General features: G+C 42.3%; 4 long non-coding RNA genes across 5 annotated transcripts in view; 3 read left to right on the top strand and 1 right to left on the bottom strand.

The window, feature by feature from the left end:
- Window positions 1–35,624: 35,624 nt before the first annotated feature.
- LOC111270057 (uncharacterized) lies at window positions 35,625–39,533 on the bottom strand. Its single transcript, XR_002686113.2, has 3 exons — window positions 39,243–39,533; window positions 38,393–38,572; window positions 35,625–37,938 (listed from the first exon to the last, which is right to left on the bottom strand). It is a non-coding gene; the product is annotated as an uncharacterized LOC111270057 (long non-coding RNA).
- A 626-nt stretch (window positions 39,534–40,159) lies between these two features.
- Window positions 40,160–43,983, top strand: LOC111270056 (uncharacterized). Its single transcript, XR_002686112.2, has 2 exons — window positions 40,160–40,828; window positions 41,414–43,983. It is a non-coding gene; the product is annotated as an uncharacterized LOC111270056 (long non-coding RNA).
- A 22,183-nt stretch (window positions 43,984–66,166) lies between these two features.
- On the top strand, window positions 66,167–79,563 carry LOC147752170 (uncharacterized). 2 transcript variants are annotated; one of them, XR_015314827.1, is made up of 5 exons: window positions 66,167–66,313; window positions 76,086–76,485; window positions 76,792–77,100; window positions 78,364–78,460; window positions 79,459–79,563. It is a non-coding gene; the product is annotated as an uncharacterized LOC147752170 (long non-coding RNA). The 2 variants fall into 2 exon arrangements; XR_015314826.1 differs by lacking the exon at window positions 79,459–79,563 and having other exon boundaries at window positions 78,364–78,746.
- Window positions 79,564–127,004: 47,441 nt separating this feature from the next.
- Window positions 127,005–144,179, top strand: part of LOC147752169 (uncharacterized) — a 49,706-nt gene continuing 32,531 nt past the window's right edge. Inside the window, exon 1 of the long non-coding RNA XR_015314825.1 lies at window positions 127,005–128,566. This is a non-coding gene — a long non-coding RNA (uncharacterized LOC147752169). The remainder of the gene's footprint in view (window positions 128,567–144,179) is intronic.

The following is a 144,179-nucleotide window of genomic DNA, read 5'->3' as shown; positions in this document are numbered from 1 at the left end:
TAGATTGGTGTTGGCTTCATTGTCTTCTTCGCCGTGTATCTAGACTTCTGTTGCTCCATCGTTGCTCGGTTTTCCTTCTACGCAATACAGCGTTTTTTGCATAGGGTTCTACACCACTATTTATGATATGTTTGCGAGGCCACCACGGTGGCAAGCAACGCCGGCAATGAATGATCGTTTCTGGCCCTTCTTTCCCCTCTCCGCGCTCTATTTCACACACAATTGGGTTTAAGCGGTACGAAAAGTGGCGGTAGTAAAGCAGATTTACGGGATTTCTTTTTCGGGAAACTCTTGATGCGCCAAAGGGAGGCGTTTCTCCCCATCTATGTAGTCTGACCCTGAAATCAACTGGCAGTAGCCGTTTAACTTCCCATTCCGTTGCTTACCTCCCGCCACCTCTGCCTTTCACTCGTGCTCCCTAGTCCATATACTCGTCGCGGACAAAGGGAAACAAAGCAAGACTGGATGGCGACCCGATACAGGGGTTCGATGCTGTACGTGCTCGCCCTAGCCGATCAGTATATTAGTGTAGTCGGCTGAACATACAGCTCCGTTTAGTCCGCCTTCTCTTCCCATCTCAACCACTCTGGTCCTGGCAGTTAGATGTGTGTTGAGTATGTTGGACATGTTATATATCCAGTGGGTGAGATTGTGTGACGCAGGCGCTTCTGAGTGTGTTGTGTGTGTGACAAGCATTGATTACGACGCGCGTTGCCTATTGCCCACGTTCGCTCAGCGCCACCGGCAAACAACTGCCTCCATAATGACAACGATCTAGCGGCCGGAATGTTAGAGCGGCTTTCCTAACACCCTCGTGAGCTACCCGTATAACAAGCGACAGTGCAAATGCCTGTCACGACGCGGCTAATAGCAGTCAGTTAGCTAGCAGCTAGCCTCCAGTTCTCGTGGCTGTAATTGTTCTCAATATCCCCTTCTATCTGGGTTATTTTGCCTCTCATTTTATCTTCCATACTCCCCGAAACCTCTCTTGGCCTTGTGTAAGTACTAGTGTAGTCACAAATAACCCTTCCCTTTTTTTTTCGGTCTCTCTCTCTTCTGCTTAAAAGAACTGCTGTGGTAAGTAATTTTGATTTATTTACTGCATTCTTCGCCGATGCACTACCCTCGTCCTTTTTAAGTAATGGTGGTGCCGATGTAATCGAAGCTTGTACTCCCAAAATTCTTGACGCCCAAGTCTCGGAGTTCCCTTATCATTTTGCTGTCGTTATTACATGATGAGTCTATGGACAGCAAATTCCGTGCATGTGGATAATGTGTGGGGTGTGGACGTACGGTCACGCGCCAAGAGGCTATACACTCGTATTTCTACATAACGGTATAGCAGCCTGCTATACGCCTGCGCGGGAGATATATATAACTAATTATATGTGTTTTGTGTTACAATATTTGTTGTCACACACCATTGCGTTCACCACAATTCTTCGACGGGTCGACAAAGGCAAAACAAGCAAATGTATTTGTTGATACTGTTTGGGTATTACAGATTTGCGGCCCTATCGTGTCGGGCTGTACGTCTGACTTTTCTCAAATAGTGATGTGCAACAATGAATAATAAGGTTAATAGAACAGAAAGGCAATATCGGATTGCTCTTGGCTCAGCTTACGAACGCAGTTGTACGTTATAACTACTTCATTGTTTGGCTTCCTCGAGCCAAGCAGTTGCTGACTTGACTGTGGAGGAATAGAAATGTAGACTTTAGTAACGCGCCATAGCTGGACCAGTAATCCATGTCTCGAGCCCAATACCAATGCCCAGTATTTTCGTCGACGAAGGAATAAAAGTCGCAGCCAAGAAGAACGCACCGGGTGAGGAGACTAAACGTTGCAGTCGAAATCTCTTATGCCACTGTGTTGGCTATCCTACGCCGAAACGTCGGACAGAAATTCGGACCAAGAAAGAAGCTTTGTTGTCAATTCAGCATTGGTAGAAGAAAGCAACGGTCCGTTCGTAGAGACTTGTATTAGTTGTTCTGTCTGTGTAGAGCAGAGCTAGGTGTTTCTGTCGTTGGCAGGCTGCCGTGTAACAGACGCACTCGTTTGTGCCTGCTAGGGTTCGGATTAGCCATGTCAGCATGGCAAGCTATTAGCTCAACATAAATTGATTTTACTACAAAATAAAATGGCCGAAAACATTCGTACCAAGAATTTGAGAAGTGTACAGTTCTAGTTTAATAAGTTAGCTCCTAAATAACTGCGGTGGCAAGATACGAAGTTCGACATTTTTCTTGTTCTTCATTGTTCTTTACTATAAGTCGCCGATCACTTCCAAGACGTTGCTACAGCCACATCTTGCCTTTCTTAATAATTATAATATCGAAAGCATGTGATGATAGGCCAAACATAAAATTATTCCTTATAAGATGTGCAATCCTGTCGATGCAGGGTGAAGTAGAACTTGTAGTATTTAACGATAACAAGAAGACTTCAGCGAAGCATATTCACTTGAGAGAGCGTTTTTTTTTCTAAACAACAAAAGTAGTCCGAATTATTGTAGATTCAACCTCATAGCACTACTCTTTTATCTCGTATGTTATCAAACCTCGAAAGTCTTTTTCTTTGTTGTTTTTAACCAGCTACGCTGCCTAGCCCCATAAAACCGAAGACAACATCGCGTAGGATAGCCTTATTATTGTTACTATTATCAATTAGAAATAAAAGAAAGTATAGCATTTTTATATATTATACTTTAAGTGTACATATGTTTGTTTTTCAATTCTAAATGGGATCGGTGTTTAGTCGCGTCGGTGCCGATATTGAAAGGGACCGTCATACTAACACGTTCATTAGTAGCACACCTGTCGCTTCGTATCAGCCTAATGCATATTATAATTGTATGTCGATGATAGCCGTTGCCGCATCAGCGGTGCATCGAAATATTCGAACGTCTTCCATGGCCTTCCATCGCATCGCATCGCATTAAATAATAGATCCGGTTCCTGACAGGGTGCTACTTACTTAGATATATGATTATAACGCAAATGCAAGAAGAAGACAGAATTGCAGCTCGCCGCAATGACCACACAAAATCTAAATGTCAATACTTCTTAACCTGCATTGCCATTCCATTTATAGTTAGGCGTACGCATTTTATTTAGCACTTTCAAAACCAACGTCCAGGAACAATATAGAAATAGCTAAAACTGATACATCTGCCCATCAGGTGATTATGAAACAGCGACCTATTGCTTGAATGGTAACTATCCAATCATCGATGATGAGTACTCAACTAGCATACAGTTGATAGAGGACATACGGTTGCGTTTGCCCTATCACTAAGGAGTTTGTCTTTCATTGACCTGAGTTAGTGATGATTATAGAAAGAGCCTTTGCACTATTCGATGTCAGGCTGAAATAAAATGACTGAAATAAAAAGGACCAGCAGGAAAGTGTATTCAGTTTAGTACAAGGAGACATAACAAGCGATGCGACGGTGTCGAGAATCCTATAAAATATACCGTTTGCAAATTTAATGCACGCTACAGAGTTTAAATTCGTATACTAATCGGCATTCGCTAGAATTTTCAATTCATGTCATAAAGGACAAATAGAAATATATAGAACCTCACATAGAGATTATTAGATTTTGGATCTATATACACGTCGTTCAAACACGAAGGAAGTCCTTGACCAAGGCATGGCTATTTTCGCGGCTTTGTTAACCGTCCGTATTAAGGCCCGATAGAAATATGTTGCAAGAAAACACCAATGGGAAACGCTCAAGCGCCGATTGTATATGCAGTGAGCTGAGAGTTACCTGTTTCTACCATTCGGCTACGAAGAATCAAAAGTTTAGCTCAAAGACGCGTTCAATTCTTTGAAAAAATTAGGGAATCGTTTTTAAGTCCTGTCAGAAAATAGGTTCAGTGATTGTTCTAAGAAAACCGAAGCCCTTTAGTTATAATACAGCAGAGTAAAAAAGATTTTAACTGGGCACCACGCTGATATCGTGATAACAAGAATAACCACGGCAATCAGAAATAGAATTTAATGCGTTAATAATTATGGATATTATCATTATTAGATATGTCTGCATACCTATATATTTATAAAGATCTCTATATATTTGTATGTGTTGGTTTGTCTAGCTAAGACGGCCTACGTAGGGCGATCGCTCCTACCTTATATTTGTAGACAAGTAGGGTCTGATAATAGGATTGGTTGACCATTCGACATATGATGCCTTACCTGGTGAGTATCTCGTATGCGAAAGATGGTTTCGTTGTATAAGTTTGATCTGCTTTGGGGCAATTCGTTCGGCAAGCATTAATAGTAAATTTAAACAGGGTTCTTGCTCTCAAGATGTGAATTTTTTAATCAAGTTAGATTCTTCTTTAATAAAACGTTTTTCAATTTTATATTAAACGACAGAACAGTAATTCCTGTGAAAACAGCTAAAAGCGCTACGTACGTCTATGTAGGTATTGGAAAACCGATTAGCCACGATGGGATAGCAAGATCAGTGTAGGAGGGTATCATGGTCACCAGGACGTTTCGACGGAAATCTGGGTTAGCTGACAACCTAATAGGTTTACTCTTGAACGGTTATGTAAGGCCTCAATATCAGCAGTATAGCATCCATTTTATAACAATGAAAGAGCAGAATAATTGCGAAGAAGGAACGACATTACGGGGTTACCAAGACGAGCTGATGCTCTAACTGAATCAGAGACATCGATTCACTCTAATTAAAAAGCTAACGGGGTTCGTGTAACAAAGTCTGTACGAACTGAGGTAGCTCTAACCATGCAAAATCGCGCCCGATCTGTTTTTTCGGCTGCCTGCAGCACAAACTAAATTCGAAATATTAGAGCAAATCCAAATACGGAAATGTAGCAACTGGGCAGGGATCTGCAGAAAGACAGGGGTTGGTATGCATCGAAGTTATGATCTATCTGGGTCGGGTGTGATATCAACGAATCAAATTAGTTAAAGCAACGATAAAAGAGTTGATGGTTACAATTTTACGTGCGATACTGTTATTAACAATTGCTTTACCTTATTTTTCCTCCCGTAGGAACTCAAGTTCGAACCTGGCATAGGTCAGCATTGTATATATTACATTAGACTTTGTGGAATATGTGAGTGTTTGACGGAAGGCTGGAGTACAGAGTAATATACATATTTAGGCACATGAACGCTTAAATTTCCCTTAACCTATTCAAGAATATCCACATACGGAAACACGCTCGCAGGTCTATCCTGCTCTGAGAGCCACTTCAGCATATATAAGTTGCTTCAGCAGTTACCGCTGATACAAGTTCACATCCGAGTGGAAAAATTATGAAAATTCATTAATTAAATATTCAAATGGCAGCGGTGGTCGGTTGACTACGGAATACTGTAAACTTCCTTAGCTAAATTGTGCTGCACATTGGTACAATAATAGTTCTATATATATACATAACTATTATTATTATTACCGCTTATTACGTCAAAAAATACTTAATTTTGAAATGTAGGTTTGTTGAAACGTCACTGTTCGGCCTCACTCAACCGCTTGTTAATCTGCCCGTCCCCGTAGCAACGACTTCATCGCTCTCTCGTATTATAATCGGGTTTCATTGCTCATATGATATAATTCATGGCTTTTCCTTTAAAGTCTAATGAAAAACCCAGTGGCAACACATTTATTTTAGCCACTGCACAATTTCTTTCTTTTTCTCTCTCACTCGCTCTTTCGTGCTAGTTTTATTTTCTGCTATTATTAGCTTTATCGACCACTTGGCTTTGCTCGTTTTTCCTGTCTTTTATCCGCAGGCGCCCGAAACTTATCTCAATCGTTTACGCTTCTATTGTCGTTAACTAAACTGTTTCAAACAGCCGGTCTGTGGCTCGTAAACACAAAAGTATCAACTTCATTGAGCAATAGAAAACATCGGGGTTCGAACGCGCATTGGATGTGTCAGGTCAGCAATAGCATTAATAGTTAGCTTAATAGTAATGGCAACGTGGTCGGCCCGTTCAGTAACGTGACATCCGTAAATCACTTCAAGCAGCAGAAAGAATCACTTTGTAAATGATAGGAAGCATCGTTCGAGTTCGTCAATTCATATATCGAAGTCCTACATCAGCCAGGTGAGGTTAGGCAGAAAGAACGCTTAGCTTCATCGCTTCGTCTTCGCCGGCTTAATTTTGCACAGAGGCCGGGCTGAACGATGCAGAACGCGCACAGCTGGCCTTCCCCCAAACTATCTGCCGCTGGCCTGTCTCCAATGTCTGGATCGTACCGACTCGATCGGTTTCGCTGTAGACTGACTGTTGGAGCTGCGTGGCCCACCAGCGTACGTGAGTACGGTTACTCCGCGTTAAAGCTAAACTGCTGGCACCTGCTGGCAGTGGTGACGCCAGCAACAGCAGTACCGGCAGCTCCAATATAATGTCCCCGCAATTTATTTCATTTTTATTAGATTGCTACTTGAGCCATTTCGGCCGTCTCCATCAGGGGTACGCGGGTGCAATGCTCGTGCACAACACCTCACCAATGCCAATTTCCCAGCCAGCTCGGAGTCAATCCTGGCTTTCCCCATGTGGCCTGAGGAGTCGAACGGGGCAGGCGCTGAGGGGTTAGAGTAAAGTCGGCCCTTCGGCTAAGCCGTCGCTCAGCCCCGTTTCGTTAGGCGATGCGTAGCCATTGCATGTAGATTATAACTATTTCGACTACCGTCTAATCTGCCCACTGGAGACCGATATTCATTTCCGTAAATATTCAGCGCTTTAGCAGGCATCTGAATTACCAAGTAATATTTATGGCGACTATTTGAGAAGGCAATTTTGGTACCGCTTTAACTTATACGACATGTGTGATAACAAGTAGCACACTGATCGTTCTATAAAACAAAATGATTTTTCATCGCATTTCATCGTTAAGAAAAAGGGCTTTGTGTTCAACTAGAGCATCATTTTGTTAGAGTCCACAATGGTGGTCTCTGTGAAACGAATATGATTATTGTCTTATATACAAATCTGTATGCATTTATGTAAGTTTATTAACATCGGCATATGTATTTGGCATCGCCTCGCCTACGGAACCATAGGCGTTCGTATATATATATGTATATACGAACGAATATAGGCTATATATGAAGCTCTTTCGAAAATATGAAAGTACAAGGAACGCTTGTCGATCTGTATGATAATTTGGATACGAATCAATAAGCCACAGACGCTGAATATATATATGTATATATAAGGTGCGAGAATTCCAGTGCAATCTAAAATCGGGTAAAAAGGACAATTTTTAAGCTACTAGCCATAATGGCACATGATACTCGATGACTGCTTCTACTGGATGTTTTTAGCAAAATAATAAGAAGTTTAACTTATTGACTTGAAAATAAGTTGAATACTTGAAGTTGTTAAAACTGCACCTAAAAGACTTATGCTTCGTAAAAACATTCCAACTTCTTTTCTGTTTATATATAACTTTGTTAATACGTTACCTGAATAGCGAGTTACGAATGGCAAAATCTTTTGAAAGACATAATTTAGCGTATTGGTCTTCGCAAAGTGCGCTAGCGCCAATCATGATAACGGCACGCTACGCGTGACTAGATTTGCTCCTCTGTGCCTATTTAGCTACGCGGCTAAGTGATTTCGCTATAATTGCTTCTCTATCATAAGATCTTTCTGCACAGTTCGCTTCACACCACCGTGACATGTTTGCAATTGAAACGGGTTTTCACTCCAGCATCGACCTAGCGTTGACTCGACTCTGGCACAGACTTCTAGCGCTTTCAGGACCAAAAACAAGATAATTCTGTGACTTAAATATATAGCTTTCTAGGCACCCAATTCAAGTTAGTGTCTGTGTCATCTGTTTCGAGGATATTTTCCGCGAGCCCCGAGCGTAGCTTGACGCACACGGTCGTTTTAGCGGGATGGACCCTCTAGTCGTCCGTCAATTTCGTTATTCATCATTTGAATTCCTTATGGATATGTATGCATCTATAGAATCAAGAGGGCAGCACGCTGGTATAATAATACCTAAGCCGGCACTCGATTCATTGTTTGATTGGCAAATAAGCTAAGCGCTTTATAGTCGGGCTTCGCCCCGACCCCGTGGCATTCATTTACATTTTCATAGTAAATATATTACAGAAGTTACTTCTATTACCCACAATATCATTAACCATCGTGTTCATATCTCGTAGTAAACTACTTAAGTACTAACCTGCAGTAATAATTTAAGCGCATGTGCACAGTATAATTTGCGACGCCATGTTAATAGCCAGCTATAATTAGGAGCCGTATTTCAAAGGTAAGCGTTGTTTACATATTTGGCAAACGGGCAATTGGCATTGACTGGTAAGTCTAACACGGCTCCTTCATGAAGAGACTTCGGCAAGTGAGACTGGGACATGCATCAATCTCTTTGCCATTGACGCTTCGTAGTGATGCAATTAGCCTGTACACCCTTGTGTGCAGCGGTAAGAAGAACTGTTTGCTACAATCTAGATAGAATTAGCTATCATTCTGCTCTAGAAACGTGTTTAGCCGGGTGTTATTTTCGCTGCTTGTGTATAAAGGATAACTTCAGGACTCAAATACTGTAGTGTATCGGTTGTTAATGGTGGTTTAAATTAACGAAAGCCATGTCAAGACGGTCAGATTAAAGGATGAACTTTTTGGTAAGGTGATATATTTCAATATGGCGTAAAACTGACTGATTTTATCAATTTAAAGGGTAAGTACAAATAGGAGAGATATCTCCGTTCATCAAGACGTTCTGCCTTAACGATATGACTCTATCATTTTGCTGTTTGCTTGACAAATTAGAAATTTTCACAGAGTGCTGAAGGATAATCCATATAACGTAATCAGATATTTTACTTTAACACACGTCATTTTTTGATAAACCTGGTTTTTTCCTCCCACTCCTTGTCACAGTATAGGTCACTGACAGGTCTCGCACCGGCGACCACTGGCCAACCTTGAGCCTTGGAATCTCCTAAAATAGGCGCACAAATGAATTCCGATCACCTGTTACCGAGCCTGCTGCACAAGGTGGACCTCATACGCGAATCACATTCGTCTTTTGAAAATAATTCGACCCATGAGCTCGCCGCCGTAAGTGTAAATGCAAAGGCTGCGGGGACCGGATTGCCTGAGAAGGAAATAGTCAAAATATCAAATGTTTTCGAAGTAAGCTTGCATGGCCACTTGTAATATGCACATACCTAAATAATATTTACGTAAAATCATTGACAATTTCCTTTATAAAATTTAACGTCATAATCTACGACGCCTGCTGGGTCGTTTCAAAAAATGCTCGAATTCCCTGAATTAGCTTCGTAAATGAGATCGACGAAGATGTAATTTTACTTAACGTTACCGTTACACAGTTGTATTTACATCAGTTACTACGCTGGGTAGTCGATGAGTTGCGATATCGTAAGATGGAGGCTTTTGTTAGTCAAACAAAATTCGTCCGGGAAGTACTACCGCAACAGTCATATTGTTCTTAAATTTATGTCGCTGGTGTTGTTAAGAAGGGCATTAGATATCTAACACTGCTTTTATTGGATCGATAGCTTGAGTCGCCATTTATCTCTTTACCGGAAAAATCGTGCTGGAAAGAAAAGGCCAACCCGACAGGCGGATAATCAGCACCGACTGAAGATTTCCATTTCAAAGGCGTTTCTTGTTCTATACTCTAACCGTGTTTTAGCGGCTCACATTTTAGATTTTGTTTTATCGGTTTACGACGGCCGACCCAGATCCAGTAGCGCGGAGCCAAGTCTCAAGCAACGGCTTTCCGGGCTGTCAGTCAGCGCTCTGCACTTCGAACACGTATCAGAAAAAGCTATGAACGCTAAGTACGCACTGAGATCAAAAGTCTCTTTGAAGCCTCGAAGGTCGCGGCGTTGACGGACCGGGAGGGATCAGCGGGAAGAAAACGGCCTTGAAGATGCCGCAGGTCTCATGTTTCAATGAGGTTACCCTGCATTCAGTTCTGCTGGTCCCGTCCATTTCGACTGTCCCGCTTATCTCTATCTACCTCCGCTAACCCTTGGACTAGGCGCTGTTCGAAAGTCTATGATAACTTCTGATTCTGAACCGTTTCTCGTGAATTCTTTACAGAGAAGTCAGAGGATCGGGAAACAAGCACAAGAGGAAAAAGGAATACTAAAGTATACATAGGGAATTCAGCTCTAGCAATATCGAGAACACAAAGAATAGTTCAAGTGAACGTCCGGTGGAAAGCTCGTTTTGCAGGAAATTACTGTATACGTCTCAATCGCAGATAAACCCGACCGCGTTTTTAGGATTTCGCCCAAAGTTTCAAACGCCGTACAATGATATTCCATCAATATTGTTTTTGTTTCTGACATGCCCCACTCCGGTGACCTTTCATTCAGTTCTGTAATATTTTACACAAGTAGAGAAACACAAAACGAACGCGCCATGGCGAAGACTTGTATGAAGAGTCAATGATGAAGTCACGAGTTTATTTTGGAATTCTTTTGAAATAACCTTTTTTCTGACCGGTGAAATATTATTCTTATGAAATATTAGTGTTAGTTATTCATACGTCGCACTTAGCCGAGGTATAGGACTTACCAGAGTTTATACGCTTTACATAAATTACAACAAAATTTTGCATGACTCGGAACCGTTTTTACAAAACAATTGACATAGTGTTTCCGAACGGCTTTATTAAAACATTGCATAAGTAAATATGCCACAAATCATCTATTTGATAGACTGATTCTGTCAATCCATCCGTAATTTGGCCGGACGTGATAATCAATGGAAATACGCACTATGCACTAATACGAGAAGTCAGCGTCTCAAGGGTCCATTGCGGAAATTCAGCTTCAATTATACCAAATTAAACTGTATTTAGGGAACGTCCTGTTGGTGACCACAAGTACTTGCTGCACAAAAAACAGTCTTCATCAAGATTAGCAGTCAAGACTATCAGTTATACAACCTCGTCTGCACAAATCGCCAACCGCTAGCCCCATGGCTGCGAAAATTATTATTAAAAAAAAAACATATGTAGTAAAAATTAGTTTCAGTCTGAATGTAACCTGGTTGTTGTTCTTGTCTAGCTAGTTATATTGAGTTCGTATTGGCGTCCTTGTCTTCCAGTTTTACAGCAACTAGAAATATTCATTGTGCAGTTTGTCTTGAGTGAAGCTCGATTAAATTAGAAAGTTACGAAACGCCACTAAGATCGGCGCAGAGCCTTCTGCATGTGGTACTACATACATTATAGGTCCTTGATAGGCTGATACGCTGCTTAATATCTGCTGGTCTGGCAAGCGTTCGTAGGTTTTCGTCCCATTGGATACTCGACTTGAAAGACACCGGCCGACCTCTTCGATCCGTATTACCCATTTGATGGAGGCCAATCAGCAGTAAGTGCAATCGCAGTCGAGAGCGCAATTATACCCCAGCACACTTTACCCGGTATTCCCATTTTCCCTTCGCGGCACAAAGCATGCACCACTTCTTGGGCCCCGCCCGCCCTGTTTACCAGATTCACCCCTTTGCTCGCTCCTTTTTTCCCCGTTCCCGATCTCCGCGCCGACCTCGGAAAAAGGATATGTGAACACACAACAGTACACATCAATACACATAGACACAGATCCACACGCAATGACAGCCTCTGCAGCAGGAGTGGTTCTGAGAAGACTCAAGCATCGAATGGATGAAGGCATTTGCCTCACTAGTCCCCTCTTAACCGTCTCGCTGGTTTCTTGGCCGTAATGCTGTGCCAACTGCGCGCGGAACTTAAGATATGTGGGTATCAAAGCTATGGCACACCACTACCATCATCCATTTCCTGCACACAGTCTAACGCTAGCGGCAGTTGGGATGGCCGTAGCGCTAGTACACATCTGCGGAAGACACACGAATCTTCGAAACAATGGAAACCCGACTGTAACAGAAGAAGGATTCTTGCAATTGTCATTCGAAATCGATAGGGATGGCGGTCCTGGGTCCAGATAGCACAGCAGGGACGAACAGCTTATGCAGAACATTCTGAGATGAGCACGACGAAAGACAAATGGCTGTTAATCTGTCGATCAGGCTAGGAACAAAAACGAAATACGGGTAGTGAGTAGTGGTAGCTAGGTGCGGTTGTCGTTATTGTGCATGGTGTTGGGCACTGAACGATGTTAGTCCTCTCAAATGCTCCTCTCTCTAAAGGTTTATAGATTCGAAAATGGTGGCATCTAAAGTCAACGCTGTTCATTGTTCTAAAGTACGTATACGAAAAGCGGAAGCACAGACAGTGGAAGCTACAAAGCATTTTTCTTACTACCTCGAAGAAATGAAGCTTGTTGGTCGACCGTCGTTGGTGGCTGTAGCTATTCACTGTCGTCCAAGCAAAACTGTCCGCTATTTTCCTTCAAATATTCATTCCGGACGTTCATACTATATGTTGTTATTTTGTGCGGTGCAGTTGGTGATGCCTGTAACCAGGGCCTCGGGCAGCATCATTTAGGGCAAGCACTAAAGGTCTTGCCAACTCACCCATATATGGTAACATGACTTCAATCTGTGAAGACTGCATGTAGAAATTGAATAAAAGGCGCTAGACCTGGCGAGCAAGTGGGCCAACGAGGCAGCCGGTGATGAAAAACTGCCTGGTCTCTGAAATGACTACGGGACCTAAGCGAGTATGCGACTGACTACAAAACCCACATACGGTTTTACCACTCACCTTTCTCCATGGGATAACTTGCAAGTTATTGTACAGCGTGCAGGGCCATTGGATGGCAAATATATTCACTTCTATGGCAGCTTCGGTGTTAGAGCTTCTTGGCTCGAACTAAGGTGTTCATGATTTTGGGGCTGGCAACGTTCCAGGATCTAGCCAACGCTTAAGAATGATGCGACGTCAGCACGTCCAGTTAGTTAGACGTACAGCTACGAGTACAAGAAACTCGCTGCTTGCTCAGAACAAATTAATATGGAGTGATAGACACAATTATCCGGTAACTGGAGAATGATAGCATGAGCTCTAGTGTACTTCAACTATGCCAAAATGCAAAACGTGCACGAAAAGATCTTTGTAAACTGTGAGCATGAACAAATATGGCTCTATAAGACTTATACGGGGTTTCGTTTAGAATACGCTATACTGAACCAGGCTAAAGTCAGGTTGACTTGCCAGGAACCTATGATTGGATTGCTTGCCTTTACATGATAGCAGTGGTGTCATGCGTACCCTTAAATGATAACGAGTTTGTCACATGCGGCCGACGAGGCTACGAAGTGTACCAGTTTAGCGTTACCTGAAAATCGCTAAGAAGGATCGTTAACCTTACAGGACAAAAGTAGAACTAAATGATCGGTCCAGAATTTTGCATTAGAATCTCCGGTGACAGGCATATGCAAAGGATGACGACGTTTATGGTTAATAACCTGCAATTCAAATATATTTCCATTAAAGAACCAGAGCGGGACGACCTACACGGCAACGACATTTAGAAAATCCTCGATGAAATTCGTCAACGTCAACGTCAGCTTCAATCGTGTTCTAAATATTCGTCTTATTTAGGAAAGTTGTTTGATCTTTTTAAAGACGTAATTAATCGCCATTACATAACAACGGATCAAGGTACTTTTGCAGCACATTTTTTTAGCTAAAAGTAAACTTAGAGATCTTTTCATTTAGGATTTATGAAGTTTTGGGAATTATCTAAATACCGGAAACGCTATACACAATAGGTCTATCAATCCTATACGTCTCTCCATACTATTGATCATTAAGAGGCAACTGAATCATTCAAATGCTCGATGATATTAAAAGCAAGGAACAAAGTTTTACAATTTAAACAGTAGATTTGTTGATCATGTAAACGCCGTTTTCTGGCTCCGTAAAGCGCATTCGCTTGATACGACCTTTGGCGTCAAGTGCCTTATTATCACCGATTTGCTAATACAACATTAATCTATCTAAGGTACGAGACGGTCCTACTTCTAAGCCGAGCTTATCCTGACGAAGTCTGAAATCTCAGACACGTCTTAACTAGATATTTATATGTAGTCTGCTCATAGGCATATCGTCCGTACAGGAAGGTGGTAAATAGGCTATCTTTGTGAGAAATCTTAACGAGGTTCAGGCGGGTAAGAACGCGGTGTATGCAAGCCGTCTACATATACACCACAAATTTGCCATCTAATGCAAACAGCCACAAAAAGAACCTGCCGTGGTCACTGCTTGGTAACCAGAAACGTCTTAACTAATTATTTTCAAGGGCAGATATGCTATTTATACGAATCACTACAATATGTTAAGCTAGCGTTTCCAAATTTTACCTTTAGCCGCAAAGGGCAGAAGTTCTAATCACCTCCAAAAAGGACTAACCGTAAAGCCGGCCATTGATCTTTTTTCACTTTCGGCGCTTTGGCTTCTTGAGTATTATTTTTGATATTGTAGCCGCAAAGCCCAGGGATAGTCAGCCCCACGGCTACAATTTAGAGATGAACGGGGGTATTTAGTAGGACCTTGTACTCCAGTGAGTCCCGTCAGATCACAGAAGGACGGCATTTTGGAGTACGTAACGCTGGGTGCTAATACTTTTGGAACCTGATTTCCAAAAGCTCCCACCTCAGTTGTCGCCGTCTATATACTTATTGTCTCTTCTATTATTAAGGACTTTTGTTGTTGAGACTATTGTTAGCAGTCTCGTTGTTCTGTACGCGAGTAATGGAGCAGTAACATAATCGCGCAAAGGTGGGAAAAATTAAACACTTTTCTCAACGAGCCTTCCCCTCCCTGTGTGTATAATCAGAAGTGGGGTTTTTCGTGGCGGCCCCAATTGTAGACAGTTGAGTGCTTTGATGAGTCCCGTGAATGAGAGATCGAGGAAAAATGGCCGCCTAAAAAGGGCCGCTTTTGCTCCTGTTTTCCGGCGTTACCACAAACACCTCCACTAGCGTTTATCATTTCTCTAAGAGGACAAAAGACGGGGTTGCAGAGCTGTTTTTCCATACACCGCGCGGCTTGGCGTAGTTTCGTGGTTCAAGGCTGCCCGAGCTTCGTGCAACTCGTTCTTCTAAATATCCTGTGTTTGGATACCTGGGATCATTGCGGGTACGGGTTCGGTACTTACAACGACGGCGGCAGCTGTAATAAGTTGGGTGAGGATGTGCATTGTGTATTACCGTCAACCAAATTAACTACTAGACTATGTTCACTCTCAATGAGATTATTCAACCCTTCGCCCTTGTAGTGTTAAGTACACAGCTTTCGCATGACTGTTCCGCTACTATAGCTAGTAAATGAAAATCTGTAACGTCAGGGAAATACGGAACTCGCTGATAGGGGCAATCAAAGTACGTGGATCCGTTGACGTGCGCTTTATGTACTCATTTTGTATATCGACTTACTTTTAAGAACGATCGTTCCATGGCTACCGCATAGAAATGTGCCGATTGACTCAGGCAGTATTTGGATGTTTGCAGCAGAAGGCCTTCTGATAAGCAAAAAACGCTTGCACCTAGCTAGGTAATGGCTCCCGTTTCCGACCTGAGAATAATTAGGTTCGTCTAAAACGCGTATCCAATGCAACACTAAAAGATTGCGACCTAACGAGACGTTTCAGAATTTACTTTATATAACATTGCACAGAACTAACGCAGTTTGCCTATACGATTAAAACGCAAGGAAAATAATGCGAAAATATGATCTACAAGAGAAGTTTGCCACTAATGGAAACAAGTTCAGATTCAACTTATTAAGGGACTTATTTACATTATAAAAAAAAAAAATTACACTAGCAACTAAACGCAATCGACATTTTGGCGTATTTTTACACATAACAACCACGGAATGAGAGGCAAGACGGCCAATTTACATATAACACATATATTCTCGGCAATCATTGACACGGAAGTAAATAAACCCATAGTAGTGAATAAATTGTGTTCACAACAACAAGGGGACAAGCCAAAAGGATATCTAGTTCTTCTAAAGATCTCGAATTAAGCTGAGATAGAAATCCTAGCAAATTTCATTAACATTATAACAAAACCCAAAAATCCAGACCTTCTCACAGGATGATAATTTCTGTGAAGCGTCCATTTCGCTGTACCTCCATTTACATTACTTCGCAATTACTTATACGTTAAACATTCGCCTTCCCTCCTGCAGCTTTCTAAAGCCAATAAATATTTCAACAGTCAACGCTAAATTACATATTTGACTACACATGTTAAGCACACTCACGCACAAATTGTAGCAAAAAAGACAGCTACAGCTGTCTTCCCGAGATGTCTCCATGGTGCGTTCTCCGCGTGTATCATACGGCTAGCACCTGCCTCAGCCAACTGATCCGAAAGTAGCTGGAGCACTGGGACGAGGCGTACAGAATAGAATTTGTTCGAATGCTCTATTTACTGTTACAAACAGTAATTGTAAATAATATATGCGGTGCCTTTCCGTTTTTGCCGTCCGCATCGGCCCGGGTCTCATTCGTTGAGAAAGACAAGTGCACATATGTAATAGCGGCGAGTTCTAAGAGTGAATCGCAACGGGTCCCCTGGGACGAGCAGATAGCCGGCGCCAGGACCGCTAGCAATTTGTTGGTGCTATTGACTCGCTTTTGTCGTGGGCACCGTCACCTTTTTCCGATGGATGTAGTCAGACTGGTGGGTATCTGGCAGTCCTTGCCGTCCGTCCATACATTGTCTTGTCCGTTTCAGGCCGTTACCGCTACGGTTGTGTACGAATGTGCTGTTGTGTTGTATTGCCGTACACTATTAACAAGAGCAAAGCACTAATCCAGTGGGACAACTGACTTGGCTAACAACTGTAAATGAACCAACATGACCATAGGACCGGGGAATTGGTGCCCGATTGCCGCTCGGATTGTAAAGCTTTCTAGCTTACAGCATAGTTAGTAGTACAGAGCTAAAGGACGGGAAGAAATGAACGTAGATAGCATGGCGTCATGTGAGCCGACGTAACATTTGGATATTATGGCGGAAGCAGTCGAAATCTATCTGACGCACACGTAAAATTCAGCGATAAACATGCCGGAGCAGAGAAGTCGGCCAACCGGTAGCCACCGTTGTATAGCCGAAACGGGGCCCAGCGACGCTTTATACCAACTGAAAGCTTAGAAGGTACCTGATAAGCTGGCTTTCAACGTGTTCACAGTTAAACACGTACAAAGTGATGTAGATATTTTGTAACATTTCAGCAAGTTCTATGATTTTCAGGTGTTTTTTTTTAGCAGCAGTCTTAGTTTCTACGTAGTTACCACGCTATCTTATAGACCGTTTTGTCCATAGGTTAACAATACCCGTCGCTGTCGTTGCTGTTGTTGCATTGGTGCATGCATATTAGTACAACAGAAAGTTGTTATATAATTGGCTTTTCGCTTTGCATTATCTCGACGAGTCGTCTTTTTTCTTCAGAGATCTTCTTGTCATTCACGAACCACTCGCTAATCAAGCGTTCGCGTGAAATAAAACTGTGACGACGTTTGGATGAATGTGTCTCCGATACAAATCGGATCGGGGTGTCCAAGCTGGCGTATGTAAATTCGTTCTATTTCGTGTCCGCTGCCTAAGGCGTCGGCAGTGCACCTTCGAGATACTCTTTATTTACCCTTTACTTATCTCTTTATTTACCATGTTATAAAATATTCGCACAGTTATTATTACGTATAACGGACACCTACGTACGTTCATGCTAGAGGTTGGCAAATTAACTAGCTTCATTACTTCGAGTTTCTAGGATGTTTTTATGCGTGACGAATATTCGACGCTTTCGATCTGTAGTATTATTCAATGTATTTGTTATTGAGAGCAAATCATTTTGCGGCTGGGTTTGGCATTAGTTTAAATTGAAGCGAGCAATAATTAGTTAATGGCGACTGGTAAAAATTCGAACCAACTAGCCCTTGTAGAAGTAAATCCAACAGGTTCAATAACAAGCATATAGACATGTCTGAAATATTTTCGAAAGCTCATACATTCTTCGGTAGACGTTCAATCAAAAACTTCTGAATCCTAGGCATCTTTCCTTGGTCGGATCTAATGGACGTACATCTGCGATAAGAAGCTATCGATAATAGATAGTATATGAATTAATCACTAAGATATTAGGGTTGCCCATCCGGTTCTCTTAATGAGATCGGACCTTCGTGGCCACTCGTCTCTCCATGCAAGCTTGCTAGCTACTTCTGGTAAGGCCCCCTCGTCTGCGCGTCCTGCCGCACCGAAGGTGTCACAAGTTCGAGAGCGGCGCATTTCGGCACCACCCATCTGCTTCGCTATAATACGTTGAGATTCGCACCAAGGGAGGAGCACGTTGTGTGGTTCACGAAAACCATGAGTAAAAATGGACTACAGCAGGCCCATTTGGCTCAGCGCTTTCTCTTCCCCATTTAGACAAGAACAAGAAGCTATCGTGATACACACAAGCTACAACAGCCCCCGGCCCACGAGGCCACATTGCTAGCACCGATCAGATCCGCACACGCAGAGAATTCGCCGGGGAAAAGCCTCGTTGCTTTCTACGACTCCTTACTTTCTTGCCCCTGTTGTGCCCGTGAATTGAGTTGGGCCGTTGACTTAGTCTAGTTGCGATGGTGGTCGTGCTCGCTAAGCGCAGTGGCTTGCTATAAAAAGTTGCAACCAGCTGCTCCAAGGCATCCCACCTCATTAGAACAAAGGCAGACTTCTTTCTTCTGCATGCTCCCTTTCCTTCAATGCCAATCCTTGCTCCCCCACACTGGCTCTGGCTTTGTGAACGACATAAATCCCACCTACCAGCTTCTTGAGGCGAGACCGCTGTAACAAACCCACCGCCACCATTACTATGAGAGTGGGAGACAGCCCCGCTGACGACAACGCAGTGAGCCAGCACCCACCCGCTTGATTCCACACAGAGGTCTCGCGTCTACCCCTACTGCACACACAATGAATGCATCAGCCCTGGCCGAGTATCTCGGGCTCCTGCTACTGAAGTATTATGGTTACAGTAGCGGTGCAATGGCGAACGTGCGTACGCAGTGAAATGTGTGCTGTGGGACTTGACTTCTACTCCGCGTATCTAGTCGAGGCCGGACGAAGCGGTGGGGCGTTGGGCCAGGCTTTGAATAGTGCGAAGCCGTGAGATGAAAAGTAGGGATCAGATCTCCCCGGTTGCGAGCGGGTGACGTTCAGTCAGATGTGCGCTCTCAAATTTCGGAACAACAGACGAATGAAGCACAACTAACAAGGACTAGACGGACATTAACGGTGTAGTCAGTCCGCAAGCACCTCTTAGTAGCTCCTTTAGCGTTGCAGCCCCTCCAGCGAATTCCACGTTAACGCCTGATATCTGGCTAAACCAAACCAGCCATGCTAATACTATACCCCATGATTTCTATCAAAAAGCATTAACTCTGTCGGCACAAGGCAATTAGGTGACTTTCAAATGCCGAAGTAAGGAAGGACCCACGCTGGATAAGTGGATAAAGTGAGCATGTGTTCGAATCCAATAACGAAGAAAATCCATTTGCTTTCCTCCTTCTTCTTTTCAGCTGCTGTAGCATTGTCTTGTTTTTATATTGTTGTTTGCAGTGTACTGCTATCTTTTTCATCGCTGCCGCCTGCACAGCAGGAGCATCATCCACGCGGTATCATTCATACATGTCTATGCTCACAAGGCCAGCTGAGCGAGTAGCAGCGGCCAGACGACGACTTGGGTGACAACGCGCGTGTTCCCTTCGTTCGACTTCGTTTTCCGCTCAAAGGCTTTGCCTAGATCGAAGACGTGATCCACGAGAATAGACGCCGGGGAACGTTCTGCACAGGCAATGTTCGTTACGACGGCAGTTGAACAGCTGCCGCTACCAGTTCTACCGAAGACCAACCCAGGGACAACAGAGGGGAGGAGGAGGAGGAGGGAGAACGACTGATATTGGAGCATCGACGCCGTTACATTACGTTACCCGAAGGGGTGCATACGAGCAGGCTATGCCGGATGCACCCAATTTTCGCCCATTGAAAACAACAACATGTCGCACACCCCATACCGGGTAAACTCACTCCCCTTGCGGTCTCTGGACCCTCGCGGAGCGCACTTGTACATGCACTATGTCATTACTTCACGTAACAACTACATCGAATACTGTCAGCGCGTTTGTATGCAATGTATCATGAAATAGCCAAATGATAGCAGCAAAACACAAGTGATGCGTTGCTGCAATGCGCTGTCATTATCGTCAGTGCCTAACACTATTGCTCCCATTTACCACTATAGCATTAAGGCGAATTGAAATCCCCAATCATTAGTTGCTGCCACAGCCATGAAGAAACTAGGAACGACTTCAATAGTGCTCAAGTCAGCGTGAACTGAAGGGTGTTATGGGTGGATGGAGGCCATAAGCAACGGTGACTAGCGATGGGCAAAAGTGGCTGTACCACCAAACTAACCCAAAGAGATACTGTTGGAAAACGAGCCAAACTGGACAGAGCCGAAATACTCGATCCTGAATTCTTCTCTGCTGGTCGGAAAAAAGTGCGTTGAGCGATTCTTGAATCGGCCACTCCGCAGCTCGTACTGCTGCTGCTGCTGACGACGGGCCAGGCAGTTAGAGTACGACGTTAAGGGTGAGCGCACCCTGAGTGAGTTCTGATGGTCGCTGCCGCTATGTGCGTCCAGCAGCGACGAGGCGGTGAAGGAAGGGACAAAACAGCAGGATGCCTCTTAAGCGCCTCTTGTCGAGAGGCGGACAACGCGTGAGGTGACATCATCCCACCATCTCGATCTTCTCGCTAGCCAGCCGCTGAAGCTCGTGAAGCGTCTCAGATACAAAAGCGATACACAACAGAAACAGAGAAGGAGAGGGAACGCCCGAAAGGCGCAAAGAGAGAAACGGTACAGCGTCCTCGTAACGGCTACGGCCCATAGCCGCAAGTTGCTACCCGTATAAATAACGATACAGCTCATTTAGTAGCATTACTGCAGGTCGACCATCTTTGTCGTCCTGCTTTAGATAGATCCTCTACAGCGTTACTAACGTCAGCAATGGACCAGATAGGCAACGGCCGTTGGGTGTCGCTATAGGGTGTGGTTATACGTAGAAATCTCATGTTCTTTTACTCCTGAGCTGAGGAGAAGTAGCAATAAAAGGGGACTGAGAGAGAAGGCGTTGGCGAGTGGAATGGACCGCCAGTAGCATTGGATCGTCGTATTATACTGCCGAAAGCATAGTAGTAGCTAGCCCGTTGCCGGTGTCCACTATAAAAACGATGATAGTTATTTGATGTGTAGAGCAGTGCGTATTCACTGCAAAAACCACAGCCAGAGTGTGATCCGACCCAGCAGACATTGCCCGTCTGTCTGAGAGTGTGCAAAAATGAGGACACGGCAAAATTAATGTCTTCTCTATCGCCCTTGCTTTTAGCTAGCTGTTTACTGACCAACTTATCTGATCTATAGATCGAATGGGTAGTTATATTCGCGCCACACCCCAACGGTCAAGTAGCTAAACGCTCCACAAGGCGATGAGTCATATTAAGTGAGCTGATCGCCGACATGAACATCATGGTGTAATGTCCACTAAACCCAAACAATGACAAGGAAGTCCTCTTGTCCAAGAACTCATTGAGTAATTCCATAAGACTGAGACGTACAGATATTGGCCATTGTACGCTAGAAGACCGTGGCATATTTCTAAATCGAAAACAGTTCTATGCCACTCTTAATCTAACTTCCTAAACAGTTCACGTATGCGTTCGTTAACTGAAATTCAATTGAGTCGAACAGCGACAAATTCTGGCTTTCTATTTGAATATAGCAGAAGACCCTTTCCAGTGACGATTGCTGAATGAGCAGACTTCATGCTTGCCAGTCTATACGTACATCTGTAGGCATTGCGTACCCTTCCCGATAAATATCCTGCTTCGGGATTTCTCTTATCGGAAACGGTCATAGAATCGGGCTATGCCCTTTTAACTTCTGACGCAATACACGGAATAAAACCCACTCACGATTTAGCATTGCCCACTGGCAACAATTCAGCGAACTACGTAGTTCGTCGATAGCAAAGCCAACAACAACGAGGATTTCCAAATAATTAAGACGTGTATTTATTCCAGTCGAGGGAATGTAGATACAAAGTGGCGCGAATGATAAGCCAAAAAAAAGAACGAGAGTCACCTAGGATAGTCTAGAACATCCTGTGCAATTGTTGCAGAAGAGGTGGAAAGACTTTTTTGAAAAATGACAGCGACAGCGCCATCACCCTCTGCACCGCTGACGGCCATCTGTTTTTTGCCTGCCGCCTCCCTACGGTGCCATTCAGTAACTTCGTTGTCATTGCTGTCGCATGCTAGCCAACGTGTCTAGTATTTAACGCTGCTACCTCGGAATAGCCTTAAAATCTAGTTGTCAATCCAGCTGCCGGCTGCAAAAAGGCATTTAATTCGTCCCTCTATACTCAGCTACCGCATCTTCTCTGCTGTAATCGTTATCAAGTCTTCCCGGTTTGCTTTGCTTGCTGGTGAAAGAGGGAAGAGCTACTTTTTTGCGAGGTGCGAGTAGGCGTTTGTGTGCTTGGTGTCGTCTCCATTGTTTTACTAACTGGCCGCCATTTTCACTTCTTTGCATTAAAACCGAACAGGCATGGATGCGCTTCCTCTTTGTTCCAGGTTTTTCCTATGAGGACGTTCCGTCTTCTCCAATTGGGCACGTCAATTTGTCGACACCCGTAGACCCCGCAGTAGCTACAGCTCTGTTTTTTCTTCTCTCATCCTTGTTCATCATTTTTAGGTCATCATCGTGAAGATGGCCTGGTGTTTTCTTGGCGGGGAAGACGATGATGGCGTCAGCGGCGACACCAGCGGCCGCAGCTATAGCGCCAGTACATGCATTCTAGCGTTAACTTTCGCGCGTCAAGAGTGAACGAATGCGGAGTGAACAATTTCTTCTTTAGCAGCAAACGTGAAATAAAAGCTGCAGTAGCAGCGCTGTGGGATGACGAGGAGGTCTTCATTTCGAAAGGCGGAACAAAGCACGAGACAGCTAGAAAAGGAACGGCATGAGAATGAAAAACACTAGGCCTGACATGGCATCGCAGCGTAGCCCGATGTTTTGTCGGACTGGAACCGTTCGAAGCTCTGGGTAGTTTCAGGCTTTCATCATTTGGCAGACAACGTAGTAGGACAAGAGAGGGGTCACCATAAGGTTGGCATAAAGTTGATGTTAGAGTGAAGAAAACCTCACGGCGTACAAAAATATCTAAAAGTGAGTAAATCGAGTACCAGACGCCTTCTTTGTCTGCTACCCAACCGATACTTTTTCATTAACCCTGCCACTCCCAACTCCTTCCGTGCAAAGAGTCGATAATCTTTTTTCTTCCGCGTCATTCACTCAGCGTTGACATTGCTTGAAGGCCAGGCTTCGCTTTGTGTCTCATACATACTTACTCTATAACGGTCATGCAATTTCATGGCGCTGACACGCTATATCCCTCTATATATATATATATATATAAACGGGCGTTCAATAAAGTATATATATACTCTGTTGTACATGCACATACGTCCAGCCTTTGTTGGAAAATAGGTGATTTTCATACTAACAATTATTTTGCGAAAATTTTTCGTTTTATAACATTTAGCGACCATAGTTGTGAGCTTATTGATACGCGGAATAGATTAAAACAACTCACGATTGTGTGAGATAATGTATCAAAATGACTTCATATAGGTAGCATACTTCATTAACTGTAAGGTCGATGTACGGAGGTTGAAGTGTCTCCAAGTGGGCCTTAGCAAAGCCGTACGCCGACGAAATATACACGAAAATAAAATTGCATCACCGCTATTAGCCGTGAAGCTATTTAACCATCTAAAGCAACGAACTAAGGTAAAGTGTACGCTTCCTAACAGAAAGATTAGATAGAACCTTCGAAGGACAAAGAGAAAATGGGTATCTTTCTAATTCACTTTTCCACAATGCACCAGGATGACTCATTTTAGATATCTATTAATCTTTTGTCTTATCCAGTTCTAATTAAAAACCAGGATGAGAAAAGACCCAACAGTCGCTGCAAGAGGGTCAATACACACATGCTTATTAGGGGCAGGCTATACTAAAATGCATAGAGTATGCTCCTAATATTCAATTCACACTAACTACGGATATTTTCGATCAATATGATCGAAATGCTGTTATGAAAGCGTATAAAAATCCTGACCATTTTGCTCAAATATTTAGATGTTTTAAAGCTATCACTAAGTTTCAAAAGCTGAAAAAAAAATACGTTAATAAAACTGGAAAAATTTTTGTACTTGGAGAATTACTTCAAACCTTGATAGAGCTCTTGTTATACATCATTTTTGTGTAAGAAGCATTATGGGCAAACAATTGAGGTAAACTAAGAACACGCGGTATATATACATATAATATATATATATATATATATAGATGCATATGTGATTGCATTTCAATAACTGTCACCTGCATATATTTCTACTTATTAATAACTACCAATCGGTTTATCTCGCTCCTCTGACTCAATAGTATGCTCATCTACCAAAACTGCAAGCTTAGCGTTTTCTTATTGCAAATTTTATCAATATTTTACCGTAGGACTAAACATGTTCGCTCTGGACCTTCATCGATAGCCGTTGGTGCTGTAACTATGAAATGGATTTCATATGAAACTGTCAACGAGACAATACAGAGTGATGCTCTTGACAAGCACTTTTACAAACGCCAGCTTTCCATTTTTGTAAGGTTGCAATGGCACCGGCCAGTTGACAACGAAGCTTCTGGATTGATATCTCGCTGTCAGCAAGGATTCAGAAGTGATGTGAGTCTATATTTATAACCTACCAAGGGGTTACGTTTACTCAAGATCAGTATAGGTCGACTTATCTTCTTTTGATGCACTCAAATTGGTTTCTATCATTTCATAGGCAATAAGAAATTACAAGGCAGTGAAAAAACGAGCTTCCAAATGACAAATAATTCGGCAATATCCCTGTTACCTAGTGCTCTGAACACTGTCTAAATCCTATTTATTTTATGTCAGCTTATTCTCTTGGATCGATTTGCTTTTTACTGGCAGTGCTTGTAGTTCTTGCAGTCTTACCGTTCATCAAAGTGGCTGTCTGATCAGCTTTTATATAAATGATGGGTTGAATCTTAATATGCGCCATGCATCTCAGAATGCCATCTTTTCTACCATTCCAGCCTGTGGCTTTCAATCTCGTCCATGTCTTTGCTCAGCAGCGGGCAGCTGACGAAGAACGGTGTGGCTATCTCAGAGCGCTCTAAAACCACCGTCGTTGTTCAACCGTCTCGACTGCCACAGGAAGTACTGCGACGCACTTAGAGTTAAACTCTCTCTCTCTCTCTCTCTCTCTCCCTCCCTATCTCGAATGTAGCGCAGACAAACCGCGGCCGAAGGGACCGATGACAAAGCAATCCTCGGGAGAAACTAACTGCGACGGACTGTTTTTGAAGTCTGTCTCGTATCTTTCTCTCTTGTTTGAATTTCGCCCATCTTCTGCTCAATATAACCCCATTCTTCCGAAATCCCCTTCCAAAAGCCTGAACTTTCTCCTCGCCTTGTTCACCGAACATTACTTTCTGCACACTTTCTCTATCATACTGGGTAAAGAGACGCCCATGATGCACGCGGTAGGACCCGATACCAGTGTCAGCGTAAAGAGGACTTTTAGAGGGATATTCGTCCTAAAAACTCAGGGCGAAAGAGGGACATACAAAGGGATAGTTGAATTGGCGGATGAAAAGAACCGAAACGTACACAATGAGGGACAGAAGGCTAAGTCAGGATGGAATCTACTAGCAACGCCTCAACCGTCAAGGAATAGGCCGTCGCTGTCGTAGCCTGGGCCTATTACTCTGGCTCCTATGGGGCTCCCTCCAACAGTGCTGTATAGTGGACATTTCCCGCGCCTTTCTATTTGGTTCTCTGTCTGCAACGGTTGGGCCGAGGTTCGAGTAGGCAGATTTCAGGGGAATCGACAGAGGCGGTTCTGGAGCAAACGAATCTAAGCGCAATGCAGCTTCTGCTGCGTTCGACACAATCACCACTACTGGTACCCAGCACTTGCTGCTACTGCAGATATCCGATGTCAAAACCAGTTCAGGGGTTGCAGCCGCTCCCCAGCATGCTGGACTAATGAAACTGCTCATGCGGCTCACAAAAACCAGCCGTAGACAGCCATAGCGGAAGCTTGCATAGGAGGCGTCGGCGCTTTTCGATAGCGCGAAGTCCACGTCTCCTATTTGTCTAACCCTCTCCTACACTTCCAACAACGAAGCAGCATAGGGCGTTGAATACAGTAATTTTCATTTGGCGAAAGCTTTCGCCCTTAGAATAGTCTTCCATAAGAATTGTTGTCCTTAATCTCTCTCTCTCTCTCTCTCTCTCTCTCTCTCTCTCTTTCTCCCGAGATCTGAATAAACGTTGGCCTTGGCAACAATGGTTCTAATGATATCTGTTGTTGTTGTTGTTGTCAAGGGTGTTGCATTTTCTTAGTCCGTCTTTTTTCCGCAGAAACTTTGGATGCCAATAATGTTGCACAAAACTTCGCTGAGACGAAAAGATGCTATTCAAAGCGCAACGAGGCATGTCCCGCCCAACGTTACGACCGTCGCTGCGAAGAACAAACGTTGGTGTTTACCAAGGCAGGCAGCTAGCGGGTCTCAGCAGCCTAGGGCACATAGATACGCCAATGCTGCCGACACCTCGCGAAGCCGGCAGAGGTGCAGCTTGTTCCCTGTCCTGTTGTTTGGAAACGGGACTGAAGTCTGGTAGAATAGACGCTCTATATCCTGTTTTCTACGCTTTGCGCCTGGCAACAGGGCGGAACTCTGGTAGCGCAGACGCCCTATACCCTGCCCATACACTTTGTCCTCTGTGCTGTCTTCCGAAAAACAACAAAAAGATAACATTGAGCCGATCTTCGCTCCCGCACTTTTTTGCTACACTACCTTTGCTATGGTCGCGCAGACCGTCCTTTACACATTGTGCTGAGCGACGCGCGACTGAGTCTACGTATCTGGCTTATGCTGGCGGACGCGCTGTCGTTTGCCCGCCTGTAGTGTGCATGAATAGGTCAATATAAGACAGAAACTTTAAACCACGGTCTTTCTTCCACATATTCTTCCCGTATTCTCGACACCACCCCCTATCAGGCCACCGCCGTCTAGAAGAAAATGCTCTCCAGTAGCCGTCCGATTTTGCTACTACTGTTCATGCTTATTCCCGTTGAGTAGATGCGCTGGGACGACTTAAAGGATAAGCCGGAACAGAGGTCTTCAGAAAAAATATGCGGGGATTCTGCGTTTGCATTGTAGGAAGACTTGCAAACTTTTTGTCTAATAAGAGTATACATTCGAACCCATAGACCTATATTGGGTATCTAAAATGGAACGTTGTCATGTGAAAGCTTTAAAGTACTAACTTGTGTTTTTGTGAGCTTGCGCTATACGGTGGTACAGTCGTCTGTGTGTGCCATGCGCTATAGTAGCGTTCGTATTTGTTTGCACTAATAGCTTGTATACTTATATATGGATGCTACTAATGGACTATCCCCCGGACTACACCCAGACGATAGAAGATCGTACTTGAACCAATGAGGCCCTTGAATAACTTGATTTTAGCTCATTGTTCCTACGATTTTTCCATTTGTAGTAGCAATCGGTCAAACCGATAGATATGACGAACGTAAGTTTGATTGTGTCTCTAACCGAAGCTTCTGGATCTGTTTCCACTGCGCCACAGGCAGCTAGATTTTAGTGGGTGTACAGACGCTGAGAGGTTTCTGGTTGGATAAATAAATATAGAAATTAATGGGCAAAGCGCAATATAACCAAATGGATGAAAGTTATCAGTCGGGCATAATTAAAGTGCTTCTACCTTATTACGTCTGTTCACACTGTTTCTCAGGCAAATTTTCTTCAAAAGACCCAACTCTGTGGTAATGAAAACCGACGTATTAAAATAGAAAGCGGTCACGATGAAACTGGGTCCTGAAACTATAACCTAATTTGCTCGTTCTTCCGTGTTCTTTTCCACCTGAAAGTGCACGTGTCCAGCAATTTTTTGTTTATGTGTGCCGCGTCTAACGTGTTGTCTAGGAAGGAAATAAAGGGTTAGGGTAACTCCTTAGATTTTTTATTTAATTGGATACAATAATTTTCGCAGGACACACATGATCGGCTATTAAAAAAAAAATACGTATATATCGTTTAATTTAAACCATAATATTTACCTACTGAAGAGCCTACTAGGCGCAAAACCAGGATTGTAAATTTGGCCACTGTTAATTATGATTTTCCCGTGTGAGGAAATGTGAAATATTATACACACAGGACGGCGCCGTTGCTGCTAGTCGCGCTACCATCGATATCGATGCGATAGTAACTAGATTAATCTTTTGCTTCTCTCTATCTAATCGATCCTTCATCCTTTATCTCCACTACTACCGAGAGAGCCCGATCGGCCTCCTTTTCGTCAACCAGCATCGTCCACCAGCCGATCAACGATCAGCAGTCACGTTCATGCTTTCGTCAGCAAACAGCTGTTCCTTTTCGGTTTCAACGTTTGACGATGTCGCCAAGTTAGTACTATCAAGAAGAGAAGGAATGAGGAACCGTTTCTTCAGGTATCAGCAACGCCATTTACAAGCTCAGTGGGGTTCGTTCGTTCTGGGGGTACGAGATTGGCAGAGGAAATACACAGGCAGGTTGTGTCGCTCAGAACCCGTTTGCTGTGATATATGAGATGAAGTAATCAATTGACTAATTCGGTTAACGGCACCTATCGTCGACAGCACCAGAAAGGAAAGACTGAACTGCCAAAGGCTGTGACTGCTTACTTCGACTCATGCTACGATCAACATATTACCACACGCAGGAAACGGAAGGCGTTAAGCGAGGTGACCTGTGATAACAGCCCGATGATCTTAACAGACTGCTGGCTTCTTTAGCGTACTATCGTTTTTTACTTACGTAGGAATTTCTCTGTTTGGCCGAGCGTCAAGATGTTTAACACACATGAGGCGAAGATCGGGGCCTGGGTCCTTGCCAGACGTATATTCGCTAAATTGGTGTAGCCACATTTAGTTGCACATGAATGGACCTTTGCATGACGCGAATAGTTGGCGTATAATTTCATTAACCTGATACACACTTAATATTACTCAATCATATTTCATATCGCCGATACAGTCAAAAAGACTGAATCTGAATATTCGATAGCAACGTTCGTTCTAGTATATTAGCCAAAACCCGTTCTCCAGCTGTTCCGTAGCAGGACATTGGTCTGGGCGGGCTTTTAATTGCGCTAACAAAATGTTAATCTATGTTTCGCATAATTTACGGACGAGCTAAATTGCCACAACCAACCAGCGTCGCATAAGTGTTCATCAAAGCAGACGATCTGGGGTATTTTGCGTTCATAAGGTCAACTAATTTTCCTGTCTCAAGGACCAGAACAATTGAACTGAATAATATTGTAGAACAATGAAAGAAGAAATATAGGACCAACCGAGTTTGATGTTTGTGTTGCAACCAGAATTTATAACCATGTAAAATTGTATCTAGTTTATCTGTACTTCCAGTTACCTTATTGCTATGGAAATAAAGGAATGCTGGCTTGATTTAACATTTGTCTAATAAAATAGTTCATTTCAACCCATTTGTGCTTCATTGCCTAAGCTATGGGCCTAAAAAAGGAAATCTTTTCTGCCAAATAATTCCAAGCCATTTATGGCAGTACCGCCCTTCGTAGTAGCATGTTTTTATTTCCCGATGCGTCCTAGGTGTATAAACAAAGTTAATTGACCTTTTTCTGCAGGTCTTCATCGCACTAATACTGACAGAGTGACGCACTTGTTACAGGAAGATTTTCTCAGACAGTCATATGACCAGGATTATATATTAGAAGTGGAAAATATTAGCCGTAGATCCGCAAATAAAGGGTCTTGATTCGAAATATGTATCAACAATTATCGATGCTTCAGCTTTTTGATGTTCGTAAGTTTCTAATTGATGCATGTTATTGCAATACTGATACGAAAGTTTCATCTGTTTTCAGCACAGAAATAGAACGATAAAGTAATCTTAAAAAATATGTCATAGTTGAGATGTATTGGTATATTAGGTAGACCCGTTATTTTTATGGGTTATAGTGGACAATATGGACAATATTATAGTTTTCCCAGCCGTTACAGCTTCTAAGAGTAACCTGACTCAATGAAGTTTGTGTCAGGGTCATATTTGACTCCATTTAGTAATGGCATAATTATTCTACAATGGTCCAGCGCTAGCTAACGGATACTTCGCTTCAACGTTGCCTGATACACAGATGGCTCGTTTTGACTTCAGCTGTTTGTTTGTTTGTTTGTTTGTCTGCTGTTGTCAGTACCTGCCAGCATTGCTCTGAGCCGACGAACTTCTAACAGCGAAATACAAGAATGAAGATTGCTCGTCGATGAAGCTGCCAGGGATAGAGATGGAAAAACGTATTTTTAATATATCATTATTTCTGCGATGCCATTTTCCATCGTGTCGTCATCTAGAAGCGGATCGACTGGTTGGCTAATGCAGTGTTCTGGATTGAAGACCGGCATAAACTCTGTAAATTTTATGACAGCTTAAAATATTCAAGAACTTAAACTATAATTTAATAGAGATTCGAGGTCCCCTATATGTATACAAACTAAGCGACACCCGAGGTATTTCTGCCTTTCTTTGGAATTTTTGTTATGACTAAATTCTTCTTTGGTTACCAAAGAAGTCGACGTGCAAAAGTCATTTTCTTATATCGAGCCTTATGTGAAGGTATTTGCTGCGGTAGTAGGGGAAACTGGGCCTGCTGTGCCAGCGCGTCTCAGAAGCAACACCATCGGATTCTCATGATGCTGCATGCAGTTCACTGGTGTTTGTTTTCTAATAGTCGGGTTCGATAATAATTGTTTTCAGTGTTTGTCAAGCATAACTTGTGGGCATCCGATGCCCACGCACATGGAGGTTTAACGTTGTTATTTTGTGTCTTTGCCGTGAGGCGTTCAACAACCCCTTTTCCCTAACTACCGTCGTAGAATAAACTATACCTCCGATCTTCTATCCACTTGACATAACTGTTGAGAATCGGCGCCTGTCTGGATCCGACACTACTCATTGCAAGGGATCCCAGCCGCTCCACTGGCGGCGGCCTGCTGCTGGCAATGGTTGAATTACTGGTCAGTTACCAGGCTTCTGCCATGTTAGCGTCTTCCGGCAGCTTTTCCTCGTTCCACTTCTCCGGCAGTTGAACCGCCCAAATCAAGTGCAGTTGGTTGTGATCAGGAGTTCTTCGATTTTTCCATTGCCTACGGGGATTGGCTAATGCAAGACAACCGCCCCCTACTGTGCGCTTTTCTCCTACAATTCCCGTACTATGCGTTCGTTTTCGTCGTGTTAGTTCGCTGGTGCGCAGTTGGTTTGTTCCGACGTCCGAGACCCTACCAACAGCTTTGCCTGTAGCTTCAATAGTCTTGCTTAGCATTGTCTTGATTGGGGACGCGCTACGAGAACCGGATTATTATTTTGTCTTCGCTAAGGTACATTGTTGCTCATCACCGTAACTGCTTCACAGCATAGCCACGTACGACTATAGTAGCATTATTTTCTATAATATTTTTACCCATCTAAACACATATATGTGTACGCGTCATATAATAAAAACGCATAAAAATATGTGTACATACATTATGTACACATAGTGTATATATATATATATATATATATATATAGTGTCCTCCATATAAGTGTGCATAAAAAGAGTACAACTGGTTTACTGGGTAATAATATTTTTTACACATATTTCTAAAGAGAATATATTACACAACATAAACACGTTTCGGTTCGAATTGTAATTGGAAAAAATGTGCGCTGCGAAAAAAACAAGCACCTGTAGACTGTGAGATTTTTACACACAATCTCATATTGCTCAGTTGTTTTGATGTTTTCAGTTTTAAGCACGAGCGATTTGCCAGAGTTGTCATCAATCTGAAGCAGATGCTCAATCATTGGACCCCTACGGCGGATAGACAAAACAGGAAGACGATTCTCAGAACATAGGGGGCACTATAGTCTAACGTTCATGCAAACGTTCATCAGTTAGCCAAGAGAATCGTTGTTTGATGAAGCATTGTTCCTTGTTAACACCCTCTAGCCTGCACCTACCGCTACTACACAAAGCCCTTCCTTCACTCTCTCACAAAGCGCGATGTAGGGCAATTAGCTACACGCACGGACACATTCAATAGCCGGACGGCTTTCCCATCTGCCGGCTCGTTCGTTTCTGGCACCAATACCCACTGGCCACAAATATCTAACCCCCTGCATTTTGCTCCCTTTAGCGGTAGTGAACGGACCCTCTGGCACTAGGGGCTGTACTGTCATTGCTCCCTTTTGGTGATTTACGAATCATTTGGCTCCCGTCATAGAGCTTCCATTTCAACAATGACTTAGATATCGTCCACGACTACGACGCTCATAACGACGAAAGGACAGATCATTATCAACATAATCCTGTCGTGCCGAGTCACCGTGCAAACCCCCTTTTCTCCCCCTAGTGTTGTCAAGCATCGGCGGGCACAACTCACTTGCTCGGTTAGCTTATTGAGACTGGCTGGTTGTCTGGGCTATACGGAGCCGGGGCTTGAACGCAGCTAGTTCGGCTTTCAAAGTACGCAAGCCAGCTAGACAGCATTTCGTTCACCCAGGAAAGGATAAGTTCGGAAGAGTTCGAGTAGCCATGCAGTGCTAGTAGATATCTTTTGATCGACTCGTGACGGGTGGTGGTGAGTAAGGCACTAGAAAAGCAAGAAACAGGAAACGAAATGGATTTTGTTAACGATTCTCTTAAATTCCTCTAAGTTAAACTTGCCATCTCACATTAACTTCTCATAATCTTTGTCACCAACCTGACTCCCACCCTTCTTCGCTGTGCTTGTACAGCCTACGCTTGAAAACTGGATAATTCCTCTTAAACTTTGTGTCATTTAAGCTTTAACGGTCTTTCTTCCTTAGCATTAGCAATAGGTCCATTTTGTCGCTGTCTTATTCGCTACTCTCATCATAATCATCGTCATACATTAGAGACGCGCGGGGATATATCAGCAGTTTGTCGTCGTTGTCATTGATGAGCAACATATGTACGTATGTATAGACTATCATTCCTTTCATCCGAGCTACGTCATGCATTTACCTCGCCGCGCCGTAGAACTCAGTGTATGTTGAGTAGTGTCCAAGTTCAATGGGGGTGTGCGCGCTTGTCAATGAAACTGCTCCTTATTTTCCCCTTTTTCCCATCAACTCTTTCTCTGCGAACCACAAGCCGCTCGACAAAAAGCGACAAACCAACGAAAGCGGTTATCGAAAGCGATAAAGAGTACAAAGCCGGATCTATTCATCCAAATAGCGCTTGTAATCGGTTAGATTGTCGAATACAAGAAAGTCCAAAGGCTCCGCCTAAAACGAAAGCAAAGCTTGCACGCACAGGGATGGGATATGTGTGTCGTCGCACACTGTAGGGCTGGGGGTAAGGAAAGCATGGCTCTCGGGTTTGGCATTTGTCCCATCAGCTTGTTCGCTAACGCTTCTTCTCCCTCGTACTCTGACTTTGCTCAAAAATCAGCCGGAACGCCGTTGGCTGCGCTGATGTTCCTAGTGCTCACAGGACTACCCATTCTTCGTTCGTTTCGTGCGCTGCTTCTTGCAATAATCATGGATTGCGACTCACTCGCGCTGCCGCGACGGATGGCGCCGCCGTCAGTAGTAAAAAATAACTCAAATAAATGTCGAATATGTTGAGGGAGATCTGGAAAAGATTCGAGAAGTGCTCCGCCACCAGCGGTAACGGGAACAGCGAGCGGGCCAGCTGTGCGCTCGGGATAACAGCATACGCAGTTTGGCTTTTCACCGATCAGCGCGTGCCGCGGGCTTCGTCGCTGACTGAAAAGCAGCTGAAAGCTGTTGAAAGGATTGAGGCTGGAATTGGCAGAAGAGAAGGCGGCGTAAGCCAATGGAACAGGAGAGACGGCAAGACGGGTTGCAGAAAAAGAGCATTCTTCCTCTCAGCTGCTTTCTACATGTGAAAAGCAGTTAGAGGCCCAACGTTTCGAAAACCCGTCGGGTTGCTTGTGGTACGTTGATGGGTACTGCTTGATCCCTAGTAGACGCAGGACTGGCTGACGACGACGCGAAAATGGCGTTTATTTACGCCGTAGAAAACTCTTGGGGGCCTTGCTCAATTTATCCTTCACTATTATCTCCATCATTACGGCCAATAGCGACAGTAGTATTAGCTGCTAGAAAGAGAGCAGGAGAAAAGGATCCCGGTGGCCTTGCGTTAGTACTTGCCACCGCATTGCCATATTCAGTTGGGGTTGTGGCCCAGCACGGCGCCAACTCGTGTCCTTTCTTTTGCTCTTTCTCATCGTTTGCTTCTGCCCGCCTCTTCCTACTGGTCTGCGAAGCTCTCGTATATGTTCACTTAGAGAAAACCAGAACTGCTTGGCGTGCTGCCATCGCCAGCCGCCGTTACCCCAACATAATCCCGAGCAACCAGCCGGCCAGTCCGCCTGTCCGGACCTCAGCGTTGCTGACGTCTGAGGATCAGGATAGCCCGAAACGGGTTTGTGAGATATCAACAGGGGGGAATATAAGCTCTGTCTAGCGGCTAGATTTGCATAGGTTAGCCTGCTGCCAACCGACTGAGTTGAGAGGGGGATAAACAGAAGACACGGAGCGAGTTCTTGCCATGCCTCGCGGCTGGATGTATGTGCGCGTTAGAGTTGCCTTTGAGCTTCGTTTGCACGCGGGTTGCTCCCGAATCCGAACTAGTTACTGCGTCCTGTGGCAGGCTGCCTCGCTACTTTTGCTTGAAAAATGAGCCTGTTTCTGAAAGCGGCAGCAGGAGCAACAGAGAGCGGCAGGAGACTACGTCCTCCGATACTAAGCTGGACCGTCTGCGCTTGCCGATCTTTTATGGTAAATAATCTCTTTCCTCAATAACATAATCATCATGTTACCTAAAAATAGTATTAGGTCTTTGCATGGACAAGGGCAAGTTCTGAAACTTTCAGGAGAACCACATCCCACACCATGTGCGACCACAACTGACTTCCATTGTAACCTTAACATAGGTTAGTTGACAACTTCGGCTTTTTCTCGGCTGTTTCCGACATCAGTCAGCGTTAAACAATGCTCCAAGCTTAAAAATACAATTTAGGCATAAAACATTACTAATCACTGAATTGTAACGATCTTGTTTTTTACCTGTGGCTGGCGGATATTCACATTTGAACAGAAAGAAGTCTATTTTTCAATTGCCTTTTATATTAATATGATTTGACGAGTCGCGTGAAACAAATCTGTAGTTATCTACCAGGAGAAGCATAAAGAATGATAAAAGAAGAAGCTTTATAACTTAATTTATAATTTAAGATAGGGGAGGTTTGTACCTATATGTACTTAAGCTATCAATGAAGACAATCGATTCCATGGGAAACAAAAAAAAATGTACCCCTATATTTGTTAGACACGCTTTTCTTGTGCTTAATTTGACTTAATGCAATCGATGCCTTTTTGAAAAAATAGAAATTTAAAATACATGTGCCGCTGGCCCAAACTGGGCCAAAACTGACCAATTGATTTTATTCTTACTTATAAAAAAGACGATGCTTTTTAATTATTCATTTTCAAGTTAGACAGGTCAAAATATATAATTAAACACCATAAATGTACATGTTCTGCTGCACAGTGTGAAGGTGGCTTCTGAATCGTCCCGGTACTGGCACATCCACAAGTAGTATCTTCCATAGGGTGAGTTGTAACCTGGACATATTTGTTTCCTTCCATTTTTCTATAGAATTAGCATCGACAGTATCCAATTTTATTTGTGCTTGAAATTCAACGTTTTATATAGACCTATTTCGACACGGCTCAAGTAGCTTCCCGGGTAGTCAGGTAATATTGCTTAATAGAACGATCCTTATAAAATGCAGCTTGTTTTTGAAAATACAGATTTGGGACAACCGGCCGACTCAATTTTTTATCATTGAAAAAAATTTTATTAAATGCTCAATTTTTAATTGCAAATTAAAAGCTGTCCCATGTAGCTCCAGGATTTTGGAATATGATCGAAAAGAAAGTTCAGTAACGCGATCTGTCTCATGTAAATCTGAAGATCTAACAAACTTCATAGTAATGAAATATGAAATCAACGTTGTTGTGCTAGACAAAAAAACAACGGTTCCATGTCGAAAAATTATTTATTGCGTCAGAAAGCAGCTTTTTGCTACTCGGACGTGTGTCAAATCAACGCTAGAAACACTAGATACGTATTTTTAAATCCAGGCAGCGTTTTCCGTACGTCGAAAAACAGGAGTCGAATCGTCCCTAAGAGCAGGAGGTCTAAGTTACAACTTTGCTGTACATAATCTGTATTAGAATGAACCACTGGAGCACGTAGTGTGTTCCTACGCTCGCTATACATCGCCGCCGTCGCTTTCGGCAAGGTGCACGCCACCGCTATCTTATTCGTCTAGTTTATGACGAAAATTTCTGCATTGCAAGACATAAATGTAAATGACTTCAGCTTTATTATGTGGAATGCTAGTTACTTTGATTGACTTATAGCTTACTGTAAGAAATCATTTCTAAATATTTTGTTAAACTAATGCTACTATTTCTCTTTCAGCTGGCTTCGGTTATCGCGAACTATACATTAGGTTTCAGCGTCCAAGGTGGAAGTTCTTCGCTATTTTAAAATGATTCATTTAAAAGTTAGCGAAGCTGATGTAATTGTGTGTACTTTCAGGAGTCGTGTTCTGTATCTCTATTTACAAGCTAAGCTGGGGCTGTGACGAAACGAATTGCAATGAACAATACAGCGTGTGCTTGTTCTTCCTTTCTTATTTTCCCTTGGCGGTGCATAAGCTCTCAACACTAACTCTCGATCTCCCCAAGGAAAAAACAGTGTGTCTCTATAATCCACTTGTCTAGAGTTCTTATTTTCGGCTGAGCGTTGTCTGGGCCAGCATCCAGCTCTCCCGCTCACTTTTTCTGCTTGCAGCTTACCACTGTCCATTGCTAGAAGCCCTGAACAGCTGCCGTGTGGTGCACTCAGTCGTCCCTCGTTACCTTCCTTTAGTGAAGAGCATTTCCAGAGAAAGACGAAAAGAGCCTCAGGATCTAATCGCACCAGGCGGAACGAGGTTTCCGCTAGTGCTGTTTCTGTGACGGGAGCGGCTACAGTCACGGTGAAGGCGATAGCGGTGCTTCTCTTGGCCGATCAAGCCGCTACTAGCTTTAGTGCGGAGCGCTTCTAGAGCGCTACGAGCAGTGACAGGAACCTCCGTTCCCCAAGGACTATGTCATATTTAAGAGGATTTCAACTTCTATATCCATCCCCAGAGAAGGGGAAAGACCGCTGGTCAGTTTCGATTCAGAACTAGCTCTGCGGGATCCTTGCGTTTCGGAGGCAGCTGACGGCAAGTGGCAGCAGCACCTCTCCCCTCGCTAAGTTCGTGCGTCGATTAGGGACTGGCCGATCAGGCAAAGCAGATAGGCCGAAGCGATGGCCTTCAAAGAAGCGCTGCCGATAATTAACGAGGGGTCTATATTTTTCCTCGCTCTAATTTTTTTCCCTTGCTCTAGAATACCTGAAAACTAGAGCCTGGATGCCGCAGTTCGGATAGAGCAGTTCTCTAGGTAGGGCCGGATCGAATCGCTCTATAGCTGTCGGAACCGGCGGCTGTTTTTCAGTTCTCCTGGAGCTTCCCACCTTTATCTTCTCGTGTTTACTAGTTAATGCATTCTTTACGAGACGAAACACCAAATGATTTGCCCCATATGACAAACCAGATTGACAAAAAAGTACATCTTGACGACACAGAAACTAGAAGGATGGTTATTAATAGCTGAAAGCAGAAAAGAAGAAAAAGATAAAGTAAATCGAAATCGGATTGTTTACTCTGCAACCAATATATACTAGTCGTACGTTAGGATATACGTAACTAATCATTAATCAAGCATCTTCTTTAATATTGTAATTTCACTCAACGAGCAGAGTTACGAAAGACGAGCTTCGACGCCGGCTTGTTAAAGCTTCGAGCACGATAAGCCAGTACAAATATTCACGGTCAATTTTGGCATCTACACAGTGATATGGACGAGAAGAAAACTAATCAACAATTGTTGGTTTGTATATGGCGAGCCTGGTTAGATATTGTTAGCAACACCTCGTTTTTTTCTCGAACCCATGAGTTTTTGAAGTAAATAAAATAATCTACGAAATATGTATATTCTTAAACATGTAGCACTAACGTATCATCTAATAACACCCTAAAGTAAACGTTTTTGAAAACGTTATACCTTTCCAAAGGTCTTTCAGTCTGTCCTTGGTCTTTTAAGCTCGAATATCAACGCTACAAATCTCACGTTTCGTTAATAGCAGTGAAGCTGGTAGACCTCTCCAACGTTATATTGACTGATGAAGATAAATCTGGCTTGAATAAATGGTAATATAAGTTTTATATTAGTCACGAGCGCGCCCTAAAAAGAATAAAGATTTCATGATTAGTCACTGGATAGTTTGAGGGCAAGTCAGCATCATTAGAAAAGCAGACTCTTATAAAAAAAATATATCGGATTATACTATATGGTAAGGTGGTTATAAAGTGGATGCAATTATATAGCTTGAGTGAACAAATTGCTCTTCATATGAATGTTGGCTGTTCTTTCGTACGACGGACTAAGCAAGCGCCGAAGGATTCTGCTAACAATAGACAGCGATACAATCACTGGGTGTTTAAAGTACTCATTATGCAACACGTGGTTGCGGAAGAAAAAAGCAGCACGTAAAAAATAGAAGCATTTAAATATACCAGCTCGGACCTACTTGTGTACAAGGAAGGAACCCAGATAGACACTAATGCCAGCATTAATATACGTAATTCTATCTATCCGGCTATCTATCCGGCTAATCGACAGTGCTATGCAAATAAAACAAAAAGAAGGATGAGGCGTACATCTGGTAAAGGTAGCCTTTTTATTCAACTGCCTAGCATCACTCCTAACCTTAGCCTCTTCAGTCCCGACTACTTTCGATCCCTCTTCAATCTCCATTCAAAAGGTTGGAGTTAAATTAGGTTCTGTTTGCATTCAATGCGTTCATCTGCTTATTGTATGAGAGGCCACGGCCACCCCGTTTTGTCGGACTTACCAGCTAGAGTTCGGAGGGACCCTGGGACCAAAGGGAGTCACCAGAGAAATTGGAGCTGCGGTGGATGCCTCTAACACTGTCGACTCCGCCTGCACATCTGCAATGCCGCTGTACCAAGCTAACTCTGGAAAGCAGCTACTATATCCTTTTCGTTCCTGTTCCCCCAGCCAGCTAATAGTTGCTCGTGAGGACTGCACTGTTTAACGTTAATTTATTCGAACCTGCCTTCTGCCTCGGCAACTGCCTCCCTTACTGCACTGCCTGTCGTCCTTAAATTGATTAATCCACTTGCAATGACATGCCCCTTGCTGTTTTCATTTTGCCCTATCCCTCACCGTCTTTTACTCGCAGGTATTTCACCTTATCTTCCACCTTTAAATTCGCCTGCTAGCTCTCGCCTTCAGCCCTTTCCTTCATCTTTTGTTCAATATTCGTTAACCAGATACCGAGACAAACAAAAATAGTCCAGTAACAAGTTTGGTATCTTGCGATTAGTACTTGTAGATAGCGTAACGACAAAGACAATTGCGCCGTTCATGTTTCGCTTTGATAGCGTTAAATAGTTCAGCCAAATTTTGGCGAGCTGCGAGGGCCACACCGCTTGTTTAGGACGCGTCATTGTTAGGAATCAAATGAGCCTTTCTTCATTCCATACACGTTTTTTTTCTTAGCTTTTAGCGATAAACATGGAGGGAGCGTTGAAATCACACAGATGACAAAACGTACCGCCTCTATCGAAGCCTGGTTAGTACTGCACCTTCAAAACGTAACGTGCTCGTGACTAGAGTTAGCCGGCGTAGGCTTTAGAACCGATCAGCAAGGCGATAGCTGCCGTAGGTTTTGCTTAACCGCACATGCGCCACTGCGTCTGTGTCCGCTTCCACTGACAAGTTCGTTGTTATTGATTTCACGCGATCTTTGAAAAACTCTCTGTACACACACACTATAATATAGTCTGTCAGTGGACTCATATGCCGGATCCCAAGTGCATTGGCACGTTCCTGTCACCTAGCTTGCTTAAAAATCTTTCCAAGAGTTTTAAAAATGAACGAACGGTCGAACGCAGCTCTAGACTCATATCACTTCCGTTGCCACCGTTTGCTTCTGTTTGGGCTTCGCGAAGATATAGAAATTGCAAACATTTTCGAGTTAGCGGAGCCCTCTCGCTTCTAGCCTACTCTGAACCAATCAAACCGATTTCGCGTATTTTCATGGTACATCACTTAGAGTTGTCTTTGTTGTGCAGCCTATTCCTTGATGGACGAGTCCTTTTCGGCCTTCTTACGTGTAGCTAGTGCTAACGCTGGCACCGCTTCGTAGTCGCATTGAAGTGATCGAAACCTTCACCGATCTCGTTTTGCGTGATTATCATTCCCTGGCTAGGCGACCGACGGTCGTTATTTCTGAACCCTCACCGGATCGCAAGCTCCGGCCTCATACACACGAAAGTTTGCCACAAGACTACAAAAAGCCCGGATGCCCCATTTTTTTGCTTGCAACGGAAAAGAAATTGCGTTTGCTCGTGCTATCGCCGATCACCGGGATGTCATATTTAATACCACACTACGTGCGTCCTCTATTAGATGGTAAGTAGCTGGCAAGTAAATCCACTCTTGTATTCGTATTTAGAAATAAGTGAAAAAAGATCTGAATTTAGATGTGCTGCAACTGCGCAAAAGTGCATGTAGGCGGATTTATTTAATATTAGAGCTATGTTAAATGGGTATCGAGAACCCTATCTATTGTGAACTGTTTGTTTTCCCACTCTTATCTGTTGAACGTGCGGGACAAGTAATGTTTCCCATTTGTTGAATTTGACACAATTTTTCCTTCCCGAAGCTTAGTTACCATGCTCTGCGTTGTAACTATGTATTTATGTCGTAGTCGTAGCCTCAAGTTGGGCTTAAAAAATATCACCTTCCTAATCAGAAAAAAGAGCTTCGGATATTCACCCGATGGAAACTGGACGGAGACCCCGTCAAATTGTTATTGAGTGTAACAGTATCATCATGAGTGTCTCACTGCAGTTTTTCGGGTACATAAACGTGATTGAACTCTTGTCTAACTATTAGGTGGGGTAGTAGTCTGGAGTTTCGGTAAAATGGCAATAATATGGTTTGACCTCCTTTGCTCTCAACTTCGCCTAAGTTCGTTAGATTATTTCGTTGCAGGTCAATCGATTCTTTCGGGTTTAGAGGATCAGCCCTGAGCGGGTTGGTGCAGGCGGAGATGGATTCGAGGCACTAAATAGGCCGAATATTGGTCGTCTTTTTAAGCAGCGCATTTTCTTAGTTGCCAAGTCTCGCCCGGGGGCTGCGGGGTCTGTATATTACCCTATTCTTTTAACTCAATTGCCCAATCCACTACCTGCCAACGACAGACGTTCTGTTTGTGACCCCCTCCCCAAATTCTCCCGGCATGACCTATAGCCCCACCCTGCGGGGTATCGATACTTATTGGCTTTTGTTGCTGACATCTGATATTAGTCCCTAACTCCTGTTCGTTAGCATCGAAGCCTCAGCAGGGTACCCAAAGACATAACCGTAAAGGCAGGCCCACAGACGCACGCACTTTTGTGAGCTAGCTGGCTGGCTGGTCGACATGCGGGGAGCAAAAAATCGCCGTGCTAACGGGTTTGAGTAATATTGTGTCGTTCCTGTATGCTGTACAGCCGCTACTATTGCAGCTTACCGCCTGGTAGCGCCGCGTCACATCATATAGCACTCTTTTACATCTTGCCGACATAAGGCAAAGTGACAAGGCGGCCACTGTCTTCTTATTCTTCCATTGCGACTGCTGTGGAACTTCGTTGGATCAACGATGAAACAGGAAGAACTCTCGGATGGCCAGCTAGCTGGCGCCAGGCTCGTCAGCCCGCCACTCCAGTGAGTCTCGAAATCACCGCCGATGGACCAACACCGAAGCACAACAACAAAAACGACACAATGCTGAGTGAGACGTTCTCCCGTTCGATGCCCCTTTTTCTCTTCTTATCCCTCCCGTGCCTTCCTTCTTTGCCCTAACCTCAACGTCAGCTGCTCCGTCGTGGCCGCTGACGATGACGGCGATTCTGCTTGATGCTCATGAAGACTAGTTATTCGATGAAAGACTGCTAAAACTCCAATCAACGCAAGAGGCGCCATCCGAGTCAGCCGGCTAGTGCACGCTCAAACACAGCATGCAATCTCAAGATTCGATGCTCCTTTACCTCCTGTCGCCGCTGCACTGTGCTTAGTGTGCAACCTACGTCTTTGCTGCTGAGAACACTGACAGTGCTGATGCAGTTTCCTGTGTACGCGCACATATCGCTAATAATTACACTGGCGCCGATTCAGCCCCATAACCATCTTCTTTTTTCCGTGTGCCCTTCTTCGTTTGACGTAGAATGTTGATACTTAGCATGAGAAATTAGCGCATTTCGGCAGGTAGACCGGGTATCAGGCGGCATTCAGGCTTAGGGAGAAGCGAGAAAAAGCAAGGCAGGCCAGCGGACCAATGAGTGGTAGAAAACGAAAAAAAGCCCGAAAAGGAGTGGTAAAGAGATACAAAGGGGAAGCAGCACCACGAATCGACATCAGAGGTTAGCAACGAGTGATGCGCCGACAGTGGCAGGGTCAGCATTAGTATTTGACCCTCTTGGGACCCGTTGGATCATTCGCGTTAGAATGAGGAAATCTTAAAGGCGAGGATATCAAGAAGGATAGAGAGGGGCCCTAGGGAAGCCAACAAGAGAAAACATGGGAAAAGCACGAAGTAGGAGAAGCGCAGGTAGAGGCTGTGAAGGGAATCGGATGTACAATCTCTGGATTCTTGCAGTTCCTGCAACGGACTGACTGGCCAGCCAACAAGCACACCGACGGTCATCAAACAAGCTCTAAGAAGTATGAGAAAGTTAGGGAGTGCCTAGCTATTCAATGCCGTCTGACCAATAACCGCACTACCGCAACTGCTGCTAGCCAAAGAACCAAGCAGTTTTATCCAGGCCACAGGACCTGGCTTGTGAACCGCTGGGCCCAGCACTGTAGAACTTCGCCACAGCAGAGTACTCAAAAGCAAAGCTAAGCCGTCGCAATGCGAATCAGATGGGTCAAGTAGCACGAATACTGTGTGGGTGAGTAACAGGATAGCATCTTATCGCTCTATACTGCGTGTGGAGTGCGATGTCGAGGAGTTAGCTACACTGAGAAATAACAAGGTCTGCTCGTTATAGAAGAAGAATATGCTATATTTCTCCTATAGCTCCCTGTGGGTAAAGTATGGTATAAAGAAATCTAAGATGATTGCCCTATTTGGATTACTACTGCTTGGGGATGGGTGGGCGTGACCATAGCTCTTCGCTGCCGCGGCCGTACCCGTTGTGAACGTAGTAAAAAGTAAGGGAAGAGCTAGCATTGCAAAGCAAGTACAACAGCTTTTTATAGTTAGGAACGGGCATGTAGCGTACGACTCACATAATAGAGTCCGGAGTAGATAACTTAAACTGAAATATCGCAGGTTCGTAGTAACAGCGGTAGAATTATCACGTTAGGCAGCAGCAGTTTCATCTATAAAATATAGCTGATAACAGTTTTGTGGTTCACTGTCTACTTAGTGCTGGCTGGAAACCTGAAAACAGGTCTCTCGTATTGTATCGCATAACTCTATTGGGACTTTTATAAAGCCTACTTATTTTTTGTCGATAGGCTGTTAGTGTTTTAATAAAACAGACTAAGAAAAACCCAATTATTTAAACGAAAAACAATTACTCTTGACTGGGCATGTCTGATGGACGCATCTTGTCGTTAGCACCATGCGCACTTAGATTCTATTTGATACAAAACCTAATCTATAACCGGGTCGAGTATAACTCGTGATAGAATCATTTGTGATAGCTTCAGCTGAAGAAACATTTTTGCTGAAAAATACATGCATATGTAATGTGTATTATATATGTGATGCCCGTGTGAGTTGATAGATCTAGCTAGTAGATATATAAAAAAAAAATGGGGTGTTGACACAAAGGATGCTTCACCTGTCACATGCTTGTCTATCTAGACCCGCCTTTGAGATGACCCCAAGAAGCAAAATGTATTGCGTAATAATATCTAATTGGCACATTGTCGAAACATAAAAGTTAGCTGTACAAAAATCGTCTCTCACACCATCTTGAAAATGTCCGCGCACAACATCGGTCTACGATCGTTATTTATTTAAATAATATTTATCTTTAGACATATATATGCATGTTGTTTACGTGTTGATGACTTCTTTCCAGTAAACCTCAAATAGCCTGCTGATATTTCAAGAGGATTTGTTTGTCTGATACATTATAAAAGTTTTCGAATTATACAGTTTCATAGTCGATTAGACACTTCTTACGTCACAAAACGATACCCTTCAGCAAACTGAAGTATTCCAGTTGTTTAGTCAAGTAACACAACTGCTAAACCCGCTACTAGAACTTTCCATTAAAAGTTATACTTCAGAGACAAACTTCGTTGACAAGAAATTCCACAAATGATTGATAAATACGGGAAATTTGTTGACGAACCAGTGAATCTTCCCTTTTCCATAAAAAAAAATTCGAAATTTTATGCTAAATTCCGCTAAAGGGTGACGAATATGGTTTCTGTAGTATACTCGTAAATACCAATAGATAAGTCGATGATCAAATAGGAGCTCGAAAATTGACTTCACCGTGTAACAGTGCTTGAATTAGAGGTGTCGTCTCGCCCAAAGTTCTTTCTTGGTCATCGGCAAGTAAATGAACTGGAATCGCTATCTTTACGGGAACACGATCGTTGTCATCCAGACACATATCACACTGCCCCTGACGGAAATTTCTCGATGCTGCTGACCTCGTTCCGAATACTTCTTTCCATAAGTGAGCACCCTGCTGACTCAACCCGGTGGCAAGGCTATCAAGTCGTTTGTGCACTCGAAGTGCACAAACGACTTACAGGACCGAACGGTCTATTCCGCCGCTTGGTTAATTTCATTACATCTGTGGTATATATTGATGCACGTCATGTTGAGTGAGCTAATTTCATGTCATTTTATAGGACGTCCTACGGGCAGCCGTTCCAACTTGTAGCTAGCTCTATACATAAGGGGGGAATGAGTCAAGAGAAACTGAAAACTTTTGGACTCTTCTTTTCAGCCAATTTAACGCTGATCATCACATCAAAGTGTTGCAAGTTATTATAGGTACATCGTACGATGTCGCACTATTGAACTTATTGGTAGAAAGCGCCCGATTTCGACTGAGCAAAACGGTTAGCTAGCTAGGAGCTGAGTAGAAACTTCACGCGAGTTCGCCCTGGCTTCCACAATATTCTATAGAGGGCATGACTTAGTGCCGTTGGAAGCGCATGCTACATACAGCGCCGCCATTGGCTGATACGTGCTTTTACATAGGCGAACAGTATAAGATAGAAAACAAAGGAAGAAAAACGCAAAGGGCAGAAGAGATAGCAATTCGAGGAGCTTGCTACTTCCATGGGGACGACATTCCGCCCGTAGTTGGCCTTATCGCGTCGCAGGCTATCGGTAACTTGCACAAGAAGGGCAGACGCCACAATGGGTCAAAATCTAGCTGGTTATTCGTCGTTGGTGGTAATTTTTTTTTGGATGCATTGCCACATCATGGTCGATACGATATCGCTCGAGTTGTCTTGCTATATGTATAGAGCAGTAGTAGAGGATCCCGAGGAGAACATGAAGACAGGCCTAGTCCAGCCACTGCTCATTTTTCCTACAGATTTTTTCTCAGCCGACGTTATCTCTTAAGGAGTAACTAACAACCGACAGACAGGAAACCAGGCGGTAAACCTAGTACTGATTGTGTTTCAAAAATTTATAGGATGATTCATGCTGCCACGGCAACTCTCGCAGTTACTACTGGTTCTTCACAGTTTGCCTCTGCCGCTGCTCAGATGCTGAGGGCCCCCTAAAGTTCGCTATCGACTGCCCTGCTGCCAGACCGCCTGGACGCGTACGTACTACCCGCTTTGGCCGGTCGGCGGTAAAGCGGGTTAGTGTTCCTGTAGCGCATGGGTGTTTCGACATGTCTAGTGTTCAATAATTTATCCGACTACATGCTCGGCAAATTCGTCTTAGCAAGCAGCCTTTGTGCTTTCTAAGTAGTAGACGAGAATGAGACATACAAACGTCGCAAAGGACAAAGGGCAAAAGCTTGAGGAATCTTGAATAAAATGAAAAAAATCTTTATATGTATGTGCTCGTTAAATTCTTCTGTTAGTATTATTCTGCAGTTATTGTAACATGCGTGTTATAGAATCGGGTCAGAATTAACTGAATGGTAAAATTTCGATCAGACCTGGTCGGTAAATGGGTTTTTGAGAATTTGGTATTGAGAATTGTTAAAACAATCTCAGATTGTAGATGCATATGAACGAATTTAGTGGCCCGAAGCCCATATAAATCTTTTACTAAAGTGAACATATATTGAATAAACATACATGTTCCGTGAGTAAATAATAATATACTTACATATGATTAACTTATGGCAACGTCAGTTCTATTCCACTCACATTCTAGTCGTAGTAATATAAAATAAACAATAAAAAAGAGTTTATTGACTACCCAACAAATTAAAAATTAGTTGTGATATCATCATTCTGCATAAGCTGGGAGAACCAGACTACAAGTAATAATTATCAAAAAAAAAAATTAAAAAATAGTTAATTATATATCTAGAAAGATAACTATAAGGTTACGGTCATACAAATAATTTTTTTTATATTTGTGCCAAGCGTGCACCTCTTTGGTAAACTATTTTTATTATTATTTTTTTAATTTTATTTTATATATATATATATATATATGTTTTTATTAAATTATAAAGTTACCAGTTAGTTATAAGAAAGCATATAGTATAAATCCCTTCAACAAAGCCTTGATGTGTTACACAGCAGTACATGTTATTCCTGTTGAATAATTTCCGAGTTTGAATAAGTCGAATAATGGCCAAATTCTGTCTAGCACTCCCTATAGTGACACCTATCGCGAAAATACAAACGTTGAGGCACTGTTTCCAAGCGCGTTAAGTAGGTGATACTGAGTAAGTCGCAGTTCTATTTGATCTCGTATAAGTTTCATGTTTTTTTTAAGAAACAGTATAGTCATATCCATGGATTGATTTACTCGGAGGACTAGTTGCACGATTATACAACCAGCCATATGAGTTTTATATAAGCTTCAATCTCTGATACTGCATGTAAATTCAGTACGACATGCTTATAAAGTAATGGGAAGAAGCTGTATTATGATCTATAAACCGAATAATCACATTTTGTGTTACAACTACCAGTTAACTGATGCCTTTTTACATTATTGTTGTCGGATTTTTGAAAGATGACCATACAAAGATTGCTGAAGTTTCAGCAATCGCTGGCGGTTTAGTGACGTACTCTGGTCATTGTTGCCTGCAAAAATGTTAGCTGTTTGCAACCGTTGCCGGAGGCCTCTAGAGATAGACTAATCTAAGAATTTCTCTATTGAAGATGCTCCTATCTTTGCTGAATGGTAAAGCGATGTATTTTGTCTGATTTGTATATTTGACTTGAAGACCTCAACGAGGGAAAGGTCGATATTATTAGCAGCTATCCTGGTCGCCCCCCGATTCAGATGTGCTTCTCCACGATTGCCAAAGATAATATATGTACCGACAAATTTCTGACTCCTGCCACTCCCTGATTCGGTTTGACGCATTAAATACAATCTGTATTTTAAGGACATCTATGTTCTTTTTTGCTATGTACAGATAGGTGTTTAAGGAGCCTTCAGTATAATACATCAACTGGAGCACTTGGAGGCTGAGAACTCGAATGAGGTTACCATTTTTTCTTGCCCGGAAAAGGATCGTTGGACTTATCGAAGCTGTAAAACGCAGTAACTAATGCACATGAAAGTAATCGAATTCAGTGAATTGGCAATACAGGATTAGCTTGTGTGCTTAAAAGCAAGATGCAACCATACTCCTCTCGAGGTGCTCGGTCCATCTTCCACAAAACCACTTTCCAATACATCTTGCCGGAGCTCCCCTGGAAGGAAGTACACCGCTTTCATCTTATTTTATCTCTATTGTTATCATATGAGCCATGAGTTGCAAGACCGCTGATGATCTTGAAAACCAGTGAATTTATCCATTACGCTAGTTTATGATAGTTTGCAAAAGCCAGGGAATACTCACTAGGTGGCGCTCAAACAAATACGCAACCCAGTCGACGGATAGGCGCTTTGACAGGTACGAGTTGAAATATAGCCGATGCCTATTGGCTACGATATCAATTCTTAGCTACGATAATGGTGCCCGGCCGGTAAGATTCTTATCTGCGTGTACGACTGGACTAGTTACTAGTTCTTGTGCAGTAATTACATATGCTCGCCGGTTTCAACAAATATATGCGTACTACTCGAGAAGTTCAAGGCCAATGTTTATAAAGACTCTTGAAAATCCTCTCTGAGTACAGCTAATAGTAATTTTTCCTAGTGTATTGCCGTTACTCTCATTTCAGAGCGCGTTAACATTTGGCCAACTGAAAAATCGTAGAGGTCGTATCGTATCGTATTGTTGGTGGATATGGGGTAAATGCAATATTGTGTTGCAACCGATTTCTCGCGCACAAATAATATTTTTACGCGAAACTTGCAAGGTTTATTTATATCATGGATATATTACTTAAATTATGCTTGGTCGTAACAACGCAGTTAAATATAATCGTCTCTTCGTTTGTAAGTAGCATTATTTGTGTTCAATAAAGACGTTTCCTATTCGGTTACCAAAAAGCAAAAAATAATGGTTTCTTTTTTTTGTTGTTCGAAATAAATAAAAAGGCTTCGAGATTTATACGTTTTTTTTTTTCGGTGTTGTGGACAGTCATCGGAAAAACGCCCGTCTTTATGCCACTTTTCCTCACTGTCAGATGCAGTAACTTATTAAAAATACATCAGTTAAATTGAAGTTGTAATCCCTGACTATACTATAATTTTTCGCCGAACACAAACTAGTTGAACATGCGAAAGGCCGAAATTATAGAGCTCTATCGAGAGTTATAATAGATTCACTTCAATAGTCCAATATGTGAATTTCATTATTTAGTGGATAATTATTTGGGAAACACGTCACCTAAGGCACGTGAGAGACACCGTAGGCCGTTATAACGGTTGAGAAGCTCTCCTTAAAAAGCCGATGGCCTTTTTTAGTCCATAAGTAGAGTCCTGTGCGTCGCAAGAATTGTCGTTAATATGGAGATAAAACACCTCACTGTAAATTGACCATGAAATGTTGTCACATTTTTGGAGGAGACTTCCGCTCCTAATGATACTTTCGAACCTGCAGTCAATATTATTCCGATTCTCGTTCAACTGTTTCTTCCGCAAACACGCTTGTCAATCATCCCATTTGTTAAAATAACCATATATTTGGTTCTTACTCAAGTAAGTAGCCATCTTATCTTTATAGAATAGCGTCATTTACTTGCGTTACAGGCACAAGTTGCCTAATATGATATGTATGTATACTACTTTCTTACAAATATATGAAATAATCAATCTTAATAGGCATAATAATAGTACTAATTATAGCACTTATTTGCATTAACAAGACCGTCTAAATAAAAGGATCCTAGTTATTAGAGCCCAAAATGAGTAAGTGGTCAATCATTAAAATATTAACGATTATTACGAGATCAACGAATTAAACATAGGAACGAATTGGGAGGCTTCATTTTAATTCACCGTCAGCTTACGGCTAACCCTAAACATGTAGATTACTCCTTCGAAATATGTTGTGTATTTGTAACAAACCTATTTTATCGTGCACTTTTTTCCCTTATCTTCAGTCATCATGATTCATGAGAACGGTGTCGACCGCAATAACGCTTCACAGATAATGAACATGTTTCCGTAACAGTCCTTCTGCATGGATCCCTGCTCCTTTTCTTGGTCACTTTTTGTCCTTTTTTCTTATCTTGTCACATCAGGGACCTTTTCTTTTCTGGTGCTTGAGGGGACTCTGTCAGTTTATATTCTTTGCTCCTTGCCACGCGATCCGTTACGCTGGTTTTAGTGCGGTTCGAATTCACAAATAAATGTGTCTCGCGCTGGCCGCCTGCGTCCTACCGGAGCGGGTTTGTATAGAAAAAAAAGAGTGAAGCGTCTCCTCCGCCGGGCTACTAGGACGTTTCCAGCAAACTTCCCTTTTCCAAGGAAGTGCTCTTCAAAGAAGCACCATTACTCCTACTGGACAGAACCGGCTGAGCTGGTTGGAGGTCTAACAGGTAGAGATGCACTTTGACGCTTTACAATAGCGCCACTCGTTCGGAACAGGAAACGGTCAGCTAACTGCTAGACAACACCCGTGAAGCCTTTCATCGACCATCAGGTGGGCTTTTTCTGTCATTAAGTGTTCATGGTCATTTGAAGGCGATGAGCGGCCTCGCCTCGACTAAAATCACATCCTGAATAAATCAGCGGACGAGAAATATTTTGTATAATCAGAACTTTGAGGATAGGCAAGATGACATTTTCAGTTGTTTGATGCTTGCGACGCAGTCACTTCGAAGATCAGATAGCGTACGGCACTTATTGAGACTTAAAATAAAATCACGCTGTGTAATAACGAAATATAACACTGATTTGAGCACTGCGTGCAATATATACCGTCGAAGGTTTGCTGTATATAGATAAAAAAAGATATATTATTTGTTATTATATATTATTATCAGGTACACTAAAGCTGCGGCAGACGCAGTTGAGTCAAGGCTGCACGAGCTTGATGCCTACAGCTTTATAATGTATGCTGATATAATTTACTTTGAATACTCTAAGGGATCTAGCCTTAGGTCTAGGTAATTTTTTCCCAGCTTTTGGAGGAACTGACGTCTTGCTTATTGCCAGTTTCAACGGAAATTTGGAGTACGTAAATTAAGCTGAAGCCGAAATCACGTCGGTTCAAATATTGGAGCCAGCTAGTGGGCGCACAAGCATGCCGTGACTGTGTCCAATGAATTCGAAAATTGGTATATAATAATAATAATAATAATAATGAACTTGAATCTCGCCACAAAGAACAAATAGTCAAAGACAGACCTCAGGCCAGCGGGAGCATTTCTAGTATGTGGCAAATATCCGCTTATCAAACTTCATGCTTCTGAGAGGATGTCAAATAAGGTGAAACTGTGGTAAGCGAGTCCAGGGGCTCTGCTTAATCTTACCTCATCCTATTCCGCTCCGAAGTCTTCGAGCTTTTTCCGAATTAGTCATTTAAGGATCGCGTTCACTAATAGATCTTCAGCAACGTTCAATGTTCAAAACACTATCTTCCACCAAAAAATTGCCATTAGGCAATTTTTTGGTGGAACAGTTTTAGATCCATTTTCATAAATTAATTAGTGCGTTTTTGCGCTTTTCGACATACCTTTTTTTACACGAGCTAAACGTGTAAAGGGATTTTCTATTACTAGACGTACATGTGGTGCAATAATTGTTCTAGCATTACCGTAGCCTTGTTAAAGCCGTCCGAAGCCTGTGGGGAGTCTTAGAAGGGTTCTTTAGCTTAGGTATGTAGGTCTCATATAACAGTGTATTTCACACCTTTCAGAGTCAACAACAATGTATAGCAAAAAACTGGAAGTGGACCACGCTTTACATTAATAGCCTACATATGATCTATACGAGATTAATTTTATCCTTTATATGAGAGTGTATGTCGTTCAGACTTATATTTAAACATAGCCTTGCCAATGACTGGCACATCTTAAGGGAAAGTATCGAGCTCGAGTTCGTATTTGTACTCTACACGCAGCCACACGTGCTAAGGCAGTGCGCTTTACCTCACAGCTAATACTGAGATTACCGAGATTTGCGAGCCACTTTTTGACACTCTCCTTTTTCGTATCAAAATATATTTCCTGTATCAATTCTAAGCTGGGCTTTCGAAGAAACATTTGCCGTTAGGCACACGACAGATTTATCATATACCCTGCACCGAAATGAGAATAGATAACAACCAATAAATTCTCAGGTTTGTGAGTCTGACTCCACTTTAGAGCAGTTTGCTGCATTAACGAAGAACAATTCCATTGAGTAGAAAGTCAGGTTTATTCTGTATCATCTCAAAGAGCCAGTCAGGCGTAATGGCACAAACGCAATTCAAAGTTGTTCCTGTTTTATGCTGTTTAGATCATGACGATCTGGTCCAAGCAATTAAATTATTTGCTAACGTTGGTAACTAGCTCTCGCGTTGCTCGGCATGGTGACTGGGGGCGGTGCGAGGGGGTGACGGGGCACGGGTGCACCTTCTTCGATCGTGATTCACAAAGATCCTCGTAGCTTACATTTTTACAGGAAGTAAAAGCTATCTCGGATGAATTCTGTGATGTTCCGGAAGCCCGAGCCCGAAGGAAGGAGTCTGATTGGTTGGGTGCACCCGGAAACATGGCACCGTCAGCTTTTAGTTTGAAAAGCTAGCCAAGTCCCCAGTGCCCACTTGGGTCGTATGCAGTGAGGTCTAAACGAATTTTCACACATTGAAAGCCTGGGTACTGGGCAGTTACGCACAGGGCCGCTGGTCGTACCAGACTTCGCCATCAAGCGCGCTATTCGCCCAGTATCAGCCGTGGAAGAATCATCAGTACGAACAATAGCAATACCACAGCCGTCATTCGCGTCAGCATCTCTAAAAAGGCGCCGACCAAGCAGCATCACTATAGTACGTGCGTGTACCCTTTGGCACAATTTTTTATTGGATTATCTATTATTATTAATTGGATATCGTTTCGCCAACTGAGCGACCACTCAGACATGATTGTCGAGTGAGGCTGAACACATAAACATGTGTAAATATAACTGCATGCGTATCTTGGCCCAGGATTGTATTCTCAGTCAGGCCCGCATTCATCAAAGGCTGTAGTCTTTGCTATCAACCAGTTCGGATTGTGCATTACCTACCCTGCTGTCCGGTTTGCAGCATGCAACCTAATTGGCTACCTGCTTTATTTGTAACACGTTCCTCGATGACAACAAATGTCGATCTACTTACTGAAAGGTGTAACTCGATTTTTCATAGCTTAATGTTTTTTTTAATTCTTTCGTTCAAGGCTGGTTGTAGAGAAAAACCTTGCCAGCTAATCGCACACTGTATTTTGCCGATAGACACGTCATATTTACGCAGTAATCGATTTTCTCATCTATTTGCCGTTAATCAACGAATAGCAGCCGTGTTCGGTTTGTGTGTCTAGCCATAATTACCTCCATAATCCCAATAAAGTACTGTTATCTATTTAATTTTGCAGGACAATATACTAACTCGAACAACTCCTGCATTAGCTTACGGCTGCTTGAACATAATTTTTTTTACGTGCAGCCATTTCACCCGTTTAAATCTCACCAATATCCCTTTTCAAGGTCGGTGTACCGTCATTTTTGCCTCCTGATTCCTTCTTATCCACCTCTACATCCACACGCCACAGCATAAATCTTCATGGCCTTTCTATTAGCTAATGCTTTTGTGATAGCGTTGTTGTTACTTGGTTGGGTAGTCGTAGAATATTCACAATAAAGCTGTGTTGGCAGCTGCTGCCAAATGGACAACCCTAACTGCTTTGCTGTGCTACTGACAGTGACGGCAGCTGAAGCAGCGGCAACAGCCGCTTCTATGGACTTCGCTTTGCGATAGGTATAAGTCCAGGATCAGTTCTCTGGGGGGTTCTGAGCTTCGCCGGTCGCCAGCTGTGTTACTGCTGGTAATGGTTTTACTCGTCTATCAGCCAGGCGTTATGTGTCACCGGTGGTACGACGAGAAGCAATGCTCCTTCGAACCAGACGGCTGCAACAGCCGGGACGGCACCAATGATAGCATGCGCATATATCTCATGTTTATTTCATACCACGCTGAGTCTAGTAACCGCAAACTGAAAATAACCATCTGGACGTAGCAATAGTCTTTCTGCTCAGATTCATAACAGAATGGACCCCTGCTGCTGATGTTGTTGGGTCCCTATGTGCAAATGCGAGTTAGGGACGGCGACCAAGACAAAAATATGCTACACGAACACATGGATTCATAAAAAGTGCAATTATAAGATATACAACGAAAAAGAATATGAAAGAGGAATAAAAAAGAAATAAAAAGTGACCTGTTGTTTGTTCTATAGGGGCAATACGTGTGCGCATCCTTGCATACCACTGGACTTTCCTCTTCATATACAGTTCACTCATCCACTGTTCCTGCCGTACAACGCTCTTCAGTTCTACTATATTCAATGGAAGAGGTGGTAGTAAGGCTAATAAGGCTATACTAGGAGGAGAAGGGAAGAGGCTCAGGAACAGACAATGTGAACATTCGTTGCCCCGCTATATCGCGTCAATTTTTTTTTTTATATGTCACGACTGCGAGTATGCTCGATGACCATTTTCATAAAAAACTCATCTACACCTTACTGTGTGGATCTTTTTCTCCGCCTACAGCATCAACCCGTTATATCCGTATCGTGCCCACTGAGGAATGACAGTTCACACAGAATCATCATCATCATTGTGTAGATAAAAACGTACTTCACATTCTACTACTTCACAGTTTACTACATTGCTAAAATTAATCATAGGTGTAAACATTTTCTCCGTAGCGATCTCTACAGGGCCTCAACGGATCGAACGATAGAAATATGAATTATTGAAAGGAACGAGGGGATAGGACGGACAGTTTTTGTTGTTAATTCCTTTAGGTGTATCACACGAACGTTTTGGCTTTGGTGGTGCACCATATCGTGCTACCGTTGCGTTCTAGCGAGAAGCGAGCCTACGTATGCGCCTTCTGTGGGTAACGCATAGGAACAAACAGAGGAAAGCAGATAACGCCCTTTGAAATAAACAAGGAAAATGACAGGATAATCCTCTTCGTCTCAAATTCTTGCTCTTTTTAAGTGTGAACTTTCTTTCCGAATTATTCGCTCACAGGTCGTTTTCTTTATATCGCTTCGGTTTGTGGCGAATACAGACTTTGCTAGCGGTCGCCTTGTTGGTGTAGTGCTGCCAGCAGCACCGTAGTAGTACTTATTATGGTGCCAATTACCGGTCAGGCCCCGTTAGTTTTCAGTATGTTCATTGTAGCGGTTTGATACTGGGCAGTAAAGAAGATGAAGGGAAATCCAGAGAGCATCAAGACAAGAGATCAAGTTGTAGAAAGAAATCGTCATGGAAAAAAGATCACCAACGCAATTGGTTCCCCAAGTAATCTCTTATGCACGGGCGAGGAAGGCAGTTTGATCGGATAGTCGTCGCTACCGGAGTAATCTTCTTTCCCGTCCACTTTCGGGTGGCATATTTTGCGTTAAGCATTTGAATGGACTGCGACAAGGCCAAACCGATTTTAGCAGTTTTGGACACCAGCAACGGTCAATGGTCCTAAGGGAAATTGGACCAGTTCACTTTGATGGTAGTGTGCAGTGCGAACAAGTCAAGAAGATGGTCGTACTGAGTGTCTCATACATATACTTTAAAGGAACTGGGAGCAAAGGAATCGCAACTATGGATGGGATGTGGGGTCAGTAACGTCTGGCTAAAACGGAAGCTCTGTCTGTTTCGGGTTCGTCCTCTCACTGTTTCTCGCTTTAGGCTTTTACCCCAGATCCTAGTTCCTGAATGATTGTATAAATAGGTTCGGGTCTGCGGTAAGAAATGATCACTACAGTATACAGCAAATAACAACAACAACAAGATGGAACAAGATACAAAGAAAGAAAGGAAAAAAGACGGATGCGTGTTCTGATCGATGGCAGATGATCTGCATGCGCGCGTGTCATAGGCACGATTATACCATTTTGAAGCGCTTATGCTTTTTTTGTTAGTATATGCTGGGGACTATGTTATATAGGTTGTATCTAGACAAGCTTTTATAGCCACGTGAGATGTGACCTTTAATGACATAAGGACATATAACCCTAACATAGGTATTGCAGGATTAGTAAAATGTTTACTTTGCCAAATAAATAAAATATAGTACAAACAAATGAAAAGCCCAATTGGTTCATTGTTTTTCATCTTTAATTAAAAGAGGCCCAATTGTATATGCGTGTGTTTACGTTCAGCTATTTTGTGTGACAGAATGCAACGACGCAATGTATGTGGGTATAAAATAGTATAGGTCTCTAATAGCACTCTAAATGTGTGTGACGAAATAGAGAAAATATAAGACGTAAACGACTATGTTCGGTTCGACTGTGACGGTTCGCAGCCGGTTAACTTAAATACTCTGATTTATCGCAAATATTTCTCTGCAAGACAATTCTCTTTAAGTTAATGCATAACAAAAAAATTCTATGTCAGATATGCCATATGTTCATTTTCTATTACGAAATTCACAAACACTATTATCACCATATCAGTTTTCTGTGGTTTGCGATCGTTGCCATCTAACAACCCAATACACACAACGTATCACCTATTTGCGTAGAACTTTTCCTTAGACACCGGGATCGTGCTTATGCCGTACAGCGATATTCTGACCTCGAGTACCATTTCAGTCGTCCATGGCTTAGATTCGAAGAAAAGGTTTGGTCAGAATTAAAAGAATCAAGAAGGTCAGACAACACAAACGGCATCGAAGACAGTAGCAGACGTTTATGACGGACGACGGCGATGGCAATGACAATAACAGCAATAACAATGGCTGAACAGGAGCTGTCTGCTCTGTGAGAAAAATAAAATGGCATTAAGCGTTTCATGTACCTCTACATCCAGTCTTGCGTGTGCGTGAGCTATTCAGTGTTTCGGGATATCGAAGCTTCTGCTTGTTGAAGCATGAGAGGCTGAAACTGGCCTCAACCATTGACCAATACGTTCTGTTTCCAACAAATGAGAGCCATTGCAGTCATACAATGTACTGACCAACAAGAGAACAAGTATCCTGTTCGGTTATGATCTGAGTTACCCAGATCATTCCAGGCGGCGTACAGCTTCACCAAATTATTATTAGCATGTTTTCGTATTATCGGTTTACACTGACCAGTTGGCAAATTTATATCATCCATACATTGAATCAGACAGCATACGCTAGATCGGACCTAAGATTTACTTAATTTTACCAATTGAATCTTTTGTTCCGTATGCTAACTTGATATATGCTGCTAATACGTAAACGATGCGTGTATGCATTTTATCAAAATAAAGTTGCAGGTCACAATGTATGCTCTACTATATATACACAAGGAGTCCTGCAGAAGCCTAGAGTAATGTATGATTTTCAGCGGTTTTTAATTTCTACAGCATCCGCCAGTAAGAATTCGTGTTTATCATTTCGAAGTATCCTTAAACACAATGAACTAATAGTCCCAGGGGCATTTCTATTCTAGATCTTTTCGATTCTATTGCACAGACCAATACAAACTGAGGTCCGTTCAATGGTTATTTGAGGTAAACTAGGCAACAAAGTCTGCCGTACGTCAGTGCCATTATTTGGAAGTATTGAGCATTAAAAATGTGCGCCTTAAATTATTTGTTCATTCCAGAAACCTTATAAATTTATAACATTTCGAACGTACTAAAGCAACTAGCAAATAAGACAGGATATGTTTAATGAAAACATCACTCATTAAACAAATTGTTCAGTTACGGGTCAGAAACAGCCTTTAATAGATGAGCGTAACATGGATCACTTTACTCCTAATTTACGTATCTGTAATAGTTGTGTTATATATATATAGCTTCCGACCTTTAAGTCCTTTGCGCATTACTATAAGAACCGCGAGGCGCGCGTGCGCTCGGCCTCGGAACGATCTAAAAGTCCGATGTCCTTCGAACCTTAAAAGAAATGTTCTTAATCAGGGAAATATCTCTTTTAGGCTAGACTTTTCAACCATCTGATGTCTTAGGTCATGGCCGTTATCGGTGCCGTGTACGCAGATACTTTCTTGATAAAAAATAATTCCTTAGAACATTATCAAAGGAAGTATAACATTAGCTACTTTTCGGTTATTATGCAATAGATATACTGCGCCGTGACGTCTTTATAAATTGTGTACGTAGGATACGCATGTTTCAAAAACAAATATTTCATAAATTCTCCCGTTGTGTAACCTTCGAGATTATCCATAGTTATATTTTCAGTTATCATTTATGTGGGCAAGGCTTCGGAATTACTTTTTGGTATTGCTTCAGGGGCTATTAGAAGACCTTGCAAACCTCATCTGGGGTCCTGCAAGAGGTCTGTGAGGTGGCAAAGTAACCACATCAGGACCCCTAGATCTTTTTCACTTCTCTGGTTTTTGTTTTCATAAGTCGTTTGCCATATTCCACCAACTTGGAGTAATTAACACGCCCATTGTTCAGAGATGCTTATCTACTACCCAGATTGAAGAATTTCCTTAAGGTCTATTAAAGTTAATTAATCTATTAAAGTTAACCGATACCAAAATCTGAAACCGTCCTTCTGGCCATTTTGAATGATATGAAAGCTCCTGTGACAACCATTTGTAGTCAATGTTTCTATTGTACATGAAACATAACTTTATTCAATATGTTAAATAACCAAAGCAGGCTTCAGGGTCGTGTTATTGCAATAACGATGGCTGCACCTACGTGAGCTGTATTGTTATTCTGCATAGTTAAACAATGAATTTAAAGTATAGGTAAAATTCAATCGTAAACCTAACCAGATCTGAATTTTCATCCGAATTATTTTGCTCTACCGGCGATCTTCTGTCGAAGTTCTGTCATATTATGTTTTGTGATAATCGTCTCGATTATTGGATGCTACGCTGATGATATCAAGATCTTCAACCAAAATCTGCGTGAACACAACATGACACGCCAGGAATTCGCACTCGTTTATTCGGGCGGATCTTCAATCAAACTGGAAAATGACAATTAATTACGGTTTTTTTTTTTTTTTAAATTACTGATTAGTATCATATATACGAAATGAAAATACAAATAGGGAATAATAACGTCAGTACGCCAACGTAGAACAGAAATCACAGAATCAAACACATGGCACTAATATTGATGTTATGTAACCCGGTTTGCTGCGTATAACTTCAATATGCTCACTTATAATAGAAAAAGTCCTATGGAACCTTACCATATTAAACTGATCCTATGTTATCATTATAAGGATGCTTATTCTATGGATCCTATAAAATTGAAGTTGAGCAGTCGAATTGTTAATAGGGCAGAGTGGGGTTTGCGTCGCGACTGATTTCTTAGTTACTAACCCGTTCACGTAATGCGCATATTTAAAGCATTAGCAGAATTTGGAGCAGTTGTCAAATGTAAATATTTTCTAGATTGTTCATAAAAAAAAAAACATTATATCGTACTTTTTAAACAAAAAATCTCTTTCTGGCTCAGTTCACCGTAGCAATTATATTGTGTTCGCTATGATTCGTCATAGCGTTTACAATTAACGCACATGGAGTAGTCCACGCAATTGGTGTGACCCATAAACTATTTTTATAATGGCTTCGTTGAGGTTTCTAAACTCTTTGCGGTGATGCAACTTTTTTTACCTATCGGCATCAAGTGAATCTTTGAAATGTTTGGTTAAATTGATCTAAGGGTACCACGAACGTCCTAGGAGAACTCATGAGGTATCGAAAACGAAGTTAAGGACCTCTTCGCTACACAGTGGTCAGCTTTTCATGTGATATATCGTTACTTGCTTCCAATGAAGCGTCTTATTGAGTATGGTTCCTTCTTTTTTATCTCTATATTTGAATAACCTACAAGAATTAGAGAGGCAGCGCATGTAATCTCTTTGATCACGTCTAAATTTTATTAAATTTCGACTTAAATGTGACGCCACTATGTTTTCTAACCAGGTAATATCGGTGATCTTTTACTCGTTGTGGCGTCCTCTAGACAAAAACGCGCACTTAATATTTGCGTGATCATTATATCATGGAGCAACGTGTACGCACTACCAGCTTATATTTTCTTTGATCGTAGTACCCCGTTAACTGACCTAATTTTTGAAGTAATTTTCTTCCCTGACTTGTGTACAGGTTGCTATATAGTAGAAGCCCCTATTCCATATTTCAGAAGCTCTGCCACTACATCAATCCGAGCATTAGGTCGAATTTGGTGTAGAGGCAAATAGCCCCCTCGAGCCTCTTGTTCCTTTTTACTTGTAACTTAATTTTTATTCAAATACCTTCAAGGTTTAAAAGCTGGATTGGGATTACCTGAGGTTTCTTAACTCGCCAATTTTTTCCACCAATATTTCATGATGACATATGTGGCCACTGAACATCCGCTTGCGGTGAAAATGGAACAATTCACATTGCGGGACGTAATGGTTGCTATGAAATTCTGGTAGTCTTCAACACTCGCGACCTTTTTACAGGCGGACCATCACGGATTTTAGCGGGCTGCTAATGTATTGTTCTTAACCCCACGGTGCCTGATGATGCCAGCCCACAAGCTAACGCAGCTAAGAAGGATTTGCCTGCGAACCTTCAGTTCAAGGTAAGCTCAGTTTCGTGAAAGTTTAATATGTATGGGTTCTCAAATTTTCTAGTTATTCCTTTGGATACAATGGTAGGGATTATCAAGAACTGGTGGTTTGCAAGTAGTAATGATAATAAGAATGGCCTTTACGATATTCATAGGCAATACGATATCAACATTTAACACAGAGTGCTGATGCAAACATATATAATTTATTTCACAGCCTTAGTTTTATACAAATTCTCGTCTGTGGTGTAAGCTACGCAGAACAGCATGTTTCCAAAAATTACACGTCTGGTCGCTCTTGTCGTGTAAATGCATGGGAATAATAACGATTTCGTCAATCTAGCCATTAATGCTTTATAAATTAATCCTTATAGCAACACGATCAACTGTGCATGCAAAATCCGTAAGACCTAAAAAGCTTGATATTGCACAGAGTACAATGATGTAACCTTCATCGATACCTGTAATCATGTCGAGCAATTTCTGCTCCGCTTATTCCTTAAGAATAGCACTTTCAGTTTTGCATACAAAACATACTATTATGTACATGTACATTGTTTATCTGCGACTTTTTTTTGCAGAGTCTTCACACAGCTAACATTGTGAATGAGTTGACCACTTGTTTTATTACGTTTGCGTGTATATATCAGAAATATCAGAGTGCCTATTGGTATGCAATATTTTGGCAGCGCCGATATGCAGATAAGCCCAACAGATACGTGTATCGTATCGTGCACAACCGTGGAGCTTACAGGCTGAGGAGCCCTGTACGTTAGTAAAAACTTCTACAAACGTTGGAACAGCAATTCCCTTTCACCACTGCTGTCTTATTGGCGCTCTTCGTTCGTTTCTTAGGTACAATGTTTACTTTGCTCGTATTTGGTTGTTATTGTGTTTATAGCCGCGAAACTATGTTTGATTTGGACAGAGGAGCTGCCGCTAGTGTTGACGCCGCTAACCCAGTCGCTGTGTGTCGAACACAGAATTCTTTACGATGATTTACAATAATAGGTTCGTATATAGTTTATCTTTTGACTCGTTAGGAACACATAGGTAGAGGCAGAGAGAGAGAGAGACCGAGAGTTAACCTATTCGCATGCCAAGTAGTAGGAACACCTTGCATGTACAAGGCCAACCCTATTTCTTGTTTACATTCAACGTCAAAGGTGTAAGAAAAAAAGGTTCCCTTATGGATTCCTCGCTCGTTTGGGGATTTATAACAGTATCTATGCCATTAGCCCTAACACTAGGTAGGATAACATCACCGGAGGGTTCTCGATACTAGCTGTCAATACTTGTAACAGAATCAAATCAACTTCAAAAGTTTCTCTGCTGGCTATGAGTCGTTCAAACTAGCTCTCATCTAGTAGCCCGTTCCTGTAAAATTACTTCATAAAATTGGAACGTAAATTTTTCGGAAAATTTGCATTATTTATGCTTCGTCTTGTAGAAAATTACGGCATTACGCCGAAAGCCATGAAGATGTAGCAAAATTGGTGGAACGACGAGTCATTTTACTATTTTTATGAACACTTCATTTAACTTAGCACTAAGGTTAGCAGTTTGGTGCCTGCATCTTCAAATTTCCGGTTGAAGAATTAGTAGCCGGGTGTCGAGGCGCTATTACCGTTGACGTTCCATCTACCCATCTTAATGGAAATTAAGGATGAAATTTAGATTTTCATCACGATACATTATTTGTCAAGAATCAATTATAACTAAACGTCCCTAAACGAACCATGTGTAGTTCCGCTGAGGTATTTCTTGATTTAACGAAATATGTCACCTAACCGGGACTTGAACTTGCGACCTTGATTATTTATACGGTCCATCTGGTGCAAGTAGCAAGTAAACTGAGCTTAAACGAACTTTTCAGCTCTGAAGTAAATCTCTCTAGACACTGCTACGGCAGCCATAACGCGTGGACAAAGAAGGGCTTGTGGAAAAACGTATGTTCTCGGTAGGATTTTTATAATAAATACCGGAATAACACAAACTGCCGATGAAATGGAGAAACGCTACCTTCTATGTTCTTCGAGTCTTTTCGAATTAAAACAGTTTCATCATAGGTTCGTCAAATCCATGTTCGTTAATCGCGAAAAAACTCAGAAGCCCGCTAAAGCACCGTACATACCTGTCCATGCTGACAGAAACTAACACATAGAATGCATGCGTTGTTTTATTTTTTTAATCGTATTTTATAATGAACCGTTAAAATGAAAAACTAACTAGACCAGAGTTTAGGGCGTGTCTGCATTAACTGGTCCTATGGGCGGTAGGCGTGCATGCAGAGGTTTCAGAGTGAATCTTCAGAATGCGTCCATTAATACAAAGATTCAATTTTGGTTTTACCAACTTTTTCCCAAGCAACGTTTGACATGTTGAGTACATAATAGAGTCGATTGGTTGTAAAAGATACACGATATTTTTCTATCAACATTGGAACTTATATATATGATTAATATACTCCACAAGTTATAGTTACAATATTATATTATTACCTAGTTATAATATTATATTATTACCTTATGTAATTCTCAAAATGCAAGATGCGTTTGTCTAACGTCTGCAATACGGTATATAGTGATGAACATGCTACCATTCAGCCGTATAAATCGTATTCGTGGCTTATGTGTCACAAGGCCTATGGATTCATAATAAAAAAGTAGAAATTAAGTGATGGCTGTGACTGGTCCGGAACTGAAATTCAGTCGGCGGAGAGGAGCAATAGTGGCACCTGAAAACGAAGTAATTCGGTGGAAATTAGACAGCCTTGATACGCAATTCAGTTCATTTCAGGCCTATCTTAGGACAGGGAATTCGATATAGGGTAGTGTCTAGACTACCCAAGTAGAATTTCATACACTTGAACATGTAACTCGAGCAGGTGCCTCTTTACCAATAGTTTTCTAGCGCCCGTTCTCATAGAGGTTGGAGAGGCTAACAATGGCCAATCGTACGCAGGACAACACAAAATTAATAGATACATCGCATTGTTGCATTTCTACAGAGTTCTTTATTTACTGTAAAGTTGAAATTAGCTCCTTAACTCGACTAGAAAATGGCTCGCAAACTACTAATATATTTGTTCACAATTATATTATTATGTGAAAAGTAACTAAATATTATGTTTGATCACTCCCGTCGTATTTGTTTGTCCGTGAGAGCCCACACGTTGATATCTGGGTCGTTTAAAACACAAATTATTATTAACACGCGAGTACTAACGTTTAGTGGATCATATATACGGATATGGATCTTGCTAGAGTTAACATGTTTTTAGTTGTTAGTGCCTCCTGGTATTAAATTTACAGGCCAGCGAGCTAGCTGCTGATACCGTGTTATACTTAAAGATTTTTTATATTTTACTGGAATATAAAAACTGGAATTGTTTGTTCACTTATTGTATTTCACATTCTAGCGTCCTCGTTCTCACTATTTACGATTCTGTCCGCGGCCATTTTGCTTAATAATTTTTTTGAGATACCTGTTCAGTTAACCGCGATCTACTGTAATATTGCTACTCGGTTGACCCTAGAAGTGCTGGAGTCCCCACAGCTCTGAGGGGTAGTTCGGTTCCGTGTTCGTTTTTCATGCGATAGCGGAATAACAACGTGCCCCGAGACGAAGATCATTCAGACTGTGCAGTGACGCCGCAGCGGGAAGTTAGCCAACTGCTGTAGTCGACGGAATGCATCACGTACTTTCCTCGATTCTTTTTTTTACAATTTTTGTTGTATTCGTTTAGGTTACGTCAAAGACTCCGCCGATCGTCAAAAGATCTATTTGTACAACATCTCCTACTAAGTTTCTCTTCTACCTTAAATCTTTCCAGCCTTTTGGATATCCTATTGGGTAGGATGAGAACTGGCAGATGGTACAGACGAAGCAGGTAGCCGAATAAGCAACGATAGCATGCGGCGTTTGTAGTAGAGGGCTATAACGGGGTAGTATAACTTCAGCGCACAAGAGAAAATAAGTACCGAAAAGGGCCAGCATGGGTGGAACGAGTGGGTGAGGACAGCACAGCACTGCGCAGGGGAAACTGAAGGTCTGTAAAACGGCCTTTTCCTCGTTTTCGCTTTAGCCTGCCGTGCACTGCTTGCTATTGCGTAAGTGGTAATCGCAATCCAGTGTTTGTCCTAAATAATCGGTCCATCCAGACCTTTTAAGGGGCGTGGTTGGTCACTTAGTCAGCTCACTCCTCACTAGGCGGAAAGCTCGGTGGGCATCGTAGTGTCCGGCAAGGCTAGCAGAACGCCGAGGGCCCAATGAGCACGTCGGCATTTGCCGCTCACCACTCAAAGCCCGCACAGCGGCAGCTAGTCAGCCATCCCTTCTTCCGATGCTCGATCTGCCGTCGTTGTACGAGAAAAGGCTCTGACAAGAGAGTAGGCAGGCACATCGACTTGAACCGAAATCTTGCGGCTTTGCGACTACAGTATATATGTAGACCCCACTTCTTAGTCTAGTTTTCTAACTATCATCGCCAATTGATATTTGGGCCGCTAATCCCCAGCTGCGTCGTTTGACAGTTGTTCCGGAGCTCACTGGCCGTAATCTATGGCCAGACTTTAGCAACCCTACTCACTCAAGCATTCCAAGTATATTGGCAATAGATGATAGATAGGGATAAAAGGAAGCGAGAACAACGTGAGGGAAATCGTGCGCGAGACACGCGCGGCGGGACGAAGGAAAGTAGACGGAGAAAAATATTATTTTGTGTCGTGAAAGCTTGAGCACCGTCGAAGTTTACTGTTATGATCTTTACCGTCTCTGACAGTCCGCTGATAGGACTATTATCGCGCAGGTTCTTTGCTTGCTACCAGTGCTATCGCCAGAATCATTTAGAACGCTGTGGCACATTTTTCAGCGCTAGCCGTTGTATCTTATATTGGAAGACGTATCGCAAACAGAGTCGTAGGGAAAAATTTGAATATTTTTGTGCTTGAATTATTGCTTCATGCTGCGTCTGCTTGTTTATTTATTTGTACGCTTGTTTTGTGGCTGTTCACTCTTCGTTTGATAACAACCGCACGGAGCTAGACTTCTCCGCACGTCATTCTATACTAGATATCTATGCGATACAATTACATCGGGTGGTTTTATGCTTCTGAATGTACTATGACCGTCAGCTTAGCTAGCAAAGTGTACTAATGTATAACATTGACGGTGCCGTAATAAAAAAGAAAAAAGAGCAGATAGCTTATATGAGCAGAAAAGGTTTCGCATTTAACTGTACTAGATAAAAAAATATGTACGACTTGTTGAAATGAACACTGAATTAATCTCCGTTTTCCTGCCGATCTACCGTGTTTTTCAACAGTTAAATTAACTGTACCTGTATATAGCCAAAATGTTCAGGAACAAACGAATCAATCAGCATAGCTTGTTTGGATAGGACACGTAGCACCCTCTGCGGCATAAACGTTTCCGGTATATTGCATATTTGCAGGCAGGAGTAAGCAGCAAAAAAGCGTGATGTATTGTGGTTCGAGGCTTTTGCTCCACATTATACATGTAACTCGATTTGGCCCTCCGACGCTCGCTCGTCAGCCCGCCAAGTGTGTTATCCGCTACTGACTACTATCATATCTATTTAAATTCTAACTCGAAAGGTAAGGAATTTGCAGATGCTTCAGACTTTAATTCTTCGTAATTGCGCTCCATTCACGGATGGTTTCGCTACGTATAACGGTGTGCAAATTAAATAGCTAGGGATATGCAGATGAGAAAGGTGCTATGGGAAGTGCTAAGTATTTTTTAAACGGGATAGTGGCCATATTTACACCCGCAGCGCGACCTACGTCTAGGCTTGCTTCAGGCAGCGTTGCCTGGTATTGCTTAAGCAGTTATGAGATTCACAGTTCATTGTGGCCTTGGCGAATAACAGAGCTGAGAGTTATAATGGTTGGTTTGACCTGATAGAACAAACGTTTTACCTTGTATAGGACTGTAAACGTTCGCAATCAGCAACTAATAACAAAAAACTCTATCCAGCTTCGGAATCAAGGGAACTCAAAGACATACCCTATGTAATATTTGAGTACAACGTGTTTTGCACTGCATGACGAAGTCAGACACCATTGGTTGGGTCCTGTGGAGGGATGTATACTCCGCCAAGTTTCGTGCCTGGGGAACAATACTTCAGTGTCGACTAGCGCGAGTGTTTAGAGCGCAAAGTATCTGGCTGATAAAGCCAGGCGTGGCTGGTCTATCCCCACGATACGAGAACGTCAGGGCTCACCTTGCTATTCTGTTGAACAGAAAAACCCGGATTCAGCTAAGAATCAATCAATGATCCTCTACGCTCATAAACACAACTTACATAAGGCTAAATTAGCAATTTTGCTTCCATAAGGTACAACTTTTTACTCATGGTAAGCACGAATGCAATTTCAGCCATCATTTGCACAGTCGTAGTATGACAACATTACCTAACTGCAGTTTATGGCCAGACCTGTCCTACGCGGTGAAGAAGAAGAAGAAGAAGAAGCCGACTTCACTATAGCCCAATTCGGAGGCCGCCGTAGAGGTAGCGAAGATCGCTGCGTACCTATCATCTGAATGACAGAGGCAGACCCCTAAATAAAGCCAAAGACCTCGTCGTAGACAACACGCAAGCATCTACACAGTGACCCCGGCAGGGCTGGTGCCCTCGAACGGATAGGAAGACGCACCGACAAACTACGAGCATATACTTCTTGGCAACATATTTTGATCCTTCATTCGGCAGTTTCAGCGCTGCCATATGCAGTAGCAACAGAAAAAGTAGCGTTAGAACGACTGCAGCTTTGGCTGCCGACGGTTGTTCGCTAAACATCTGCTGGCTCTCTTTCTTCTTTCCATAACAAGCGGAAAGAGAGCTGTGCGTTTCTCGAAACATCGGAACGTTGATCCTCTAGTAACAGCAACAACGACAACTCTAGTTCAATGCCAGCAGGAAGGCAGGGAAAGCCGGTCCTAGTTGGGTACCAAAAAGGTCGCCCGTTCCGCTTTAGAAAGCGACTGCTTCGATACTTTGTGCAGCAGGTTCATTTGATAGTTCTCTCGATAGAACATTTAAGAGCTTAAATACGCCACATAGATACGATGTGCACCTACGCGGGCTTCTTGTTGTTAACTGGCTGGATAGTTTGTCTACAAGTGGCTGTACGAACGGCCGGCACCCTAAAGTACAAATGTACAATGTTTGCGCCAGTCGTCGCTGTCATGCGTTTAGCTCGCGTGGGACATCTGCTATCCGACTTTTTTTTTATCTATGACGTACATACGTAGACATTGAGTAACGAAATATTGCCTCGCCGCATTGCGCAATAGGTAGGGTCCCTTTGTTCCGTTGAATATTGCCGGAACAGAGGCCGTTTTTTTACATCATTTAAAGTAATTAGATGATGTTACAGTACTACACAGAACAGATCCTTATTAGACGAACTTATGAAAATAGACTAAATCTATTATATTTGCTTAGCTAAGCCTCTTTGCACAAACAGCATTTAAGCGTAAAAAAAACACGACGAATGGACCACTGTTGGACAATTTATGTTATTAAGTAGAGTTGTTTAGCAATACCTTGGGCTCTTCATAATCATCATGTTGTTGGCATTTACGATAAGGTTATCCCAGTGAACCCAGATCGAATAGAAATTATTCACACGTAACTGGGCATTGAATGTATACGCTCTTGGGTTGTATACCGACCAAGTTGGGTTTAGACGAAAGATTATCGCATACGCCTTCCGGTAACAAATCCCGCAACGCTTCTGTTTTTCGTCGACTGTAGAAACACTCGCAATGCGTATAAATAAACGGGCTAATTACGTATTTTGAATTCACTGACGAAAGTTATTCTTGGTCATTTTTGAGGTAGCAGGGTCGTTAGCGATTGTCTGGATAGGCTCATGCTGTGTGTTACTGAATTACTCTTACCCAAGTGACTATAGCAAGATGTTTTCGCATTGAAATGCTCGCGTGTAAACTAGAAGAAAATACACATGACTTAAATTCAAATTCGAGTGTAAAAACCCTGAGCCTGCCGAAGAAAATTAAACGCGATACAAAAAACGGCAAGCATTTTTTTCCTTCTCGATCCTTTCAGATTGTTCGTTGTAAGTCCCTCACTCTGGCAGGTATTCGATGCTAAAACTGCAGTGTTATCGCTTGGCGTAGCAGCGACAGTTAGTAGTCAATTACGGAAATAGATTTTTAATTACACCCCGACCTGGACAACAGGTGTCAAACTAACCCTGGCTGTAAATTGTCCACATCACGTTTCGTAACAAAAAAATAAAAATTTGCAAAAAAAACAAAATATGATATAAGACGATGCCAGATATTTTTTCAGGGTTGTACAATCTGTTCTTGATCACTATTTTGAACACGTGCTGCGGTAGGTAGTCTAGCTAAAAATGCTAGACATTTTGAATTCTGCTAAAATGCTCAATCGTGTCGAAAACGTGTTGTTCCTTCACGATTGAAGGTCTCTATATTTTGGTAAGCCATTGGCGTTTGAACGCAAGCCAATGGCAAACCGTGTCCTCGCTTTACTTTTATATCCGATATATATGAAAACTGGCCAATAACATTCTCTGTGAATTTATTTTATTCTACTAGGTATATTGATCCAGCTAAGTTAAGATGTTTTTAAGGATAGCGGATGCCATTCTTCATTTGCCCATATGCTGACTTTTGCAGGCGAGGCAGTACTTACGGAATCACGTATTTGCCAAATCATATTTATCAAGTCAGTTTCATCGTTTGTCTTTGAAACGTATAAGAAGACCCATAGTTTCATTGAGAAAAGTGCTTTACTTCCTTGGCCCAATCTTCCGCCCTACGAATTGACGTTTTGTTTCGAAACACCCTGTATAATTAAACTCCACCCTACCGTTGCTCGCTGATGCGAAACTCGTCAGACGAGCGTTCCCACCGAATAAATAAACCACAGACTTCGTACAGTCGCGCAGAAGATCGTATGTCCGTTCACTTAGCTGGAAGCTAAGCAATTTCTGATCACTTCTTATTGTCTTTTTTTCTGACGAAGCCAATTTGTTCTCGTCGGAACGGTATTTATTTTCGAGTTCGCAACGTGCGTCCACGTTTATGTTAACTTGAAAGTCTTTAAGGCGACGTGCTGGCAGGTAATCCACTCAGCTTGATCTGCGCCGTTTTTCACGGCGGCGGCGGCGGCGGTGAGAGCAATGGCAGCATGAGTCCACTCTGCTTCTTCGTCCAGAGGCGGGATTTAATTATCCTGTGGAATCAGCGGATGAGTCGATAATTTCAGGATCGTGGGCGCACCACATTCATTCTAGCGTTAACTGTACACACCCTTTCAAAAAAGCCCAGTGCTGGGAGCGCGCCAGTACAGCCCCAAAAGCGAGACCGTCGGTCGGCTCCGACCAGGTCCGAAAATTAAGCACAGCTAATCAATCTGCGAAGTTATCTCCTCCGCATTCTCGAATGCTATGCCCCGCAGGACTAACAGCAGGCGACCTAAAATAACGTCTACAGCTGTAGGAGCCTTCCAGGATGCTCTCTTCGCAGCTTTTCCCAATATGCTCATCCAATCTACCCATACACTGAGTGTATGGACGAGGCTCCTTTTAGCGTAGTTACAATGACCTGTCTTGACGCCGCTCCATATAAAACAGCAACAGAAGTAGCAGCAAGAGGCACTTATGTAAGCGTCACCACCAGCCAAAGACAGATGCTCGGCTAGACTTCAGGCATCTTGTCGGTTCCATATTGTATGAATTCCCACATTAATCACAGTTTAGGACCTACAAATAAGTATTATCGTACGTAATCAACCAGACAGCTCTTGCTCAGCCCGCGTCAGTTACCCTGCTCCTAATATTCTGTGATACCTCTAATAAAGCAGCCTTGCTGCGGTACTCTGCGTCGGATCAGCTTTGGTGTTATGCGCGACAGGCACTTCTCCATCTCACTGCATCTTATCAAACAACGTTGTCCTCGTGGCCGTCGCCACCTTCCAGCCGGCAAAGTTGCAACATCAATGTCGCACTTATTATGTCAATCCTGCGTCATACCGTCGTGTCTGTCTGCGGAAGGAGAACCAGGAGTCTTTTTCGAACTGCGCTGGTCTTTGAGTATAGTAGTTGAGCAATACAGATTATTGGGCTACAGCAGCCGGCGACATGGTATTGCTTTCATATGTGAGTTAGTCCGAAATGTCAGTTAGCCTGTTTGTTTTTATGTGGTCGCCTGGATGCGTGCTGTTAATGCCATGTATGAGCGCCAGTTGGTTTCTTTTCCCGTGGCAGAAAAAGACGCAGAAGCCTTAAAGGTGGAATCCTTAGACGACAACAACAACAGCAATAAGCAGTGCTTGCTTCGTACAAAAGGAGCTAACCATCATAGCAACAGCAGCCACCACCAACAGTAGCATTGCGGTCATCCAGTCACCATCGTTATCGACCACCACTACCCGCGACCGCTTCCTGCATCTGCATAGAACAAAAATTGAGGCCTTTCCATGAATGGCCACTAGTCTTCCAATGAACCACGCCAAGCTAACCTCCCCGACCTGCTCGACTTTTTTTTTCTATTCACAAGATCGCCGCAAGCCCCCTGCAATAACGGCGACGACGACGACGAGGGAACAACCATTAGAAACAGGGGGACGAATAACAGCAGCAGCCTCAACGGCAAGCCAGTAAGCTATAATTAAACTTGCCATTGCCGGCTGTAATCTTTGTTGGCCCGCCGCCTGCTACCTCCTCGCGCCACTCTTCTTCACATCCCCAAATCCTTGTCTTTGAGGCATACTTCGACGCTCTGCCGGGACTGCTGCTACCCCAACCACGGCCAACACCGTTTATAAACAATAAACGCTTTTTGCGAGCTGGGACAAGAAACGATGACAACGGGCGGACGGCTCCTCTCTGTGCGCACTATTTTCTGCTGGAGCTTGGCCAAGGAGTGAGCGTACGAGACGAATGCTTTCGTGTGGCGCTGGTTATTAGCACCGCTGCTACTATTACTATATGCTCGTGGTAGTTGCCATTCCAGCGGACGACACCATAGCGTCAGACGACCTATCCGATCACTGACACGCTGCCAGGGCTAACCTCGGCATTTCTTGGCTTCTTCGTTGACTCGGCGGCTGGCTTCGCAACTCATGGGAGGCTCAATGACAGATTTCACTCCAGTCAGCCATCTTTCTTCTTTCTTTTTCGTCTCTTTCAAGCATCCAACGTCCGTTCCACATCCAACCATTCGCTGACTGGATCGGGCAAGCCTATAGCGCAATACACTCGGCCGTTGAAAAATCCAACGAGAATCATAGGTTTGTCTTACCCGCTGTAAGAAGCTCGAAACGTATGACGTAATCTCTTAGATTAGCGTCTGCTGGACAATCTGCCAAAGTGCCATAAGCCAAGCCAGATTACCAAACCAGTAACATTAGAATATGAAGAAGTCAGCACAATTGCTGCTTTACGCGAAACTTAATAGTTAAAGGGACAGTCGCTAGATGCAAAAGTAAACGACAACTAAACAAGTAAAATAAGGAAATCCTATTCATGTCAATGAATACTGTCGAAAATGTCCACCTTCGTCAGTAAAAATTCAAATTACCAAAATTAGACTGGCCTCTTGTTTAACCGAAAAGCGCATCTCCTAATTCTGTACCCTCTAATTCCAATCGTTCACCAGACGTACCTGGATCTTGCTCTTGGTTTATGCAAGACGAAAAATATACGAGAACTGAAGTAAACACGAAAAGGAGTCTCGTAATCACCAATGCTTGTGGCCTCTCAAACATATCCTTAATCCTGTTTGCTTCCCACGCTGTCGCGACCTCCATCGCTCATGCGACTTTTTCCAGTGATCACGACCAATACCGTTTCGTACCATAGAAGAAAGTTCAGACGCTTGTCTGTACGGTTGCTTGAGTAGCGCTTCTAGTGATGATGTATCTATCCTTTCCCATTACTTTTTTCCCCTAACGTTGGACACCTTCAGGAACATTTGTTTTCTCCGAGAATTCGAATTCTAGATGAATGTGGAACCAATTATGTTGTTGGAATATAATACAGTACTAATCGAGATAATTCTGATCCTCTATCGATGTGGTTATCTTTTTTCAAATGACTACAATTTATCATACTTGTTTCGGCCATACGGCCGCATGGCAGCAAAACTTCCGAACGAAAACGGGCTAAGTTATAACAAAAACGGAGTTAGCTGGATAGCAGGCCTTAACATTAGGCTCAGTCGTGTCCAATTTTCTATATTTTCGTTTAATTAACGATTTCCGAGACGAAACACTTCGTCCTATAGTTGTCTGTTCGGAATTGAGTGGGGTTACCGCTGCTAACGATGTTTGCTTGAAGAACGAACCTAACGGGCATTGTATCCAGTACGTTAAAACCATGTTCTGACTTTTACATTTGTGCTGCAATAAAAAACCTAAACAGACTTGAAGCGTAATAAATACTAAAGCCATATGTGTCTAAATATATTTCGAAACAGCATACGCCAAGAAGCGCGTTTATTATGCATCAGAGGTCTGACCCTCTCCCTTCCACATTCTGATCAAATATGCATACTTCAGGATTCGAACTCCTCTATGCTTCTCGCTTAGACAGATACATCACCACCGCACCATTACAAGAATGCCATAGATAATGTTATGTCTGATCCCGATATGCGAAGATGTGCGTTACACGAAGAAGAAAGTGTTTTCACTTTTCTGTTAGAGAGCTCTAACTTTGCTCACTATTAGCTTATAGATTTGGCGAAGATCAATTGCCGCGCAAGCTCTATTGGGGTTTCCCGACTTGTCTAATCTTCACCGAATTAAAATGTTATTATAGTACAGCAATATCGTTTTGTATTCATTTGCCTCTGCGGGGCCATTATATTGTCAATGTTGCGGCTCAGTCTGACGAATTGGATTGAGGCGCAGCTTTCATGCATCACTTCATAATGGACGAATCTTGTACAGAAATGACTTGTTTCGAAGCTGTGAAGTGCATGTGATCAAGCATGAATGAAGTAGCCTTAAATATGCAGCTACCAGCTCCCTTTATTTGATTGAAGAGAAATGTCTACTAACAAACCCTACAAACTATAAATCCCAAGTTTGAGGCCAAGATGAAGTTATAAAAATTTGAGCAAATTTAATTGTGAGTGCCCATGCGTAATCTAATCACTGCGAAAGTACATGGAAAGTAATTGTTTTCAGTTGAAATAGGTACCACCGGTAAGTCTGGATTAATTTAGTTAGAGGCGCTGTTGGTGGTGATATGATTAACTTGCTGGAATATTACTAAACGGATCCTTTCCCATCTAATGAAACCTAAACAGGAATCCCATAAAGGATTAAAAGCACCCCTTTTACTTAATTGTTGTCGATGTTAGGGGCTGACAATTTTTTCGAAATCAGTTGTTAAAGCTACATTCATTGAAAGCGAAAAAACCATAGTACGACTCAGCTACTGGGACACCACACAACTCTACGGCTACCTTCTGCAAAGAAGGCCATACACGACAGCCCTATCTGAGTATGCTGCTGTTAATTTGAAGAGCACTGTTTCAAAAGGACCCTTGGAAAGACGCACATATTAAAAACCCATATATGGAAACTACAAACCAGAGCATGCATTTAATTATCGTAGTGGCTGTGTCTGAAGACCAGAAATGAGTTTTTTTAGTTTAGGTAAAAAGGGAATGGTTCCAATCGACAAAGATCCTTAGGCTTTGTTAAGGCAGTAGAAACAAAGCATACATACTTAAATAAACAGATAGGAAAATTCACTAAATTTGAATTTTCGTACCAGAACACACGGTTATGCCAGAAAAAAAACCGTAACGCTTTTGTTACACTACGTTTATAATAAAATTATAATCAGTCTGCTGAAGTTACGCGGATGACCGCGACCTCGTATATTATTATTACTGCTATTATCATTATAAATTTAAGCTGTATGTTTTAGACTTACTTTTTCATTATATGGATCTACTATGTCGTGGGCCAAACAGCTATTAACATTGATTCTAATTATTTCTACTTGGAAAAAAAGTACACTGGTAAACACAAGTAGGCGGCATGACCCCTAGAAAGTATACTAAAAAGATTTAAACGAGCGTTCAATAAGAAGTGACAAATAGGCAAAACGTCCCTACCATATCTTCGCGTTTTTACTTAATTTGACTCGTCTATCTGTGAATGTTCGGCTATTTTCAACATAATTCATCTTCGGCTCATAATGCCATGATATACCTTAGTCTAATCTTGAGACCACTCTCACGCGCACTACCGGGACCTATTTCAGCAAAACCATCTGCTGTTTGGATAATACGAAATAATTTCAAGAGCCTTCCAAATTATCTGGCACTACATCGCGACGACTCACATGTATATTTCGTGCGTCCATAGAGAAACGCCGTATTCATGTATTCGGAGAATTTTAATATTCACTGCCAGATCAAAGAGTAAGAACTTGTCTATAACCTAAACAGATCGCTGATTGTACTAAGACTCATTTTGTAGAGCGGTTTTATCTCGGAAGTCAACTGCCATATCTCTGTTGGTTCGAGCTGTGGAGCTCAACAGTTGATACGTTGTGTAGGCGTCGGCCTTATTTTCTTGGCCTTAGAGGGAAAACGGCTTTGGCTTGCTATCCGTCTTAGCCGCTAGAAGAGACGAAGAACAATGGACTCTAGCAAATTTCCACCCGATGGTATGCTCCTCAACTAAGCTTACGAAGCGAGATACGGGTCGTTTAGCACCGTAGGTATTGGAGACCGAAGAACCTTATACCCTTAACTTGTTCCCGGAGGCCAAACGACTTAGTCGCTACACAAGAGGCCGAAAGCGTCATTAGCCAAGGGCAAGTGGACACTGGCTGTCGTGTGTCGGTCACGATAGACCTCGGTGGTCAGAAATCTCGAGATCCTTAGAATGTCAACCTTTTACACCGCGAGAATAGCTAGACTGGCATCTCTGGAGCCAGGACCCCTGCGGATCTCAATATGGGTCCGACGCCTGAGGCCATTCCTAGATTAAACTTCGAGCGAGTGAAGAAGGAGGCACACGAACATAGGCGCTGTAGTCTTCTACGGTTCAGCCGGTAAGGACTTACACGCACCTCCATTAAGGTCCTCGGGGACTCCAACCAGAAATCCTGCCCTGACGATACTGTTCGATACAAAGACCTTCATGGCACAACAAAACTGAGACAATACTTAAAGGTTTGATACCTCGCACAATCTATCAGTGACAGCTCTATTACACTAGTTGTGGTTCAGTCTAATGGTAACTGTGATATCCGACTTAATTGTGAAGGCAAACACGAACAACAAACCCTTTCCATCACCTTCTTGGGCCTCCCGTAATTATCACCATTTGCTTCGTTTCAGGGTTTGTTGAGCCACCATAGGTGCACTTCGATGCTCATAAGTGAAATGACTAGGCAAAGGTTTACTAACCGGTAATGAATTGTACTACCGTCGGCCACCGAACGACGGAAGCGTTGGTCTCGCAGCAAAAAAATCGGGTAGTGTGCTTTAGTTGTGTACGTGGGGCGAATAGGGACATGTACCATCAGGAATCGAAGCAGAAGATATTCGACATTCCCGAGGGAAGAATGACCGAAAGAACGGCCGAATAGATGTCACTTGCCCATTGTAGCTAGAGACCCTTTCTGCGATTCTACAGCTTGCTGGTCTACTACCTCGACTGGCCCGCCGCTGTCACTGCGCGTCTTCCGTAGCCATATAGGCGGTCAGCGATCGTTCCGTGAATCATTAGGACGAAACGGTATCCTTATCGTTTTGTTAGATTTGGTTTGACTTATCTATTTAGGTGTTCATTATAAGTATGAATGCTTATTATTTATAAATAGATCATAAATTGTATCGTAAATAAATCGCTTTTAGCGGACAGGAACACGAATTACGCCTAAGCATGTGCGGTACGAGCTTAAAAAGTGTTCTACTCGGCGTGTATATCGGTATGTACGATGTAGGTGCACGCTGAATTGAAAACTTTAATCCACTTCAATAATTGTTAGTATCTTCCCGTACAATTAATTTCACCTATCACTTGCTTATTGATGGAGCTCAGGTACGTTAAATGTAATGGACAAAAATCCGAAATCGGCAAGGGCAAAAGCAAAATTCGCTCGAAATGACAAATGGCGATGCGGGCCTCACCGTTTGCGGACTAACTTTTGTCTGGGTGTTTCTCGACGAAGCCGTCGAAGAAGATTCCGTCCCCAAAAGTCTCCTTTTCAATGCAACATAGGGCTAAATGAGGGTATTGTCGATTTTACTGGAAGTAAGCGGATTTACAATAGCCGAAAATGTTAATCTACTGTACCCGGAAACTTCACAGCTTTACTGCTATTAATACCAATACAGTAAATGCATACAGGTACGACTTGCTCTTAAACAATTCTTTCCTAATAGACTGAGCGATTCATTACGAATCTTACCTTTATAATTATCACTATTGTTATTAGTACTGTGTTATTTTGAAGTAGCAGTCCTGCTCTCAGTATCTCTATATTGATATATGTGTTTCGGCCTATCTTTCATTTTGTTGTACTTTTCCGCAAGTCTCTTTCCACCTTTTCCTCTGCCTGTTGATCGCGTATCGCTGACAGATGGTCCGGTTTTTTCAGTAACTTGTAGCAGTGGTGCGGCGATTGCATGAGATGGAGTACTGCTTGTAGGCCTGGTATCGACTTATTTCTTAGACTAGACTGGGGCCTATAGCGGTATCTATATATATATATATATATAATGGCGTTTCAGCCGCGTGTTCGGCTGGCAAAACGGCGTGAGAGATCATGAGCAGGAGCAATCGTTGTTCTTGTAACTTCCCTAGATAACTTGATTTTTCCGTTGGCAATGCGTAGACGCACCTTATACCAATGATGCTTATGACAGTTCTCGTTACTTTTCCTGAACGAATTTGTGGTAGCTTTGCCTTCTCTGTTGCATTAAATTCTGATTGATTTTTTTCCGAAGATGTCGATCTGATGTTGTGTTATGTATACTCGACCCATTATTGTCATGCCTATAAGGCTCGACAGATTCTATGATTGGCTTCTGAACGCTGTTGGATAATGCTACGTTATGTGATTGAAAAAATTGGTTCTTAATCCGATAGTTGTGCGCATCACTCCATGTGGGTATAACTAATATGTGTCGTCTGTTTCTGACGAACTCTCTGTGGGGGACCTTTTAGATTCCAGGCCTAATCTATCTGATGCAACGCCCTCTCATCCATTCATGTAAGAAGTCAGTCGACTGCGCGAGGACCCATTGGCCTCACAGAACTTCTCCTGTCCCCCAGTCATAACCTTTCTTCTTCTGTTGTTGGCATATTGAGACTGCTTGAATATCGCGGTGGAAGTTTGGAGTTTCATGTCGGGTTGCGTTATCCATCCAGGCCAGAATGCGCTCGACATTTTTTATATTATATATATATATATATTACTCTCCTTCCTATGCTTTTATTTAGCGTAACCTTCTTACAAGGCGTTTGCTTATTGTGACTGCACTTTCAGCCGTGGACCGTAGACTTAGTAATGATTGGGTCCGCTAATTACATATTTAATTTGCCATATTGCCTAAGATTTCCCGAATTGTCGAATCTTGATTTTCAATTGAGTCTGTGCATGTCTTTTAGGTCTCGGAAAGTATTGTCAATGATGCTATTGGTTGTCATGTCTCGCCCTGATCCGTCAAGCTCGGAGGAGTTGGTGTAACTATCTACGGGTGATCAGGTACAGGTCGCCACACATGCCCTTATGCAGCGTTTGCCAACGCCGTTGTGGGATTTGTCGTTTGGAATTTTTTCTGTTTTTCATAACTATGAAGCCAATTCGCAATCCGTAAATCAAAAGGCTACTGATCCTGTTTATAAAGAGCCACGATACAACGGACAACTTTAAAATAACGCAAAACTGTAACATAACCAGCAGAGTAAATCTACCCGCTAGATAACAACGAATGCTGATAAATATTAACCTGTTAAGAGTTCTGAGAGATCTCGCGTTATATTATGAAATTGCTGGGAAACAACAAACACTTTTTTTACTTGGTTTGTCATCTGATGTTTTCATTCCGCATCATCGAAAGCATTAGAATGACTGAAGTTGTTATTCCTTTTTTGTTTCCACTTGTTCGGGTATACTAGTACGCATTAACTGGCTTCCGGTAGCAGCCTAGAACGCAAAGAAACAAGGCTCGCAAAATGCGTATCTTTATTTATACCTAAACAAGGAACTGAAAATTAGATTATAACATGCATGACGTCCGCAGTTCGCTGCGCGCTTGTAGCTAGAAAGAAAGTTGTAGCTAGACCTTATTTACAAAAGCAAGTGACTTGAGATCAAATCGCTATGCTCTGAATGTATGGATTGCTATGTGAAGATCTCTTTTTCTCGGATATTTCAAATTGGTCCTAGCTAAAAATCGACAAGTGATAGGATACCTAGGAGGACGTTGTCCTCTAAGTGGTACATTAGATTCAGTATCACCCGATATCTTTTTTTCGATATATATATATATAGCCCTCTTAGACTGGTTTATCTTTCGCTAAGTCCAACTGCTTCATTTCAGGGTCTATTTACTTTAGATTTCAGCTATTATTTTTACTTTGTCCCAAACGTTTTAAATGTATTTGAGGTCTGTTGTGATGTTCGTCTCAGTGGAACGATAAGAAGTGAGTGGAAATTGCAGAGTAAAAATAGGTGACCAAGCGGAAAGTTTTATGTAATAGGTGAGCGAGGTTCGACAATTTCGTCGTTTGTCCGCAGAAGCCGCTCCCGACAGGGCCGATAACAACGCTGTAACCCTCTTCGAGCTCCTAAAACGTTTATAAATATTTGGGACGCGAATTTCTACTGATCCACCTACAGCAAAAATGCAACAGTGTACTTGTTTTTGTAGGTTAGAAATACTCGTACTCAATGCCTCAAGTATTTTTTGGCCTTCGGTAGAACGGCTCAAATTAGGCGGTGCGTCTCAGTTTCTTATAACACGTCAGTTATCAAGCACTTGAATTTTCTATAGAGAGAGAAAGTATTTCCGTTAGATAACAACAGGCGTATCGATATGTTGACATAGCAGTACAGATATAAGTGAAATCTTTGGAAATTTTTGTTAGTTAGTGATTCACTAATCAGCATCCAATCATTTTTTCTTAGGTACGGTCTCAAATAGCTTTACCGTAAATATGGCTACATGTCGTAATGAAAAAAAAACACATGCGGCTTCTCATAGGCGTCTCCAATCAGCCAATGCTTGGCACCATATATACATGATGAACGATATTTAGAGGTGTTTGCCTACTTCGTGGCTTCCGCAGTAAAATATAGTGCGATTTTATTAATGCGGTTTGATCTTACATGCTACGACCTACAGCTAAATCTATTTGTCAAACTGCTTCCAATATCTCGCACTCGGTAGTCGGTTATCGTTAGAGAGAGCTATGGGAGAGCTTATAAACGCTTAAGGACCACAACAAAACAGCTGCTTCAATCCCACACAGTAATTAACTTACGTTTACCGTGAGCGCCAGAGGAGTAGTGTCAAGTGACCAAAGCAAGTTTATCAATCCTGTTTCTGGCTGCCTATCTATCCGCAGTAAATAACGGTTCAATCCCAGTTATCATGCAGCTGCAGAATCATTCAAGGGTGAGATTTAAGGGTCAGTTTCGCCCTACTAGCAGTAACGAATACGTTGGTAGGCTGCGCAATTTAGCTTCGTCGAAGAAGTCCATTTTGTGTCAGACAACCGAAGTTATACTTCAGTGATAAACCGACTTACACATGTCGTCTCCTCATTAATGTGATACTTATTATTTTTCTAGCTAGATATCGCATACCTTAGATAGTACATTGGTGTCGTCTGATAGTTGAGGTTTGCCAACAGGTGTTGTACTAAAATTCTTAAGAAGCCTTAAGTTTGAAACGAAACGTCTCGAAGACACGTAAAATGTGTACTATAACTTTATTACGATAAACGTCCAAATGATGCCCAAACCCATAAAAATCGTGATATTTATGGTCGTTATCAGTGAAAACAATCCAAAGATGGTTCTGTCGCTGGACATTTTGATGTGGAAAATGCTCCTTGTAGTAGCCGATAAAATTATTACAAAACGTCGGTAAAATTAATCCGTGAGTAATCATGACCATTGTCAAGAAACTAACATCCACCATCAAACAGCTTTAAAACAATCGAAGAAAAAGCTCGATGTTTAAGTGCCCCGTAAATTGATGCGAAATAATTGACGCGGTCGTAAATCTATCTGCAGAACTCTAGAGAAACATGACAGGATCGAGTGAATCATAAGCGACAATGTACAATAAGAAAATGCGATGGTATGTGCTTGGTGGGATTCGAAAGGACCGTACATTAAGGTTTGCTGCTGCGGCCTGGCAAAACGGTTCCTTCTGACATCTGCTGTCAACAGCAAACAAAATTATACCACGCCAAACGAAATAAAGCGATCAGGATTGGTAAACAGAACGGGTGTCATGACAACATCATACCGTACCCGATATGAATTAAATAAATTTGGATGGAATGTTTTAATGCATCTACCATATTACCCGGATCTTGCACTACCGAGCTATTATTTGTGCCGGTCTTTCCTTAAACGGTGTTCAATGGAAGAACGCCAAGGTCGCTTGTCTATTACTCAGGAACCACAGAAGTTCTTATTATAGTATAATCTAGTATAATATAATAGAGGAAAAAGGTTATCGATCAACTTTGTTCGTATCATGTTTATATATAGATATCTGTGTCTATTTGAGTATGGCACGATTGGTTTTGAATACTAAACAGAAATGTAACAGTGCCGGTAGAGACAGATTTTCATCTATTTTTTCTCTCTGTCTTGACTATGGCATAAGGTTTAATCGATAAACATCATACATTGAATCCTGAACACGATACGCTATCGGTGTAAGTCAACTTCGTATACCTACGAATGAATTTTCTATGATTAATTGGTTTACCTTATACATAGCATAAGTTTCAACTTTCCACCCGCCATTATGCAAAACCACGGGAACGAAGCCTGAACAGAACATCGTTAAAAAGATGCGCCTGATAGGTCAACAATCCCCTCGTTAATGTTAAACACAGCCGCTATAAATAATAAATATGACTTCTATCAATCCTATTCCGCTTTGACTACTTGTCCTAGGAGATGTGCGCCGTACAAATTCTCGAGACTGTCCCAGAATCACATTTTAGAGGATAACTTTATAAGGTAATTCGCATATATATATGTTTATAAGGCTATGAACGTGCAAGAACATAGATTTGAGTCACTGAAAATGCCTGCGATGCAATGACTTGAAGTCTCAAAATAGAAAATCAAGTAAGTACTTTGTTTTTTTTGGTTTAATTACTTACTAATTCATCGTTACTTAATTGTGTTATTATTATTAACGTATACTTTGCCAAAGATGGCCCAAGGCCAACTTCGATTCCTTCACGTGCCATATTAATCTGTAATAGTTATTTCTAACTTGAGATTTTTGGCATTGGCATTTTTGGAGAAATCGCTGTTTGCGGCCGGTTCGTTGAATAGTAACTTCTGTAATATATGTCCAAATTTTATACTTAAATGCCGTGTTACGCATTTAACGAGAACTGCAGACTTGTTGGTCCTTAATCGAAGTTCTAGTTTATTTAAACTAGCACCCGGAAACATAAATGCCAATGTTCCCTTCATAATTAAGTTTAAAAATTACTTTGAGCCAGAATCAAATGTAGGAACGGGCTTACTTAAAGAGGTGTGAAGACGTACGGAAGCGTTCACTAGGAGAGGCTTATTACTGAAGTTCTATCCAAACTGTTCAGCCCAAAATGCCGAGCTGTAATAACCGGGCGCAGATACAGTAAACTAGTCATCTGATAGTGATGTGATTGTCCTGAGATTTGGCCGTGTGTACGTACTACATTAGCTCGAATACTGTGTAGAAGCTGATTGCAAGCCAGACTAAATAGCCTGAAAGCTATGTGTCTTAATAACACCATTTACTTCGGCGTAAAATTGTTGATTTAATGTTAAAATAGACGCGTGTCCATTTAGGCCGCTTCGACTACGAATAGCTGTTAGAAAATTTAATTGACGCTATAATTTTCACGTCCCCGCCATAAGTAGCAACCTGAAAACTTTCAGCTTTGAAAAAGCGTACGACGCCATCTTAGAAAGATGATGGCAAGATGCTCTTTTAACAGCTCAGTGCTTCTCGCTAGATACGGCGATTTTTTCTTACATATTATCGTCCTGGCTGCATGAAGTCTTCGTTGATCTCGGCCCGTATTCGATTCTAGCTCATGGCCAATTAGCGGTAATAAACAAGGTAATTTTCTAAATTAAATTTCTGAAACGTTGATCACAAGCGCAATGTAACTAAGAATCCGTTGAAAGTGAATTAATACACAGTTTCAATGTTTAATTATACCTTTACATAATGTGTTATAGGATAGAACAAAGTCGACACTGCTTCTTTGAAAGTGTAACTGATTGAAAATCGCGTCCGTATGCCGGTCCTTATAATTGAGTTTGTCGGCCTAAGCCACGTCATCAGTTCCTTTCTATGATGATAAACTATAGTAAATAGAAAAGAAATATATATATATATTGATTTTGCTCAAAGACCAATCCAGGATGGACGATTAGTTGCGTCCAAATTGTTAAGTCCTTTAAACGAGGAGCAGCCATAAAACACAAAGTCGAAGATCTACCACTTTGAACGATGTTCTTCACAACATAAATAGTCTTCCCTATGGCTAGAGGTCCCTAGTTAACTGCGACAATTATTTTCCGCGAATTTGTAACTGAATAAAATGAAAAAAATTGCGAAAATGTAAAAAAAATTAGTTAGTAGTGGTCTACTATTAAGGTCTTTGACTTGCTTTCTGCATACCAATTGTCACAATCCCTAAGCAATAGGCTAGTTGTTTCTTTTACGTTCGATTTATTTAACGAGAACATTACAGATTCTCGTTAAATAAATAAACAGAAATGTTGATAAAACTGAACATAATAAACTGAACCTAACTAAAAATAATATTTTATAAAAATCAATATAATTTGACTAACGACGAGACCACTATACTTCTTAACCTTAAAAAATGTTGAAGAAAATATTTTTATTCAAAAATATTATTAAAAACGAATTTTCAGGGATTCTATATTAAAATTAAAAAAATAAATGAAATCAATGACAATACCAGATATAACAGCAAATACCGCTCTCATTTGTAAAATATAATGAAAATTTAATACAGTAAAGTAGGTGAATTTTGTACTTATACAGTCGACTCATTTAGCTAGGCTTTTTATTACGCCTACGTCGTCACCTGTTGACCTTAATGCACCTGCTATTCCGCCTACAAAATACAGCAACGAGACATTCGAGCATACGCACTCAACATTTTCTTTTACTCATCGGAGCGCGCTGCATCCAGGCAACCGATTCAAAAATATGCCACAGATCAGAGTTCTTTTAGCGCATTGTCGTCACAACGCCCAGGTTACGCTTTCCTGATCTTCTCTCAGTTGGTTTCAATCCTGTAGGCTTTTACCGCCACCAACGGCAATTCTATAAACGTGTTCCAGTATCGTAAATACGTTCGGTGAACTAAGGAAAGCAAGCAATAGTCTTTTCTCGCTTAGTAGCAGCTTGTTCTGAAGGAAGACTGAGCATGATCTATTGTGGTCAGCGGTGAGACAGATAAGCGATCTTTAGCTTTCAAGCTCAATCAGATCCCTGCTCTCCTGCTGAATTCCATATATTTGTTATATTAATGAATCGACAAACATTAAGCGATTGTACTTGAAGACAAATGTTGTAAATACCGTCATGCAGCCCAAATACGTACGCCATATATAGATGCAAAAACCTAATACTACTGGCATCGCAATATTTCGTTGTTTCACATATGTTCATATTGAATTCACGCTCGGGTTGGGCTTAAATTCTGCGATTTGAGCGATAACTACGCTTCGTTTGACTTCTAAAAGACTACTCGAAGTTGAGTACGGACGATTATCCTTGGCGCTGCGAGTTGTTGAGATGTTACGTACGTTCAAATGGTTTGTATGCCTAATTTTGAGACTGGACAGAAAGCAATTTAAAGATAAGCTTAAAGATCTGTAAGGTTGACAAACATCCTTTTAGTAAGTGCGTAACGCCTGTTTATAAACGGTTTCAGTTTGGAAGCTAGAAGTTTGCGACACTTGTCTTGTAAAGTTCCTTTACGCGATACATAGCGTTATCGGCTCAAGGCAAAGCGAGCTAACTTTGTTTGCGTTGGAATTCCTGAAATACGTATCGAACATATTGAAAGCTCACCAATACAACCTGCTTGTAATTGAGAACTCTGACGAGATCCGACAAAGAAATCCGACACTGGCCGTAATAGGTTTGTTTGAGGGTAGCATGGCAAATATTGACTATGATTTCTCGAGAATACGGGAATTTCAGAGCTAATATAGCTAGATGTATCGAGTTTTACGTCTGATACTGCCATCAAATATTGCTTTGGGCGAAGAGCTAATAAAATGACTCTCATCTGTTTACTCACGCGTAGCGTGGGCTTCCTGCCCTCACGGAAGTCCACTTGTCCAGGATCGTCTGTCATAGGCTACTACGTAGACACGCAACAGCTAAAGAACAAGTCATGTCTAATGATAGCGATAGAAAATAATTTAATAAATGCACGTTAATGCACTCTTCAATAGGCACATCATAGATGCGAATTTTATTCGTTTCCCTCCGATTACAGAAGTTTTACATATTCAGATCTAAAAAAAACCAGCCAAATTAGAACTAAAGTTTTAATTAATGGAATGGTTGGGAGAAAACTGAATGATGAAATTGTCCGCCTATAGCTAGTAACTATAGGTCGGCCTATAGGTAGTAAAAGGATCCCAACGCAGCGCAATTTACAGACAGTTCTTAGCTGGCCTACCTGACTGACTGAATTTCAGCTTATTCCTTAATGATTTAAGAATGATGAAAATATGGTTTATTTATTGGGCATCGCTGTATTACGATAAAGTCCCACAATTACTACTTTCGTGATGAACAACAAGATAATCAAAATTATAGAACATTATAGGGCTCGGCCCAAAACTGCTTGACTCAACCGTATGGTCTTACAAATCTTTTTCTCGTGCAGGTGTATTTAAAATTTAAATAAATCATTTACGTTGTTGGTGCTTACAATGCTTCCATAAACCAAGTCGTATGCACACATTACATCGACAGAGATTAAGGTTAAGTCATTATAAAGCTATTTCTAAACGTTCGGCGTACGACGCTGATTTTCAGTTTTCATTTGTCGTTCGATTTTCCGTCGAACACCTTCCCTTCGGCCTACTTTCGTATAGTTCACATTGTCGCAATTGTCTCCACATATTAAAACATAGACTTGACTAAATTTCCTGGCTCGCGTCACTCTTGCCAGCTCGTCCAACTCCTCCACGACCCGAATGTACCTTTCCTATCGACTGAGACCAATGTCTACTTTTCCCTTTCACTAACAAAGGAATATTATCCCCCATTCAAATATTGTCGGTAAATATCGCAATACGCTTCCTTGGCTGCACCAATAACTACTCGCTTTCGAACACTTAATTTTATCTTTGCGATATGTAATCTCCTGTTTACCTGAACTGGCTCACCCACTCCACAGACAAGATCACCTTTAAGCTTCTTTACTTCAAAACTCAATCGTCTTATAAAATAATCTTGCCTAAGCATAACTCGTATCATATCATCCAAAGTAAAACCGTCGTTTGCCACATAATCCATCTTTGCCTTCCCGGACAAAGAGTCCACTTATATAGTGGATATCTCGCAAGTATGGGAGAGGGCAACGGTGGTACTGCTATAGGAACAAAAGTCGGCCCGGGTGACACTAACGGGCCGACTTTGAATAAGCGCAGTATAAGAGTCCGCCGCATAGTATGGACGCTCAACAATTATACAGACGCCAAAGTTGCCTCACTACGTGCAAACAACCTTTGACCGGTTCAAAACCCTAATAAGCTCACGTGCTCATGTGGAAATAGCACAAGCAACCGAGGAACAAAATCGTGCTTATTGTCTAAAAGGAGGTGAATATGAAGAATATGGAAGAATTAACTCACAAGGACAACGAAACGATCTCCACAACGTCGTGGATACTCTATTGGATGGTTCAGATGACCCAATCAACGCTGTTGCTACGAATAACCCTTTTGCCTTCATTAAATTCGGACGTGGCATCCGAGATCTGGCACCTCCTTTGATCTGAACCTGGTAAGGGTATCGATCTGATATTTTGAGTAATTCATCATATTTAATCCATCCATTAAAGTCGTCGATGATGACTGCTCGATGGTTTGAATATCAGTCCCACCAATTACTACGTGTCTTGTAGTATATTTCATCTTCTCCAACCAGCTCTTCGGCACACTGACGAACACCGTAGCTTTTTCCTGTACCTGGGTGACCCCATACAATACACAGTTTGGTTCTGTGTGTTCTTTTAGATCCCAGACGTAGCTGACATGCCAGATCTCGGATGCCACGTCCGAATTTAATGAAGGCAATAGGGTCTCTTGCCAGCTAAGCTTGAGAATGGAGGACAACAAGCACCGTATCACTAATTTCCCAACTCGAGCGCATAGAGCCGTAGCATAGTACGTGCATTCCAAGCATACGGTATGATTGCCAGCAAATGTTATGGTTGGAGGGAACGGCAAACCCAATAGTACCGAATAGTAAATGGCTTGCCCAATGTTGAACCTGGGCGCAGCGGATTTCTCTGGGTTGAACAGATGGAACAGGTTTTCATTTGTTTTAGAAGTGGATTTAAATACAAAGCAGGTACTTAGCACAGATTCAGCGAGGGATGTGCGAAATGCACGCAGGCATTTTGCTCAAGCCAGGCAATTTAGGAAATTGTATAGGCGCATGTAGCATTAACCTTATTTCAGTGTTTTCTCTGATAACGTTCTTTCACTATCTTTGTGACGCTGATCATCGGCGCCACGTAGTTCCACACGTGCTATCCGACTGATGTATTGGGCATGTGACATCAGGCCCCTGCTACCGGATGTTGCACTTGGTTAGTCATGGCAATAGTGAAGCGTTTAAACCAAACATCTTTGAAGGCCTGTCACAAAAAAACTTATGAAAAGCTGAGCGACTTATGCAAAAAGGTTGTCGAATTATCCTCATGAAGCTTAGAGAAGTTAAGACACGTTACACGGGCTACGTCGGACCGTTTGGAAAGATCATTCGAAGGCAAGACGCCTTACAGACAGGCGTTTTCCGAGGAGGCTGGATTTTGAGCAGAAGCAGACTTGTCAACAACTATCTCAAGAGGACTCTAACACACTCAAAGAACCTTGACCCCGCGGAAGTCACAGGAGCTAAATTTATTCCTCAACTTTCCTTTTCCTTGAAAAAGAAAAAATACAAGATAATTGAAGAAATGTAAAACATGAGAGCAAGACTGAGGTAAATACCTGCAATGCATCGAAAACTATTTTCAATGATGCTTTGAATCAGATGCTGATTTCTTCTTGTAGAAAAATAGGACATGGATGGCTAAAGCTTGCACAGAACTGTCGATGCTTTTTTTAATATCGTCTCACCACTGTAGACCAACCGCATCTGCGCAGATGCTTGGTAAACAATTTGTTTGTCCAGGCAAGGTCACCTTTGTTTTGTCGAAGGCGGTGTCGCAAGTGTACGAATGCAGACGAAGCACTTCGTAATAATTTAATAAATAGATTCGAATAGCATTGGTGTCAAAGACGTTGTTCGAGAGTACGTGTTGCTTTCGAGCATCTAACGAAATCAGCACTTGCAGGAAGAGAATAAGTAAAATAAATAAGCGTTTTATATTACGCGTTATTGTAAACAACCTACAACCGTTTTTAACTAAGTTCGTACATTTACAAATTTCACGGAGCTTCGTTGTCACTAGATTAACAGTAAACCTAACCGACCCCAATAATATCCGACTATTAAAAAAAGTTACTGTTATTATAATTAAACGTAGGTTTCCGTATTGAATTTCGATCGCATAACGCTCGACAGCGATATGGTAATGTCTAAATATTTGAACTTCCGAATTGCTCAAATTGACTTAACGTCTGGCGCTTAAATTGGTAAGTTCCGTGTTAAATATATCAGGTCCGCACACACATACTATTTATTAACGGAAGCGAGCCGGCATCCATTCAAATGGGACTTGGATTTCCGAATCGGCTTTGCGGTCGGGTGGGCACCGTCGGCTAGAGACTTGAGGACAAAAAAGAAAGATTGCTGTTATTACTGGGCATGAATATTGATTGCTACCATTTACAAATGTGTAAACGGATCCGACGGCGGGCGCTGAGATTGCACTGACTATTCTTTCGTCGCTTTGTCTCTCTTGCTTTCCTCGTGCCCATCCTGTCATAATACTCTTATACATTCGTACAGCGTCAGCCGGTTATATTACAGATGCTATATAACGCCGACGCTGCTGCTGCTATAATTGTTTCTATGACTCCCGTAACTATCGCTTTCGTGTCCAACAATAATCGAGCTGTTATGACGCGGTGTCCTACAGTGGCCTTAGTTTGGACTGCAATTGCAGCGATGACTACGTATCTAACTACGGAGAATGAGTAAGGGATCTGGCACCCAAAAGAAGCTCACCCATTAGTCGTCTGCCACAGCAAAGACTTCGACGTAGAGATGCTCACACAATTAGATAGGCAGGTCGATGGGGTTCAATGGGCTAGCGTGGCTGGCACTATCTCCTACCTTAGTCAGGATTGTGTTAGCTGACCGGCCACCCTTCTACGGACTGAATGTATAGGTTGGGTAACAGGGGTAGCTCGGCCTCGCGAAGCCCTTAGCTACAGGGCTGGGGCGTTCGTCCGTCCTACTTCATTATTAACGACGCGCTCGGCAATCGTGCTACGGTGATATACAATGCGCAATATAGTTGATGAAGCTTGGGAAGGGATGCGCGTGTTGCGACGTTGGTATCGAGCTCACAAGCCCGATTCGTGCGGTGGCTGAATCCGATATTAATGGCTACAATTAATGAGAATTAATTCAACCTGCTTTCCGGGCTCTTCTCTGCTCTGTCCGCTGGGATAACCTATCTCCACCTGCTGCGACCGCGAAGTCGTGGGTATCGTAGAAGCAGTTGGTCCGCGGGACTCTGTTCGCCGGTGGAGTTGACAATGCGCGCTCAGTGATGTAGTAGTGGTGGATTCGATAGAAGTGAACGAGACACCGGTCCCAGCCTTGTTTGGGAGTAATGTTACTAACCCGGAGCGGTTGGTGGTCAGACAGCACACCCAGATGTGGCCCGGCAGAAAAAACACGACGATCGCACGCCTGCCTATTCAGCCTATATGAAACTATCGCTCAGCAAGCGTTAAGGGCTGACCAGAGCAACTTGTTTTGACTGAACAGCAAAGCCAAAGTACCCAAACAGGGTTAGAGGCTCAAAGCCGGCCGCACGTTTTAAGACAAATGGCCAAATGAAGTGTTACGCTTGGACATCCATGGCTGTGACGCATTATAAGTATAGAACTTCACGCAAATTGTGCACTATCGATATTCCATCGATAGGACTAGGAACAACGGCGCAAGTGATAGCTTAATAAGATAAGTTGTTTCAAATGTAATTGATTGGGACATCTTCTTACTTTTCGTCATATTGAAGCAAGAGTCAAGCAGTTCTCATTGTTGCTGTAAGCTTCACAGTGACTGTTTTGATTTCTGTCTATATTTGCTACGTTTGATGGGACCGCTACTGTTGATCTAGGTTCTAGTTAGTTTTTTTATTCCACACTCGGTTTGACATCTGACAGTTCCAGTGGAATTGATTGTAATATATTTAGTTTTTCCATTAATTCTGCTCACATCGGCGGGGGAGAGACTAAGAGCTTGGCAGACTGACGAAGAGCTTTATTTGTTACAGAGGTTGCTGGATAACACGTCAGCATAACGTACGTGTCCAGTCGATTTCACAATTTATTTAAATCCCGAATGTGATGCGTTAAAACTTAAAAATGTTAGCCTGTCAAAAGGCAGGTTCCCATTTTCAAGCGCAAGGCCATATTTCTCAAAGTCTGATAGCTATAGCCAAATCTCTACATAGCCAGGTTCCAATTGTACGTTTTTCTAGAACTGTAACCGCAATATGTGACGATGTGCCTTTTAACTTCAAAGTTCCGCCTCTTCCCATATGAAATTTATTGAAGCGGAGCTGCCTTGCGGTTATAACAGCGGTATATAACATCTCGTATTGTTTCTCAAAAGAAGCGATTTTTGTCTGGAGTCAAGTAGGCTTTCCTCCCTGCCAGTGACTATTACAGGTTAGAACAAATGAAAACTCGTCACCACTCCTCTGTGCCTAGATAGACAGATATAATAAATGGTCAACAGAACAGAGCTATGCTGCACTGAAAGTCTACAAATAAACAATAGCGCCTAACTTCTAAACACCTATATAGTGCATATCATAATGTCAGCGTAATGCGGAGGCCGAAGAAGGGTTAAGAAACCCACTGAGAAATGGGAGCATCATAGGTTATTAGGTAATTAAGCGTGAAGGTGGCCAGAGCTATTTTTGACCGGCCAGAACGAGCGTAATAGTATTCAGCATCGCAGAAGCCCACAAAAAAGGCTTTTAACATAGCTCGTTTCCAATCTCCCTAGCGCCTGTAATTTTGACTTTACAACATACAGACTAGGTCTCCTGAAACCGTCACACTCCCTTTGACGTTTCTCATCACGTTCTTGTGATGATGATTGAAGCTAATAGATTTACAAACCCACTGCTGTTCCTAAACAAACAGGGTGATCGAAAGGGGACTAAATGTTTGCTAAATACTTCACCGCGACAATTTCCTATCAATCTTGAAAACAACCACTCCTATTTCTGGATCATATCGCAGCTACGCGTATCTACTAACTAATCAGAATGGCGTCGTGGTACACAGATGTTGACGCACTGACTTGTCTTTGATGTCCGCAGCTTATCTGGATACATCGGATTAATAGAAATGCAACAGAATATCTTAGATTCATGATCAATAGGTCTAGTACGTAACAACAATTGGGGTTCTGTAGGAAATGTATTTTGCAGATGAACGTAAATGACAAATCGCGACCTTTCGCTTGGAGCAAATCCGTTTAAGCTCTAGAGTCCGCGGCAACAACGAGGGCATACAGACATGCGGAGATCTGAAGCTGATCTAGCATTAGTAAGCTGTGATATTTGCTTGACGCATAAGTGATGTTTTCATTTTTCCAGGTACTTTCTTTCTGCACTATTTGTTGCCATTACTTATACAGAAAGCTAATAACTCCAACTAAAATAACGGAATTTCAAATCTGCAGGTATCAGAGCTTTCGGAGATGTATGCGGGAATTATGCTATGAATATTGTATTCCACCCTGTTTCAATAGATAGGTACCCGTATTGAGCATCACGCGGATAAACCACTAATAAGATCGATCGAGACACTGGGATGCTAAACGATACGAAAGACAAACCGCTGAAAATATATCACTACCGAAGTCCAGCGTTGGAAACAATGTCCAACATAGGAAGGGGAACGCCGAAGCCTAAAGTTTTGACCTCGAGAAGTTCACGCTAACAAATACGAAACAAATAACAAACAAGATTTTATGCCCCTTAACACACATCCCGAACAGAAACTGGTTGCCGTTTGCCGCTTACCTTTGACCGTACTAATTTAAGTATATCCACATAAAGTACATATAAAAAATAGCAAGGAACACCATTTTGCTTAAAATGCCAATACTTAAAATGACAACGAATGCTCGGTATATTACATTTACGTTCTTTGTATAGCGTCTTTGAATTATGAAGGCTAATGTAGGTCCGGACCTCCCTCTTCGTCCAAGAAATGGGCACATCCCAGGCAAATGCTGAAGCGTTCATTGGTTTGTTGTCACTGAACATTGGCCATATCCCGTCCTCAACACCGATCGGTGGATTTCGCTGTTACAACTAACACCGCTCTATAGCCAGCAGGATATAGTGCCGTTTACAACAACGGCCGTGACCGATTTAGCTTTCCATCGTTGTTGTCTGTACGGTTGAGGGTACGCGTCCAGTGAGTTTAGGTGCGGTACTTATACAGAAAATCTTGTTTTTTTTTTTATATGCAACGTTGTTTTTTGAGTAAAATGATAATAGGTGCTAGATATTTTAAGATAGCTACTTCGTTATAATGAATGATATAATGAGAATATTAACAAAATTATATTATCCCAGCATCAAGACAACTGGATCTTAGCTTTTATTGAAATCGGTAGATAGTTTTTAATGATCTGTAATCTGTCTTGCCTAAAAAAGCAGGGGTCGCTGCTTGAAATTTTTCCCTGGACGTATACTCTATAATAAAATAGAGCATTTTGCCAATGAATCGCTACTTTGGAAAGCCACGTTTGTCAGCACAGCTTTTTATTGGTCAAATAAAAAAAAATAGTTCCGCTTTTCGAATTTACTAGAAATTTACGCCGCTAACATGTAAAAAAAAATCGACTTTAGCCAGTATATCTTAAATCTAATAGCCAATATCCCTGGTCGATTACTTACTCAAAATTTTTGAAAAATTAGTACCTAGCTGACTTTGTAGGCGTTCTTTAAACTATATCTTTTTTCTCATCCGGTCAGTTCGACCTTTGGAAGTTGTGATCGACACGACTGGCACTAGTACACCCTCAACAGTAAATCACTGGGTGATTGATAGGTAGATTTTCCCCGGCGGTGCCGCGGCCATTTTCAGTTTCTCGATTGCCGCTTAGTATCTCCGTATGTGTGGAGTGAACATCAATTATAACTGATTAGTTTAAGTCATAGCCTTCCGAAAGATGGCAGATGCTCGGGGGTTGATTGTATTGAGCTCGCATGGGAATAACTGAGCGTCGAAGCGCTGTCAGGCCCTGTATGCTCCACGGCTCTGTGGGCTGGGTCTTGTTTTAAATATTCACTAGTGGCGTCTACAAGGCCATCGTTTAGGCAGATAATACCTATTCTACTAGCGAGTTAAATCTACCGAGTTCGCCAGTTATATTCGAAATGGTCCTATGCATGCCGAGAACATTTTTTTAACGTCCATTTTTGCGATCTCGTTCACTTCAACGAATCGTCAATATATAGCAGCATAAAAACTGGTAGGAGCAATCTATTAACCAGACTATCGAACGCTTAGGGATAGATCTTCAAGAATTTATGAATAAATTAGACCGTTCGACAGCCCGACCTTCCTAGTGTTATGCTAATGGAGAGGCATTAGGGAAGCGCCTAGAAGAGTAGTAGTAGAAGAGTGAACCTTCCAAACAGAAACCTACTTACAATTCCTGCTGCTATTAATACGAGGAGGTGGCTATTTGAGAGTATTTCGTAGGGCTGAGATCATTTAGAACGACACCCTGACAGTTGTTTGGTCGCATACTCTCTGTACATAATAGTTCAACATGGAAAAAAAACTGCCCTCCGTAAGAAATGTGTACTTTCAAAAAGTACCATTCGAAAAAAATCCATTAGAGAGAGATCCATGCTCTGCTTTTTACTATCCTTCAAGTCTCTTTTTTAACAAATTTAGTAGACACGCTCATTCTGATCGCCTATTGTCAGTTCTCACTGAAATCAGAGATGTAGTTCAGGATAGAAACTTGTTTTGGGTAACCATGACAATGATGCCATAATAGCTGACACGCTTCTTTAGTGGTCTCTATCGATTAATTCGAAGCATAAGCCGTTCATGAATCCGTTTTTTTTTTACAATTGTGCAAACGTCTCTTTGATAACGCAAGCCTTATATCGTGATCTAACGGGTACAAATCGAAACTGTCCAGTGACCATACTTGTACTTCTGCCAAAAAACGCCCAAACTCTTAAATGCATCAGAATAGCAGAGTCTAGTCGTCTATGTCGATTTGCGTTACTACCTTTACCTTTTACCAAACTAGCCAATATCGGCTATCGAGCTAGAGTTCTGTTAAGCATCTGACACGGCTGTATAACGTCCAATTCAAAAATCAATAGAAAATTGAGGTAAAACAAACTGATATCTAGCTGCTGATAAACTCTTACCCTTTATTGGTCATATGCTTTTTCGGCACAAACACGGTGACTATCACTTCCGCCGAGTACATAGAAACGACTTCAAACGTTATTTGAAATAGCGGCGGAAAACTAGGTCCCTTGGTTATAATAACAATTCATATGAATGAAGTGTTTGCAGCTAACGATAAACTGTGTCAAGCTTGCATAGAACCAACTAACTACCCGATCTTAAGCAAACGGTAGCCTTACAAAGAGAGCTTGAACCAACAATGCTTGGGCTTCCGGGTTCGGTTACAAGAAAAAAAAAAATGTACATAATAAGCAAATAACAAATAATAAGCAAATCTATGACATCAAAACAATATGGACTCTGAGTATTTCTTTACCATGGAGTTGTTCAAATTTCTTCAAAAAGCTTTCTAACTGTACATCACACTTGATTCTACACTGCTACTTTGATTTGTAATTAGATTACTCTTATAGCATATTAGAGGGCCACTTTGGCTAACAGGGTTTTTCAACGCTATGCATTGAAACTAGCTTCGGAAAAATTCGGGTTACTTCTGTTGTCGTGATAGCGCAATGCTGACGAGTTTGCCTACGACACTTACTAAACTTGGATATACGTGCTGGTCTGGGTTCGATCTCCACCGGAAAATTGGGCATAGACAAACCCTGTTTTATGCAACCTCTAACGTCTTGAATATCGGGCATAGGACTCGAAATATCTAAATTTAAGTATATTTTACCAAAAAATATCTTCAACGGGTGACCATTTAAATCAAATGAACGCTGGCATGCCAACTACTACGTGAGAATACCCGTTTCGCATCTTGTGCTGTCATAACTAAACCCTCTTCTCGTTCACATAATTTATGCATAAGTATACAAGCTGAAATTGACTATTCGTTGTCAACCAATGAGAGAAGTCGATAACGAAATTGACAACAGAACAAACAATGACGAACGCTGGCCTTTTTGTGACTGGATTTCCTGTAACTCAGATTTAATTCAACATGTGGCTTTTATAGACACGTGCACCTATTTAGACGACGTCTAAATATGGGCACAATGGGTCTGAACGAGCGGCCTTTGAAAGCATGTCCATGCACTGCTTTCGAGCAGATTAAGCCACAGCTGCATAACGTTTCCTTTAATTCAACTTACTTATACGAAGGAAGACTATAATTTACACGGTGTCACAGTTTCCTGGCCGAACATCGGCCTGAAGTGTTTCAAAACCTACGGTTCTGGACTCTCATTGGAAATCAGCTTGGAAGCTGTAAGGTGGACACGCTCGACTTCGTAATGACGCATCTACAAATGTTATTACCACTTCATTACATTAACTCATGTCGATCTTTGAAAGCAAAGATATTTTTGCAGAGTCTAGTAGAGGAGAGTAAGGAGAGTTTTTTTTCAAGTGATAAAGTAAACAACCGTATATGTACCCGTTATATGCAATCTTCTGTTTGGTAATAGGAAATAAATCCCAAGAAAAACCTGGTATCTGTTGTCTTTCCAGGTGCAAACAGATATCAGGCGAAGATATGCTTCTGTTTCCTTTTCAGTGATATTGACAAACAAGATGGCATACGCCAATGGGAACTTGCCGGACTGCTCGCCGTGAACATGAAGATGAAAAAATGCAAAACCGGACGAAGGTACCGAAAAACTACATATCGAAAGTTACGGAATATCATTGAAGCCCCGTAAAATGAAAGACAAGCTTAAAAAATGTAACATTTGCATCCGTGAAAACAGGGATTAGCGATTCTAGCGAGGAGTAATTATATAGCAGTTGGCAGAAGGCTAGCGCGAAATTTGTAAATATTGAATCCACCGAGCAACACCGTAAAATAAAATGGGATTAATTGTTACTGAAAAAAATTTATTAGTCATCTAACTTAATCATGCCTTAGATCATGAACGACTAATAATGAAAGATTTACTCAAATCATCGCGTAGTTAAACTTATAATGGACGAGCGCTTTTCATTGTGGATAGCCATACGTCTTTCTTTTCTGTATTTGTTTTCTGTGCAGCAGGCCGGGTCGGAACTAATCAGATCGATACGTTGTAGTCCTGTCACTCGTTACTGGCCCCCAAAATTTTCCTTCGTAAGTATATAAATTCGCTATCTCTCGCTCATGTCCCACCACATTGATCGAGAAAGCCCTGCATCGCCGTCGTCTAGCCAGCTAACAGAACTTCAGCTCTGATAGATCCTCAAAGTTGCGCACCATACATGCGCTCTACATTAAACTCAACTGCTTCCAAATGTTTTTCTTAAGGGGGCAGCTCAGCCGAGTATACATAGGACTGCCTGGTATGAACTGCAGCAAAAACCGTGAGTGGTTCGCTAGTAGCCACAGCAGTCTGTCGCTTTTCCGAGTCACTCTCTAAACCCAACAGCGGTGCCCAACACCACGTGTTTCCTTTGCTGGCAAGCAAAAGAGTAGTTGTGTACCCTCGAATCCTTAAATCCTGCCAGCCCTCTCTAGTTTGCTCGTAGGTACGCTTCCTACAGTCGGGACCACAACGACCCTGCCACCGCCATGAACGAGACAGAGAAAATAAAGATAGGGAAAAAAGAAAGAGCGAAACATCTGACTTGTGCCACCGGCTGTTGGAGCTTGGAAAATAAATAATAATCCGAATTTTGATTTTTTGACAGCAAATAAAATCCTCTTGAAGTTGCCCTTTCCGAGGGAGCCCTCCGGCGCTAGTGAGCGCTCCGCCTCGCTGCATAGGCTTCTTCAGGGTTGCTAACGGGAAGTTGCTGTCGCTTGCTCTGACAATCCAGCCGGCGAATGCCGACAAGGGGTCTGAGGATGCTTCAATGCTGCCGCGGCTGGCTTGCGCGCTCTCCTATAGTCAGTTACCACTGGCGCATGCTTTGTCTTGCGGCTAGACGGCAGCTAAAGTATCCTTTGCTTCTCTTGAAATCGAAATAGAGGCACTTTATCCTAAAAATGGATTGTGGCTCATTTATCGGCTCATGCCATTCAATACGCTGTCCCGCGCATGAGCTACGTATAAGATATATATGTATATATATGAATGTTAGTGAGTGTGTGTGTGTGTCTTCCCGTATATATGAAGATTGCGACATGAAGGAGGAATCAAGAAAGGAGAAGAACAAGTCGGAAACGTTCACCAATGATAGCATTTGCCCAAATTTCAAAAAAAAAGCAAAAATGAGAATACCGCTCGTGGTGTGATTCTGGGGCAGCAATGCCATACTTCGAGATTTCAGTACGCAAAATTCATAATAACAGTAGTAGCCGTGTTCATGATGTAAGAAACGTATCTGAGCAAGTAAACGCCATTTATAGCATGGTGCAGTTTGTAGCTCCGACATGTGTTCAACTTGGCGCGCGAATTTAAAATTCGTTCCTCCTATGGCCTTGCATGATGGTGTTCGAATCTAGATTTGATTTGAATAGGATGGGGAGGAGGGGGGGGGGTAACACGCCCTGACGAAGCTGCGGTTGTGGGGAACGCATCTTGGATAGAAAATACTCCAACCTTAAAATGGAAAGACACTCGGTCCTGCCATCGACGAAACTCGAGATGGAACTCAAGTTTACCCAGGTAGTCACTTCATTTCGCTGTCTATCAATAGATCCCCACGTCAGCGCTCTGTAAGCACTGGCTCCTGCTCCCAAACGCCTAAACAAAAGCGATTAGCTGTCGAACTTCAAATAATAACGCTGATGGCCGTATCGATGATTGAGATCTGAATGAAGTTCCACTAATAGCTCTAACATCGCATATGAAAATCATCGGTGGCTGACGAGTGAAGTTAACTAAAAACGCTAAGCAGGCCGAATGTTTTGTTATTCCAATATTTCCAACCTCAACTGACTTCAAGCGTAATTTATAAAGTGGAAGCTGAGAAAAAGTATTCTTCAGTAAATGTTTAGCTTATCGATTACGATTACTACTATTAGCATAGATTATAACTATTGGCAATATTTCGAAGAAGATGGAATTCTTACAACGATAAAAGTGAAGAAAGATTATTTAATCGGATCTTATAGACACCAAATCTGCATTTCAATGAATTTACATCGCTTGCAGGTATACCGGCAGACCTTCGCGAAGTAAATTGGTAACTAGAACATTACAACATTGTATGAGTATTTTAGGAGTTTTTCTCTCGTTTGCCTACCTATGCCAGCAGCCTTGAAAATAATTTTTTAATTTTGCATTTTAGAAATTTACCGTCGTTTTTCTGCGGTTATGACGAAGGTAAATGTTTCAGCAAAGACAAAAAGATTGCCGTACTTTTATCTTTGTTAAAATGTATCTAGATTCAGCCCGGACGTTGATATAAAGGTGTTTGATTTCCCTCACAAGAAGTGTGCATTTTTTTTAGTTCTCTCTTAATGTTCCGGGCTAGTACGAGAGGTTACTTTTAGAATGTCGCGTATTGAATGAAAGCTTTGGCTAAGAACGCTTTTCTCAGTCTTCAAATCCAAACGATACAAATCTGTCGCTCTTCTACTCAAAAGTTGATTATTAGCAGTGCAAGTAAATTAACAATTACCCAGTATAGATGAAGGTTTTGAACCCCAAAAAACATGGAAGGATAGCCAACAACAATGGTCATATGTAAAATTTTTATAAATTCAAATATCGTCCGAACTTAAATCATTTTTTTATATACCCAACCAAATTGTACTTTTGATGTGTAGATCATTTTTTCTCATTCATACGGCAAACCACAGAAGTATACAACTGTGCCGGGGTACTCTAGAAGGTTGATAACTAGATCAATATTCGAGCGACTGGAAGCTGGATGAGTACCGACTAGATATACACACAGTCTATATAACATAAACAAGTGTGGCACTTATCTTGAGACCTCCTTACGCCTTCTCTCTAAAACTGTATCTAAATAAAAATACATATCTCGACGAATTTTTTTTTTGCGTAGCATAATTGCTCACAATTATGTCTCTCGAATATATATAGTCTCGAATACCATGCGTCGCGATCATAGCTCCTGTGCGGGCTCCGAATTGCTCACGGACATATTGTGCTCTTTGCAATGCCGCGAGCGTTTTCTTGCGGAACATTGTCACGCCAAGACTTGTTGAGTTCCCGATCAGCTCAAATCTGGGCTGTTCGGCGGCTATATATGCGCATACTAGATCGTGCTTTTATTCTCAGGTATCCAATGGGGCACTAATAGGCCTGCGTGAATTTTTATCCTTTTTTGTTTATTTGTAGTCGCGCAACACTGCGTAAAACTGGATGTGTTTGTGGAAAAAGTACGATGGCATGACGACTCCTTTACTGAGTACCACAGCTACGTATACTTACAACGTTCTATACTATCGATTTGGGATAACTCAAAAAGTTTATGATGTTGGTGGGAGGTCGTCCAGCGTGTAAAAATAAAGCTAGATAATAGCTTATTTTCATTCAAATTCCGAAAATGTTTCTCCCTAGACAAAACTCATTTCTGTCTGGTAGCAAAGGTGAAGGATAAATTATGTCCGCTACGAAAAAACGTCAAAGTTTTGGGCTCATATATTATATGTATGCGTATAGAGTTGTGCGTATGTCCTTAGGGTCTTGTTATAGATCTACGTAACCGTATAGATCAGTCAATGGGCAATCAAAGTCTACTTTCGAAAGAGGTCTTGAAGTAATTCAAAATCAGATAAAATACGTTGCTTCTTCCGTCGACGCAGCGGTCTAAATGGCCTAATCTATTGGTGCGAAAAGCTGGAATTTTTGTCAGTCTGAAGCCCCCTAAAGACATACTAGACGGTAAATGTGACTAAACTAGAAAAACATATTCGTAATATACAGTAAAACGAGCAGACGCTGCTGTAAACTGTGTATAAACTGTGTTTCTTCCTCTTTTGAATCGTCAGTGCATTGTGTTCTTCGATCTTTACCGTTCAGGTACCTGACTATAATAAGAAAATGATTATTGGACCTCACATTTGACATGTAAAGTACTTATTAGCATATTATAATAATAGTACGTACGTCTATTCGTATTATACATGCGGTGTCTGACCAACCGAATAAGCCAATCCTGAAATTTCGAACTGAGTTTGACTGAAAGCTCGAGATATAATGCATCCAGTATCGTTACTCTAATTTACTTGATGATCACGACGTTTTTATTACCGTAGATTAGGTTGAAGAAAAATTTAATGATCTTCTTGATTGTGTCTTTGTACATGAATTGGTAATGGAATTATGAATAATACCTAAGGGAAAAGCATCTGATTCTAATAACCAGACCCGTACGAGAAAACTGAACGCGATAAGAAGTTGCTCAATTCGGAACATCGAAGTGTGCACTTGAGAATGAAGCCTAGGAAGTGTAAGATAAGGTGCCTTCGTCGTTGAAAAAATAGGACACAAAATTCGACGGGACAGGATCATCAAGACAGAGCTTAAAAAAACAATTTGCAAAAATCTCTTAACGGTGGAACAGCACAAATTCATTGACCCATAATAACGTCGTATGGAAACAACCGCTCTTAACTGTCGTAGAGCAGCGAAAAGGCTTCGGCCAAGCCATACACCGAAATTTGTACGTTTCAAATGGGCTTAACGATTCCAAAATTGGACTAGTGAAGGCTCTTCAGATGAATCGTATTTCGAGATTTTGGATAGTAATGCTGGGTACGTGTGAGCGACTCCTACGTAATTCAGCAGATCCAAGATCCGAGCGAGACAATGGTGTGCGTCATGATTTCCCTCCAGGATACAGGAACATTTCGTTAACAGGATTATTACGAACGAGGCAATTAAAAAAACAAGTCGTGTTAGCTACTAGAACGGTTCCAAATTATGTGCTTATGCATGACAAGTTACTAAGTCATATGGCAAAGTGAATTTCTGAGGCGTTTATCGCTGACAGTGTTGAGGTCATGCCATAGTCTGAAGATTCATCTGATCAAAAACGTGTGGTATTATATCAAAGGGCGAGTAAGAGTCGGATAGCAGACCACGAACGTCGCACAATTCAAGAATATGGTGGTGCAGTTATCCACCCAGGACCCGGATGTGACGAAGATGACGCGAGGGCGCACTTGAAGTATGCCAAACCGAGATGCAGCGGTGATCGTAGTCAGAAAAGGAGGCACTAAATACTAGGTTCGGTAGCGCCTCGCCTTCCACAGGATTTTCTTTAGCGGCAGTATTGTAATATGTACTATCATTAGAAAGTAAAGGCGGGTAACTTAAAGGAAAAAAAAACGCACATATTTATTTCAGATGCAGAGCTACGTTCTATCAAACTCGACTATGCGTTTAATTATTAGGTGATCTTGTTTGATTGGCCAGGGACTGTATATGGATGTAATTATACCCATATGCACTATCATTTCAGCTCTCTTTTTGCGTAGCCTTACTATGAAGACATGTCAACTCATTTGAAATATTTCCAATTTTTGTACATGTCCATGGATAGCCACCGGGTGCACGTACATTCCCCTCCTCTGGATTAATATAGGCATATCTGCAGTGATGCGTGTAATGATAAGAAGAAAATATTATAAAAAAAAACTTAGATACAGATACGATTAAAATCAATAATAATATAATGTACTTAAATTGCATCGAATAGTTGTATTATTATTATTATTATTATTATTATTATTATTATTATTATTATTATTATTATTATTATTATTATAGAGATAACCCCAGCTATCGATTTGTCGAAAAAATATGTACATATATGAATACTCACAGAGCTCGGTTCGGACGGGCCTCGCACAAATTCATCGCATCCGAAGCTACGCTATAGAGCTTTAACAGTCACCGGCTTGTTCCATATTTTGAAATCAACAATGAATATACAACACAAGGAGCTCAGGGCTCGTCGAATCCTTTCGCATTTTCTACTGGCAGCCGACTAGCCAGATATTATTCTGTCGTTATACAAAATAATATCCGGATATCAGAGACAAAAAATTTTGACCGATTGACCTTCGGGGTCGTTTGCTTTTTCTTAAGATCACTGCCGCTGCTGATCTGGCGGTCTGCCGAAAAAACAGGGTGTACATGGTCAAGGGGTTCCTTGATACTAGCAGTCTGGTCTCAATGAACTTTCATCGATGGTCAGTACACAGTAGTAGGTGGAGATCCAGTTCTCCTTTACTCGCCTGGCTGCCTCATACAGCTTGCAACTGTTCCACGCTCCATTCGTCTCTATGTAACGTCTGTGCTCTTCTTATTGTTACTTCAGCGGGAACAAGGTACAGGCAGCCGCCAGCCGGTATGTACCCTCACCATATTTTCACCCGTTCGTAACTATACAAATTGCACACTATATGGTCATACAACAGCGAATAAAATAGTTACCAAAATGAACTCATTTATTATGGTTACTAGCCTTTGTCAAGTTGGCCGCTTTTAAAAATCTTGCCACAGAAAGCTGTGGCGCTGGCTGAGGATGCATGCAAAACGAGAAATTCCAGGACGTACCTGTGAGGCCTGACGATTAAAACAAGCCTACTACCATTGAACGAAGTATGAGCAGGGCATATTTGAAATGTAGTATTCTTATGCGTAGCCACCGATAAAAATATAAAACAATATGCCAAAAAATAAAATCCCACTTTTGTGCTAGACCTACTAGCCGTATCAATGGGCCCAAGATACTGTTGTGTGCATATATTGCATAAGTTACTTTCGATACCTTGTAAATGAACCACGCAGTTTTCGAAAAGCAAAAGGATCGTAGACCTCCTCATAGTATGTAGTAAAGGCATCCTTTGCACATTTCGTTTAGCGAAGCAATGATCTGGTGTATGCTGATGTTCAGAGAGCTCGTAGAAAAAAGTGTTTGCTACACTTCTTTGTCTAAAATTCATAAAAATTTTGTTAATAGCCCTGTATCACAAGAGAATTTCTTTCATTGGCTTTGGCTAGGATTTAATAAACATCCAAATCTCGTGGCCTATTTCGAATTGTGTCCCATAAACTTTTAGACACGGTCCATCGTGATTCTTTGAACGTCGCTTCAATCTGGTCTCTTTGTCGCCGTTTCGGGCTGGTCAATAACTGGGCCTAGGCGAAAAGGACGATGAGGCAAGTTTCCGATCTCGACAGCTGCCTTTTTCAGCTAGGACCATAACGGGATCGTGACGCCCTCTTTCCACATTTTGGCCTGTCCCAACTAACCCATCGTGGGCTGGTCTGACCAAGCCGAACAAGCTAACACCCTCGTGGCTGATACGGCAGGCAGCACGCTCCGTGCAAGTGATTGGCTCTATTGAGTTTGCCCCTCTTTGATGCTGTTTCCCCAGACGGACAATTTTGGCCGTTGCATTCTTTTCCCAAGAGGCACTGTGACATTAGAATAATAGGAAAGGACCGCTTGGGTATGGGGTTGCCCCTGTGCTTTTAACAGGGCCTCCGTGTACTGTCCGGTCAAGAAAAAAGACCGAGCCCCTCTCCTGAGCCAGCCAAAAGCCAGCTAGGTCCAAGAGCCTGGTAAATAGCTGTTGCGGTGCATTTATTTGTCGTTCTAAAAATTTCAATGTCGGCGTCCAGTTATTACACGTGTCATTGTACAGTTGCTTATAAATATAAATAGTTTTTTGAGTTAGATTCTTTGTCACAACCTGAAAAAGCTGCATATATCTAAGTGACAAGCGTACTAAAATAACAATATACTTCTCTATTCTTGTATGAAATATGAAAGAATTGGGTGTTGTAGATACGTTGCATGCGTCTATGTTGAGTCTCGTTGAGCTTTTCATAATGATTAGCTTTTAATATATAGTAGTTTCTTAATGCCGGACTTTTTCGGTAGTGAGAAACGATAACAATACTCAACCTCATAGAATCCGCTCGTTGAAAAAACTGCTATCCTTTATCTTTTATCCTGTAGGTCAAGCATGTACGTAGCACACCTCGTGATGCTATTTAAAGGTGTAGCTTAGTTTAAATGCTCTTGTGTTTTCCAGGCTAAGGTATATCTTGTAAGGCAAGGTTAGTTGGCCAGCGGATTCAAGTCGATGTTTAGTTAAAATTGAACTCACATTAATCAGTATCATGGAGAGTATGTAACATATAAATAAAGCAATAGAAATGTTCGCAGAAAATGCTTTTTGGCAGTTGCCTCAAGCGCGACATTGAAAACTGCTCCTATGCGCCTGCTGAATCCATCCCCTTTTTTAGTCGTTGCAAATTTGCATTTCGTAACCATTTAGTAAAAATTTATCGGTCATGTTAATCAGGCCACGAACCATTATCGTTAGGCATCTTCGATCTGTTTACAAGACAACTTCCTAAAGAGCAATAACTTACGATGTAACTCCTGAGCAAGTTCATCACTTTATAGCTTCCTTGAAATGGTTATAGTTCTTCATTGGGAAAGAAGTTATCGCCCCTAATTCAGTGCTAAGTGTCAAAATTAATCATTCTCTTTCCAACAATAGAAGCATATCGATGACGACGACGATGCTAATATTTGCTTTAAGACATGCATTCATTACCCAGAACGGTTCCTCTCGACAAGTTTCATTAAACGGCCGCGGTCCTAATTGTTTCGGTGACCTTGAATGTATCCTACGGCCAGACAATCGGCCTTTCGGAGCTCTTCATCGTGGAAATGATCGATGTAATTAATTCGGTTACTACGCTAAAACCTACAAAGTTTTTAGCCGTTACAATGACGAATTAAAATATGTGAGCAACTCTAAATCTAGGATCGCCCTTTGATTTTTGCTCAGTCTTAATGACTTAGCAAATGTTTATTGTAACCGTGGGAATAGTGGCCGTTTTTCCAGCTAGATGGCTTCCAAATCACATAGCTCAGGTAGTGTGAGTCGCGATCGATCGGCGTTGATATCATTTGTAAGCTACTTTTCGCTAGCCGATGTTTGTGCTGAACTTGTTGGAAAGCCTTTAGCCTTCTAGCTAGGACAGGGAGCGGCCATCACGAACATTCAACTGCATAGTATTGCCTGTCCTTTAACTGGCACACACGGCTAGATCTAGTGATAAAAGATCATTGAAGATAATGCCTTCCCTTCATTACGTGGCCTAAGGAATTGTCTAATAAAATGCCTTGTATCCCATCGCGTTCTATTTGTAAGGACTGTAAACAAACCATTTGCCCTATCGGGTTAACAAATAGTGTTTTGATTTACTTTGATTCCATCCATTAGGCAGTCATCTATTAGCACTTCTGAGTAACGCGGCAGGTGATGATACAGGGATCGTGCTTATGAGTGCATTGCATCACTCTAATAAAGTTTACAGTTATAAGCCTCATTTTTGATTAAAGAGCTTGGCAGAGAATCGAGCAGTGTTCGAGCTGAACCCTGATGATATTCATCTATCTACCAGCGTCAAATATTTCCTATTAAGTTGGTTGTAATAATAGGATTTATGGTTTAGGGATTTGGCAAGGGACACATAAGCGCGTTTTTGGTGCGGTTTCAGGACAGTACAAAGTGACCATGTAGAAGGGAACGTCATCGGGAAAGCATAGAAGTAAATTAGCAGTAGAAAAACAAAATAATCTACTATAATAACAATAATTACACAAATTGTAAAAACAGACATGTCGTCGTCAAGCCATCACATCGGCTAAGTAATATAGTATTAGGATTATCATGATGTAAAAGAACTGAGCATTTTTCTAGCTGAATAACCTTAGTCACATAGGTCGCCTGGATCGGCGTTGATGATTTTTGAAAGCTAACATCTATGGGGATGCTTTTGTTCTATTATAAGGTAGAGCGCTTTAAAGGTGAGTTAAATTTTTGCAAAAACCTGTTATATTTCACAGTTTTCGTTCTGTTACGATAAAGGCACAAATGTTACCAGATCCTGTTGTGCTGTTTATGACAACGGTGCGTCGTTGGAATAACGAGTCTAAAGATTGTTCTGTTTATCGATTTCGTGAAAGATGTTTCTCGTCGCTGTCAACTAATTAAAAAAAAAACGTTGATGGAATGATTATTGCTAAATTTGAACAAGACCGACATGTGAATGATCATAGTATCATAAAAGTTTAAAATTACTAAGAAAGTTAACATTATGTTCCGTGGGTGTCGCACCAGTCAGCGCAAAAAAATGCATTCCATCGTATTTCTATCTACAAAACTTTGCAGTCCATTTACAAAGCGGGGGTAAAAAAAAAAAAGAACAGGTGATAAAAAATGGATTATGATAATATTATGCAAATTTAAAAAATATGCTCCGCCACCTATGGCTTCGTGGGCAAAAAAAAAAAAGGATTCATGCGGAATTGTTACCGTTTAAGAAAACGATCGATCTAAGCTTCTACTCTCTACGACTGACATAATTATAGCAGGTCTTCGACGAATCGATCGGAACTAGTAGAAAGGAGAGGCGACGCTTTCAGCCATGACCACACATATATTTAGCTAAATGAAAGAAACTTGAATGGAAAATTTGACCGAATATGCCGTATAGTCCAGATCCTGTGCTGTAAGATTAGGCGGTAGTCTAATTTAGAATAGAAGCGTGCGAACGTATGATCAGGACCACTTGCCTCAGAGACAACAAAGATTCTCCAGTGATAGGATTACTGTGTAATCAGAAAACAAGCAGAAAATTATAGATCAAAATAGCGTTTTTGCATTTTTTTAAATCCAATATATATATATATCTACTGATAGGTATTAAGCGGACGAAACTGCTCTATGCCAGAAATTCGTTCGAACTATTGGGAGTTATTAGTCACCATTCAATAGCTAGTCTCAGCGACGATAGTATTATTATATACGGGGTTCCGACACGTTCGAAGCTACATACCAAAGTAATAACTGAAACAGGAACGGATGAGACAAACGTCTGTGTTAAGACGTTGTGCAAACTACTTTTTCTCTATCGATCGTTTTTAAATCATTTAAAAATTAGTGTTCGTCCTTTGTACCGCATCCTTAAATACTAATATTGGTCCTCTTTAGAAGATTGTGGTCCGGGAAAACCCGAGTAACTAAAAAAGAGCGAGTTAAATGAAATTCTGCTGACAGCCCCCTAGTGAAGAATACGAAAGGGTTACAAGGGCAAAAAGGCTGCAAAAAATGATACTTGGTTTCGAAGTAAGAGAATTAACGAGGTTTCAATTGTATTTTATTGTATCGTAAAGCAAGTTAAGTATTCGCATTTAACACTTAGCGTATTATTATTGCAATTATCTAATTATACAAATAATATTGTATGGTAAACAGGGGAATAATAGAAGAACGCGTGCATTGTTGAGTTCTCCGACTATCACTAAGCCTTCTCTCCTTGACTTTGTAAATTTGGCGTACTACCTATAAAAGTTCTCGAAAAATGTCTTGGAATTGGGAAGTGTTGAGCTCTGTATATGTGTTCAATGAGATCTATAGGTTACATGAGATTTGGCAATCTTCTCTCGAGTCGAACTAAATCACCGGAAAACTCAGCGTAGCTTTAACTTGTAGAAAGTATCAAGTCATCAAGTAGATAAGCCGTTTAGAGCCTTGAGACCGATTCTCTGCTGTACCCTTTCGGGTAAAATCACAGTGTCACGAAATCAGAAACCATGCAAGTTATGTAAACCTATTGACAATGTATGTTCGTGTCAAACGAGATTAATGTTCTTAAAATGAAACCGGCGGCACACGGTTACATGTGCGTACCTGTGTGCATCGCATTTTAACGATCTAGGCATGGTCGTAACAATGTAAGACTGCGTCAACTGATCTGAAAAAGCTTCAAGGTCGCGTAGAACGCGGTGGTCGTCTCTCTGATCCGCACGAGATAGAATGTTATATAGTTACGGGTCCACGTAGATGCGAAGAAGTTTTACATTTTCCATCACGATAGGTTGGCCGTTTTTACAGTAGGCCGCTGCTTGTAGATGAAAACAAATGAAAATACGCGAAAGCAGAGACAGTTCTTCTGCGCATACAATTACTGAAAGCCTGTTCTTGTTTGCCTGTGGCTAGAATGAATGATACAGGACCAAATCTTGCAAACGTTGATCATAATGCAGAGAAAATTTCCTATAGAATTTTCAGCAAATAGTCTTTGACGAAGCGGGCCAACGTGTGCTTTTGCTTATCAATTATTGTGAATACTGACTTCTTCAAACCTGAAATTATATAGTTGAAATAGATTTGCAAGATTGAAGAGCTCGATGTGAATTGCTGACGCTTGAAAATAGATATAATACGTAAAGCGTTTCGCAGACCTACGAAATTCCACGCGCGGCTAAGCGAGATTTAATCTTTCAAAAATAACCTTTGGTAAAAGTTGTTTTTATTCCTTAACAGCATGTATTGAAAAGTAGTGGAAAAAGAAGGAAGTCGGTCGCTAAAACAGATTTTGAAATATGTCTGATTTTGAGGACTTCTATGTGAAATGTTTTGAGCCCAACTTGGCCCTACGAACATCCGAAGAATCATTTAATTAAATAATTAATTTAACGAATACCTACATTCGAGTACCTGCGCCATCTGCAGCCTAGCCTTCCTAGACCCCAATATTTCGTATTTTACATAAATCGCCATTCAAACGAATTTCGTACCATCAGTCGTGTTGACGGCCCAATAAATATATATTTTTTTCAATATATCCGATAGAAGACATCTTGATGATCGCCCTGGTTTCAATAAACTTCCTGCTTCGAACATGTCAATATGCAAAGCGCTAGACTTACGTCTGTTTTCCGGTGCGTAAATCGAATTACATCTCGCATATCTTATTCAACTCAATCAGTCCATAAACGAGAAATTTCAAATAATAGAAACGTTTCGGGAACGGGACGAAGGACACGTAGTTTCCACACGGCCTGAGAGGTGACCTTTGCATAGCCACAGAAAAATCCACACATAACAATCATTAAGAATGGAATAAAGAGCTTGCTATGTTAGAGAACAAGAACAAAACATGTTAGAGCGGTTAGGTTATGTTAGGTAACTATCGAAACGTTTGCAATGACGACCATTTAGCGAAACTCTAGCCAGTGACTGGCTCGCAAGATCGACCACGAATAATTCATTGCTCGTTATATGTACGCAAAATAATTCGCAGGAAACAAATTGCAAATTACGTTGGCAAACGGCAAATCCGTTGAGGCAGAGGCGTGATGCATTAAAATGCATCATCAGATGGTGGGCAAATTGTTCGAAATTGCAGGTAAAAACAAAAAAAATTCAAAGATTAGAAGTTACAAGTTCGTACCTTACTTTGCGCCCTAATTGTCAGAACTCTTGTAAATAAGTATGGCTATGGCGACCTGAGCGTCGGGCAGTCTATGATAGAAAGCAGTGTTTAAAATGGCTTTCGAACGTTTTGATCGTAAGATACACGTGTCTCCTAATTGTGGAACTTTTTCGACATCAAATAGGTATTACTAGAGGGACTTGGCACATCAGATTGCAAGCTAACTGCAATGAAGCCAGTCTTTGAAGCAAAATTTTGAAGTTTAAGTATTCGTACGGGCTTGATGAGATAAACTAGGTTAATCTAAATCCCTAATTGACAGAGTATTGAATTTTGCACACACTTCTGTCTGACTGACAAATCTAGTATTGATACATTTGCCCGTTGAGCATACATAGGCTCAGAAAAACTCAAGACCGGTACAATAATAAGTCAGGCAGATTTAGGTCCGCAGTAGGCGGTAAGGATCACCAACACTGCGCATGTGTATATCATTAGCAATTACGATACTATTAAATTTCTTAATATTCGTGAATATATAGCATTATCGCTATTGGGCAAAACAGAAGGCTATTTGTTTCTAAGAGTCGCCAATGCTCAAGTGGTTCGAGTGTGCTCTGACCAAAATGGTTGTATTCGACCTATTTCTTTATTATAGTGCCAGAGAAATACAGTAGCAAAGTCGCTTGCAATGGCCACCAATTGTTTAAGGCTTGGTTATGATAAATCTTCTAAGATTTAACGATACGCTGCCTATGGAGTTACCAAAATTGCGCAGCGTGTGGTAGATTCTCCACTTACCAGTATTATTATTATGTACTGCTGTACAAATAGAGCAAAATGCGTCTTTTTATAGCATTCATCTTAAAAACGTCGACGTTTTTAAGTTACGTAACTATATCGTTCATTGACCTTTTGCAGCCGCTAATTTGTAACTCAACCAGATACGATCTTCGACGTATCAACTAGGTCAAACCATTGTTGTTTGTAGATAAAAATCTTTTGCTCACGTATTCCGGAATAATGGGCATATTGCATCCACTATTAAAAATCGATCGACAATTCTCGATTACAATTATTATCAGATCGAGAAATGCTTGGTACCAGCTCCATGTTCATCTTTATTTCCATCTCGATACTTAATTAGCCGAACCCTCATAGAGAAAAGCTAAAAAAAAAAAAAAAAAATTGAGGTAAACCCACTCGTCCACTAACAGTATTCTCATAATCTACTCACACTTGTAATTCCCCCTTCTTCTCAATCGTAATTCCAGCTGTGTGCGTCTTCGATCATTTGATGGGATGTGCTTTGTCGATAGTAGTATTTTCGAAAAGCTCATTGGCTTCTTGTGGGATGATATTGACCAAATTCCATTGCTGCCCACCTACACATAGACACTACTGAGGTTTGCGCAACAAGGACCGACAATCTTCCCTCTGGCCTAAGCGAGCCAGGCAATTAACGGTGAGTGACCGTCGCAACAGCAGTAGAAGCATGGGTCGAGAACGATTGCAGCTTTACTCATCCGTCCTTGCGTGAGGAGCCTTCTCGAGTAGATTGGACAACGGTAGCAGCACAAGGAAAAACATTAGAGCAGGAAGGACAATCGCTTTTCAGTAGTCGCCATCCCTAACCTCCCTATTACAAGAGCTAAACGATCACCGCAGCTCCTCGGTTAGCAAGAGGCTGAAGCGGACTATAAAGGGGCGTAGCTTCATAGCCCTTGTAGTTTCGCTGGACTCTATTGATAAGAAAGACCCAAGCGTCAAACAGTACTGTGTGGAGCCGAAAGAGCGCTGGCGAGGTACAGAATGAAAAAATCGGAAGGGACCCAAGCAGGCGAACGATGAGGAATACGAATGGACATCGGGGTTCCCACGACGAGTGGCGACATCCCCAACTGTTCGATTTACCCAACCAACCAATTCAATTTCTTCAGTCGACGAATTTTTCTCCTCTGTCTGCCCATCTGTCTGTCGTTTCGTTTAGAAGACTCTGTTTTGGCACTTTCATACTATTGCACACACACCGTATGGTGTACACACACTGTAAGGCGCGCTGAACGGGTCTACACTTGCCGAACACAGTGCAGACCCAGGCATCGGTCACCATGGGCGGGCCACAATGTGTGCTCAATCGTGAGAGGCTATAAGGCAAGTCCGAAGCGCATAATTTTCACTATCAGCAGAAACAGCAGTTAAAGCATCGACGAAAACCGCCAAAGCTCCATCGCAGCAGTAGCACAAGTCACAGCGATTTTGCCATGTTGAAGTCATGTTCAAAGGGTCGCATTGCCACCGCTGTTCGATCCATCTGCGCTTATGGCAGCGACGATCTTTCCTTCCTTTTTTCCTGACTAGTAGTGCTTACCATTGTTCGGATGATCGGCATCCAGTATTGGTCTATTGTACTGCACAGAAGGCAGTGGTTTGCTTCATCATTAGGTTGGATGTTTTCTAACGATTCCTTTTGAGTTGCCAGTTCCCGATTTCCATCGTTGCGCCCTTCCCCACCCTGCTCCGGTTCCACAGTTCACACGCAAGTTCCATAGCGCCCAATCATAAAGTTCCTTATTTTTGTGCCGTCGTACTTTAACTTTTAAGCGTTAACTAGAAGGGCAACAGGAAGGAAATGGTCGTGTTGATAGTGGCAGTACTAGTGACGAAGGCGCCAGTTTTTAGCAGATGCTCTACTCATCCACCTCAGTGCACTGTTTGGGTCCTTCGTGTTGATTGAGTGAAAGCGAGGTCGACTTGGTCTGCCCCGTCTCCTTTAGATGATTTGATGAAGTGGCTGGACAAGCTTTTTAGCGCATTCGGTCGTCGTTGATTGGTGCATGACGCTAATGCTACTGGTATTGTTAATAGCTGCTGCTGACTCATTTCCACACACGCAAAGACATACAGTCATATATATACCCACGGCGCTGCTAAGTTGGTAGCGAACAGTCAACTTAGATTTGTTTAAGACCTCGTTGCAGTCGTATTAGTCTTCGTAGATGGGAAAAGCCATTCTTTGACCACAGACAGGAGCTGTTTGCGGTCGACGGGAAGTTAAACGCCAAATTAGTAACTCAGCCTCGTTTCGCTTATCATATGTGTTATATATTCGTTATTATTTAGTAACGCAAGCTGACTTTGTTCAGATAAATTACAAACCCGACCCAGGTCGGTCAGCTGCAGTTAGCTTGGAGTGAGTCTCTTTTCTCTCTCCGTTCACACATAGTGGTACGTAATAGTAGTGAGCAGAAGACGGCAAAGGCAAAGTTGATACAGGGCGCCAGATAAAGCTTCGCTGGAAAGATTCGAGCGAATCTCCAGTTCCCGAATTCTTCCCTAGAAGACAGACACACTTAGTGTCAGACTCGCTACACACATCAAATGTGGACAGTGACGAGAAGCAAATATAGACTGTCGTCAAATGCTCATCGCTCTCCCAAAGACAGAAACAGAACGAAGTCAGACGCGATACCTAAGTCAAGCGGGCGGACAGGGGTGAAAGAATATGAGGTGTAGAAAAGGCAAGAGAAGCGGCAATTGACGACGATAGGGCATTTGGGGCGCGTGAAGATAGAGGAAAATCAGGGACACAAAACGGCGACGCGTTAAGGAGAGAGAGATGAAACGACGTAATGTTTTCAATCTCATCATCAAATCTACTCACAGATGTAGCTCCTCTCACCATTCGGCCACTATTCACCATATGGCGTTAGCTCCCCATAGATTTGTTTAACACACAGTTTCTGCCACTCGCAGTCATGCTGTTTCCAGGATCTCTAGAAAATATCTAAGCGCCTCGTACCCCAAAGAACCTCTGCCATCTTCGCCCCGCGATTCGGTTACTCGTCATAGCTACTGCTGGTAACTCCGGTAACGAACCGAAGCCATCGGAACCCGGCCAAAGCCCGGTAGTCAGTCAAAGCAAAAACCTCGAGCAGACGTCAGGCAAGGTGCAATGGAGCACGCTGTCATACGAGGCAGTAACAGCGGTGGTAGTCGCGATCAACGTTGGTGCAGGCGATGCTGGCTTGTCTTCTGCCGATAATTCAGTCCAATACCAGCGATGCAGCAAAGTGCCCTATTTTTCAACGAAGAGAATTATCTAAAAAGAGTAGGCAACTAGATGAGAAACGGGGAGATTTCAGAAATTGAACGAAAGAAAGTGGGAAATTGCAAAGGGAATCAGCGGGTGGGAATGGTTGATAGCAACGCAGAAAAAAATACAATTGAATGGTGCCTATGGAAATGGCTGGACAGTCAGATCAAGGGGTGGCTGAATAGAAAACGTGGCTTTCATATCATCGGCGCAATAGAAAGAGAACGCCCGCAATATAGGGTAAGGATAAGCAGCTGTAAACGATCGGTAAAAAGGGATAAAGGGTAGAGGGGGATCTGTACAGAGTAGACACACGATGTAGAGATCGTCATTTCTTCGTGTTTCAACCAAAGCCCGTCTCGCTAGCTTCGTGTCGCTAGCTGGCTAGTGGGGGGTGACAAAGGATCGACATCAACGAATGCAGAAACTATTAGAATTCGTCGCCCCATCTTTTTCTCAATTGCATAGCACCATGTGCAAGACAAAGCAATCATTGGATATGGATAAAAATGACAATCGCTGAGAAAAAGGAAATACGAAAATAGGGAGAGGCTGATAGACGAACGGATAGACAGGCCTGAACGACAAGCGTATCAATACCGGGTCTCGATCCGACCTTAATGGACAGGTACGCTGCCCAATAATACAATAACGAAAGGGTGTGCGAACACAAAATGGAAACTATCTGATATTTCCCAAATTTAGACCAATGTAAAGCTTAATAATACATCTGGATGTAACATATCTATTGTAACCATAAAAAGAGTTTGGGTAGTAGTATTATATATATATATATAATGATAGGGTACTGTATTAAATCAAACTATACATGGACTTAAACTTATCCCAGGACGAAGCTTAATATGTAACTCGGTAGAGCCTAAGTTGAATGGCTAGACGTTGCCCTCAAATCCTTGATTCATGTTCGGTTCTCTAACTTAAGCACGGAAAGAAAAGCATTGTCTTCTGCTGCTGGAAATTCATCGTTTCAAGTAGTTCTTCGACAGGTAATATAGACAGCAAAGCTCAAAACGTTAAGTCATTTGGTCTCAGAGTAAAAATACGTCTATAAAATCTAATTTATATTATTTAATCTTCACACGTTATGGAAATAGTCGCGTACAAATTGAAGGTTTGTAAGGCTCAGCTGATCTCGATCATGCAGGGACTTGATTGATTCTGAAATTCTCCTGTGGAAACATGGATTATCCTGAATAGCCGACTAAATCAACCTCCACGAGCTACAGTCCATATTACATCTGTACCAATCAGCACAAAGTGGTAAGTGCGCAACGACCGTGCTGAGCCAAAGATGCGGACCAAAATAGATTACTTCATAGCCATCTAAATTACAACTTAGGTACACACCACAGCTGATAATAAATCTGTGCTTTCGCTGTACGAGGTGGCTAACTTATGTCCTAGTCATAATGTAAGAAGAGGAAATAAGGAGCAGCTGACGGTTCTAATAAATAATGAAGGTCAGACCACCGATCGATTTCAAAGTCTTCGAAATATTTAATGTTATTACGTGAACTTCGTGTTCAAACGATACACGTTTAACATAACGATAGAATTTAATGCTCTTTCTTCTCACTCTTAGAAAAACTGCTGAAGTCCTGCCCAAACTTTTCGGGTTTCATCAGTAACCAATTGCTTAAGAGTGAATTTTTGTATGTAGTTGGTCGGAGACTGACATTATGTCAACAAGTGGCCAGAATGATCAGGATTTATACCCTAACCGCATTATATATATAGTTTTTGTAACACAATTAGAAAGGTCGCAGTTGTATCGATAAAAAAAAAAGTGTATAAAACCGATTGAGTCCCAGTCTTTTTTCGTGTTTAGCCATAGCAATGAACATAGCTGGAATATCGTTACGGGTAGTTATACTAGGAGCACGTCATGGCCCTTCCTTTCCTTCTGTATTCGCGATTATGTTCGTAAGCCAAAATCGCCAAGCCTAATTGTCCTCAACGAGCGACCATGAGCGAAGTTTATGACACTAGATACACTGGCCGGGGCAAGCATCACGAAAAGTTCTACCCCAGAGTTGTTCTCGTTAGCAGTTCGATGCGATATCACAGCATGCTCATTCCTATTTGGCCTCCTGGATTAATACAGAATTGTATTATAGGACACTACCGCGGATCCGCGACCATTGAATGAACTCATTGTTAAAAGTATGTCAATTCGAGCGTTTTGATAAACCGCTAATATCTTTATGATTTTTTCATTTATAACAATTTCAAAAAATTTGATACCCGAGTGGAGTATATAACGGTAATCGTAGGTTGCATCTCCAACATGCCAGCAACTACTACTTTCTCGTGCCATAAAATTTGTTATTTTATTACTAGAATAAGCTTGGAAGAAGCAAAAGGAACAGTGAGTACTAAATGAAATGTCCGCTTTGCAGTGCCTTCAGAGCCCTACCACAACGCCTGCTCCTATTTCAAGCGCTCGATCGCCCTTGTTGTCCTTTCAGAATATAATACGTAAGGATGATCTTAGTAGAATGATTTAAAGTTACCGCGCGTTCGCTGTTCAGCCAATGTAAAATGACGACCGATAGAAATACGTGTGATTATGTGCAGGACGTTCACATGCAGTAATTATACACGCAACGTATACGACGTACGTTATTCGTTTTGGATACGGTCAACTACCAAGCGGAGCTGTTATTTAAGGCCTTCGTTCCATGGGTTTGCATTGTCATCGTTCGATGATGCCATTTACAAGGATCCGCTGATGCATATTCATCAAAGATGAAGATTGCTTTCCATTTATATTCTACGAATACCAAAAGTGGTTAATATAATTAGAAGCGTCACTGTCTAGCTATATAATAGTTTTACTAATCACCAGTCATTACTGCGCTGCCGTTGCTTCTAGTTATTCAATATTTGTAGATACATTTATTTTGGAGTTATGACGAAGCAAGCGAAGTCTACAGATGACAAACATAAGTGTACAACGGTTAAATGTTAATCGATTGTTTTCATATGCAGGAGTACGTCGGGTGAAGGACATCATTTAGGACGTTAAAAGATGAAGTATTGGTATGGTTTAAGCAGAGCTCGAATTAGCTTCGAATCTTTGCCCGTACCTGTATCGAAGGGCAGATCAAGCTAATTATAAATATCGAGCACTCGCATCTTAGCTACCTAATTGATTGCTCCTGTACACCCCTACCCCCCGGGCCGATGACAACATCACTAGTATTTATGGATTTATCTTATTTGTAGATACTGTGGGCCAAATGGGGATGTCTGGCACAAAAGAAGAACTGCTCGTACAACTGGAGAAGACGAACGTAAGTGTGAATGATAGTAGCAGTAATGCTGGGACGCTTGAGAAGTATTTGTCAGAAAACAACCATCTGATTTGTTTACGATATTGATGACATATATGGTATCAATCTACATGGAAAAATAGAGTTATTACAGATTCAATAAAGAGGCGCATATGGCGTAAGCGCCCCTATGGTACATACCTGCCTGTTGAGAAGCCACGGTAACACGAAGGACGCCACATAGTGACGTCGAACGTTCTAGGCCACACATTCTATATTCTGCGTCGTGGAGCTGATTTCGTGTCTTACGTTCATTTTTCGGCAGTTTTTTTTTGTAAGACGTAACTCTACCGTTCTAAATACTTGCGGATGATGTACTACTACGCGAATGAGTCAACTAAGAATCTATTAGTAAAAACTGCAGCAAATTTGTTTTAGTATTGAAGTGTCGGTATTTTTGCGGCGATATAGGTGGCATTGATGACCGAAAATAGTTAAAAATTCGACATGGAACAAAGATTATGAATAAGTTGGTAGCAGCGTCGACACGTGTCTCAGCAATGGCGGCACGGCAAATCATCCCTCAGGGTGCATTTAATTTTGCGTGTGAGGTCGCATAAAATAGCACCTCGATTAGTCTGCTTGTCTCTACCATTAAGCTTCTCTAATGTAACTTTAGTTGAATTTGAACGGATGCACTCGTTGCACGTCGGCATATATTCATAAAGCCGCCTAGATACCTTGCAAAATGTCACAGGTAACTAGCTCAATTAAATATCTGCCCAAAAACGCTGTCATTCGAACAAACTATTTCTACAAATCTTTGATAACGATCCTTATATGCAGGCTGCATCTATGCACAGGTAGGACCTCAGTTTCCCCAGTCAACATTTCATTCTGCTTCAATAAATATGGAATGACATGATATGTCGCGTCTTGTCCCTATCATTTGCCTGCATTTGTCCGAATGACAGGGTCGAATAGGTTTTCCCTCATAGTCGTCACCTCCCGTTCGATTATTATCTGCTGCACCCCGCGACTTCGGGGTGTAACGCTTAGAAATATCCGAAAAGTGATTCCATAACAAACACGTGGTGACATGCCAGGTCTATGCCGAGTGCGGCAAATAGCACTTCATATCTCACAATAAAATGTACGTTCGCTTCTTCTGCGCCAGCTGCCTACTGTTTCTCTTGCTGGCTGTGGTCATTTACTTTGAATTCAATCAACAAGACGGAAGCTAATGACCCTCGATGGCAGTAGTTGTTGAATATTCTCAAAACGTCATGGTCATCGTCGCCCGATGCCTCGCCGTTTACTTCAGATAGCCATTTCAAGTTCTATGTTCAGTTTTTCTGTTAGGCATTGCTTCAGCCAGAAGCGAAGTGGACCCGTTCTCGCTTCCAAACCTCACGCATTCCTTATTTGAGTAGACAAACATGTTACTGCTACGCCATCATGAGGACATCTTGTCCTTAGATAGCAACGCTATTTGTGACTCACACATACCTCGCTGTCGCATTGCCGAGGCTCGCCAACCTCCTATCGTCTACTTGCGCCATTCGGCAGAACTTCACTGTATCGCCTCTTCTTTACCACCCTTAGCTTTTTGTCGACTGTCCCTTTTCTGTCTTCTTGCCATTACTCATCATCTGGTTGTAGCCTTGCAGTGGGATTGCTCCCATATGATATAGTGCAATGCTGCTTCGTTTCCGACTACATTCCTTATCCCAAATTCTCGGTGTAGTAAAACCGTAATCGCAACAAGTAGACACGGCGCCAGGCGATGACAGACTCGCCAGTCACCAACTGGATTGGAAAATTTTTGCGAGCCCCCACGCATCGTTAGCGTTCCTTGTAACGCCATTCTCCATTGCTATCGCCCTGAGCAGCGGCACCACTAGCTGTATAGCTAGGCGTTATAGCTAGCACAGAAATACAATCGTATTCTGTAGAATTAGTCGTGGTCGTGTTCGAGGCTAAGCAATAGTCAGTATCTGTGAGTTATCACCGCACGTTGCCCATTGCAATTTTCTACGCTTTTACGAGCCTCCATTTGACGTGATTTTTCTAGGAATACTACGGGGTTCACCGATTTACGCTGGTGACGTTGACGATGGCCACACTGTGTTAATAAGACACTAGTACTCGTCCATTGTTTCGGCTTCTTTCTAAGCTATCTTTTTCTCTTTCGTCCTCGCTTTTTGCCCTTTTTGCCACCTTCGCTGGGATTCACGGTCGCCTGCCCCATGATCCTGCTTTCTCTTCAGTCGCGATTTGGCCTTCTCCGCTTCCCGATCCGCAGAAACGTAGGCCTTCTCTCGTTCTCTCGGGATCTGTCGTTCATCTTCTCCCCCGCTTTGCCATGCGCCGTTGAAGGCGTTCATAGGGCAGAGTGGTGAAGACACTGCTAGCTATAGTGATCATTCGCAGGCTGCTGTTGACGGCTCTGTTGACGATAAAGATGACAACAACGACTCGAATACTGTTACTGATGATGACAATGATTCTGCTCATAAACTGCTCATAAAACAAGACAGGAACTGAAGGCGTTTGCTGTAATGGGGATGCCTCAAACATTTCCCTCTTCGTCTGTTCTTTCTCGAACTCCCTTACTCTCGCGTATCTTGTTCTCTCAAGCTATCAACTTCGCTCTTCGGCTTCTGGTGGGGCAGACGCAAGGAGGAGGGGTGCATTGCAAAGGCCGCAGTAGCCAGTAACCAGCAGCAAACAGAAGCGCGTTCGTTGCCAGTTGCTTTCGCCATTGCCAGCGTACGATGATGCCCTGCAGGAGAGCGAAAAGCGAACAAGTCCTTGCGGCGGCCGCGATGTGCCGCGTGCAACTAAAGCCCAGCTTTGACCGGCGGTTCGAGTAGTAAGCAGACCACCATGCGGCTGGTCGGGCGGGAAAGCCAATGCGCAATCTGCCGCGGAATAGGCCGCGCGAAGCGCCGAGCGAACCGAAAGTGAGCGATATAATTAGTTTAAGTAACATACTGGCTGGCTGCCTTACCAGGTGCTACAGTGCCCAAAGCTGCTGCTGTCGCTGCCGCCGCCGCGGCCGGCGCCTACCGCAACCTTCGACTCACGACTGTGGCTGCTTTTGTCTAATGGTAAGGCTGGCATTGCCGCCACTTTCGGTTCTCTTTCGCCATTGCCGCTACTGAGCTATGTAGTAATTAAGGAAATTTATTGTTATGCCCCGCAGCAGCGGTGCGGTCATAGGACCGTACACACGTCACCCATGGCGCTAGCGGCAACAGCAGTGAGAAACGCAGCCACGGGAAGGGACGAGGCTGAAGGCCGCAAGGAAACGCAGAAACTACGATAATAGTATGTCTATCTAAATTATCGATGAAAACGATACTGGAAGGTTTAGCTAGGTTGATCTGGGGGATGACAGCAGCAGCAGTGAAGGAAAGAGATCTCTGCTATTTGAAACGCGTTGCATACAGCGAGTGCATGGCCGTTGCGGGGGCGGATGTGCGCGAACCAATGACCAATCGCGCACTTTGTTTGTGGTGTGGAATGCTGGCGTGAGCTGTTAGCGTGTATAGATGATACGCGATATGTTCCTTAATCGTCGACCCGTCGTCCTGCTGCCCTATTCATTGGCGTAGCGCCGCTCTGCGTTGTGTGCCACCTGCCCCGTACCGCCAATACCCTTGCTAAGTTAGCGTGTCAGCATTATGATTCGACATTGCCATAATTATAATAATGATAACCTTTAGATTTTTTTTTTATTCTGGACTCAAATAATAGTAAAAATACAAAAAAAAAACAGGAAAAAAAAGATGTGAAAGGCGAAATAACGTGTTTTATGCTACTAGGCGTTTCGCTATTGTTCCCGTGATAGTTCAACGAGTAACGTATTTGTCTACTGTTCTTAGGAACACGTTGTGTAAGGAACACGTGGGTTCGGACCCGGGCATAAATACCGATACGATAGCGGCCGAAAAAGTCGGGAAGCTTGTAGGCAGCGAGCCATTACAATGAGCAGGCTTTTACACTATGCGGTCTTGGAACTTCCGCGTTCAATTTGGCGGTCTGTGGCCTTAGCTGGACTGCTAGCAGCAGTGCAGTCACCCAGTCACATTGATTGTACTACATGTAAATAGGTTCCTAGATTATTTAGTATTTCGCATTCACAGTAGTGAGGTGTGAAGTGTAATTAATTTATTAAATATCTATAAAAACTAGTTTAGCTCCAAAATGAACTTGGCCTCGTTAGTATTTGTAGTATATCATCATTTAGTATTGAGTAGCAGACACGACAAAACGGACGCTGCCAATTTCTCCTTTTTACAATCAACCAAGTTGCATACCGTTTTTTTTTCCTAGAATTCAAAGCAACTTGTCGAACGGATTCGTAAAACGTTTAAGTTATGGAAGTGGCTTCTTTTGCGCTTTCTTCCTTCTAAGTAGTCCTGTTGTAGCAAAAGCAAGTTTAATTGTTGAGTCCGCATAAGTTCAAATTTGATGTCAGCCTTATGTTTTATCGACTATCGTCACCGTAGCAGTCATTCGCCCTGTCGCGAAAGGTACATATCACACTGTATAAGATCCGCGTCGAGACATAGGCGCGGTTCCTATTTTAATTATAAGGCGCCCTATGGCTAAAGCCATTTTAATTATAAATAAATATAAATAATATTTAAAATATAATAAAAAATGTGTTTATAAAGCGCCCATTTTTGCGATAACATTTTCCTAACGCCTTTTAGAAAAATTCAGGTGACGTTTTCACAAATTTGATCGACATTTGGGGTTAAGCGAACGTCTGCAAAGGCAAATTCCAGTGAAAATCTAAGAGCAGTAAATGCTATTGTCAATAGAAATGGAAAAATTTGCGGCAGCAATTAAACAAAATCGACAAGCAGACTCATATAAATTCAGGCAGTATGTATACCGCATTATATAAACTCATAACTCAACTAAGGTGACCTTGGCCTAATGGCAGTCTTAGTCACTGAACAGTCTGAGGTCCCGTTTATCGAACTGCTGAAGTAATCTATAAAAGAGCACTTGAGAATTAGTAACTGTCAGTAAAGCAAAAATTCACCCGTCCGGGCTGAGCATCACACTCATTGGCTCGCGCTAGATAGACTTTGTTTGTATTCGATCAGCAACCTTTGTTTCGCACGACAGTTAGGCTTAAGATGCTGATAACCTTAAGGTTTCTCTTATAGTTGAAACAAGCAGCACAATTCACTGCGTGGTAAGCCAATTTCTTTTTACAGTTACGTATGATGAAGGGATCACAACCTGCGTTGATTAACTAAATGATAATGATATTAAGTTTAGCCCCAAACGCCGAGTTCAAATATGGAATATGTATGAAGGAAATTCGTTGGCCTTTAACTATCTTTTATTTCTACAAAAATACCAAATACATTTTCTTAGATATTTATAGCTCCCCAAGCGCCTGTACGTAATGCTTTGAACTGTAACATCAGGGTTTTTTTTTATTTAGAATATGTTTTTGTTTAAGAATTTACATGCCTGTGTACTGCCCTTATGCTGGTCATATCCTCGACCCCATGTTCATTGAACGCGTATGGTTACGTATCAGGCTACGCACGTGAAAACACCAGCTTAAAGGAACTTCGTGTGTACAGGCATCTTGTACGCTCGTGGAATTTTCTCCACAGCTGTCCTGATTAGTGGCGATCCTTGTCTGTAGATCGTATGGCACTTCGGGTCGTTTGACAATCAACGTATGAACTAGTGCCGTTTTATATTATACGTAATTCCAAGCTTCCACCTCGAATCTGAAGGCTGTCTAATCTAATTTGTATCGTATTGTCCTGATCTATATAAATTTCTTATTACCAAAATCCCGGTATATACGATATCGATGATATTAATTTTCATCTAGATACAATATTCTGACCCCGCATGCCCCTGGAATGTTGGCACGGTACCTTTTTGCGTGATCATTTAAATAGGCGTATTGATTTTGTACATCTACCTGTATTCCGATGTTGGTTTTCGGAAATGACTTATGCAGTCGCCCTATGAAAGAAATAATAAGAATAAATAAACAACGAGAGGACATGTTTCACAAGTTATTTCCTGTATATAGAGCATGATTGCCCGCATACGTGAACACAAAACGATCACGTTCAGCACTTGTTGGATCGTATGTGTTAGTACAAAGTTTATCACGGGTTTATCAATGAGATCTACTCATTTTAAAAATAGAATTGTCGCATCAACCAAAATATTTTTATGATTTAAAAACATTTTTTTGCCCCACAAGGGCGGCCAACAACAATGTATACCGTTTATTGGATCTTGGGAAATTGTGCATAAAGAAGATCCAACCTTAAGTTGATTCTTACAGTCTTATTGATCATATTATGATCGAATATGAGTCATATTTTTGCCGATATAATGGTAATTGATGTAGGGGACGTAAGATAGAGAATATAATGGACAAAGTAAATAGCAATAAACATTTTTTATCCTTTTCAACAGTTGCTAGATATTATAATAGCTGTCACTAGAATGGTACTCTCACCTATATTTTGCTTTAACGACAATAGTCTTCGATCTTTTCAGTCTCCTTCATTTTCCATTGTAAACGTATGACGATTACCTCAAAAATTTTATCAAATCTGAGGGCAATGATAATGTTCCTTAGGCGAAAATATTTTGACACTGAACACCTAGGACGTGCGTAACACTTCTATGAAAAAATCCGATGGATCTATCGTGACCAACACAATTTTTTTGGTGGACTTTTATTCTGATAATAAAGAGCTCTTCGAGAGTAACTATATTCGTTTCAAAACAATCAAGGTGTGTTTTTTTCTAACAAACAAAGCATAGCTTATTAACCATGATCAAGACTCTAGATACGGTGTTTCTGCTTTTTGGCATAATGTACACGTTGACTTCGTTTTTTCTCGGTCTGAGGGAATGAAAATCGTAATCTGACGTCCTTCTTGCCTAAAATTTCATAGTTCTGGCGTGTTTGTAAACTGTAAAAATGACGAATAAAAACGACTAGTGCCTTGAAGCAATAACACACTTCTTCAATCGGCGTCTCACAGGTAGCTCTAAATGTCTTTCTACTTTTTGAGCCGACGAAGATCGTGTGATATGACTCATCATTTACTCTACGAAACACCAGCGCATCTAAAATATTACGGCATGTATAATTCACCCCATAAGCGCATAATGTCAGAATTGCCTCATCTGTTTTAATATAATTGCTTCACTTGTACCTTCCATCTATTGAGGGCTTACTTATAATGCTTCTGAGTTGATAAGTAAATTTTTAATAGGCCTTTTTTTCGTTAAATTTAAACGAATATAAAATTGACTCAGGAGAAGTCGAATGGAAACAAATTAATTTAGTTTACAAAATTTCTTTAGTTTCTCATGCGAGTGTTAACATGTTAGTGTCTTGACAAGCGACGCTAAAAGTCAAAGATACGGTGAATGTATACCATGGGGATTGTCCAGTCTGATATGAAAGATTTTTTTTTGTTTTTTATTGAAGCAATCAGGGTAGCCACTGATGAATATACAATCCTGAGAATACATAGCGCAGAGCAGGGTCGAATTAAGCTAAAAGGTTTACGAGCGTTAACAACAATTCATCAATACTAAGCACATACATTTTATTATGAACAACAGCATTCTTTTTCTCTAGCTGCAGTTTTAACTTACTTTATTTCCACATGACTTCAGCGTAGTGATTAGTTCGTTTGAAGCATGGCCAGTGAAAACAGACTGTACTGCTTCATAGTGCAGGGAGCTAAGGCAATTGCGCTGTGGCAGAGCAGGACGAGTAGCAATTGCCTACTTGGAACAATCCAAACAGCAAATGTGTGTAGATCTGTGCCCATTACGCTTGACCCGTATTCCCCAGCTTTCTCTATTCCCATAGATAATGCAATGTTCCTTCTTTTTGTGCATCTTGCTCCCGCAAGCTTTCGTTCGGCCTGTAACGACCAGAGGATGCTCATGACCGAGGAGCCAGAGTTCGCAACGAACGCGGTGCGCGAAATAAGTCCTCTTTTCACACAAGCACTTGCTCCCTCCGCCCATTTTGATACGACCTCCAACACCCCACCACTACACAGTGGCATCTTAAGGAGTGTCGTACTCATAGCCATTGCCGTTCCTGACGAGATAGGGCTCCGACGGCCGTTTCTTCTGCTGGATCTCTTTCTTTTGCCTCTTTTTCTTTCTTTTCCTGTTCGACTCCCCATTCAAATTTTGCTAGCGTCTTTCATGAGCCTAGTACTTAGTTTGCCTCTCAATCTCGACCCCTATCTCGTTTTCTTGTAACACGAAATGCCCCACTTTCGCCTGTCACAGAAAGTTTGCTTCACCCAGAGCCAGCAGCAGTAACAGCACATTCTTGCCAACTTGAATTCTGTGCTGGCCTTACGTCCTTTAGTTAGTCTGTCTCCGAGATTCTCCATGCCTTTTCTCCAACTTTCTTTCTATTCCCCCCTTTTTCGAAAAGGAGAAGAAAACCGGGGGATGTCGGCCAGCACAACGACTAGTTGGAAAAGATGCAAATTCCCATTTAGAATTTACATGAATTTGCTTCTTTGCGTGGTGACTCGTCGTCACCCTCATTTTCCCAACTTTGCCCACTCTGTTACCCCAGGAGTGGCACAGTACTCAGCAGTCGTGTAGCTGCGGGGTAGATGGTGTCACCGTGCTAGAAGTAGCGTCATGTGCGATTCGTAGTGTACACTGGCAGCAATGTCCCTTACCCTCTTTCTTTTGCACGGTCGTCGTTAGCTGGACATGAGGAGAGCATCTGACGCTGCTGCTGTTAGTTTCTACTGCTCATGTATCCTTAATCTTAACTCCCTTTTCCGCTTAACCCGTAGCGACATCTCCCTTATTTCCGCCAGCTCACTCCCTTTTTGTGCAACCTACTGCCCCTCAAGGACTTCTTTGGCCCTCTTTTTACCTTGAGGTCTATGAAGGAAGAAACCTACCACTACTGCCAATTCTCTTTTCGCCCCGTCCTTTTTCCCTCTGGTGCTGCTTCCTTCGCATTGGTTTCCTTCATTCGTTCGTCCCCTCCCACCCAGCGCCCCTCTGGCGTTCCTACAGTACTCTGCTTCTGTTTTTCTTCCACTCTTACCCGTTAACCCGCGTCCGTCTCTTTCTTCTGTCAGTGTGAAAACTAAAAAGCAGGCCCGCAGAGGAAGAAGTCGCCTTTCTTCCTTCGAAGCTAGGGTGGAGGCAAAAACCTTTCTGTCCCCTTTTGCGATCCCCTTTTATCCTACCGATCTTGCTTCCCCCTTTTTGCCTCTCTTAGCCCCTTTTCGCTAAGGATGGGACTCTTTCACAGGAACACACAGTCGCAGATGTAGACAACGCACAACGGCACACACATAGACACATCACCAATCTTCTCTGCTTTGGCAGCACGCGCCTCCCAGTCCGTTTCCGTCGTGCTTTGCCTTTGCTGCTCTGCAGCAGTTTTCGAGCAGGTTGCCGCTGGCGGCCACCGAGGCCGCCACCATCGCGTCTGCTTGGCTAACGTTTGAGGGTGCCGGGCAAGAAAAAGCTATCCAGCGAGGCAACTGTGCTAAGCAGCTCTCTATCGGCTCGGGCCCGGGAAACCAACCGAGTTGTTCTCAGAGTATTCTCGTCGCGTGAAGGGTGAGCATCTCCGCGCAACCGTATTTCCTGATTGTCCGCCGGTGTGGTACCTGCCGTGCAGATCGCGCGCCGCGTGTGCTTACCCATGACGCCAGTCGGTAGGTCAGTACGCGACGATAACGAAGTGCTGTGGCTTTTTTGGTATTTGTGGCATTCTGGAATCAGAAGAGCTTACGGAAAAGCCTACTAATTAACTAGCCGAGTTCCATTCCCCGGTTCTCGTCGCTCGATTGGTATTCGGTAACATTAAAATCAGGAATATCATCGAGATCGTTTAGTGGTGGAGCTGGCAGTGAAAGTGTTGATTATGGTTGTTGTCATTAGGAATTGCGCCACGCTAGGAGTACTGCGCATTTTTTGCTAATTACCCAGCCTATGGTAACAATACACGATCCCAGTTAGAGCCAAAGGCTTGCCATTACCAATTACTTAACCAGGAGAGCAAGCGACCAATAATTGTCTCTGTTTACAAACTAAGAACGTCAATCTGTTCAATCATCTTGTCATACCAGCTCGGAGAAATCACGCCATCAAAAATCCTGAGCGAGCAGGTAGGTGGGAAGCATGTCCGTTAAGCGTGCCAAACAACTCGCGATTGCTTGAGATAATTACCACTATGGTTACGTTAATAACCATGCCAATAATCGCTTTTAATGTTATTGGATACTGTAATTGTCGTCTTGGGCGGCTGGTAGTCAGCAGTTCTGTTACGGTAATGTGAACTGTATTGTGGGGTCGTCACAAATAATGTGTGCTTAGCGGGCATCCGAGCGGCAGTGTGCATTGTGCATCGCCGAGTCTCTCCTCTCTTCGAGTGATTTTCTCCTTATTAGATGTGTTGGTTTGTGTCTGAGCTGTTTGTGCTGCATGTTTATGCTGTTGTTGCAACGAAGGCAAGGAAGTGTTAAGGAAAACGTGTTGATGTCTACCCACCTGAGCCATAGAAGTGTGATTGTGTGAAAGCGACAGGAGCAGTGACTCCTTTAACGCCCAGTGGATTATAACCTAGGTCTGCGTCGATACTGATCATAGTGCCAGGGGCTACAATAACTATTACATTGTGGGGGTGTGCGTGGGATCTACCCCACGAATTCAGCGGAGGATTTCTACTTGAATTGACATTGTATACACGCTGTTGCTGTCGCTGCTGTGAAGCACTACAGTTGTTGCTACAGTTGGTGGCCGATTACAGCTGCTATCAAAGTACCACGGAGGCTGCAGGTGCTGAGACCAACGCCGTTGGTTTCTGTCGGCAGCTGGCGGACTGTGGCTATATTGTGAATGTAGCTGTTTCCAGAGTGCGGGGTTTGCGGTGACGTTTTGTAAACGTCACAAAGCAGCAAGACGGAACGCTCGAAACCACACGAAGCCAACGACGTCGTGGCCACTGGATTTGCCGTGGCTGCAACGCCACTGGTGTCCATCGATGTGTGTGAGCGCTTGAAGCTGGACTGACAACGATCCATCTCCGTTGACACCATGAAGACCTCGTTGCTACTGATGCTGCTTTCTCTCGCGATCATCACTGCACATCCACATTATCAAGGTACATACACGATATGAACGATGCTCGATACTAGTGCCACTGGAAGAAAGGCTCAACATAGTATAACCCATTCTAGTTCATTCGGATTGGATTATTTGCATATTACGGGTAATAGAACCTGTACAAACATGTGAAACGTTATTTTATGCGAGCGCATTGAAAAAAACTTAGTCAGCAGCAGCAGCAGCTGCTACGGATATACATAGATGTACAGTGACAACTAAATAGTACTGGTATTAGGTAGAGTGAGTCCTACGGCCTGAGTTTCGTTTGTGCATATGCACCGAAATTGGACTAACGTACTAAAGCGTTCGACAGGCACACTTGCCCGCAACTCGTATATAGTTACTCGTGTCTCCGTCCACGTGCCACACAACGCCAATGTATATATTATATACGACCGGTGAACTCTTAATGCAACCCTGAATGTGAGCTGATGTAAAGCGTTGGATTTTTTGACAGACCCTTAGGTCTTTGTTGCGTCCCGTTGTTACGTTTCAGAAACGTCGAACGTAGGTCGTGTTGGGCTGGGTCAGTGAGACAGTTTTGTCCTCAAAATACAGACATTTTTATAGAGTCAGTATCGCGAGAATACCATGTTTCTGTTCGTATTCAGTTGGAAATTATGCTCTATTTGGCTCATATGTGCACCAGCAATTTAATTAGCAGCAGTGTCTAGTTTTGAGGTCTATATGGATCGAATATGGTTTTTAATGCGTCACTAACAAGTCAATTTTCCTTTTTCACTAAAAGATTCACTAAAAGCTATATTTTCGAATCCATTTTCATGAAGTAAGCGTCACCGAACATATCGGCATCGCCACTGAATATACGGGCGGTTTCAATGCCCAGGCGTTATCCAGAAATAAACGAACGATGACTTACCTTGTGATACTCGGGCTTTCCTGAGCGAGTTTGAGGACAAGCCTTCGCCTGCTGCACGACGGCGCCGGGAGACGATCAAAAACACTGACCAAAACTCGAATACAAAGTGGACGCGCTGGGAATCATCTCTTTTTATTTTCTGTTTAGAAAGTCACTCAGTCGTAATCTGACTGATTAAAAGACGGAAATTCCGTGAGACGCATATGGCACAGACTGAACACCAAAAAGACAATGAACAAATACAGGCATAGCTATTATTTTCGATTCATACGACAATGAAGAAAATTTAGTACGATGCCTACGCAAAGATGGATGGTGTCGTAATTTATTTCATTATGCAACGGGGTCTCAGTGATCGTAAAAACTTCTCGAGACGATTGTGTTTCGGAGGCTGAGCTAAAAGCAGTTTGACTATGAATAGTTTCAATGGCGTTGAATAAATTTCAAATTTACTTTATTCATTATAGAGTTGAATGCCCCCGTAGCTGCGTCATGCGACGTCAAACGCTTCTTCCTCCAAGCGGTTTGAACAACGGAAATGACGCAAGTTTTTTGTTTGTCAGCTCGTTAGCTTCTCTTCGGGCCGTTCACTTGTTGTCGATTTTGGAGATCGGCATCTAGGACGAGTTTATCGGCTCTGAGCCATCTCAGCTTCGGAACATCACCCAGTCGGAAGCGTTTACAAACTAGAGGAGAAATTGAAGAAGCAATTGGCGGTTCCGCCTGTATTACTGATGCCAGAATAAGATAAGAATAAGTAACTGCCATCTATTGTTTGTGGTTTCGATTTTGTAGACGCGTATCCCAATCGGGTCGATATAATCTGATTAATATTTCCATGTATATGAGAAAACTGATAAGCCACGAACTGGTCTTTCCTGTGTTGTGATTGCCTAATGTTAATTTCACGACACCCGCAAGTAGTCACTATCATAACAAGCATTAGACATACGTGAGTGATAGTAAGGAGAAGCATTATAGTAACACGATGTGCTAGGGAATGATTTAGTACACTGGTTCCAGTTCGATATCGATTGAAGATCGGACCCAAGAAGGCACCATATCTGACGTTGAACTTATCGCAACTTGTTTGCTCTTTCTAAGTAAAGTTCTTGATCTGTCTTAAATTTGTATTTCTGAATTGGTGGTACTCTACGTTTAATCTGAACTGAAGATTTTTCACACGTGATGGTCATGTGGGGGCGTCAATTTGGCATAAATGAAGAGCACGTTTAGTTTCTACTTTTACTGTCGATAATACAAAAGAGCAATACGCGCGCCATTTACAGTTGCGGAATGGCCTTTTTTTTACAATCCTATATACAAGCATTATGCCAGTTTAAAAAACTTACTAGTTCAGTAACATGCGTTCGATACGCGAACACCAAAAAGAAGCAGAGCTTAATCGTATTAAAAAACGCATCGAGATATACAAACTAGGATTTTTGTATAGCCCGATTCTGCCGTTATGGTCACGTTATATGCCGTCACAGATTTTTTAATGAAATATTTTTTAGTGATTCTCTTATCAATTTAAAAAAAAACGTGAGTTCTTGCTGAATGGTCAGTTAAATTTCTATTTTATGCCACGCGAGCCGACAAATTAACATTTCCCCGAAGCTAGAACAGAGTTTATCACACTGGGAAGTCGGGTAATTACTGTTCTCTGCAGAGGTGAATGACTTTCGCATTACAGCTTTAGGGGTTGATGGCAGCCATAAACAAGCCAAGTTGGTTGAAACTAAATACCTGAACGGGTTCTCAATCGGTATCGCTAAAACATGCCGCATGGCCCATTAGACGAGTCAATAATTCGAGCGTCGTAACTAATCCACCTCTGAACGCTTTTCCACAGGACACTTGCCTGCTATAGCGGGGAATCCCGAGTCCTGTCGTCCTGACATATTCTAGAGCATCTGCATCAACCTGGTAATTAATCTCACACGACTCTTGTTGTCTACTTTTGCTCCGTATCTCTGTATATTGATTTCGCTGATGTGATTGATAAAGAATTAGGCAGCATCGCTAGTGCGAGCTGACAGGTCAGCCTTGGTGCTACCGCTTCCAAGCGCCACATACTTCGACTTGGAAAAATACGATATCAATCCTAGAGACGCTACGGCCAGCGTACCTCCGAAAACTACAAGTTAGATTACAATTTACAAAAGTATAGCTTGTGGAGAGTTTTTTAAACCGTATGGGGTTGATCCAGTGTACAACAGAGTTGGTACAGGAATGGTGAGCAGGGACCTGCCACTTTGCCAGAATTTTGCTTATTTAGCTATGGGAATTGAACGCGTGCGTACCAGAGTGCAATGGGTGCACTAGTGTGATTTACACCATAGCGTCTGTCGTGTGATTAGGTATATAGAATGTAACAGAGTTCATTAGTAGAAGGTGGGAAAAATAAGCAGAAACAATACGTGAAAGAATGATCGTTGTGAAGAAGTCGCATGGGTTTCGGTTGCTTGCTAGCGTTCTATGAAGAAGTGGCTCAGGGCTCGATATCCGAAGGTCACCCTCAGCGTGTTCCCATAGAATCCTGTCGGACCGGTCGTTTTTCATAATTTAAGACTTGGCTGGCTAATGGCAAAGTAATAAAGCATCCACAGCTTCCACCCAATCTACGGCTACGAACGTAATGAGGCTCCAGCAGGAGGTCGAGGTCTTTAAACCGTAGCTGTAATATGTATATGAGATTATGGACAAACGCTATGATCAACATTTTTTTTTTCGATCGTTTATCTTGTGTTTTATTTACCGGTTTTACCTAATGAACGGCACATATGCGTCAACTAATAAATATCCAGTCGTCATTACTCCGTCTTTAGATCATATAAAAGTGTATTGCACGGTAAACGCACGGCAACCTGTTGGCTCATTACGGGATAGCTAATGAAATACATTTAACATGGTGCTGGCTTGATTTATGGGCACCATTAATATCACGACAGCCAGCGACATGTATAACAGCTCGCTCGATTTCGAAATTCAACATGGTTTGCTTGCCTTAAATTCGGCAATTGGATCTGGCCAGACAACAGTGGCTGAATTCAAATGTTAGGGCCATATTATTACTATTTATTTGGTAGATAATAGCTTAAGGAACGACATTATTTTATAACAATCCGAGATTTAATTTAATAACAGAACCTTACGAGCTTTTCAACATTAGGTCGAGCCCGAAATCGGCCATCTTCCAGTTTTGATGGTCGTCGGCAAATAAATCGCTACGATAGAATGAGATTAGTGAACATAATAACTTTATCTGGCCCACCATTTCAACATCATTTAGATTTGTTCCGGTCTAGTTCAGCCAACTGCCAACAGGGCTGTCAGTCCGTTATCACGCTGCTTGCGACGCTACTAACACGTTCTACATAATGAAAACAGACTAATTAATAACATTAAAGTTGCCAGCCTCTCAATAAAAATGAGGCCGCAAGCTATGCAATACCTCCAAACTCTGTCGCCCAGCGGAAATAATCTGTGAAATCGACAATTTAGCTCAAGCGTTGCGTTGAGCGACACTTTTTGCTGGTCTGCGGCAGTCGCGCTAACATGGACAAGTCGCATTTTTACAGTAAGATATAACATTTTCGTGTGTTCGTTCTTTTGCCAATTGTTTTCTATCTTATTGACCCTGAACGACGGTCGCAGACGACGGTTTACAATACGAGTATGTTTTCTTAGAATCCTGTCAAGTGTTGTAGAGAAGTAAGCAAATAAGATAAATAATATCGTATATAGCAGATTGCGCTTGAATTTCGGCACAAACCATCGTTTTTTCCACCATGTTTACCGAGCTCATTTCGTTGAAGGCCATCATCGAGCCGGGCACGAATTCTCGGACGTTTTGAAAAAACATTGTTCAATATACTTTTCCTAGAAGGATTGCCGTCTTTCTTGATGCGTGTAGGTGTGATTTTCTTATGTAGGTATGGCCTCAGACCCGGACGCATCCACATACATATACCTGCATTTATATGTGTATATAGAGAATCCATGTATTCAAGAGATGATTGTTCGCTCCATCCAAGCACCTCTGAGCGGATCTGCAATGTCGTCACAGCCAGTGACTCCCCTCAATTATGCAGGCTGATAAATGTGTAGCGACGACAACGAACCGAACGAGGTAAAAAGGTCGAAGAAATAAATGGAGACACAAGAAGAGGTACACGCATAAGCAAATGTGACAAAATCGGAAGGGTATCCGGATTTCAGACAAGCAAATAGACAGGGGGAAACACACAACCGTCGAAGCGCCCAGTGGTGGTGCGTGCCCCCTGTAAATGATAATAATAGCATGAAAAACAAGTGCTACGCTTCCAGCAAGGTTGGATCAATGTCGGACAATCAATGGTTCCGCGATTCAATGAGTTTTTTTTCTTCTAGTTGTTGCAGACTAGCACTCGCATTTATCTTGGCACCCATTACAATAAGATTTATTGCCACGCTGATTTTTAGCCAAGCTGCGCTCGTAACGCGCTCACCATGAGCGTACTGATGGATCGTGTTCACCTGCTGAGATTTATGTACAGCGCGGCTCATAGGTATATAATGTGCCTTTGATTGACTAACACGCCTTTATGTGCGTCTCAACCGCTGCTATGTAGAAGACGATGCATGACCTTCGCCGGGAATCCAAATGACCTCTTTGATTAGCTAGTACTGAGTATAAGTGCTAAGCCTAAGGCCGAATGTCGTGAATACAAAACCAGAAATAACGGAATCTTCACGCCGTAACAAGCTTATTCCTTTTGAACCGGAATCCAAACCGTATTGAACGTATATTGATAAAAAAAAAAAAAAATTGTACTATGGCTGGCGCAGCAGACTAGAAATTTCCGCTGTTTTTAAGAAAACATTTAATTCTTATAATATTGTACATGCCGTCCTTTTGTCAGTCAATAGTCAAATGTGTCTCTATCCTATAAAGTTCCTATTCCAGTGTAGTTGAGCACGAAACATCTGGTTGCTCGACAAGAGAAAATTCAACAATACGATAATGAAAGCCTTAACGAATTTTTGCCGGCACCCTTAACTGCTGCCTGGCCAGCACCATTGGCACTGTAGACTACAAACTTGGCGCCGGGTTTGTAATTCTGGCAGAAGTCGAGTGCTTACGTTCCAATACATAAGGACAGCGAGAATGTCTCTGCAGTCTCGAACTAAGCAGATTAATAACGGGGTGAGTGGATTGTGGTACATAATGGAAGTTCGGTATTAATCACGTACTTTGTGATGGCTCGTTCTCTTGCCGTTTAGACCGTGGACGGTCGTCGGCTAAAAGCTAAACGCCTACGAGCAAAGGGGAAAAGTAATGGCGAAAAGTGGGCTGTAGTGGAAGTGGTCGAAATGGACGAACGAAATATCCCATTGTGTTTAATTCTATCGAAAGGATAGAAGAATTTGAGTTAACTGCCCACTTGCACCAAAGAAGCTAACCAAATAAGTAGGTAAGTAGAAGGAGAGAGAGAGAGAGAGAAAGCATAGGTAATATATAACAGGTAAATAGTATACGACAGAGGTTGAAAAAGGGGGATAGAGAGAGAGCGAGAGGGAGAAACTGTTGGCCTGATACTCGTTTGCTTGCAGCGGCAGACTTGTTTGCAGCTTTTCGTGTAAAAATGCAGCGAATGCACAGCCAGGCAAAGAGACTAGCGGTGTCCAGTTCCCCATGAAAGTCCCCGCTCATCTGCTCTTCGTAAAAATACAGATGCTAGGTTAGTTTAGGCGCTTGCTAAACTTGATGGCAATGCTTATGGAAGCTGAGGCAGGAGGTGAAGGAAAAGAAACGCGACGGCTGGAAGATTCTTAATAGCTGTTGAACCCGCTTAAACCAAATGCGGCAGACAACCTGTGGTATCGGGATTTAACAATAAAGGTTTCAAAACGGCGGATCGCACATGGAACGTCGGGTAGTTACCGAAAAGGAATATGTCCGCGAGCAGGCAGTTAACACTTTTAACGTACTTCGTTTCCCTCTCGGCAACTGACGTTCGGTGTCGTTTGTGTACGTGCTGCGTCTGTCGGCTTTGCCTGTTTTAGTTCTTTTAGCCGCTGTATTTTGTACTTTCCTCATTATCCTAGAGCTTCTTGTGCTTTGCCAGCGTCTTTCCCTTTGTTATTGTGAAGAGGTAAAAAGGATAAAACAGTAAAGTCGTCCTAACATCGAACGTTAGGAACGCCCAATCTACCGCGATCCTTCCTCTATACATCACTGCTGACTGTTGCGGCGCATTGCAGTCTCCTGTCAATCAGAGTAGCTCAAGTATTTCGTGGTGGCCAATTTAGGACGTGTGCCAGGGTGGGTCTAGCTCGTCAGCCTTTTGGCCTAGTGAGTTGGGCCGAATTGAGCTACGCCAAGCTGAGCCCTAGCTGTTTGAGCAACTGCCTGTAAAGTGTCTGCAACCTGCAGCTTGTTTCCATCTTTCTCCTTCCTACACTCGATTTGCGTCTCCAGTCGATAACGGACATCCTACGAGGACCTTTTCTGTGGCTGCCGACTGTTTTTATTGATACCCCAATGGCAGAAGAAATAGCAGATGTAAGAAGTGAAGGGGCTTACTGACCGAACAATGCAGCTGGCACAGGCGCCGGCAGGCAGCTGCAGCAAGGGAAAGACCAACACATTTTCTAACCAGAAACCTGTATTACTTTTACGGTTGACGAATAAGACGATAGTCGTCAGCCGGCGGCACCTTCGCTGGTCTGGCTTTCGTATGACACTCGAAAGGAAGGCGTGCTAGAGCGCTTGTGGCTCCGTTGTTTCCGCATCGCGAGCGTCGTACCTCTCCGTATGTACTTATGAAGGCATGTCTTTCAAATAATGATTAAAACGATGATCATGTTGAACTAGCCACATAAAATCTTGGGGTTTATGCTTCTTTGAAGAATTTCCCTTCGAATATTTCGAGTTGCTCACCTACTTATTTTAATACGCCGTCCGTTCGGTGGATGTACACAGTAAACGAGGCTAGGAAACGCAGCGTTGAGAGGCAAGTCGTTGATACGCTCAAATGATACGCGCATCTTGCTGTATCTAAGTGTCTAGATCGTGCTCGTGCCTTTTCCGGAGAAGCTTGACAGTGCTACCTTACAAGACGCTAAATAGATGATACAACACGACGACACAAGCAATACGTGTCATTCATAATACATAAACACGTGGAGACGTAGTTTTGAGCTGGTTTCCTTATACGTCTATCTAAAAACGTCGTGCAGATGGTAAAATCGACTATAAACGTTCCAGTAAACTCTAACTAGAGTTTACTGGAACGTGGAGGAGTTGATGGGCCGTCGCTCTGACATGATGATACTCGGCTCATCCGACTGAATAGAAATTATGGTCGTAAAGGTAATTGTAACTGGGTCTACTGTTTGGGCAATCGACTTAAGCTATGCAACGCACTCACTCAGTATTTCGTGTGTATGAATGTAAAATCAGACATCATAACTCACAGAGAATGAACATCCTCTTAAATTACATTAAATTACTCTACAGACTTTTGACAAGAAGCACCAAATTCGATACCGGTATATACAAAGGAACTCTAGACATTTTTTTTTAGTGCTACGTGGCATATTTACACATTGTACTTTAATTTCTGACTGAATTGTAAAATTCAGTCAGAAATTAAATATATACCGTCATAATCTGATTCGACTTGACCAGAACAATATCTCCGTTTCTAATTTATATCGTATCTGTATTACTGATTTGTCCAGTAACAACATGTTAACAAGGGATATTTCTTTTCTATATGCATGTTTGGCAGCCCGCGCATATATATGTGAGAGCAGATCTCGCACGCGTTGCCAACTGTCGCTCTCGATATTTGTCTTCGAGAAGAGCTCCCTGTGGCCCTCTACCCTTGCTGGGGGCTGCTACGGCGGCCTCAACTTTGCCACAACTTCTACGAACCGGCTGTGGATATGTACATACATATCTAGGCTTTAAAACGTTTCATTAAACGATAAACAAATAAGCGATTGTTGTCTACAGTAAAATATTGCATATATTGTCATATTCTTGTATTGTCAGTTTGAATTATCCTGAATGAGTTACCAGCAAAGGTCCGTTTTCTCCCTTTATATGCCCCATCTATCTTCTGCTTCCTTCTGTCTTTTTTTGACCGGATCGTTGAGAGGTAGTCGCTAGAGGAAACAGCCACTTTTTTGGGGCAATATCTGTTCTGATACTCCGTGGATGGCTTTGTCAGCAGCTCGATGCCGCGTATCAAAGCGTGTGTGCGTATGGAATAATGCTGTGGTGATATTAATATTACAGTTACGACTGTCGTTGCTGACTGGCCCGCTGGCAAATTCGCCGTAGCAGCTTTTTCTAGTCGCAGTGATGGCAGGAACGATGTCCAAAGATTGTGTCACCGACGTTAGAGCCGCTGCTGGTACCGGTGGCCGCCTCAGCCGCAACCGATAGAGCTGGTGATTGTGGTTCGACTCTAGCGACACTCGATCTACTCATAGCCCGATGTGGCTGTCTTTTCTAGCCCTTCCGTTGTGTTGCCTGCGTAGATAGGATCTAGTTAGAAAAGAGGGTCTGGTCTTGTAGGGATGGAGAGGAAAAGGGGGAGGCTTTAATTAGTGGAGTTTACGAGCTAGAGAGGGTCTGCAGACGTATAATCAGATCGCCGCCGCTGCCCTTGTCACTTTTTCTTGTTGTTGTCGCCGTCGCCTGTGCTAACTCGCTACGAATATCTGAAAACCTGATTGACTTGTAACTGCACTGTCGATAAGAACTAGCAGGCCTCGTGAGGTGCGAGCGCTCGCTACGCAGCAGCGTTGTCAATGCATTCATTCATCACTCGCAATTAAATTTATACGTATATCTTTTCCAGATATAAATGTTTCCCGGTTTCTCCTATCTTATCGTGACTGTCATACAACTGCGTGCGACACATACTTAGTTCTTTTTTCACCCACTCTCGCATGAGTGTCCGACTCGAAGCTCAGTTCAGTGCATCTGCTTGTATCTGGTTCTCTTTGAGACGGATGTTTGTTGCTTGCTTTTTGTATGGTATAGGGGTTATAATAATTGCTTCGTTTTATTTCGGCTACAGATAACATTAAAGAAAATAGCAGGCTTTTTAGATCAAACCAAAAAAAGGTCAAAAGGCACGGTGCACTGGGTGCGAATTTTACCCAGCCTTAGTCTGGTGCACCGGTAGCGTGCTTGCCTGCTTAGTAGATGAATACGGACGTAAATCGAGTTCGAATTAGACATAAGCAAACTTTGATCGGACAATGAAAAGCTTTCTCCTACGGTCCCTTCAGATAGCTTGTATTTAGCTTCGAATTACGATAGTTTTATGAGGCAATCCGTGACAACGGCATTAACTTCTGTTGTAAAAGGGTCAGCCAGAAATCGGCTATTAAAAAAAGTTTACTAGACTGAGGATTTCGTACTGACATTACCGAGCGGAAGCATTACGGAAGCGTTAGCCTACACAAAGTTACTAGTCGATCCTTACTGTGTTTCACAGCTGCATTGGTCTTCATGTGCACCTAGAAATATTCATTACGCCATACGACCGGTAAACATTCTTTAATCGGAAGTGTGTTCTCTGTAATCAGCGTTACATGTACCATCTGGGTAACCCCATGCTAGTGGACGACCATTACCAATGAGCACATGGCAGGCCACTGCAAAATTATTGCATGTAGATGTACAGATCCATGTATCTTTCAGGCACACGAACTGGCGTTATGCAAAAACGTCCATGTCCGGCAACACCAAAAGGGTTCCCGTCGTCGTCATTGTCGCTGCCATTTTCGGTGCCGCAACGGGCGTAGCGTCCGCGATCACACAAACCGTACGCTGCACTAATCTGACATGAAAGCTTAGCGTCAGTATCCGCTAGCGGGAAGCCTGCTAAGCAAGTAACTGAGTGACGCCGGCTGCTGATCAAGTTTATTCTTTGTCATTTTAGTTGATCCTCCATTTCACCTGCTACAGAATTTATCTCGTTTCACAGCTCTATCGCTAGCCTGATTTATACCCACCAACCGAGCGAGTTACGCACCGTTGGGTTGATATACCCGAGTTAGACAGGCTTTCCCAGCTGCAACCCTTGCGTGCTTTCGAACGAGCACATCGAACACAAGGATACACAAAACTAAAATGAGACTGCCTCTTTAGAACGACTCCATTTAGAAGCACCAATGCCAGATTGAGCCCAGCGAGCATTCAGAACCGCTTCTGATCTGAAATGCTATCTTAGCTTACAATCTAGTTCGTTCGCGAATAATTATTTGTTTTGACTCGTAATGCGTGCTCCATATAGTCTCAGCAGGGGTTCTCCCAGCAGCACACCTTCATAGTAGGGCCAACGCATCGGAGACATGGTGCATCAAGCCACATATCCATAGGATGTATATCTATGTAAGCTGAATTACCGAGTCACTCTAGGCGTTCCGTTACCTAGTTCCTTAAGCTTAACTACCGCTATTCGATCATTGTTAATAACGCAAAGGACGCTAGTTGAAATAGTTGAAGCGGTGTTTGCTGCCAGAATGCAATCGGTAATTACGGCGTGCCAATCGACCTAAAGCACAAAAAATGGCTGACGTTGCAGAACCAGCAACAAGTGATAATGTGAATAAAATTAAAGTTATCGTGTCAGACCAGCATAGGGCAAAAAAATTAGGATATTCAACCCACAGCGATTTTTTATTGATGCAGTCTGGCCTGCTTATTAGCGTCGGCAACGCGTCCTCACATTAGCCGTCTATAACAAAAATGCTCCGAGAATAGCTTCTATTGTAAGATGAAGACAGCATTTGTTCTCCCGCATGCCGAGCTGTTTTGACAGTATCAGGTCCCAGCGGCCCGTTGTTGTCTAAGCCCGCCCCATTCCCACGTGCAGATATGAATCTGGGCTAGCAGTAACTAACAAGCTACAAAGAACGGATCAGCTATGCAATTAGAGGTACCTTTGAAAATGGCCACCTACAGTTTAGGTATCCGAACTAAATACCATTTTGCGTAATATTATTATGTTAATAAGCAGTCCTATGTTAGCCGTATTGCCATATGGTAAAATCGTCCAAACCATTTTTGCTATAGCTTCAGATACTGTCCGTATGGGTCGCACCAAACTTGTTTGGAGATCTATCATACTGCAGGACAAGCAGCCCTTTATCCTCCTATGAACTTCTTTTAATTTACAAATTTACAAATCACTACCTGCCGATGCTATAACTTGAACCAGCGGCGGCTATTATGCTTACTAAAGGAACGAACTCAAAAATGCTTAGTAAGCTTTCACACCATGCCGCGATTCCGAACCAGCTTGGATTGAACCCGGCCACGCCACAACAGCAGGGAAACCAAAAAAGCGCTTTGATGACGCGTCGCTTCCTCGCCTTCTATTTTCATAGAAAACTGAATCTGAAGATATGCGTTGCCCCAAACTAGACTGGTTCCTCCGACTTCGAAAGCAAACAGCGACACTGAAACTCGTCATACGATGAGACGGCATTGACATTTTTTCTCAGTTGGGGTCGCGTACGCTGTATTGGTCAAAGTGTTGTGTCGCGCACGTGTGGCCAGAAACTGATATAGTAGACTCTACAATAGGCTTGCAAGTAATGATACAGAACGGAGCGCTGATGCGAAGCAGTATAGTACAGAGCAGACTAACTACAAGCACTGTTCTTTCCCACCGGTCCCTTTATGTGGACAAGCAGGCCAGCTATTGCCGCCGCTAGACTAAGCCAAGCAAGATTTTGTCTGCTACTTTGTGAAAGCACTTGATGCGGAAGTCGTGAATCGATAACTAGTTCGTTGGATTACGAGCATTATTGCTGCTACAACTACCCCAATTACACCGGTGAATGAAGGGAGAACACGTACACCCAACTAGAATGCTACCATTGAGAATCGTGTTGCTGCTGCTCAACAACGGCACTCGAGACGCCAGTCGTGTCAATGGTTGTGCTTTCGTCAAAGACTTCATTCTCTATCGGATGAGATTTGTCCGTAGGTTCGGCCCAGACGTATTTCGATTCGTTAGTCTACAGCCGCCTTCTAGGTTTACATCTGTCGGAGCTATCGGTCTGCGGCGCGAAGGCGCTTGGCAATCTTTTTGGCAGGCACACAAGCAAACAAGCAGTGTTTGAGAAAGGCTGAGAGAAATGCACTTGGCAGCATTGCACTGAATGCGGTAGGCACCGAACACGGGGACGATGCAAGTAATGAGCCCCGGTGCAACGCCATAGCGGTCTCACCATGCGACCGAGCTATATCGTTCATTGCATGATGTCCAAGCAGTTACCTGCCTACTACGGAACTCAGACAAGGAGCCAGCGGTTGCCAGCTGGTCGGCCGGCGTTATACGAGACACTACTTTCTGCGCCTGCTTTCGTCTGTTGAGTGTTTACCTAGGACAGGTAGTCGTTCGTCCTTGTTGTACAAGGCCGATAGCGCTAATCTTCTCAACGATGCAACCTATTTACACAGAGCATCATCACAAGCTAGCGACTAGCGTTAGGCTGTAGTTCTGAACGCTAGAGAAATAGATGCACTAAATCGGGAATGTGGGCTTCAGATTGGTTGGAAACGGGGGGTAGGACAGGGGGAGTCACTCTCCCATCAAGAGCTCCTATTGGACTTCGAGGCTTTGGCCGACGCCGCTGAACACGACTTGCACGACTTAGGCAACAAGGTCGGCAAAGCTAGGTCGACTGGGCCTGCATAGGCTTCTGCCTTCTGGCGCTGCTTACCTATCAATATCCAGTAAGCGGCCACAGCAGGGTGAAGTGAATAGGACCGTATCTAGTTAAGAGTCACTCTACAAACTCATAGGTGTACAAGATACACAAACAGCGAGCAAACTAGCTGCGCTGTACGCAAGCATAAACAAGAATTGACTCCACCGTTGTATACCGTCCGAATATGTACAACCTACAAGCTTGCGAAATGAAGCAGTAACAGCAATGCATGCTGTAGTATCGAGAAGGAGTATGAAGAAGGCGAATAGCGTCAAGCGCTATCTCACATAGTACTTACGTATGTTTGCCTTAATTACGCAAATTCTTAACTAATTTACGTTGGTCCTGCATATATATTCGAATACAAATCGTTATTGGGATAACCAGTGATAAGGAGAAATGGTCAGGCACTCAGCGATCTCAACCGCATTGCGCTTTACGCTCTCCTTTGTCTTTTGTTACTGTTATCCTCTCGAAAGCATTGGCTGAAAGTTATAGGAGTCCAGTCAGGTATCGATAGTTAGTTGTTACACCCTACTGCTATTTCTACATATGTATAACCTAACATTGATTCCAATGTTTTTCCATGTATTTTAATATAATAATAATGGCATGTGGTGCGCTAAAGATCGCTTGTTATGAATAAGAAATATGTAATAGTTCAAGGCAGGACGCATGAATTGGAACCGGACTGCACTAGATCAGCGGTGAGTAAGGGGAAAGGCGGTCCTGTTTAGGACCTCTGGCCTAACAGCAGTTTTTTTCAAGGAGAAAACGTCGACGGTAAGGGAACTTAAGTCTCTCTGATATATCATATTGTCTACGCCAGTTGCAGAAATAGCTGATTGGCTGGCTTTAACTAGGATGAGCTGGCTGGCTCTACGCTGTCGGTCTACTACTGGGGGTCTCTCTTTTGTGCCCACTTGCTTGCTACTTTTGTATTCCATAAAGACGCTCAAAATAAAGTTACTTGGTTGTACTCGGATTTGAACAGCTCGGTATCGATGTCGGTACCAACAGCCCTCCCTGGCCTATGTAGCTTCCGGTGTAGTGCCGTAAGTCAGCTGCAATCGTACCCCTTACGCCTCCACAACTTTCCCCTCGACTGTGGTGGCGGACGTACATCCGAAGCTGAATTAGTGGTTGTTGTGGCAACTGTCCGCATGTCTCTATAAAAATCACGTTGAGCATTGTACTGTTTGGTGTTATCTTGTATGTATATGTGAGTGTATATGTTATGCCTGAATAACAACGTTCCTATGCTGTTAGATATCGTTATCCACGCACGCTTTTTGTAGAGGAAATAAGAGACGCAGGATGCGCACTACCCTACCGTTTTTAAAAATCACAGAAGAAATCACGGTTATAGTAAAAGGAAACGGAGGTGTACAATGCAATGCCGAATTAACGACCAGATAGAACTGAAGAAACTAGGCAGTTATGTTACAGTCATACAGGAAGACACATATTCTTTACATACGCTCATACCAACAAACATAGCGGAGAAGTAAAAAAAAGCACTAAGCTTCATTAGTCTATAAACGAATTACACCGGATCTGCGTAACTCCAGCGATGGATCGCTTTATTGGTAAGCGGTTTAGAGTAGAGCAGACGAGAACTGCGAAATACTAATGACTGTTTTGGTAGATACCATTATAACACACGCTCAACGAACAAAACAAGCCGATCCAGCTCGCCTGTCTCGTTACCGCTGCCGCTAAATTTTAACGATGATCGTGGCGATTATAAGTTAACCAACTAGCGAGCTAGCTGCCTACCTTTTGCGGACCATGCGGTGGTCTTCTGTTGCCCACCGGCGAAATTTTGCCCAAAGCAGAATAGCCAGAGACAAGCCTGGCCATTTACTTGGAGGTCAGGGAAGCAGGCTCCACTACTAGCGAGATAGCCAGACAAGCAGGCTTTTTTTAGGCTTCTTGATTTGTGCGTTAGCTTCTGGAGCGGCCACGGCCCCGTTTTAGAGGGTAAGCTAAA

Source organism: Varroa jacobsoni, unplaced genomic scaffold, assembly GCF_002532875.2.
Source record: "Varroa jacobsoni isolate VJ856 unplaced genomic scaffold, vjacob_1.0 scaffold_1437, whole genome shotgun sequence".
In the NCBI taxonomy this organism is placed as follows: Eukaryota; Metazoa; Arthropoda; class Arachnida; order Mesostigmata; family Varroidae; genus Varroa; species Varroa jacobsoni.
This window is presented reverse-complemented; position numbering and strand designations above follow the sequence as displayed.